The 125,828-nt window shown below is 42.6% G+C and overlaps 3 protein-coding genes and 1 pseudogene across 11 annotated transcripts in view; 1 reads left to right on the top strand and 3 right to left on the bottom strand.

The window, feature by feature from the left end:
• Window positions 1–8,722: 8,722 nt before the first annotated feature.
• fchsd2 (FCH and double SH3 domains 2) lies at window positions 8,723–105,581 on the bottom strand. 6 transcript variants are annotated; one of them, XM_077611280.1, is made up of 23 exons: window positions 104,401–105,200; window positions 100,603–100,700; window positions 86,954–86,999; window positions 74,975–75,065; window positions 66,349–66,428; window positions 65,947–66,091; window positions 61,933–62,066; window positions 58,059–58,113; window positions 57,764–57,892; window positions 37,703–37,825; window positions 36,743–36,838; window positions 36,287–36,361; window positions 33,064–33,180; window positions 30,753–30,857; window positions 26,645–26,734; window positions 26,415–26,477; window positions 19,898–20,032; window positions 19,683–19,766; window positions 19,405–19,582; window positions 16,931–17,151; window positions 16,064–16,256; window positions 15,292–15,383; window positions 8,723–11,895 (listed from the first exon to the last, which is right to left on the bottom strand). In XM_077611280.1, the coding sequence occupies exons 4-23, from the start codon at window positions 75,008–75,010 to the stop codon at window positions 11,803–11,805; spliced, it is 2,244 nt and encodes a 747-aa protein (XP_077467406.1). In that variant the 5' UTR covers window positions 75,011–75,065; window positions 86,954–86,999; window positions 100,603–100,700; window positions 104,401–105,200; the 3' UTR covers window positions 8,723–11,802. The 6 variants fall into 6 exon arrangements, with proteins under 6 accessions (XP_077467406.1, XP_077467403.1, XP_077467405.1 ...); XM_077611277.1 differs by lacking the exons at window positions 74,975–75,065; window positions 104,401–105,200 and adding an exon at window positions 105,245–105,581; XM_077611279.1 differs by lacking the exon at window positions 74,975–75,065.
• On the bottom strand, window positions 44,225–48,029 carry LOC144083435 (membrane-associated guanylate kinase, WW and PDZ domain-containing protein 3 pseudogene; annotated as a pseudogene).
• A 3,586-nt stretch (window positions 105,582–109,167) lies between the features above and the next one.
• p2ry2.1 (purinergic receptor P2Y2, tandem duplicate 1) lies at window positions 109,168–119,949 on the top strand. Of its 2 annotated transcripts, XM_077611696.1 has the most exons (5): window positions 109,168–109,264; window positions 111,491–111,622; window positions 118,937–119,105; window positions 119,183–119,519; window positions 119,599–119,949. In XM_077611696.1, exons 1-5 carry the CDS (start codon window positions 109,240–109,242, stop codon window positions 119,791–119,793), a joined length of 858 nt encoding a protein of 285 aa, XP_077467822.1. In that variant the 5' UTR covers window positions 109,168–109,239; the 3' UTR covers window positions 119,794–119,949. The 2 variants fall into 2 exon arrangements, with proteins under 2 accessions (XP_077467822.1, XP_077467821.1); XM_077611695.1 differs by lacking the exons at window positions 109,168–109,264; window positions 111,491–111,622 and adding an exon at window positions 117,195–117,687.
• A 4,488-nt stretch (window positions 119,950–124,437) lies between these two features.
• relt (RELT TNF receptor) overlaps window positions 124,438–125,828 on the bottom strand; it is a 29,705-nt gene continuing 28,314 nt past the window's right edge. For all 3 annotated transcript variants that reach the window (XM_077611285.1, XM_077611286.1, XM_077611284.1), the window contains exon 11: window positions 124,438–125,828. This exon is cut by the window's right edge and continues 386 nt beyond it. The gene's annotated coding sequence lies outside the window, so the exon portion shown is untranslated.

Below are 125,828 nucleotides of genomic sequence, written 5' to 3'. Positions count from 1 at the left end.
CCGACGTTTATCGCTGTCTTTCCCCCGGGAAAATCACCCCCAGAGCCCGGTAGTCATGTCTGATAAGCTCCGGTATTTGTATTTCATCAATAAGTGCGTATTTTACCCCGTTTTAGTGAAATTTAGGCCCTTTCGCAAATGGTCGTCGCATTTGGTCGCGCCAAGGTTTATAGCTGTCTTTCCCCCGGGAAAATCACCCCCAATTAATGTCTGAAAAGCTCCAGTATTTGTATTTAATCATTAAATGCTGTTTTAAAAACTATTACTCTGCTTTTGGAACACTTTTCTGGGCATTCTTAACCATTTTTCTACCTTAAGAGAGATTCTCCCATTCATTCTCCCAGAGAGAATGAAGGTTCATTGGACGCCTATGACAGTCGATGGCAGCAGCCGATGTGTTAAATGAGTGCTCTTATTGATATTTTGATGTTTGATAAAAATGACCATCTAATCTTAAGTATTTCAACATTGCAAGTTCTCCCAGAGAGAATGAAGGTTCATTGGACGCCTATGACAGTCGATGGCAGCAGCCGATGTGTTAAATGAGTGCTCTTATTGATATTTTGATGTTTGATAAAAATGACCATCTAATCTTAAGTATTTCAACATTGCAAGTTCTCCCAGAGAGAATGAAGGTTCATTGGACGCCTATGACAGTGAATGGCAGCAGCCGATGTGTTAAATGAGTGCTCTTATTGATGTGTTAAATGAGTGCTGTGATTGATAACTTGATATTAGATCTTTAGATCGTTTCAACAGTATTTAGATCGTTTCAACAGTATTTAGAGTCTAAATACTGTTGAAACGATCTAAATACTGTCTAACTAAAAGTATACTAATACTTTTATTTGTTTGATAAAAATGACTATCTAATCTAAAGTATTTCAACATTGCAAGTTCTCCCAGAGAGAATGAAGGTTCATTGGACTGCTTCAATAAAAACACCATCTGTGCATTTGCTTTTTAATAAGTCGACAGTAGATGGCAGCAGCCGATCAGGCGACCAAAAGGCGACAAAAAAGACCGGCGACAAAAACGACCGGCGACCCAAAAGACGACGACCAAACATCCGGGCGACCTAAAGACCGGTGACCAAAAGTCCGGCGACCAATCGACCGCACACAATGGTTGCTTGCAGTGTTCCCTCTAAGTTGCGCGCGTGCGCAATTGCGCACTACTCTCGTCCTCGCTGCGCAGCAGCAATCATATGGCGCGCAGTAAAAAAAAAAAAAAAAAAATCGGATTTTTTTTTTTTTTTTTTTTTTTTTTTTTTACCCCTTTCCCCATGATGGCGCCGTTTAAGCGGCAGCAAGTGGCAGTAGCTCTGTCCACTTATGTTTTTCGTGTTTTACAGCATGTTTTACATGAAAAATGGACAGGTCGCCGAATGGACGTTCCGCCGAACGTTCATTCGGCGACCTGCCCGTCTGTCAAACGTCCGTCGGCGAAACGTCTTTAGGCGAATCATCCGAGTACCGATGATGTCGCTCACACTGGTACTCAGTGCGCTCAGGGAGGTTGACTTTCTGCTCAGACCAACGAAAAATTAGAGGGAACATTGGTTGCTTGCACAGTGCTCTGTGAGATGTTTAAAGCTTAGCAAAAAATGGTCTCCAAATCCGGCTTTAAAGTTCTACTCAATAGCATTTCGGGCCCGCCTGATGTGTTCCTTGGTCTTTATGATGCTCTCTGCACTTTAAACAGAACCCTGAGACAATCACAGAGCAGGGGCATTTATACATAGACATGAATACAGCAATGAATCCCTCGACTATCATGCTTAATGTAAACCAGACATGGCCCCAATGAACAAAAATCCGCACAGTAGGATCACACCCATTGTTACTACCACAATATGTACATGTTTTCGCACCTAAAAAGAAATACAAGTACACAAGTACAATGATCAAAAATTGTATATTGTTTAAAAAATTATAGCTATAAGCACATCAAAAGACTAGGCCTTCAGTAGTGCTGTGTGTGAATCAATCCAACCCTCAATAAGTATTTTATGGCTATAAAACCTTTAATGCAGCTACAGCTGCGACACATAAAAAAGAATCAATAATAACCTAAAAAATTGAAATATTTATGAAAATAGACATTTTACTCACCAAAAATTATTTTTGTTTATACACAGAATGCATCCTTTCTTTTCTCAAGAAGATTTCAATTACTCTGTGGTACAGATTACACGTGCGTTTCAGGTCCATCAAGAAGTTCTTTTCTATCGCCATCAAAGCTAATGCTGACAGTCGAGTCTGTCCTCTTGTATTTCTGGCATAAGTTTTGATTCTGTTTCGGGCTGAAAATGTCCGTTCGCCAGAAGCAGTGGCCACGGGGATGGTCACTGTCAAACCCACTAATGTGTACCCATGCCGCCCCATGCTCTCACTCAGATTTTTCTGCTGAAGGAAGTCAAAGAGATCAGTGGGAGATTTTCATGTAAAATAATCCGTGGCATACATTACAATCAGTTCTGTTCTTAGCTGACCGATGCAGATCGAAATGAGTACCGTGGCTCTGCGTTAAGATAGAGAAGGCTGCTTGTGGGAAAGTTTTCTGGTATTCCCAAAACTTCTGCGGGTCAAGGAGGGAGAGAAACATCAGTCTTTCGTGTTCATTCAGTGGCCTCGTAGATTTCCTCATATTGGCTCCTCTCACGCTCAACTGTGTCACAAAACTCCTTTACTCTTGCAGGACAAAACTGTACATCCAGTTTTGAAAAAAGCATGTCTGAATGCTAAAAAATGCCATTAAATGTGTGAAGCAAAAAACAAAATTCAAAATCATCCAGATGTGCTTTAAATCCATCAGTAGAGTGGTACCTCGACCTACGATCAACTCGTGGTACGACATGCTCGTGGTACGACGAAAAATTCGATTGAATAATTCGCCCGAGATACGATCAAAATTTCGAGATGCGACCAAGCTAGGTGACCATGGCACTGTCTTTTTTGTATCTCTTTCGTGTATAAAATATATCAACAAGCACTGGGCGGACTTTGCATTTCCCCACCCGGTTTTTTCCCCCCACGTTGGTCTACATTTACATACAAGGTAAACAACAATGGATCGGCAGAGTTTTGCAAAGAAAAGGCGACCGTTGACAATCAACATGAAGCGCAAAATAATTGAAAAATATGAGAGTGGGGTACGTGTTACCGAGCTTGCTCAGCAATACGAGAGGAATCCGTCAACCATATCCACCATCCTTAAGCAGAAGGACGCAATTAAGGAGAAGAGGCCTTCCGAAGGACTAACTGTAATTTCCCACGGGCGCAGCGACATTCACGACGAGATGGAGAGCCTTCTTTTATTGTGGATAAAAGAAAAACAGTTAGCAGGAGATAGCTTGACCGAGTCAACCATATGTGAAAAAGCCAGCGGAATTTACATGGATATGATAACAACGAAAGGAGAGCCTTCAACAACTTCAGAACCCTTTAAAGTGAGTCATGGCTGGTTCTAAGTTTTTTTTTAAAGATCTACACTCGATAATCAGACACGGGGAAGCGGCAAGTGCCAAACAATTTTTGATGCGTTCGTTTTGAAGACTCCGGCGGAACGTCCGGGTGGGGTCAACCCATAGAACTAAGGTAAAAAAAAAATAAAACAAAATTAGAATTCAGTTTTGTGTGAAGTTACATTAAACGTTGAGTGTCTGTATATATTTATCCAAGTTAATTTAAATTTGTTTGTTCGTTTACGAGAGCGTTGTTGCCGTGGATAAAGTCCCCCCGAACACCCGCCTCCGTGTATGCCGCTGTCTCTACCCTCCGCGAAATGCGTCTAATTTTAGTTACCGTAATTACTCGAATATAACGCGCACTCGAAAATAACACGCAGGTCATTTTGGGCCAAAAAAATCTGGAAAAACGCAGTACTCGAATATAGTGCGCACGTAAATTTCCCGCTGACGAAAATCAGAAATCTTACCTTTTTTTCTTCGTTTCACGATTGTTTTGTTCAAACAAATTTATTCATTAGAATCCTTCAAATGAAGAGTTCCCCTCTCTCTTTGTCTGTCCTCTTGTTATGATCGCGCCGCGTCGCTGGGTCGTCGCAGCGCGATCGAGGGCATCTGTTACGGTCGCGCCGCGTTGTGCGACGCGACCGTGGATGTAGGTAGACCCAAATACAGGAAGCAGGAGAGGACGAGGCATTCAGCGTGATACGGAGTCCTTTAATGAATCAACCAAGGCGTGGAAACAAACGTGGCCGCATGCGGCGCGCATACGGACAGAGGCAACAGAATAACGACAGCTAGCGACCGCTAGCAACCGCTAACAACAGTCAATGATAGTCAACGATAGTGAACGATCCGGCGACGTGTGATGACGCGTTGCTACTTAAATACAGGAAACGAAAGGAATCAATGGATTGGCTACAGCCGGTATGCGTCAACTTCCTCTTCCTCCCACAACACATCATCCGATTGGCTTTACGAGATGACGTAAAATCCGTGCGTCGGCTGTACGAGATGACGTAAAATCCGTGCGTCAAAGTGAGTTTGACAATGCTTTTTTCGATCGAAAATTTATAATTTATTTTAGTTATTGATTATAACACTGAACTGAGAGAGGGTGAACTGAGACGAGTACGAGGCTAGAGGGGGCAGTGGTGGTCTCGGCTTTCCGATTTTCGATCGGGTTTACGAGATGACGTAAAATCCATGCGTCGGCTTTAGGAGATGACGTAAAATCCGTGCGTCAGCTGTACGAGATGACGTAAAATCCGTGCGTCAAAGTGAGTTTGACAATGCTTTTTTCGATCGAAAATTTGTAATTTATTTTAGTTCTTGATTATAACACGCACCCCCAACTATTGGAATTAATTATATAGCAAAAACCTGCGTGTTATATTCGAGTAATTACGGTATATTAAACACATTTTATTACTATTAAACCACTCGTTATTTATTAATTTGTCAATATATGGCGAATTAGAAGAAATAAAACCTTTTTTCCAATGCAATATCCTCTTTTTGGTGTTTTTTCAGAGGGTTGGAACACTGAACTCCCCTCTCTCTCTGTCCGTCTCTCTCTCTCTCTTCCCCCTTCAAAATGCGTCTAATTTTACTTCAATTAAACATATTTTATTACTATTAAACCACTCGTTATTTATTACTTTGTCAACATATGGTGAATTAGAAGAAATAAAACATTTTTCCAATCCAATATCCTGCTTTGGTGTTTTTTCAGAGGGTTGGAACGAATTAATTTGTTTTCAGTTCATTTCAATAGGAAACGTCCGCTCGAGTTACAAAAAGCTCGACATACGATCTCAGTCTCGGAGCGGATTACGATCGTATGTCAAGGTACCACTGTACTTTTATTTCCCTTCTCATCTCTTCCACCATCACTTCAGCAATAGCAGTGATCAGGTTGTTTTGTATCTTGCCCGACGTGCCACTAAACACTTTATTAATGGACAGGTGGTAATGTAAATCTGTGATTCTCTCAGCAATGAGAGAAAGAAGTTCCTCATAATTTCCTTTGTTTGGGGATGCAGCGCTTTCATCGTGTCCCCGAAATGAAAGTTTACAGAGTCTATCAAACTTTTTAAGATTTCACTATTTTTCTTTACCTTTTCGTTGTGGCGCTCCGTTATCCTGCGCACTTGCTCGCTGAACTGTAACTTCACTCGGGTTTCCCAAAAAGTTTTGGAGAGCACCGTTGCTTGTAAGTGTCCGGCAGTGCGTTGGTGTCTCGTCGCTGCTTTGGTTAAACAAGTCAAATGTGAAAATTCAGTGTTGCTCCAAACACCATGTCGATCGGTGGCAAATAACAAGCACTCCCAGCAATACAATTTGCAGTGTTCCTCGGAGCCTGTGAGCCAGGAGTAGCGCTCGTAGTTAGCGAACTGAAAGTGGCGGACAAACCCTTTTCCCGGCTGTAACAGGCTTGCTAGCTTTGGAGTTGACCGCCCTTTCTTAATGATGTCCATTTTTTTCTGGAAAAGTCCATCTGGAAAATGGCTTTATCAGCAAATCTGCAACCAAATCCATTTGTTTTCCTCTGTCGGTCATTGTGGGTGGAGTCTACTCTATCACTAGCCAATCATAGTTGGTGAAAGTGATGACGTTTCCCTACGACTGCGAGAAGGCAATGACGTATCCCTACGCCTGCGAGAAGGCCTTGGTGTCACCAAATCGAATTCTGATTTGTTAAAGCAATAGTCTTATCGACGCTTGTTTAATGCAGCAGAGCCTGCAGAACTGATTGTGAAGGCCTTGAGGCAGATTTCTGACCCTGGCAACAAATAATGGCTGAAATGTGATTAGTTAAATGCTTAAATATGAAAACACACATCTGGAAGCAGTGCAACCAGGGGGAAAGCAATGAAAGGAAGCTAACAGACAATTTTGAATTATTTAGTAAGTATTGATGGACAAAATATAATATATATCATATTATATTATTATACCAGATTGGTGGAAAGGTTTCCTCTTATTCGTTGGAACGAAAACCCGCACCCACTGCGGCCCTGTCTTGAATAGTTTGCCCACCCGGTATGAGAAGGTATTATTAATAATGGTTAAATTGGAGCTCCCTCTGACTTTAATTTTGTTACTTCCTGTTTAAATCACAATATTAGCTAAATATTTAGTTGAGCCATTTATATTTAAGATGAATATGTAGATTGAACATGTTAGGGTTATTAGTCTTACATTATTATATATTTGCTCGCAATGAAGAACGTTTTGCTTTACTTAGCTTATTAACATTAAAAAAGTTATTATAGTACATCTGCTTGTAACAAAGTAAATGCTTTGCTCCTTAGTTAGACCAAACAACAGGAAGGTCGAATCCTCTTGGACTGCTGGAATGTGGAAAAGAACCTTCGGCTCTACATGATCTTCATTTGTTTTGAGAGCTAAGACGTCTATTGTAACTAAGGTCCTTGATTATTTGACGTCTCACTCCTGTTTCCCACCCCTCCCTTGGGAGCTGAGACGTCCATTGTAACTAGGGTCCTTGAAGCTAATAAACAGGGAAAAGATGCGTGTGACGCCGGAACGAACCTGGGCAGAGACCTGAAAGGTTCGATTCTCTCGCAAGAAAACCCAGAAGATTGTCTTGTCTCTTTATTTGTGCGTGCATTTGGGAATGCCTATTGTTGAACCCAACAAACATTTACATTCAGAATTTGAATTTAGGCTTTAAATTTAAAATTTAAATTTACAAATTAGAACATTTAAAGTTCCCATTTAGATTTAACATTGGCGGCCTGACGGGTGAGTGGTTAGCGTGTCGGCTTCACAGTTTTGGTGTGGGAGGGTTCAATCCCAGGTCAGTTCTCACTGTGTGGAGTTTGCATGTTGTCCCTGGGTTATGTAGGTTTTCTCCAGGTACTCTGGTTTACTCCCACATCCCCAAACATGCAGGCTATGCTGGTTTAGGTATGAGTGTCAGCATGAATGGTTGTCCGTTTAATTGTGCCCTGTGATTGGCTGGCCGATTCAGGGTGTCCCCTGTCTAGTGCCCGTAGTTAGCTGGGATAGGCTCAAGCATCCCCCGTGACCCTCATGAGGATAAGCGGTTTAGAAAATGAATGAATGAAACTATTCATTAACCATTTGGCCTCCGGGCCGCCGAAATAAAAACTCAAGTTGCTAAATATTGTTATAAATTGCTACTGCAACAAAGTGAATTTTCTAAGTATGGGATGAATAACGTTTAATCTAATGTAATCTAATCTAAAAAAAAGGGAGTGAATTTTTTTCATTATATTTGAAACAGCGTAGCACTAAAATATGAGAAAATGTTGCTGTCTTTTTAATAAAGGGCAGCTTTACAAATGGTGCCCCATAAAATTGGACTAGATTAATATGTAAATTTCACAGATTTATTTACCAGTTAAAAAGGTCCAACGGAGCTTTCTCTGGACTCTTTTATCACGTCTTTTCTTGTTCTTTTTTTTCACATTGCCAGTGATCTGGATGACTGGATTCATCTGGGTTGATCACTTTTTCATAGACACGCAAAATTTCTGTTCATTTTATTACTAGTCTAGTGCCATAAATTAATACAATTATTAACATTTTTGAGTATCAATTAATGTGAGTCGAGCACCAATGCACAATACATCAAATACAATATCGCATCTCATCTCATTTCCTGAACCACGTTATCCTCATTAGGGTTGTGGGGGCTGCTGGAGCCAATCCCAGCAGTCTCCAGGCCAGAATCGGGGGACACCCTGATTCGGTGCCCAGCCAATCGCAGAGAACGAAGAGACGGACAATGTGAGTCTGAATGGTTGTCCGTCTTTCCCTGCAATTGGCTGGGTGTCCCCCGCCTCTGGCCCGAAGTCAGCTCCGGCACCCCCCGCGACCCCAGTGAGGCTAAAGCGGTTCAGAAAATGAATTCAAAAAATCATCCAGACTTTATGAGCATACTGAACCTGTGGAGATATAGCAGAGATCAAGTCTCCCACAATTGGATCTGCAGCGGTCCATATTTTCTTTTAACGAAATAAGAACTGACTTGTGTTGAGTTATCTGACTGGGATGTGGTCTCCTTATTCCCTCCATCTGCGCTTTAAGTCAGTAAATTCCGCACTTTATATAGTGTGGGAAAGTCGGATCACAGTCACTGCATGAGGATGTTAATCAAGCACAATTGTGGTGCAAATTTGTAGAACAGGTGCACACACTTAACTGCAAACATACACAAATATTCAAATTAGAATGGTCAACAAATGACTGCACAGATGCTGCTTCTCCAATATTCTTTTATTAACATTTGTACATAATAAATACAAACTTTGCTTTTTGTATAGCCAGTAATCACATGCTGTCGTTATTTGTCACCATGGCAACAGTCCAGCAAGAGAGAAAGAAGAGGCTCTACCCCTTTATTAATTATCAAAAGGAACAGGTGGTTGAAAAATATAACCATCATCCAAAAATCAAATCGTCAAACACTATGGTAAAACAAATTTACTGTTTTTGTGGTGTAAATGGCTAACAAAATGATTTCACAATAGAATCATTGAGACTTTATGAAAGGAACTTCTTGAGGAAGGCTGCTGTAAAACTTGAAAATAAGTTTGAACATCATAAGATCTTCGAGAGATCAAGGAGAGGCTACCACTCTTGTGGCCCTGGCCACAAACAATTCATGATCGTGATCAGGATTACTTCGACCAGCAGTGGTGTGGAGGTTTCAGATTTAATACTGCAAGTGTAACTAATTCCAATGTTTATAACACACCATTGACGATGATGAAGGAAGCTGCATAATACAGGATGATGGGGGGAAAAAGGTATTTGTGATGGTAGCTCAGAAATATTAACTATTTGTATGTATTCCTTCATTATAAAACTCATGTTGTAGCAACTTTGGCGTTTTAATTAAATACTCAGTGTTTGTCATAATTTTGATAACATCTCAGAAATGGCAAAATGTTAAATCGCCTACAGTATTCTGGCTAGCATTTTGAGATGTTTATCCAAAAGACTAAAAAATAAATAAAACAATAAACCATTATAATGTGATCTTTGTCAATGTCAGTATAAGCACTGGATATGTTTTTTCATGTAAATTGATTCCATTGAGATGTTTATATTCATTTACGTTACTCGGTTGAAGTCAAAATTATTCTGCCACTTGTCAACACATGAATGTTAATTTAAACTCCAAATACAGTTGTGTGGAATTCTTATACAAGAAAATATAAATGTGTTTGTGCGTAAAGAAATGGAAAGACATTGGATTGATTTCTGTATCCTTGAATGCAAACAACAATTTTCTGTCTGAAAAAAATCGCTCTGGCTTGAAAAAGGGCACTACCTCAAAAACAACCCCCCTCCCCCCCAAAAATGACACATTCCTCACTAGAAACATCCTTAGACTACACATCCTTTTGTTTTTATAAGTTCAGCAAAACACCAAATTACAATATCAACAATGCCTCAGTCTTTTTAAGAGAAAATCAAATGAAAACATCAGTCACAACTGAAAAAATGGCAGCCACTAAAGATTCAGAATGACCAGCTTTAACTTTTGGGTGAAGGTACTGCTACTTTGCTGGAAGAATATATAAATAAAAGTGCTACGCTGCCATTTGGCAAGGGCTTTAAAGGCTTGAAGGGTACATAATTAAAAGGTTGTAGAGCGAGATACACAAAATAATTCAACTTTGTAACCTCTGAATGCCATTTGCATTTGTCCATTCGGTGCTTCTATTCCTTTTTTTTTAGCCAGTGCTGACCTAAGCGAGAAAAAGTTCTAGACTGAATAATGAATATGCTTCTTGATGTAAATACACAGAGTGTCAGAGCAAAGAACCAATGCAATGCAGAAGGTGTTTCTGGGGCATATGTGGTAGAATAACTCTGATGAATGTGTGGATCCAGATTCAAACACACTTCCCACAAAAAACAAGAGGATGGAGATATTGTCTGTCCTGTAATTACCATGACAATTCAATACCAATTTGAACTTTAGCAGCCTTCAAGCAATCAGTAGTTCTGGGAGAAGATAACATGATATTTGCATCTGTATACATATGTTGAATCATGTTCGCTGTCCACCATCAGTACAGAAAAGTTAGTGGAAGAAAGAATGGATGGAGAAAGAGTTGGAGGAAAGAGAAGGGAGGAGCCAGCCTCTCATGCCTTTCTTTTTCTCTTCTCATCTATTTCCACTCCTTCTTCTAGGCCTTTATTCCTACTAATTTTACAATGCCTAATCACAATAACCTTGTGCATCCATCATTTGACTTTTACATTATAAAATGCAACACATAAAATCCCTACGATGACTAATGTACTGTATTAACACAAATGAAAAACATCCTGGATGATGAGGAGTCTAAACGGCTAACTGGATGTCATTGCTTGTTTTTTTAAGATTGTATTTATGCAGCAGTGACAGGAAAATACTTTGTATTTACCACCAATCAGATAATGAAAGGAAATTTGCTCTTCCTAGGGATAATAATTTTGCAAAATGTCCTTAATCAATACAGAATAACCAAAGCCTTGAACTTTATACCCTGGCTGTCTCCTGTCTTTTCAGATAGGATTGATTTTTTTTTTTTTTGCACACAGCGTAGATGACAAAATCATAAGTAGGAATTGCTTCCAACACAAAAGGAAATTGAATGTTCGATGTTAAACTTCACAAACTTGCAGCGTTCTGGATTTTTCAGTTTCTGGTTCATCATCCAACGAACAAGTAGACTTCATCACTCCATTTTGCAATATTGGTTTACATTACAAATGCAACCAATATACTTTTGTGACAGGGCAAGATTATTGAACTCTGGATATGCACCCTAACAGCTGTTAAGTGTTGGAATTCTCAAATTCATTGGTATATTGGTGGGAAAGGACAAATTATTTGCCTTCAAGTTTCAATGTACCATTATTTTTCCTGTATTAAAACAGCAGTTTGGCAGCAAAAAAAGAACAGTTAAGCTTAACAAGGTCAGAAAACATTGTCTAACACTCCTTTCCCTTGCAAACATTCTTCCTATAAGTGTGCTCTGGGTCCGGCCCCAATGAGGTGAGGTTTTAAGGCAAGAATGGAAGGAGGTTCGAGGGTGGAGGGATTCCTGGGAGAGGCTATTGTTTTACTTCAGTAACTGGATATAATGCCCCCCTTGCTCTTTTTGCGTCCCTTTTGCACAGCTTGAGGATAGCAAACAAAGAGGGGTATCTTTGATGGGACGGAGCGTGCTTGCTTGATGTGATTTAGGTCCATTTTTATCAATATTTAACTTGGCCCGTGTGATATAAGTTGCCATCAGTTACTCATGTTATGGATCAAGTGGCAGCTTGCGTCTCGGTTACACCAGCGTAATTTCCACCTCCTCAGCTTTGTCGCTCTTCCCATGTTGTCGGCGAGATTGCTGTTTGGGTGGCGGAGGGGCAGCACGCACCTGGATGACAGAAAACGATTGAGCTTGTTAGGATTTGTTTGGTATTGCACAGTAAAAGATTTGAAATTGAATGATCCTAAGGTCATTCAATTGATTGTTTAACCTGATTTGTCTAAAGAAACAAAAACTAAATAAATAGACGACTTAAAACATACCGCGAAAGCAACAAGAGATTTGTTGAAGGCAAAGAAGTGGAATGGTAGTTTGACTGCCAATCCGACCACCTGACCTTAATCCAACTGAGTATGTAAAACTGTTAAGAAAATTGTCAAAGACTAAGCAATAACTGAAGACAGTTGCAGGCAAGGACTGGCAGATCATCCCCAGGGATAAAATCTAATATGCAGTTATGTGCACTGCGTTCCAGACATCAGGCTTTAATTTTTTTATTTTTTAGATTAGATAAATTTATTCATCCCGTATTTGGGAAATTTCACTGTTACAGTAAGAGGGTGAGAATACAGGCACAGGAAAAGACATTTTAGATATAAATAAACAGGTAATAAATAATGTAATAAATAAATAAGCGTGTTGCTGAAATATATATATGTATATATATATATAAATAAATACATACATATGCATACATACGGTCGGTCTTAACATTCAGCCATTTCTGTAATTGAGGATTTGCAATCAATTATTAAAAAGTGAGAGATTAATTTTAGATTTGATCATTTAGTCCCATTACTTTTTATCCCGAGTGGCCCGGCGGCTGAGTGGTCACGGTGGGGGACCTGGGTTCAAATCCAGGTCGGTCCACCTGTGTGGAGTTTGCATGTTCACCCCGGGCCTGCGTGGGTTTTCTCCGGCTACTCCGGTTTCCTCCTACGTTCCAAATAAATGCATAGTAGGGTGATTGGACACTAGAATTGCCCCTAGGTATGAGTGTGAGCGTGAATGGTTGTTTGCCTCGTTGTGCCCTGAGATTGGCTGGCCACCAATTCAGGGTCTCCCCCACCTCTGGCCCGAAATCAGCTGGGATGGGCACCCCCTGCGACCCTAGTGATGAAAAAGCTGTTCAGAAAATGAGATGAGATGAGACTTTTGATCTCATAAAAACAAAGCCATTTCTAGAACAAAAACCTGCACCCACAGTGGCCCTCGAGGACCGGTTGTACAGTTGTACCTCTAGTTATGAATGCCTGTAAGCACGAAATTTTCAGGTTACGAAAGCTTTTTATATGAAAATGAGTGCCTCAAGATACAAAAACAGGATCTAGGTTACGAAATCCCCCCAAACGTCAATACATTTCCCACATCCTTTATTTTATTTTGAAATTGCCGCAAATACATGGATTCTTACTTTACAATCTTGTTAAACACTACTGCACTCTCATTGGCTGTCTCACAACAACCACTATCCAAGATTCTCTTATGGGCTTTTGACCGGCCTTCATCGTCACGGAGATCCGATTGTGTTTTTTTGTTGAAGTTTTCCAAATGTGGATAAAGCATGAAAATTACCAGTCAGCGGGGAGGACATTGACGAGTTGCTTGAGGGGCACAAAAACGAACTCTCAACGGAGTAGCTGAAGGAACTAGAGTTAATGCGACACTTGGCAATACAGGAGGACTATAACGAGAAGCCGGACGAGGAGGAAGCAGCGAGCATTCCAACAGCAAAAATCAAAGAAATGCTGGAGAAATTTCACAAACTTTATGTCTTCAAAGAAGAAATCAAGTCGTGCTAACGCCCACTTTGACGACGTTTTTGTGTTGCATTATAGAAACATTGTTAAAACTCGTCAAAGGATCTCGTCCTTGGATTTCTTTTTTTCCAGAACTGCAGGAGGGCAACATAAATCCAAACAGGTAAAAACCAGTAGCGAAAAATAAAATGAGAGAAAAATTAAATTCCAAAGAAATCATAAAATGTTAATGTTTGTTGTTGATAAATGTTGTTAATGTTGTTGTTTGAATTCTTAATTTTGTGTTTATTTGGTGTGTTCATGTCTTCGTGTGCTCTCTCTTTTGCCTACCATTAGCTTCCTCTCATTCACCTGCCTTTCAGATTTTGCATGCTTGTTATTCATTTTAAGAGATTACCGTAATTACTCGAATATAACACGCAGGTTTTTGCAAAATAATTAATTCCAATAGTTGGGGGTGCGTGTTATAATCAAAAACTATTTTTTTTTTTTTTTTTTTTTTTTTTTTTTGTGTGTCTTGTTACATGGCCCTTAGCCTGGTGCTTTTTCTTGCCAAATAAATTGAATTGAAATTGAATTGAATAAAATAAATTACAAATTTTCGATCGAAAAAAGCATTGTCAAACTCACTTTGACGCACGGATTTTACGTCATCTCGTAGAGCCGACGCACGGATTTTACGTCATCTCGTGAAGCCGAGACCACCACTGCCCCCCTCTAGCCTCGTACCCGTCTCAGTTCACCCTCTCTCAGTTCAGTGTTATAATCAATAACTAAAATAAATTACAAATTTTCGATCGAAAAAAGCATTGTCAAACTCACTTTGACGCACGGATTTTACGTCATCTCGTAAAGCCAATCGGATGATGTGTTGTGGGAGGAAGAGGAAGTGGATGAAGGAAGCGTGGACGTTGATAGGATTCTCAACGAAGAGATGTATGAGAGGACAGACAAAGAGAGAGAGGAACTTTTCATTTGAAGGATTCTAATGAATAAATTTGTTTGAACAAAACAATCGTGAAACGAAGAAAAAAAGGTAAGATTTCTGATTTTCGTCAGCGGGAAATTTTAGGTGCGCACTATATTCGAGTACTGCGTTTTTCCAGATTTTTTTGGCCCAAAGTTATACCTGCGTGTTATTTTCGAGTGCGCGTTATATTCGAGTAATTACGGTAATAAATCATTTTCTTATCATTTTCTCTAATTTTTGTGTTTCTCACATCTTTCATACAAAATTGGGACACTGACAAATTTTAAAGGATTTAGTTTGTAGTTGTGTGAAGACTGTGGAACGAATTAGAGAATATACATATAAAGTACTGCTCTACTTACGAAATTTTCAACTTATGAAAAAACAATTAATTTCGTAAGAAGAGGGGCGACTGTATATTGTTTAGGCTTAAAAAAATATATTTGACATTGCCATTCACAATGCTAGGAGTCCAATTTATTTAAAAAGGCAAGGCATGTTTCAGTGTCATTGATCGCGCTAAAGTCCAGCGAACATTTGCTGCATGCCATTAGACGTCTACCGCCATCAATGGCTGCCCATAAGTTACGCACAACCAGAATTCACATTGATAGGGCACCAGATTATAAGGTCCGTAAAATACGGTTAACATTTGATTGTTTTTACGACCAATATTTCCCAACATTTTTTTTTAAAACTTGGATAGCATATGTCCTAATTTTCCTTTATGAATAATGGTTTGTAAAGCATCGCTGAACAGAATGTAGTACTAACAGGTCGTAATTTTCCTGGTCCTCCTTCGGGGGGGAATCGCGGCAACTTTGTTTGAAATCCGGGCGAAACAGGACTCCTGCCAGAATTTGGATCTGCAGATATAAAGAGAAAGTATGCATTAAAACCCTGTAATGAATGTTCTAAACTTCCAGCAAGTTTCCAGTTATCAACAGCCCCCCACCTGACCTGTCCAGCATCTACAAATCCCAGTGCCTTAGAAGGGCAGAGAGCATCATAAAAAACAATACGCATCCCGGCTTCCACCACTTTAACCTGCTGCCCTCTGAAAGGCGCTATAGAGCCATAACAGCCAAGACACACAGACTCAAGAACAGTTTCTTCCAAGGGCTGCCACCATACTCAAGTCAAGTTCTGCACCTAGGACCTAATCAAGACTTATTACTACTACTTATACTACTTATTTATTATGTTGACCACTTATTTATCTATTACTATTTCTTGATTATTTATTTATCATTACTATATATTGATTATCTATGTGTTTGTTTGTTGTTGAGTCCATAGACTGAGCGAGTGCTGCTGTCCCCAACAACTTGGTGCGGAATGTCTCCAAAACCATGGAACTCATCCTGAACAAGATCGCTCCGCTCTTCTGATCTGACTTGGACTGCTTGTTTATTTATTTCTTATTTACTGATTATTTATTTGTCTGTTTGTCCTTGTTTATGTGCACTACGTGGTGAAAGCTTTAAATCTCATTTTACTTGTATAATGACAATAAAAGAATTCAATTCAATTCAGTGTTGCTTACTGGTGGTGGGTAATGGCAGCATGTGTGACGAGGCTGGCAGTGGAAGCTTGTGATCCCCATTGAGTGCACCAGAGGGTGAGCGTGGGAGAGACGGCGGGGTAGAGCTGTCCGGACTGGTGAAAGGGCTTATAGGGGGTTGATCATACAGCGGAAGGGGTGGAAAAGATGACGGCAGTTTTGCTGAGGGAGAAATCTAAGGGAGGGAATCATTTTTCCTCATTTTTAATGAATTACTTCATAATAAATATTCCACATTCAAATAGTTTGCGGTAAAAGCTCCATGGATTTTCCCCCCCAGAAACGTTCTTTACTTTGCTTATATCTATAACCAGATCTTGGAACACATCTATTAATGAGATCAAAAACAATACTTGAGGGATAACTCTTTTCACTAGATTGTACCTTTCCGTAGTGATCTTCCATGCATAGTAATGAGTATTTTTCCACGAACATCAATCAAAGTTGATCATTAATGCTGTTGTAGAAGATAGGTTTTTCGTTTCAGCTGTTGTATTGGATGTTATTAGATTGTAAGGGTAAACACCATGGTTTGGTGCGTATAGTGGAAGGCCTTTCAAATTCCAAGACGTGGAAGTTCTTTAAACTCATGTGTTAGGTCTACTGGCATCTGGGAGGGGAGAGGCTGTATCCTTCCTGTCGCTCTAATGGGGCAGCGCACCGATAAGCATCCCCAACAACTGAGTGCAGTGCCAGTTTTCTTTTCAACAAGGCTGCTCTGAAGCATTCTTAAATGTCTTGTGACAGAAGGAACAAAATCTACTAAAATTGATAATTGGTGCTGCCTGTTCTATACAATATTCAGAATAAACATTAACCAATAGAAATCAAATGTAGCTAGGATAATACCTGTATGTCATTGGTCCCTCCTACACCAGTCTCTCCATTTTCTGTCAGGTCCTCCACCAAAACAGAGGGGAAGACGCCCACCTTTCCATTGAGCTCTCCCTCCCAGAAACCATCATCCGTCTGAGTGTCCCGGTTTAAAAGGCGAATTACTGCTCCCTCTGAGAAGGAGAGTTCCTCCTCTGCCTGGCCTTCGTAATCATAAAGTGCTCGCACATACACCACTGTGGAGAGAAATAATGGACAGCAATCAGACATGCAGAAATAAAAACTATTCTAATTATAGTATATGCTACTTCTTCTAACACTTAATCCTCATGCAAGATGTGTTTCCACTCTGGATTGTGTTAGCGAGTTGTCTCAGATTTAAAATGTGCTCGTCTTGGTAATTTTAGCTATGTGGTTTTTGTTGACAGTTCAAACTCTTTCTTTCCAGTTTTTTTCAGTTTGTGTATTTTTTTTGTAATCTTTGCTGCTCTGATGTCACGTAGTTATTGCCATATGACTTGAGTACAATCCTGGTGGGTATATTATATGAATATACAGTGCAGGCCAAAGGTTTGGCAAATCCGTCTCATTCAATTTATTTTCATAACTATTTACATTGTAGATTCTCATTAATGGCATCAAAACTACGATGTAAATGAACACAGAAAGGCTGTGTTGGTATCAATTACCATATTTTCTCGCATATAAGACGCCTCAGCGTATAAAATTGTCTTAAAATCATTGAATTTTACAATTTCCTGCATATAAGCCGCCCCCTGAATCGCAATTTTCACCTCCATATTTATGGTTTTAATAGGGAGTACAAAGGTGTTACTTTGAAGGGAAAATCTTAAGAAAAATCATCGCATCGGTATTGCTGAGATCTTATCGGATCTCATTTTCTGAAGCGCTTTATCCTCATTAGGGTCGCGGGGGGTGCTGAAGCCAATCCCAGCTGTCTCCGGGCCAGAGACGGGAGACACCCTGAATCGGTTCCCAGCCGATCGCAGGGCACAAGGAAACAGAGAACCATGCACACTTACACTCACACCTGGGGGCAAATTAGAGGTTCCAATCAGCCCATCATGCATGTTTTTGGAATGTGGGAGGTCTCCTTGTGCCCTGCGATCGGCTGGCTGATTCAGGGTGTCCCCTGCCTCTGGCCTGGAATCAGCTGGGATAGGCTCCAGCACCCCCCACAGCCCTAATAAGGATAAAGCGGTTCAGAAAATGAGATGAAATTTAACTTAAATGAATTTAGATTACTATACACACACACTTAAAAATAAGTTTTAATCTTACGTTACACTAAACTTAAGCCTTTTTGTATGATAGCCGAAGCAAAGGTGTCAATGTATTCCACCCACCGTAGCCTTCGAGTCGGAACTTGCTGCCGAGTGTATCCCAGTTCTACCGCTTACTGTTTATCTTTCATCCATATTACAAGAAGGCTCTCAATTTTGTTATGAATGTCAGTGCGCAGCTTGGAAATTATGGTTAGTCCTTTGGAAGGCTTTATAGCATCCTTCTGCTTGAGAATGATACATATTGTTGAGGTACTACTCTCGTATTGGCGAGCCAGCTCAGTCACGCGTACACCACTATCATTTCGTCCTTAATATCGATTGTCATCATACGCCTTTTCTTATCACTACTTTTTATTGCACCGGCTTGCTTTGGGCCCGTTCTTTTCCCCTTAATTCTGCACTCATGAATGGAAAAAAACATGGAAAAAATGCAACCTGTATGGCTGCTGCTCGTAGAAAGACAGAGCAATGCTGTTCTCACAAGCAACCTCTCGCATACTCAACCACCCGGACGGACGCATTGGGAACCATCTCGTATGCTCGTATCTCAGATTTGTCTTGTATCTCAAGGCAAAAATTTGCTCGGAATTTTCCTCGTATCTCCAATTTCTCATAAGTTGGGACACTTGTATGTCAATGTATTACTGTCCTCCTCTCGTATTGGAGAGCCAGCTCAGTCACACGTACACCACTCATGTTTTTCAATTATTTCGGGCTTAATATCGATTGTCAACATACGCTTTTTCTTCTAACTACCCTTTATTGAACCGGCTTGCTTTGGACCCATTGTTTTTCCCTTAATCCTGCACTTCATAACACAAAAATACATGTAAAAATTGCAACCTGCATGCCCAGTTCTCGTAGATATCTTTACGCGAGGGAAATGCGGCGAGAAAGACAGTACGCTGTTATCATAAGCAGCCTCTTGCGTACTCGGCCACCTGGCTGTCTTGTATCTCAAATTTGTCTCATATCTCAAGGCAAATATTTGCTTGGAATTTTCCTCGTATTTCAAATTTCTCATTTGTTGTGGCACTCAAGGTATGTCAAGGTATTACTGTATTGTAAAAACGCCACAATCTTCAAATTTCAGCAAAATTGTCTTGTGTATGATGTTTCCATTCTTGGTGGGAAGGTGTGTACTAATTAACTGAGTTGAAACAAAAAATTACATGTTCTTACTGTTAACATCCCCATTGACACATCCAGAATGCAACTCTGGCTCAGTTGAATTGGAAGAAGTATGTGAATGAGCATCCATTGTTGCCAGTGACTGAAGCATGCTCAGCAGACTGTGGGATGCGGGAAACTGGAGGTATTTCTCAGGAACATAACCCACATGACCTGTCTTATTGCGCGCCTGTGGGGGACAAATGGGAAATCCATACTCGGCAGGGTCTCCATTACCGAAACACATGGAGCGATAGCGTCTTGTTTGTTGTTACTGTAAGCCCACACACCTTGACCCAGTCCTCCATGTCCCCATCCTCAATGACTTCCAACATCTCCTGCTCATCAATAGTTAACTCATCTGGTTGAGAAGCCTGGTACAGAGGGAGAGATAAAATTCAGTACAGCAAGGCAGCTCATGTAAAACCCCAAACAAACAAAATACTCATTTAAAAAATAATTTCATTTTCTGGTATATTGTTTGTATGCATGCATAGTCTCATACCTTGTATGAGAAGAGCACTTTGCACGTCAGTGGGTAATTGCGAAGGGTTCCTGAAGGACTGGAACTGCTGTCGTCAAAAACTTCCATATTCTCCTCACACTCGTCTCCGTCTTCGCGTTCTAAGTCACCTGTACCCTATAACAAACACAAATGTCCAGAATAGGAGTCAAAATCCTTAGATCTGTCAGTCTGTCTGTGAAAAATGGCTCATCTGCTGCTTGCTGTGAGATGGTATAAGAACATTGAGATACAGGTGAAGCGCAGCAGTATGTTTCCTCTTTTGTTAGATAAGCCTTTGGCTTTTTTGAGTGTCAAAGTGGTTGGATGTGTGCATGCGTGCTTTAACCTTTGCGCTTTAATAGAATGTGTGTGTGTGCGTGTGGGTGTTTAGCCAATCCGAGGCTATTGTGTTCAGTCATCAGATTTTTATTGACACAGTAAACATAATACCTGTTTGTGTGAGTTTAAATATGCATAGGTCACTTTAACACTGAAAAACGCAAATGATTAAGACTGCTTTTTTACTTTCATTACTTCACGGCTTCAGCATTCGGAGCTTCAGTACATTGTGTTTATTTTTAATATAACGTAGCTAAATCAGAAATGTTCTGATTGTCTTGTGTGTCTATTTAAAGCCTGTGTGTTTGTCAGTCCTTTGTCGCTTGTGTTCAGGTGTGCTCTCCCCCAGTGCTCCTCTGTACGGTTGTTTCGTTCTTTGGTAGTTTAGTCCTTGTTTTTTTTTAGCTCCTCCCACGTTATTTAAGTTCTGTTAGTACACCACTCCCCATTTCTGCCTGCTTCCCTGCTTTTGGGTGCAACCCCCCCCCCCCCCCCCCCCCCCCCACACACACACACACACCACTGTTGTAGCAATCGCAGAAACTCCTCCTGCTGCCCCTAAGGCGTCCCCTGATGATTACCTCAGTGATCAAATGACCCTTGAATCTGACAAAGAGGACTTGGACAAAAACTCCCAATAACCTGTTGTTTTTTTATTTGTATCAAGCGGAGAGGAACTATTTTAACTGTGAGTACAGTATTTCAAGTATATATATATATATATATATATATATATATATATATATATATATATATATATTTAGATATTAATACATTACAGTCTTTTCATATGCTTATAACTGTAATATCTAATAAATAGACTTCTTGATAATTGTATCCGTATACTTTATATTTTGCATAGGCACGAAAACATGTAGTATGGTATGTAGTAATAATAGGGGTGATCCGACCATTGCATCTCAGGAAACCATTTCAAATATTATTGTTAGACACAATATAAGGCAAGGTTTCAATTATTCTGTAACAATGTCACCAAACAATTAAAATAATCTCTACTTTTTTATTCTTTTTATTAAATTTGCAAATTGATCGATCATTCATAATTTTGTAAAATCACTCAAATAAATCAGATGCAGAATTGAATATCTCTAGTGGCTATACAGTAGGAAGAGAAAAAGTCATTTAAAATAAAATATTTACAGAGTAGGCTGGTTGAACACTCTAAATTACCCCTAGGTATAGGTGTGACCGTGAATGGTTGTCTGTCTCCTTGTGCCCTGCGATTGGCTAGCCAACGATTCAGGGTGTCCCCTGGCTGGTGTCCCTAGTTAGCTGGGATAGACTCCCCCCACAACCCTAGTGAGGATAGGCGATTCAGAAAGTGAATGAATGAATTAATTAATGTTTTAAGAAAAATTTTGAAGAACAATTACACTTATTTAAATTAATAACAATAATCAATATTTTGTCTGTTACAACGTCAGCTTTGCACATTTTGAACTGGCAATATTTATATTTATCTTATTTTAAGCAAATCTGTCAAATGCATTTTCGTGTATATGTCATCTTTGAAAAATTGCATTCTAGTCAGATGCGATAACTTAAAAAAATGTGAAAATATATTTTATTTTAGCAAATTTATAGGGTTGTGGGCAATGTTCCCTCTAATCTTTCGTTGGTCTGAGCAGAAAGACAACCTCCCTGAGCGCACTGAGTACCAGTGTGAGCGACATCATCGGTATTCGGATGATTCGCCTAAAGACGTTTCGCCGACGGACGTTTGACAGACGGGCAGGTCGCCGAATGGACGTTCCGCCGAACGTTCATTCGGCCGAACGGAGGTTTCGTCGAAACGGGATTCGCGCGCTCGCCCTGCCCCCGGATCGTGTGTGTAAAAGTTTTTCAACCGCGGCCCGCGGGCCATCTACGGCCCGTTAGGATTTTTAATCCGGCCCGCCGCCGGTGTTGTCCAAATTATAGTAAAAATCAATGTTAGTCTACCATCAATGGCAGCCCGGGAATAAGCACTCTTGGGCAGGCATTGCAGTCCGAGAATAAGCACTCTTGGGCGGGCAGATGTAGCAGAACCGAGCCGTAAAATGACAGCAATCGGGTCAAATCCATCCTAAAACAGCATTTAATGATTAAATACAAATACTGGAGCTCTTTGGACATTAGAACCGAGCCCAGGGAAGTGAATTCCTTGGTAAAATGTCGCGATGATGTCGCGATGGAGGCAAAAAAACGTCCATATACGTCCATTCGCCAAACGGCTCAAAATGCTCTCAAATTCGGTCAAATCCAGCTGAAAACAGCGTTTAATTATTAAATACAAATACTAGTATTTGTATTTAATCATTAAACTAACAAATACTAGTATTTGTATTTAATCATTAAACGCTGTTTGAACGAACGTTCATTCGGCGACCTGTCCACCTGTCAAACGTCCGTCGGCAAAACGTCTTTAGGCGAATCATCCGGTCACAACATCATCATTGCTCGCTATGGGCACACCAGTATCACACCTGCCACAAGCAGGTGCATGTCAATGTTCCCTCTAAGTCAGGGGTCTCAAACTCGATTTACCTGGGGGCCGCTAGAGGCCAAGTCTGGGTGAGACTGGGCCGCATCAGGATTTCCACAAGAAAAGCGCTGATAAAACATTCCAACGTTATCAAATATCTTTATTTTTTTAAAAAAAATAATGAATTAAATAAATTAACTTAAAGATGAATAAAAAATAAATAAATCAGTAATACAAAAATAAAACAATAATAATGAGCATACAGTAGATATACACTGGCTGGCTAAGTAGAGAAAATGAATTATTTTTATTCCGTTGCAAATGTCTGTATTAACAGCTCTTTAACCTTTAACTTTCTGAACTTGAATGGAACATTGAACATGAAATATTCTGAACACGGCTTCTCTTGCCTACTTCTTGCTGCTAGAGACCTGGCAGCGCTTCTTCTCACATAGCTGAGTCACATTTGGCTTGAGGGAGGAAGCTAGTGGAGACCCTCAGTAGAGCTTGAAAATGCTCATCAGTAAGTCTGGACCTATACTTGAACTTATTGAAGTTCAAGGTGGAGAAGAGCTTCTCACACAAGTATGTGCTCCCAAAAAGGCACATGGTCCGCTAGAACATTCAGGAAAGTTCAGGGAAGCTGGGGATCAACTCTCTCAAAAATTGCCCAAGCTTGTCTGCTTCTCCACTCACCTCCCTGAACTTGGCTTTGAGTGCAGAGTTGCACTGCAGGTCAATGAGCGCCATTTGAAGCTCAGGAGGGGCATCTTGCACATCAAAGGAGAAGGGGTCCGCAAAAATTTGAAATGTGGCTTTGTGTGTCTTGAAGTCTGCAAATCTGTGATCAAATTCCTCCTGTAGCTTCGAAATGGCCTCAACATACTTCTCACCACTGAATGGTGTGCCTGCATCCACGAGAGCCTTGCATGCTAAGACGGGGGCCGCAAATTATCGTCCCGAGGGCCGCAGTTGGCCCGCGGGCCGCAAGTTTGAGACCCCTGCTCTAAGTTTTCATGTAAGACATGCTGTAAAACACGAAAAACATAAGAGTGGACAGAGCTACTGCCACTGGCTGCCGCTTAAACGGCGCCATCATGGGGAAAGGGGTAAAAAAAAAAAAAAAATCTGATTTTTTTTTACTGCGCGCCATATGATTGCTGCTGCGCAGAGAAGACGAGAGTAGTGCGCGATTGCGCACGCGCGCAGCTTAGAGGGAACATTGGTTGTGGGCTTGCTGGTCTAATAATTGGGCTGTGTGGAGATCAATCAATTATCTTACAATTTGCACCATTCAGGAGATAATTGGCGCTTGAAAGTCTGCATTTCTGAAGATTTCAATTAATTCATTTCAACAGCACTTGTTTACATCAGGGTTGCGGAGTGCTGGGGCCTATGTCAGCTGACTTCAGACAAAGGGCATGCCACAATATCCTCTTGTGTTTTCCCCGCTAGGTTCATCTAAATCAGGGGTCTCAAACTCGCGGCCCGCGGGCCAACTGCGGCCGCCGGGACAATAATTTGCGGCCCTGTCTTATTATGAAAGATTAATGTTCGTGCGGCCCGCAAGATTGATATGAATGACACTTGTTGTGTTCGGAGCTGAATGAACCAATCACGGTGAGGTATACAGCTCTGGAGGGCGGGACATCGGCCGGGCTGTCCAGTGCCTCGCTCACTCACTCATTCATTCCTCCAATCACCTGGGCGGAGGAGAAGCCGTGAAGCCAATCACTCCGCTCGGCGCGCACAGTCCTCCGCTGCTCTCAGCATAGAACTGAATGAGGCGCTATGATCCGTGATCCAGCCTGTGTCTGTGTCTGTAGCCATTTCCGCAAGTGAAACTGAAACTTAACAGTAAGTGCGTTAATATGAGAACACTTGAGAAATTCAGAAAACTGCCGTAATACAATACGATCGGAGAGCGAAAGTGCACATGCGCCACAGACCCGCATGACTGAAAGTTAAAGTTCAACCCCAGACTCATTCCAAGTGGAAACACATATTACAGAGCCCCAGAGATGTCTCTTTCAAAGCCTGCCGTGAAGAGAAAGGTCGGTGATGAGCACAGACAGTTTCAAGATAAGTGGGGAGTGCAATATTTCTTTGTTGAGCACAGGGGCACCCCGATGTGTCTCATTTGCACTGAAAAAGTTGCGGTGCACAAGGAATACAACTTGAAACGTCATTATACTACGAGACATGCTGAGGAGTACGGAAAATACCAGGGAGACGAGAGAGCCAACCAGGTTGCCAGTCTTAAAACACGTCTTCTGAGGCAACAGGATTTCTTCAAGAAGGCTACCAAAGACAGTAATGCAGCAGTCGAAGCAAGCTACGCCGTTTGTGAGTTGATTGCTAAAGCAGGAAAGCCATTCACAGAAGGTGAATTTATCAAAAAGTGCATATTTCAGGCTGCACACTTTGTCTGTCCAGAAAAGAAAAGTCAGTTCAACCACATCGGCCTTTCTGCCAACACCGTGGCAGAGCGCATTTCTGACCTGTCAAGTGACATTTATGATCAACTGTGTGAGAAAGCACAATGTTTCAGTGTATATTCAGTGGCTCTTGATGAGACCACAGACATCACAGACACTGCCCAGCTCACAATATATGTCCGTGGTGTTGATGACAATTTTGAAGTGATGGAGGAGTTGCTCACAGTAATTCCAATGCATGGCCAGACCACCGCTAGGGAAATATTTCACCAGCTGTGTGATGCTATTTAGAATGCCGGTTTGCCATGGAAGGGCTTTGTTGGAATAACAACCGATGGAGCCCCATCAATGACAGGGAGGAAGAATGGACTGGTAGCACTTGTTAAAAAAAAACTGGAAGAGGAGGTTGTGGAGGAGACCATAGCTCTGCACTACATTATCCATCAGCAGGCCCTTTGCAGCAGATGCCTGAAGTTTGACAATGTGATGTCTGTCGTTGTGAAATGCATCAACCAAATCAGATCCAGGGGCTTAAAGCACAGACGGTTCCGTGCTTTTTTAGAGAAAATGGAGTCAGAATATGGGGATGTGCTCTACTTCACTGAGGTTTATTTCATTATTTTTGTTAAAAAATAAAGATATTTGATAACGTTGGAATGTTTTATCAGCGCTTTTCTTGTGGAAATCCTGATGCAGCCCAGTCTCACCCAGACTCTGCCTCTAGCGGCCCCCAGGTAAATTGAGTTTGAGACCCCTGATCTAAATGAACAAGTTAAAGTTATTAAAAGAACACTTTACTGCAAACCCCATTCCTTGTGTCCGCGTGCTTCCTGCACTTGCTCACCGTGAACCATGCAACGTACCAATGCAAAGAATAGTAAGATGGTTATAGAATGTGAACATTTTAAAAAAAATCAAACCGGACATACTTACACAGCCACTTATCTTGTCTCAAACTATTGCAATAATAAAACTGTAAATTACTGTATTAGGTAGTAAAACATATATAATTAGTCATTATAATTAAAAGTGAAAGACATAATAATAATAATAACTGCATTTGCGGCCAAAGCTATTTCTTTTCCCCACCACATTCTTATTAATCGCATTTGTATAAAAATGAATCAACCTAACATGCGATTCTCATCATGTCTAACACAGCAATGTTTGTGCATGCACTTTTAAGTGGGGTTTACATAGGTTCTGATTTTTAAAAAAAGCACTCTGCTTTGACTAACTGAGTGAGTTGTCTCACCGACAGTGAGGGATCATGGGAAGTGTAGTTGGCCCAGCGCTCATTCTCAAGCTCCTCCATCACCTACATGCACAGAGGGAGTCAGGGGCTTTATAAAAAACAACAACTAAAAAGCCAGTAAAACAATATAAAACTCATGCAGGCATGCATTGACAAATACGTATTCAACACAGCGATAATTTTGTACAGTAAATCACGCTGCATTAATCACAGATGCACGTGTAACGTACCTGGTTCATGGCACTTTTCAGCCAGGTATCCACAGCGACGCCCACTTGCCGCAGGAGGTCCAACCGAGCTTCTGCTTTTAACTTTATTGTCTTTGAAGACAGAAATGTAAGAATTGTTAAATATGTCCACTTTGCTACTGGCTATACACAATCAATATACTCGAATATACTTTTAAATTGCTCATTTTACAGTATCTATCAAATGTGAGTACACCCTCTCATTCCTGCATTTTTTAAAATTTACATCTTTTCACTGGACAACACTGAAAAAATTACACTATGGTACAATGTAAAGTAGGGCTATCAATCAATCATTGCATGGAGTTTGCGTGACCTCCACGGGCTTGCGTGGGTTTTGTCCGGGTACTTTGGTTTTGTCCCACATCCCAAAAACATGCATGATAGGCTGGTTGAACACTCTAAAAATCTAATTACTTAACTCTGAGACAAGAAATTTAAAAACGGGCTCGGAAGACTGAATGAACCTACCAAATTTCATTCTGAAGAAAAGCACGGGGGGGGGGGGGGGGGTGTTGCGTGTACATACACAACGATTGGTGCTGCAACAGTAGGATCATTAAGACTCACTGCTCCCCGTATTTAGAGCTCTTGGCAGTACGGTACAGGCCCTTCTATCAACTTAGAGAGCTAACGATTTTTATTGTAATGGCTGTTTATATCCCACCGGATGCTAACGTTAGCACGGCACTTAGCCTCCTGCTAGCGACTATAAACAAACAGCAGCTTGACCACCCTGATGGAGTCTTTATTGTCGCTGGTGACATCAACAAAGCATTTTTAAAGACTGTTCTGCCCAAGTTTACCCAGTACGTGAAGTGTCACACCAGAGGAGATAAAACTCTAGACCATGTTTATTCTAACATCAAACATGCTTATAGAGCCACACCCCTCCCTCACCTTGCTGGATCCGACCATCTCTGCCTGTCCCTCACCCCCTCATACACACCACTCCGGAGGCTAACAAGGCCACAAATAAAGATAATAAAAACATGGCCCGAGGACGCCCTTTCTCAGCTGCAGGACTGTTTTTCCCACACCATTTGGGAACCTTTTGAACACCACAACCTCTAGGACTACACGGACACTGTACTTTCCTACATCAAAAACTGCACGGACAGCGTCACTGTTAATAAACGGATACAGGGTTTTCCTAACCAAAAACCCTGGATGACCAGTGAGACACAGGCACTCATCAAATGCCGTAATACCGCCTTCAGGTCGGGGGACAAGGTAAAATACAGCGCTGCCAGAGCAGAGCTGATGAGAGGCATTAAAAAGACCAAGGCAGCATATGCAAGGAAAATCGAGGAGCACGTCACAAGAAATAAACCAAAGAAGATGTGGCAGGGAATATGACACATTACCAATTACAATGACAATAATGTGTCTGTTAACACAGATGCCTCACTAACAGGCCGTAGTTTGAAAAACATGTACACACACGCCAATACGAGCGAATCCGGGGGCGGGGCGAGCAAGCGAATCCGGCGACGAATAACATGTACACACACGCCAATAATACGCAACTTATTGATAATTTTGATATCAGATATTTAGATATTAATGCTCTTACATTGTCAATGCAATTACAAACTCACTCTCTCATGATTATAATTTTGAGAGTCAGAGATTACCTGGTTGATCGCTTTCAACAGGAAACTCTCTGTCTCTCTCTCGCTCTCTCATGATTATAATTTTGAGAGCGAGTGAATCCGGCGACGAAACGTCCGTTCGACGAAATGTCCGGCGGCGAATCCGTTCGACGAAATGTCCGGCGGCAAATCCGTTCGACAAAATGTCCGGCGGCGAATCCGTTCGACGAAACGTCCGTTCGACGAAACGTCCGTTCGACGAAACGTCCGTTCGACGAAACGTCCGTTCGACGAAACGTCCGTTCGACGAAACGTCCGTTCGACGAAACGTCCGTTCGACGAAACGTCCGTTCGACGAAACGTCCGTTCGAGGAAACGTCCGTTCGACGAAACGTCCGTTCGACGAAACGTCCGTTCGACGAAACGTCCGTTCGACGAAACGTCCGTTCGACGAAACGTCCGTTCGACGAAACGTCCGTTCGACGAAACGTCCGTTCGACGAAACATCCGTTCGACGAAACGTCCTTTCGACGAAACGTCCTTTCGACGAAATGTCCGGCGGCGAATCCGTTCGACGAAACGTCCGTTCGACGAAACGTCCGTTCGACGAACTGTCCGTTCGACGAACTGTCCGTTCGACGAACTGTCCGTTCGACGAACTGTCCGTTCGACCGAACTGTCCGTTCGACCGAACTGTCCGTTCGACCGAACGTCCTTTCGACCGAACGTCCGTTCGACCGAACGTCCGTTCGACCGAACGTCCGTTCGACCAAACGTCCGTTCGACCAAACGTCCGTTCGACCAAACGTCCGTTCGACCAAACGTCCGTTCGACCAAACGTCCGTTCGACCAAACGTCCGGGGACCAAGTGTCCGTCGACCAAACGTCCGTCGACCAAACGTCCGTCGACCAAACGTCCGTCGACCAAACGTCCGGTCACAGTATGTGCATGGTTCGATAAACAACTCCCTGAAATGAGTTTTTGATACTTGGGATGTCCGTGTACCTGAAATAAACTAGTTTTCTCACAAATGAAGCATGCAGAGCTATTAATTGCTTAGAGCAGTGTTTCCCAACCTTTTTTGATCTGCAGTACATTTACTGCATTGAAAGAATCACAAGGCACACCACCGGCTGGAAATCTAATAATTTAAAACTATATCGCCTACATTAACAAAATAAAGTCGTTCTTATCAACGTTTTATCAACAGGAATCATATAAACCCCAAAAAATTATTCCAAAATCTTTACTTCGCCAAAAGTTGATGCCCTTGAAACCAAACAACTCCCGTTCTTATCAACGTTTTATCAACAGGAATCATATAAACCCCAAAAAATTATTCCAAAATCTTTACTTCGCCAAAAGTTGATGCCCTTGAAACCAAACAACTCCCGTTCTTATCAACGTTTTATCAACAGGAATCATATAAACCCCAAAAAATTATTCCAAAATCTTTACTTCGCCAAAAGTTGATGCCCTTGAAACCAAACAACTCCCGTTTCACATAACATAACTGAGAAGAAGGAGATGAAAACCATTTCTGGAAAGACCTTCTTTCGCTGATGCTGAGCCCCAGGACAGCTCAGTTGAAGCCACTGTCCGTGGCCACACGCAAATGGAACATTCTGCGACGAAACAGCACAATGGAGAGGCCTCCAAGATGCCTCTAAACGCCCCACGCAGCCCACTCAAAAATTTCAAGTCCAAGCTAGAGAACAATTTGAATCTCGTAACATTACGACTTTTTTTTACTCCCAATATTACTTCTCCTAATATTATGTAAAGACAAGTTCTGTGGGCTAAGACTTAATGTCAACAACAGTTGAAGCCCATGAAACAACTTACGTTTCACTTTACACAAAAATAAGTAACAAAATACACTTAAATTTCAACATTTCACGATTTGAATCTTGTAATAGTACAATCTATGATGTCATGTTCGTTCTATTTCAATTTTAATGCATATTGGAATACATTCATTTCCTTTATAATGTTCAGATAAGAGATCTACAATGTAGCCATTTCATCAAATATGTAGAAGCTTTGTCAAACTCGAGTGCTAGTCTAGAAGTGCAAAGGATAGTATAAGCATTTGTAAAAAGGAGTGAGTACTCATAGCTGATTCCTGCACAACCTGTATTTGCGTTAGGCGTGAATGCATGCTATTAATAGTGTATTCTTGTCATGTGAACCCAATGGTTTTGTGAAAAACTGCCATCAAAAGGTATCAGATGTGGGGGCTAGGCTGAAGGAAAACACTATATTAAGTAGGCAAAATGACAGTGGATTTCTGAGTACTTTCACAACGGGTCTAAGTTGTAATTCATTATTTTTTTGTTTTGTTTTAATTAACGTGTTCTATACACAGAAAATCTATCTTTTACCATTCATTTCTAAATGCCTCCATGCCTCCATCCATGCAACACCAGCTGCATAAATGTTGGAACATCATGCGGTGCTCTTGTTGACCTGAAGGCGAAGAAAAGCCACAAACCTCAGCTTTGCGTATGTTTTCTTTGGATTCTTCTATCTTCATTTCCAGATCGACTCTACCCTGTTCAGTGGGGGGCAGGCCATGACTCTCACTCTCCTCCAGTGACTAATTAAATACATGCAAAATCACAATACTGGAAGTCAGTGCATATTAGTTTGTATTCCATGTATGTTGAACACAAAATTATTACTAGCCAAACTTTGAGTTAAACCGAGTTTTTATTTGTTTAAAGCGTATTTCCTTGCAAGAATCCATGCATCTAGTTATCTAGTTCCTATCCTGCTGAGAAGTTGTCTATCTACTGGTGCGTATCCTGACTGACTTTGGGTGACAGGCAGGGGAAACAGGAGAATGTTGCGTCATAGACCCATATTGACAAATAACTAAATATTTCTATTTATTTTCAAATTTTTTGCAGAATTCATGGAAGCTGGAAAACCCAGAAGAAAGCAGTAGAATGACACGTTTTGGTAAGAGCTGATATTAAAACGTTCAATTTCTGTTGGGTAGAAGTGTTAATGACTTTTCCATCATGCCACCCTGTATTATTAATATCCATGAAAGCATTTTTATACTTGTTTTTTTACCTTTATAATATATTTTAAATTTGAGGAAACATTATTTTGCACAATACAGACGCTCCCCTACTTACGAACATTCAACTTACGAACAACGGTACATACGAACATGTCTGCAAATTGCGTTTAAGTCCAAAAATGTTCGCAAGTCCAATTTTGTATTTCGCCTTTTTCGGAGTAGTACTTCTTTCCGCCGCTAATACCAACGCCTGGCGCTGTGAGAGCTCAGCTCACCCAGCATCTACCTTCTTCGTTGCAATGCGGAAGTGCGTGAATGTATCTCCAGTGTGCAAAGAACCTTTTTCATTTGTATCATTAAATATCTCATGCATCCAATATTGAATATGGTTGGTAAAAAGCTAAAGGCTTCTATTGAGGGAGTTGCAAGGAAGAGGCAAGCCATTTCATTTGAAACGAGTGGCAGTAATAACGAAGCTTGATGCGCGTGAGAGTGGTGAGCGTTGCACATCGTTCGACCGTCAGTACCATTTATAAACAGAAAGATCGAGCAGCAGGACCCAAATATTGAACGTTGCACAAAGTTTGCAAATCAATTGAATGATGCCATACAGCATCATTTATGATGAAAAAAAGAAGAAAACTGTGCAATTGTCATTAGGTCGCTTCTTTTGGCCAGTTTCTAATACATAAATCTCTCTCTCTCTACAGTACTGTACATATTCTCTCCATTTTATAAAAAAAAAATTTCAGTACAAACCAATGCGTGTTACTTATACAAGCCTTAAACAATATACTTATATCGGCCTTAAACATAAATTATAATACAAAATATAGCACTGAATCAACTTACAAACAAATTCAACTTATGAACAATCGCTCGGAACCAATTGCGTTCGTAAGTAGGGGAGCGTCTGTACATAAAAGATCAGTGTTCCTTCTAATATAGCTAGAACTAGTTATACATTTTAGATAAGAATTACAGTCATACCTCTACTAACAAATGCCTCTAGGTACAAAAGCTTTTTATATGCAAATGAGTGTCTCGAGATACGAACAAGATCCAAGTTACGAAATCCCCCAAAAAGTAAATGCATTTCTTTTGATGACGTTGGTCTGTTTTATTGTAGAAACATTATTAAAAGTCGTCAAAGGCAATCGTCTTTGGATATATTTTTTTTCAAAACGTCTGTCAACCAGCACTGCAGAAGGGCCACTTAAATCCAATGCTTGTAGTTGATTAATGTTGTTAATGTTGTTGTTTGAATTCTTAATGTGGTGTTTATGTGATGTGTTCATGTGTTCGTGTTTGTGTGCTCTCTCTTTGTTGCTTACTGTTAGCTTCCTCTTGTTCCCCTGCGTTTCAACACAGATATATATTGTATGCTTGTTATTCATTTTAAGACATTAATAAATCATTTTCTTATAATTTTCTCTCATTTTTGTGTTTCTCACATCTTTCATACAAAATTGCGACACTGACCAATTTTAAAGGGTTTAGTTGGTAGTTGTGTGAGCACCGTGGAACGAATTACAGAAATGACAAGTACTGCTCTACTTAAGAAATTTTCAAGTTACGAAAAAACTTCCGGAACCAATTAATTTCGTAAGTAGAGGTAAGACTGCATTTAGGAATAAGAAGATAGTGTAAGAAAAATTAAAAATAATCAAATAAAAATTTTCCAGCCAAAGGCAGGAGAACAGTAGCTACAGCATATATTAAAATAATTATTTGGTCATTTATTTCGGCACAAAGAACATTACAAGTGCCTCACCCTTTTGTAGAGTATGATATTTTTGTGCTCTCTGGCTACTCGTGTCGCCCATTTTCTGGCCTCCTTGTTCAGACTGTGCTCCTCTGTGGTCCCCATGTCAGACTCCAACTGACGACTCTAATAAAACAAACAGGCAAATATACACAAAGACCAAAGAGTACCACAAGAAAAGAAAAAAGGTTTGAAATATGCAGAAAATGTTCATGTAGCCAGGAAGATATCTCCTCATCTCTCTCATCTCATTTTCTGAACTGTTTTATCCTCATTAGGGTCGCAGGGGGTGCTGGAGCCTATCCCAGCTGACTCCGGGCCAGAGGTGGGGGACACCCTGAATCCGTGGCCAGCCGATCGCAGAGCACAAGGAGACGGACAACCATGCACACTCACAACCATACCTAGGGGCAATTTAGAGTGTCCAATCAGCCTACCAAGCATGTCTTTGGAATGTGGGAGGAAAGCGAAGTACCCGGAGGAAACCAACACAGGCCCGGGGAGAACATGCAAACTCCACACAGGTGGACGTGACCTGGATTTGAACCCAGGACCCCAGAGCTGTGAGGCCGACGCGCTAACCACCCACACCACTGGGCCACCCCTAAAAGAGCAGTAAATAAAGCTATATGTTCACGTAAGAAAAATACAGATTTTATTTGTTTTATGCATTACTTTGAGTGCTCAGTATTGGGAATTCCCAAATAACATTCTGATAATTTACATCCTTTTGAAAAGATGGGTTATGTTGGATTAATGAGTCTTATTTCTTTAAGGTGATTGTATTTTGTGGGCACAAAATGTGATATTTTCATCTGTGCCAAATTAAGAGGATGCACAAAGTTTAGCCTACATGGTTCATCCATTTAGCATAAGATTAAAATGTTTCCAGTGGATATTTTCTTTTGCGATAGGCATGTTCAAGTTGGGAACAAGTCAAGTTCCATAACAATAACTGACATAGTATATTGATTCTTCTTTTATGTAAGAAAGTGTATCTAATCTTCACGTGATTACGATTTTGTCGAAAACTGGTAGTAATTGTTAGAGACTGAAAAGACGGAATGTTATTAATTCATTTTCTGAACCGCTTTATCTTCACAAGTGTTAGAGTGTCAAACCAGCCTACCATTCATACGTTTGGAGTTACACGGTCGATTGGTCGCCGGTCTTTTGGTCGCCGATTTTTTGGTCGCCGGTCTTTTGGTCGCCCGGAAGGTAAGTGATAATTACCATTTAAATCGTTGCTCAAATTCCCTAAATACAAACTGCGAATTACTATTTAGTCATACTTAATGCTCTAGTAATTATTAGGCTAAAGAAAAGCTCCAAATTTCCCGGACTTTTATTGTTTTTTGTTGGAGAACTTGTTAAGACCCTGACTGACGTAGCTTCTTAAAGGGACAACGCATGTTCATACAAACTCTTATACACTCACACGTCGGCTCAGTGAAACTGCTCATGGCCATTGTTGGCTTTTATTGATGCGTAGACCGTGTTGTTTTACCTTGTTTTGTCGCCGGTCTTTTGGTCGTCGGTCTTTTGGTCGCCGTTCTTTTGGTCGCCCGTTATCGCGGTCGGGGCGACCAAAAGACCGGCGACCAATCGACCGCACACGCGTTTGGAATGTGGGAGGAAATCAGAGTACCCAGAAGAAATCCACGCAAGCCCGGGGAGAACATACAAACCCCACAGGTGGACTGACCTGGATTTGAACCGAGGACCCCTGAAATCTGATTTAGCAAGATTTTTTGGGAAGTATAAGAAATAATTTTGACAAGAGATGTTCCATTTATATGATTTTGAGGATTTAACACCTCAGAAATCAATTAAGGAGAAAAATAAAAGCACATCCGATATAGATATAGATGATCTATATCAAGATATGTAGATAGAGAGATCAAATCAATTTTAACTGTGAAAGCTGCCATGGATTGATCATGTTTCACTGCCACTGACACCGATCAACGTCCACTACAATCAAAATGGATTGGAGGTCTATCGTCTACATTTCTTCTCTATTCCCATCAAAATGACATGTTTGGGTCCAGTTTCTGATCAAGAGATTGGATGAAGGACATCACTCTTTTTTCTAACCACATTACAGATCCTAACCATGTTATGAACAATAGGGCCGTATAAAGGTCACACAACCCCAAAAATAAATAAAGTGATCCACCCTAAATTACAATTTATAAGAACCATATCAAAAAGAGACCACGCATGAAATGTTTAGTAAAAAAATAGGACTTGAATTGAATGGACTAGAATACTTTTCAATGTCATTATACAAGTATAATGAGCTGTGCTGCATGCATAACAGAATGTAAAACTGAACTTATTAGGCAGCAAAAAAATGCAATCTAATCGTCATCAATTATTAATATAACCAAAATCAACCAGACCTTAGTGTCATGCCCAGGGCTAGACAGGTGGGTGGATGCGCCTGTCACCCAAACACAGGTCCAGCACCAGACGGGTCGGGCAACACCAGGTGTGCCTCATCACCATCACTGACCTACTTAAGACATGTATAGCTTGACCATGTGGCCGGATTGTCTTCATCAGTTCACTGTTAGTACATTCTCACGTTTTTCCTGTTCTTGTTATCTTATCGACTAATTATTGTTCTTCCTAGGACCACAGTTCTCCCCCCACGGATCTGGTACCTTCATATTGGATTATCCCACTGACTTCATGGCTATCGACCCCCATGCCACATTCACCGACCTGCCTATGCTGCTTCCCTTGTGCCTTTGCTGTGTCAGGGCATGACAAAATAAAGAGAAATTGCCACGATCTAAGCTATTTTTATGCTTGCTTCAGAGCGCCTCCGCCCACGACCGTAACACTTAGTGCTAATTTGCACAAGGTGTTTGGATTTTGCACAACTTTTGCATGCTGGTTTGCCATTAAAGCATTTATGGTAGTATTTGTAAGGCCATATTCAGTAGAATGAAGAATAATACCACCCTAATGTAACAGGGATATTTAGAAAAATAATGTTGCTATACTTGATGAACATACATTCAAAATCCTGATTTAAAAAGTCAAAGTGTCAATAAATGTATATATTTTCCATAAAAAGTCCAGGGACGTTCACTTTATAAAATGATTGTGGTAGATATTTGCTAGAGTAAATACACATCATGTGAAATTTCCCAATGTTATTTGGTGGGAGCACAAACAAAAGGATGAATAGTGATGGAATGCTAACAACAGTTATGGCTACCTGTGCCAGGGTCATTCTCATGGCACTCACGGGTGAAGGCTCAATGTCCACCAACTGCTGCACCGAGCTTAGAGTCTGGCACACGCAGCAAACAGGACCATCACAGGCACACAAACACAAGGAGTAGTTAGTGGGAAAATAATTCAGGGAAAGTGTTAGCAGAGGTTAAGAAGGATCACAAAGACATAGGAAAGGAATACTATTACCGTATTTTGAAAAGGAAGCTCAGCTCTTAGAATAAAGTTTTCTTTGCACAAACATTTCAGTAAACCAACTGAGAATAAAGATAAGAAAATGTGTTGTATGCAAATGTTGAATAAAACAAAATGATTGTATTACTTAGCGAATGTGTCAATTACATGAGAGAAGGCAAAATGACTGTCCTGCTGTGTGTAGATACCTTACTTAAAAAAAAAAAAAAAAGATTAGGACAATGTTGCATTCATTCATTCTCACCTTGTCACACTCACTCGGCTGGAATTGGAAGTCATGTGCTTTGTGGAACACGGGGTTCTCTTGCATGAACAACTGCTGGTTGAACTCTTGTATTATCTGAGGAAAAGAACATAGACTTTGCATTAGGCCATGCCAGGGAGCATTAACTATCCCAAAACATGTAAGAGCTAAAAACAACGGAATTTATAGGGAATATATGTGGCTCACACTAGACATTTCAGCACTGGCAATACATGGAAAAAATGTATTTGAGTGACATGTAATTACGCATTTAGCGGAGAATGCTTTCAATGCATTCAGTCAACAAAGCAACAGCGTCCAAGAGCTCAGTGAAGTTATCTATTTTTCATGACTAAGGAGACTCATTTTGCACCTTTGGATTTTTGTACAATTAGGGTGAAAAGTTCTTTATTTAACGTTTGATCTACGTTCCTTTACTGACCAATGGTCACGGGCTGTCGCCGAAATGAGTTTCCTCCGCAGGGTGTCCGGCCTCTCACTTAGAGACAGGGTGAGAAGCTCGGTCATCCTGAAGGGGCTCGGAGTGTAGAAGGAGCCAGATAAGGTGGCTCGGGAATCTGATTAGGATGCCTCCTAGACGCCTTTCTAGTGAGGTGTTTCGGGCACATCCCAGTGGGAGGAAGCCTTGGGGCTGACCCAGGACACGCAGATGGAGAGATTTTTTTTAAATTAAAATTTGCCAGGCTAGTTGATAACACTTTTCTGGAAGTTTTCAATTATGATAAATTACGTTTTAACACCTGATAGCCGCCGTATTAGTTCATAATGGACCAGTAATGATTACCTATGGAAGGTTCCATCAAAATATCATGTATATTTTATATTAGATTTTATATTTGAAATATAGCTGACCTATTTTTGTCACTGTTTTAATTTCATTTTTTTCTTTTGACAAATTCTGCTGTTAAAAGTTGTGACAGAGAACAGAATTTGACTCACCCTGGTAGATTTGTCCAACAGGAATTGAAAGGTGTTGTGTGTTGCTTGGGAGGCTTCGAGTTCAGTGCGACACAATGCTATTAGGTAGTCTTTCACATGCTCATATATTCTGCCATCCAAAGCCTGAAGGACAGAAGAAATAACCGCAAGGATGGATTCTTTGTACTTTTAAATAATCCAATTGAAAAGTTACACAAAATTCACATTGTATGCGGGTACGTGAAAAGCAACTGCAAAAACAAAGGAACGTGTTTAATTTGCCCAATATTCGTGTTCTAACATATGGAATCCAGTGTCACTATAGGTGCCATGAGGAAAAAATATATAAGGTATTAGAGAAAGAAAGATATCAATTTTAAAAAGTACAGACGCTCCCCTACTTACGAACGAGTTAGGTTCCGAGCGATTGTTCATAAGTTGAATTTGTTCGTAAGTTGCTCAGTGCTATATTTTGTATTATAATTTATGTTTAAGGCCTATATACCGTATTTTCACGCCTATAAGGCGCGCATAAAAGTCAAAAATTTTCTCCAAAATAGACAGGGTGCCGTATAATTCAGTGCGCTTTATATATGGACCAATACTAAAATTGTTATCACGATAAAATAAAATAAATCAGTCAATAGGACAACTACGGAAACCAGCCCCCGACTCTACTATTTTCCCATAGACAAAGTACTGCGCAGTAACTGCTGGGATATAGAGTTCTTAATACACCCAGTTCTTCAATACAGTTAGTATGATGGCAACCACACTAATTTGGTGCTGGCCGTCATTTCGGCTGTATTTATAAAAGAAATCCTGCCGCTAAATGTTGGCGTCAACAGAGCATTCAAAGCTAGACTATGAACTATGTATATATATATACAGACGCTCCCCTACTTACGAACATTCAACTTACGAACAACGGTACATACGAACATGTCTGCAAATTGCGTTTAAGTCCAAAAATGTTCGCAAGTCCAATTTTGTATTTCGCGTCTTTTTCGGAGTAGTACTTCTTTCCGTCGCTAATACCGACGCCTGGCGCTGTGAGAGCTCAGCTCACCCAGCATCTACCTTCTTCGTTGCAATGCGGAAGTGCGTGAATGTATCTCCAGTGTGCAAAGAACCTTTTTCATTTGTATCATTAAATATCTCATGCATCCAATATTGAATATGGTTGGTAAAAAGCTAAAGGCTTCTATTGAGGGAGTTGTAAGGAAGAGGCAAGCCATTTCATTTGAAACGAGTGGCAATAATAACGAAGCTTGATGCGCGTGAGAGTGGTTGAGCGTTGCACATTCAGTACCATTTATAAACAGAAAGATCGAGCAGCAGGACCCAAATATTGAACGTTGCACAAAGTTTGCAAATCAATTGAATGATGCCATACAGTGCTACTGCATCATTTATGATGAAAAAAAAGAAGAAAACTGCAATCGTCATTAGGTCGCTTCTTTTGGCCAGTTTCTAATACATAAATCTATCTCTCTCTCTCTACAGTACTGTACATATTCTCTCCATTTTATTAAATGTTTTTTTTTTCAGTACAAACCAATGCGTGTTACTTATACAAGCCTTAAACATACAAATGCACTTATATAAACCTTCAATATACTTATATAGGCCTTAAACATAAATTATAATACAAAATATAGCACTAAATCAACTTACAAACAAATTCAACTTATGAACAATCGCTCGGAACCAATTGCGTTCGTAAGTTGAGGAGTGTCTGTATATATATATATATATATATATATATATATATATATTTATACAACTAACTACGCCAAGCAGCCCGACTCTACTATTTTCCCGTAGATAAAGTACTGCGCAGTGACTGCTGGGATATAGAGTTCTTGCGCGCAACACCCACATGCTAAAAACAAGCTTTAAAAAGGCAACGGAAGCAAAACTGAGTTCGGTTGTACTTTATTTAGACATTTTACAACTTACTCACATCATCATCACCCACAAATCCATCAAAGTCCTCATTTTCTGTGTCCGAATTAGTGTGGTCGCCAGTATGATGGCGACCACACTAATTTGGTTCTGGCCGTCATTTCAGCTGTATTTACAAAAAAAATCCCGCCGCTAAATGTTGGCGTCAACAGAGCATTCAAAGCTAGACAGTGAACTATGTATATATATTATATATAATAACTCGGAGCTTGCCGTCATTCCCGGAGGCTTAAGAACTACAACCGCGGGACACAGCGTTTTGGAAGACTCATTTGGGCAATTGTTTAATTCGGACACAGAAAATGAGGACTTTGATGGATTTCTGGGTGATGACGTAAGTTGTAAAATGTCTAAATAAAGTACAACCGAACTCAGTTTTGCTTCCGTTGCCTTTTTAAAGCGTGTTTTTAGCGTGTGGGTGTTGCGCACAAGAACTATATTTCCCAGCAGTCACTGCGCACCGGAACCCGGAAATAAGCTGCTTCCGGTAGCCAGCGCTATTGCGTTTCGATGTTCATCCATATATAATATATAATATACAGTGGTACCTCGTCATACAACCGCTCGTCATACAAAATGCTCGTCTTACGGGGGAAATTTCGATCGAATAATACGCCCGTGATGCGGTCAAAATTTCGTGATGCGACCAAGCCAGGTGGCCATAGCATTTTTTTTGCATATCTTTTGTGTATAACAATATCTACGAGCATGGAAATAATTAATTCAGACGAGTTTCTCATACGACCAGGAAACGCACAACGCGCGGGCAAAAAGAAGGCTTTCTGGGTAATGAAGTATACTCGTGCACACAACACCCATAGGCAATGGCAACCTTTCTCAGAATAAAACTTCATTACCCACAATCAATACGTGGGTAAGATCAACTATTGTATTTCCTGTTATTCTTTCTCAGGAAAGATGCTCCCGTGATCGTTCTTTAAAGACTATTTCTCATTGGCAAGTGGTCGTGCGTTATCCTATTGTGATGACATTTGTATGCGACATTATCGAAATATTTTGAAGGGTAGACAAAAACAAACAACTCTTGATGCATTCGTTTTGAAGACTTCGGCAGAGCGGCCAGGTGGTGTCAACCAATGTTCCCTCTAATTTTTCGTTGGTCTGAGCAGAAAGTCAACCTCCCTGAGCGCACTGAGTACCAGTGTGAGCGACATCATCGGTACTCGGATGATTCGCCTAAAGACGTTTCGCCGACGGACGTTTGACAGACGGGCAGGTCGCCGAATGGACGTTCCGCCGAACGTTCATTCGGCCGAACGGAGGTTTCGCCGAAACGGGATTCGCGCGCTCGCCCCGCCCTCGGATCGTGTGTGTACAAGTTTTTCAACCTCGGCCCGCGGGCCATATACGGCCCGTTAGGATTTTTAATCCGGCCCGCCGCCGGTGTTGTCCAAATTATAGTAAAAATCAATGTTAGTCTACCATCAATGGCAGCCCGGGAATAAGCACTCTTGGGCGGGCAGATGTAGCAGAACCGAGCCGTAAAATGACAGCAATCGGGTCAAATCCATCCTAAAACAGCATTTAATGATTAAATACAAATACTGGAGCTCTTTGGACATTAGAACCGAGCCCAGGGAAGTGAATTCCTTGGTAAAATGTCGTGATGATATCGCGATGGAGGCAAAAAAACGTCTATATACGTCCATTCGCCAAACGGCTCAAAATGCTCTCAAATTCGGTCAAATCCAGCCGAAAACAGCGTTTAATGATTAAATACAAATACTGGAGCTCTTTGGACATTAGAACCGAGCCCAGGGAAGTGAATTCCTCGGTAAAATGTCGTGATGATATCGCGATGGAGGCAAAAAAATGTCCATATACGTCCATTCGCCAAACGGCTCAAAATGCTCTCAAATTCGGTCAAATCCAGCTGAAAACAGCGTTTAATGATTAAATACAAATACTAGTATTTGTGTTTAATCATTAAACGCTGTTTGAACGAACGTTCATTCGGAGACCTGTCCGTCTGTCAAACGTCCGTCGGCGAAACGTCTTTAGGCGAATCATCCGGTCACGACATCATCATTGCTCGCTATGGGCACACCAGTATCACACCTGCCACAAGCAGGTGCATGTCAATGTTCCCTCTAATTTTTCATGTAAAACATGCTGTAAAACACGAAAAACATAAGTGGACAGAGCTATTAAACGGCTCCATCATGATCCATCTAATTTTTCATGTAAAACATGCTGTAAAACACGAAAAACATAAGTGGACAGAGCTATTAAACGGCTCCATCATGAAGAAAGGGGTAAAAAAAAAAAAAAAAAAAATCCGTTTTTTTTTTTTACTGCGCGCCATAGGATTTCTGCTGCGCAGAGAAGACGAGAGTAGTGCGCAATTGCGCACGCGCGCAGCTTAGAGGGAACAGTGGTGTCAACCCGTAGAACTATGTAAGGTAAAAAAAGATTACAACAAATTTAGAATTTAGTTTTGTTTGAAGTTACATTAAACGTTGAGTGTCTGTATATAGTTATCCAAGTTAATTTAAATTTGTTTTTTCGTTTACGAGTGCATTGTTGCCGTGGATAAAGCCCCCCCCGAGTAGCCCCCCCCCGCCTCCGTGTATGCCGCTGTCTATACACTCCGCGAAATGTGTCTAATTTTACTCCTATTAAAAACATTATTACTATCAAACCACTCGTTATTTATTACTTTGTCAATATATGGCGAATAATAAGAAATAAAACATTTTTTTCAATCCAATATCCTGTTTTTGGTGTTTTTTTCAGAGAGTTGGAACGAATTAATTTGTTTCCCATTCATTTCAATGGGAAACTTCCGCTCGAGTTACGAGAATCTTGTCATACGAGCTCAGTCCCGGAACGGATTAAGCTCGTATCTCGAGGTACCACTGTATATGCATCTAATGAAATGGTGCATGCTTTGTGTGTCTAAAATACAGAAATAGCACTCGTTACTGACACTGCGGCGTAAAATACGATGCGCCAAATAGGCGTGAAAATACGGTAAGTATATTGAAGGTTTATATAAGTGCATTTGTATGTTTAAGCCTTGTATAAGTAACACGCACTGGTTTGTACTTTAAAAAAAAAAAAAAATGGAGAGAATACATACAGTACTGTATACATACATTAGAGAGAGAGAGAGATTTACTAGAAACTGGCCGAAAGAAGCTATCTAATGACGATTGCAATTTTCTTTTTTTCATCATAAATGATGCGGTAGCACTGTATGGCATCATTCAATTGATTTGCAAACTTTGTGCAACGTTCAATATTTGGGTCCTGCTGCTCGATCTTTCTGTTTATAAATGGTACTGACGGTCGAACGATTCAAGTTGTATTTCCGTGTAACGCTCACCACTTTGTCACGAGCATCAAGCTTCGTTATTATTGCCACTCATTTCAAATGAAATGGCTTGCCTCTTCCTTGCACCTCCCTCAATAGAAGCCTTTCGCTTTTCACCAACCATATTCAATAATGGATGCCCGAGATATTTAATGATAAAAATGAAAAAGGTTCTTTGCGCACTGGAGATACGTTCATGCACTTCCGCACTGCAACAAATTGGGCAGAAGAAGGTAGATGCTGGGTGAGCTGAGCTCTCACAGCGCCAGGCGTCGGTATTAGCGGCGGAAAGAAGCACTACTCGGAAAAAGGCGTGCAATACAAAATACAGGAAACAAGGCCTAAGGGTGCCACTGTCAGAACTAATGTAATAAAAGTCTAGACATGGGAATAAGCTACGTGTATAAGTGCAACAAACTATATGTATACCCTGGGGTGTCTAAACTTATCTCAAGTCACCCTGTGCAAACCAAAATAATTAACTTTATCAACATAAATACTCTATATAACAATGAATAGCGTACTTCCGCAGAGTGTGGTCGAGAAGCCGACGGTCGCCCAGTTCAAGAGGGCTCTGGATGACTTTTTGGCCGTGAACCAGTGACTACACCGCGTTTTGTTGCACATTTCTTGTATCTTGTTACATGGCCCTTAGCCTGGTGCTTTTTCTTGCCAATAAATTGAATTGAATTGAATTGAACTTACAAATCAGGTGAAGCTGGGGCAAACAAAACTTACTTATCTCTAGACAATGGGTGCCTTCTAAAGAAAGCAAGGACTCCACTGCCTCAGCACCTGCGTGCCAGACAGTCGAGCCCAGAACTGAAAAATAGGAGAGTTTAAATAAGGGCAGGATGTGGATCTTGATTGGAGGAGGGATGAGTGGGAAATAGTCACAGCTGTGTTGGCTTTACCACAGGGGTGGAGCCACAGCTCCAGGCACCTGCAGAAAAAGCCGCAGCGGACTCTGTGGTGAATTTACCAGCCCTATCAAACAACTCAGGTGGAAACACGGTGTCTGATAAATCTACTTCTTCTTGTCGTTTTCGAGCCTGTGCTCGAGTGACGGCACAAGGGGGGAATACATCAGGAAAAATTTTGGAAAGCGCATCGGGACATGAAATAACAGGCTGCTTGAGCACCTCCACCACAGGCACTACTCGGTCTCTCCCCCTGATAATGTCGTTCCCCAAAAGAATATCCACCCCTCCCACTGGCAAACTCGAGGTTACCCCTACTTTGTATGTACCTGTGATTAACTCACACTTCAAGTGGACTGGATGTAACGGGGCGGATATATAACCGCAACCTACTCCCGTTACCAACACATTGGATTCAGACGCCGCAGAAAAAGGTAGGATACCAGACAACATCAGAAACTGGTTCGCGCCGGTGTCCCGTAATATACGGACCGAGCGAGCTTGTTGCAAATCTGAAGGGAGAGAGACACACCCACTATACAAATAGGGCGTGTACCCATTATTGACTACGTCCATCGAGTCACCTGACGATTTAACATCAGAGACTGTAGACTGAAGACGCAGTGTCTGAACCAGTCCTGTCTCTTACACATTCAAATCCTTAACCTGTTCCTTTTTCTGACTGTTTTTCCAGGAAAAGCAATCCACTTTAAGATGAACTATATGGCAAAAATTACACCTACATGTCTCGCGCTCCGTGACAGAGTTTCGACGCCAAGAAGGCGCTACTCTATTACCGGGAATTGCAGCCTTACTAACCGGATTTGAGTGAGGAGAGCCCCGGTTATCAGATCGAGTAGACCCAAACGAGCTTTTGTGAGTCAGCAAATCGTTATCGGCGAGAATGCTGGCTTCTGACATCGTTTTAAACTCGCGCTCGTTTAAGTGGGCTACTATGTGTTCTGGTAGACAATGTTTCAATTCCTCGATAAGAAGTAACTCAGTAAGTGTTTCAAAAGTGCTTACCTCGGACCAACGTTTGGAGTACACTTCTTTTTCGTTTTTTGTGATATCTGAACTTTTGGCGATGTGCCACAGGCACCAGTTCATACACGCGCAGCACTGCTGCTTTTACCTTATCATATACAAGGCCGTCTTGTACCGACATTGTACTCAATGCTTCGAGACCTTTACCAGAGAGTTTACTTTGCAAGACCATAGCTCCATATAGTAGGTACCATACTGGGGGTCCTCGATCTTCTCCCAGCCATAAGGCAACTCTCCTTCGCATTTCTCTGGAGCCTTGGCCTTTCTAGCGAGGCTGCGCTGTCCTTCTTGTCCATTTTGCTGACTGAGGTTGTGCGCTTTCGTTGGACTTCATTGTCAAATTCTTCATCAAACAATATCTGGTCAACCAAGTCTGGCTGTACAGGGCTTGGCTCGGCAGGCGGTTTAGGTGTGCAATAGTAGTTACCATCATAGGCTCCAGCAGCAGTCCACATTCTTCCAGGTTACGAAACTCATCCACATTAATGAAGTTGTAGTCCACTCCAGGAACTTCTCCCTCTCTGGGCTGCCGAGTGGTACAGGAAATAGTGCGCAGGTACAAGTTGTCCCTGATCGCCTGCTGAAGCTTGTGATCCAGAGACCCCTTCTGGAACTGTAGACTGAGGTAGTGATGCAAATCCGCATTAAGGACCTTCTCTGGTTTGACTGTTTTCAGGCGGATGGGCTCTCGAAAGTGGCGGATGACAGCCAAAGTGTCCCGGTGGGTGAGTCTGCTCAACGGAGTGCCGTTGACCTCCAGCAGAACGTCCCCGATGCCTGGTAGTCTTCCGGCATGACAGACAACCCCCTCGGCTACTATATGACCGAGGTAGGGGAACTCCTTGTGCTCAGCGCCGCCTCGCAGCCCTGCCACTGCAATCAGTTCACTAGATCCCCCCCATGACACTGCACATTCTTGGACTTTAGCGGACCAGTGCTTCTTCTTCTTAAGGGTCTTGGACATGGTTGGACGCTCTTAAGGCAGTCCGAACACGATCGTCTTTGAAGCGAAAGCGGCTGCTGGTGCTAAGACACAGTGACGCACTGGGAAATCATTGCCAATTGTCCAAGTCAAGTGTCATATTCCACTTCGAAGAGAAGTGGTCTTTTCCACATGGAAGGAGGTCAGTCTTCTCCCCTGGATCACTCGCGCATCAGGGCTCAGCCCAATGGGGATGAGAGCCAAAACGGATGCGTCAGTTCGTGTCACATGCAGGAAAAAACATGTCAGTTCTGGTACTGGGGCGACCCCACGCCCCTCTTTGCAACAGCGCGCGCTAGACTTGACTGGGCATCCCTCTTCCCTGCCCTCCAATCTAAAAACACACGTCCACCGGGACTTCCTCGTTTCCTAGTCGATGCTTGTATCCCGAAAAACACTCCCGAATTTGGCAGCCAAGTCGATTAAATTCCAGTCAAAACATTCTCTGCGTACTGCGCCGAGTATCAGCTGTTTGTTTCCGAGCTGAATCCAAACAGACTGGATGGGCAACTTTCCGCCGCACACCTGTCTTTATGTGGTGCTCTCCTCCGCGGTGACATCAGCAACACGGTCCTTGGAAACGGAAAAACATACCTGTCCCTCCCCTCGGGTAAAGGAAGAATTCCGGGCTTTTCTCTCCCTTGCGTTCCTCTTTGGGCTCTTATTATTATCGCGCGACTTCAGTCACACGCACAATGTTGGGCACCGAACAAAACAATTGTGGTAACCCGCACGATCCATGATCCGATTAGACCTTATTCCACAACTTTTCGCCCCTGGGGAGTCATAAAACAGCTGCTGGAAGAAGTGCAGGGGTTCGTATGCCATTTTACAACAATTCAACACAAGCACAAATCTTAAATATTTTAACAGTGTCATTCAACAATGTTTATGCGCATGATCACAGACAATGGAGTATAGAGGAAATGTAAAGGAAATTATGTCATTAAGGTGTGCCCCGACTTCATTCTAGACATCTCCTTATCTTGATGCTTATCCCTCCCTCCTCCCTCTTTCTTCTCATGCTTTTTAAAATTCCATTCCCATCCACAGAGGCCCGGAAATGAAATGAGTCAGTTTCCAGGAAAAGACCTGTACCATAGCCAACCTCTTTGTACATTTGTTTGTGCGCGTAATTGAGCTTAATGAATATATGTAGCCCAAAGAATCTGAAGCAGAAAGGCCTGTGAGTTCATGTCTGTGTGTGCGAGTGTATTTGTGCGAACAGATGAATGTGATGAAACATCAGTAGATGATCAGTACAAAATGTGTTTATGGAGTGAACTTACAAGTACAGGGCAGAAAGAACTAGCAGATTGGTTTCCTCTGGCACTGTCCCACATTTGTTCCTATGGGTACACATTCTCATATTTGTCTATGCGCACAATCCCCTGCAGCGTTCTGTGACTCGAAGCTGCTGATTTATTATTTAGGAGTGTCTCATAGTGTAGAAGCTCATGGAAGCCTCAAGCTTATGTATAAGTGATGAGGGGTTTTGACACAGCAAAAATGTTAGTGAACTGAAGAGAGGGGTAGCATGAAAACTCTCCTGATATTTTTATTTTTATTTTATTTTTTAAATAAGATCCTGTAATTGTGTCGATGGAGTGGTTTAATTTCTAACTTTCTGTTGCTTTCCACAGGTTTTGATCGGTATGGTGTTTGGATGTTGGGGTTGGTATTCTTCCAAGAAAATCAAAGCAGATATTTTTATTACAGACCTTCCACGTTTTTTCACCTCACATTATCAGCTCGCCACAGATCTGCTTCCCTTGGAGTAGCTCAGTCAGTTTTCGACTTTGCAATAGTACCATAGAAAACCACAGGATACCGCACTGAATAGACAATCTGACGAAACACTAACAAATAACAATACAGTGGTACCTCGAGATACGAGCTTAATCCGTTCCGGAACTGAGCTCGTATGACGAGATTCTCATAACTCGAGCGGACGTTTTCCATTGAAATGAATGGAAAACAAATTAATTTGTTCCAGCCCTCTGAAAAAACACCAAAAACAGGATATTGGATTGGAATTTTTTTTTCTTCTAATTCGCCATCTATTAACAAAGTAACACATAACTAGTGGTTTAATAGTAATAAAATGTGTTTAATCTAACTAAAATTGTTAAAATTGATTTCGCCGACGGGAGACAGAGACGTTTGGGGGCGTGGGCGGGGGGTTCCTTTTTTTTTCCACGACAACGCACTCGTAAACGGAACAAACAAATTTAAATTAACTTGGATTAATATATACAGACACTCAAACATACGTTTAATGTAACTTACACAAAACTGAATTCTAATTTTGTTGTAATCTTTTGTTACCTTCGTTTTTCGGGTTGGCGGTTTGCCACGCCTCCGCCCTCACGTTCGTTATCGATGGACTGTTTGCTGTTGTATTGCCTTCAAAATATTCCCAAAATGATGCACACAAATGTCCTCACAATAGGATAACGCACGACCACTTGCCAACGAGAAATAGTCTTTAAGGAACGATCGCGGGACCTTTCCTAAGAAAGAATAACAGGAAATGACATAGATGAGCTTCCTACGTAGTGATTGTGGGTAATGAAGTTTTATTCTGAGAAAGGTTGCCATTGCCTATGGGTAATGTGTGCAGGAGTATACTTCATTACCCAGAAAGCCCTCTTTTTGCATGCGCGTTGTGCGTTTCCTGGTCGTATGAGAAACTCATCTGAATTAATTAGTTCCGTGTTCGTAAATATTGTTATACACGAAAGATATGCAAAAAAGACCTGGCTTGGTCGCATCACGAAATTTTGACCGCATAACAGGCGAATTATTCGATCGAAATTTCCCCCGTAAGACGAGCATTTTGTATGACGAGCGGTCGTATGACGAGGTACCACTGTAATGGACAATTTATGATCAACTTCATTTAATTTTATGCATAAGAAGACAATTTTTATGCAAGTGGGATAAAAATAATTTAAAACAAAACAAACAAAAAGAAACAAGTTTGCTGCAATATAAAGTCATAGCTCTAATTACGAATGCCTCTAGGTACGAAAGTTTCAGGTTACGAATTTTTGTATATTTTAATGAGTGACTCTAGATACGAAAAAGATCCAAGTTACGAAATCCCCCCAAAAGTCAATGTATTGGTAGTTGTGTGAGGACCGTGGAACGAATGAGAGAATTTACATATAAAGTACACCTCTACTTACAGACTTTTCAAGTCACGAAATAAGTCTTGGAACCAATTAATTTTGTTGTGCAGTTTTGTATGCTGCTGATATACCTCATGCAGCAGGACCCAAAATAGTGTAGGCAGGTAGTAATCATGCTTGGACTCACGCTGGCACTGTTTCCCAGCTCAGGTCCAATATATATTTCTATTTTTTTTTACTGGATCAAATCTTACTGTCATACAATTTACCAATAGTACCTTAGCGATCGATTGGTAGCTCGCGATCAACATATTGAGCAAAACAAAAGACTGGTGGTTTAGCCAGCCTTAATAATACTTACTTCCCTTGTGAAAAAAAATGAAAATGTTAAAGTTATAGAGGCTACCTAGGCAATCGATTCTGAATCAATTGCCACACTGAAGTCGCACAAGACGAATCATTCGTCCGAATTTGTAACCCGGATAATGCACAATGCACCCGTGTTACCAAATTCATCCGGTTTACAGTGCAGTTGAATCAAGATGGTGGAAGCCGTAGTGATGGTCTGAATTTTGAGGCATTTAAATTGGAAATTTGATACTTTTCCGTAAAAAAAATGAAGTGACAATTTTTGGGATTTCTGGAATTTGGGAGGTTTGTCAGGAGTCCCAGAGTTTGCGTTGCTCGTCCGGAGTAAACTCTAGAAATTACGGAGAAGTTGGCAGCTCTGACAAAGGTATCTTCTCCCTACAGTCCGAGATCTAGACCAATAGGGCATTCTCCATCTTAAGGATGAATTCATTCCTAGTGGTTACCTCTCGCTTGATGTCCTTGGCAAAGGATATCGTTGCCATCTTCCAAATGTTCGCTTCTTCTTTCTTTATGTAATGTACAGTAGATTCATTTATACCGTAATGGCATTCTACCTGGGCATAGTTATTTCCCACCTTCAGCATATCTAGCAACTTCACATTTTTGGTCACTCATCATGTTTCGTTTTTTCTTGGGCTCATTTCATGCCATACATGACGCAAGACGCTTAGGAGGCATTTTCAACGGCAATTCAAAATCCAAACAAAGCTGGAATAGGCTCTGTGCAGTCTTTCTCCATTTACTAACATATAAGCCACATTTGTCAGACAAAAAATGATGACTGAATCGAGGGTACAGCTTATACGCGCATAAAAGGACGACATGCACGACGCAGCAAGGTGACAAAGACGAAACGCCATAACGCAAGACAATGCGGCCCATTCGGTCATTTATTTGAAAATAGAGAAAAGATCAACAGATAAAACGCAACATTAAATTTATTTTGAATGAAATTCAAGAAGAAGAAAAAAACGTATCTTGCAGAAAATGTGAAAAAACTCACTTGTGCCTGCCACTGCTCGCTCAGGGCGTCACCATCTTACCTAGGGCGCCACCAACTTACCTAGGGTGCCGCCGTCTTACCTAGTTAAAGGTTGCTCATTAGAAGCAATTTGGCCGCAACAACATCTTAAACTTTCTGCCATTAAAAAGCATCAGGAATCAAGATAGACATTTCTTTTTTCAAATTGAATAATTTGATACTTTGCATTTACAAAGACAGGGATATTATCTTCCTTATGATATTGACCCTAATAATGTGCTTTTGATTCATACAGTATCTCAAAAATACCACGTGCGAGGATTTTTCTCAAGATTTTCCCTTCAAAGTAACACATTTGTACTGTATGAAGGTAAAAATTGAGAATCAGGGGGCAGCTTATACGCAAGAAATTGTAAAATTCAACAATTTTAAAGGCAATTTTAAGGGTGCGGCTTATACGCGAGGCGGCATATATGCGAGAAAATACGGTAATCTGAAGAAAACAGTAAAAAGCAAGACGATGTCTTTCTCTCTTATTTGGCCCGTTATTCTACTTCAAAGGTGAAATTTCACTTCTTCCTCGGTGCTGAGTTGGGTGGCACGCAGCGCCAAAGATTTTTATGAACATTTTTTTTAGTTGGGTACTTAATACAGTGGTACCTCGACATACGATCGTAATCTGTTCCGAGACTGAGATCGTATGACGAGCTTTTCGTAACTCGAGCGGACGTTTCCCATTGAAATGAATTGAAAACAAATTAATTTGTTCCAACCCTCTGAAAAAACACCAAAAACAGGATATTGGATTGGATTGGAAAAAAATGTTTTATTTCTTCTAATTCGCCATATATTGATAAAGTAATAAATAACGAGTGGTTGAATAGTAATAAAATGTGTTTAATAGAAGTAAAATTAGACGCATTTTGCCGGGGATATAGACAGCGACATGCACACGTAGGCGGGGGGAGGTGTTCGGGGGGACATTATCCACGGCTACAACGCACTCGTAAACGAACAAACAAATTTAAATTAACTTGGATAAATATATACAGACACTCAACGTTTAATGTAACTTCACACAAAACTGAATTTTAATTTTGTTTTAATTATTTTTTACCTTTGTAACGGGTTGACCCCACCCGGACGTTCCCCCGGAGTCTTCAAAACGAACGCATCAAGAGTTGTTTGGAACTTGCCGCTTCCATGTGTCTGATTACCGAGTGTATTCGAGATCTTTTCTTTGCAAAACTCTGCTGATCCATTGTTGTTTACCTTGTATGTAAATGTAGACCAACGTGGGGGAAAAAACGGGTGTGGAAATGCAAAGTCCGCCCAGTGCTCGTAGATATATTTTATACACGAAAGAGATACAAAAAAGACAGTGCCATGGCCACCTGGCTTGGTCGTATCACGAAATTTTAATCGTATCTCGGGCGAATTATTCGATCGAAATTTCCGTCGTAACACGAGCATGTTGTATGACGAGCGGTCGTATCACGAGGTAAGACTGTATATAAAAAAAACGCTTTGTACTGCCGCGAATGCTGAAGATGCAAAGTGGTGAAGAATGACAGAAAATGTAATTACTTGAGAGCCATACACAGAATTTAAAAGTAAAAATGTTATGATCGCGCCGCGTCGTGTGACGCGATCGTGGAAGTAGGTCGACCCAAATGCAGGAGGCAGGAGAGGCCGAGGCATTAGCGTGATAACGAGTCCTTTAATGCATCAACCAAAACGTGCAAACAAGCGTGGCCGCATGCGGCGCGCATACGGACAGAGGCGAACAGAAAGGCAGCAGCATAACGACCGCCAGCTACCGCTAGCAACTGCTACTACAGTCAATGGTAGAGTGATGATCCGGCGACGTGTGATGACGCGTCGCTTACTTAAATACAGGAACCGAAAGTAATCATTGGATTGGCTACAGCCGGTACGTGTCGACGGCAACCCAGGAGGGCCAAAAGGGCACTCCTGACAGTACCTCCCCCCTAGGGGACGGATTCCAGACGCCCCAAAGCCAAATGTCCATGAAAAAAAAACGGAAAAGCAGCCAGGGAGGGCGGGCGGGAACCGTACACTAGGTCCGGGGGGCGTCCGCGCCAGCCCGTGAAGCAATGGGAGAGTGACCGGTTCGGCGGGCGTCCGCACCGGCCAGAGACGAGGCGAAGACGTGGTCGGTCCGGCGGGCGTCCGCGCCGGCCGATGACGAGGCGTGGGCATGGTCGGTCCGGCGGGCGTCCGCGCCGGCCGATGACGAGGCGTGGGCGTGGTCGGTCCGGCGGGCGTCCGCGCCGGCCAATGACGAGGCGTGGGCATGGTCGGTCCGGCGGGCGTCCGCGCCGGCCGATGACGAGGCGTGGGCATGGTCGGTCCGGCGGGCGTCCGCGCCGGCCGATGACGGGGCGTGGGCATGGTCGGTCCGGCGGGCGTCCGCGCCGGCCGATGACGAGGCGTGGGCATGGTCGGTCCGGTGGGCGTCCGTGCCGGCCGGTGACGAGACGTAGGAGAGGCCTCTCCAGCAGACCTTGGCGCTTGGAGAGGAGTGGGAGTAGCCGGTCCTGCGGGCCTCCCTGCTGGTGCCTTGGGTGCTGGCCAAGCCCCCTCCCTTTAACAGACAACGGAACTTTAGCATGGTCGTCGGGTACCTTACCCTGGCTGTTCGGGGGGGTCGCCTGCCCCCTCGGTCGGGAGGGCAGGAGGGTCACTCTCGCCGTCGCCGGGCCCCTCGCGCAGAGGCGCCGGAGGGTCACTCTCGCCGTCGCCGGGCCCCTCGCGCAGAGGCGCCGGAGAGTCACTCTCGCCGTCGCCGGGCCCCTCGGGCAGGGGCGCCGGAGAGTCACTCTCGCCGTCGCCGGGCCCCTCGGGCAGGGGCGCCGGAGAGTCCCTCTCGCCGTCGCCGGGCCCCTCGGGCAGGGGCGCCGGAGAGTCCCTCTCGCCGTCGCCGGGCCCCTCGGGCAGGGGCGCCGGAGAGTCCCTCTCGCCGTCGCCGGCCCCCTCGTCCAGGGGCGCCGGAGAGTCCCTCTCTCCCTCGCCGGCCCCCTCGTCCAGGGGCGCCGGAGAGTCCCTCTCTCCCTCGCCGGCCCCCTCGTCCAGGGGCGCCGGAGAGTCCCTCTCTCCCTCGCCGGCCCCCTCGTCCAGGGGCGCCGGAGAGTCCCTCTCTCCCTCGCCGGCCCCCTCGTCCAGGGGCGCCGGAGAGTCCCTCTCTCCCTCGTCGGCCCCCTCGTCCAGGGGCGCCGGAGAGTCCCTCTCTCCCTCGCCGGCCCCCTCGTCCAGGGGCGCCGGAGAGTCCCTCTCTCCCTCGCCGGCCCCCTCGTCCAGGGGCGCCGGAGAGTCCCTCTCTCCCTCGCCGGCCCCCTCGTCCAGGGGCGCCGGAGAGTCCCTCTCTCCCTCGCCGGCCCCCTCGTCCAGGGGCGCCGGAGAGTCGCTCTTGCCTTCGCCGAACCCCTCGTCCAGGGGCCCCGGCGCGTCGCCGCCACTTCCGGGCGGGCAAGAGCTGGGCGGGAGAGAGCGGGGCGGGAGAGAGCGGGGCGGGAGAGAGCGGGGCGGGAGAGAGCGGGGCGGGAGAGAGCGGGGCGGGAGAGAGCGGGGCGGGAGAGAGCGGGGCGGGAGAGAGCGGGGCGGGAGAGAGCGGGGCGGGAGAGAGCGGGGCGGGAGAGAGCTGGGCGGGAGAGAGCTGGGCGGGAGAGAGCTGGGCGGGAGAGAGCTGGGCGGGAGAGAGCTGGGCGGGAGAGAGCTGGGCGGGAGAGAGCTGGGCGGGAGAGAGCTGGGCTCGAGGAAATCAGCCGGGGTGAGGCGGAAACCGGGCCGGCCGAAACCGGCAAGGATGTAATCTACCAGTCTGGGACTTGGCCAAACGGAGCTCGGCAAAACGGAGCTCGGCAGAACGGAGCTCGGCAGAACGGAGCTCGGCAGACCCGCCGGTACCGGAAGCCTGGTTCGTGGCTTCGGCACGGGTGCGACAGGCGGCCCCGGTGGCAATGGGAGTATTGTGCGTGGCTTGGGCACGGGAATCTGTGGAGCTGGGAGCGGCGTGGTCGGCCGCGGAGCTGGGAGCGGCGTGGTCGGCCGCGGAGCTGGGAGCGGCGTGGTCGGCCGCGGAGCTGGGAGCGGCGTGGTCGGCCGCGGAGCTGGGAGCGGCGTGGTCGGCCGCGGAGCTGGGAGCGGCGTGGTCGGCCGCGGAGCTGGGAGCGGCGTGGTCGGCCGCGGAGCTGGGAGCGGCGTGGTCGGCCGCGGAGCTGGGAGCGGCGTGGTCGGCCGCGGAGCTGGGAGCGGCGTGGTCGGCCGCGGAGCTGGGAGCGGCGTGGTCGGCCGCGGAGCTGGGAGCGGCGTGGTCGGCCGCGGAGCTGGGAGCGGCGTGGTCGTCCGCGGAGCTGGGAGCGGCGTGGTCGTCCGCGGAGCTGGGAGCGGCGTGGTCGTCCGCGGAGCTGGGAGCGGCGTGGTCGTCCGCGGAGCTGGGAGCGGCGTGGTCGTCCGCGGAGCTGGGAGCGGCGTGGTCGTCCGCGGAGCTGGGAGCGGCGTGGTCGTCCGCGGAGCTGGGAGCGGCGTGGTCGTCCGCGGAGCTGGGAGCGGCGTGGTCGTCCGCGGAGCTGGGAGCGGCGTGGTCGTCCGCGGAGCTGGGAGCGGCGTGGTCGTCCGCGGAGCTGGGAGCGGCGTGGTCGTCCGCGGAGCTGGGAGCGGCGTGGTCGTCCGCGGAGCTGGGAGCGGCGTGGTCGTCCGCGGAGCTGGGAGCGGCGTGGTCGTCCGCGGAGCTGGGAGCGGCGTGGTCGTCCGCGGAGCTGGGAGCGGCGTGGTCGTCCGCGGAGCTGGGAGCGGCGTGGTCGGCCGCGGAGCTGGGGGCGGCGTGGTCGGCCGCGGAGCTGGGGGCAGCGTGGTCGGCCCAGGAGCTGGGAGCGGCGTGGTCGGCAGAGGAGCTGGGAGCGGCGAGGTCGGCCGAGAAGCCTGATCCGGGGCTCGAGCGTCCAGGCCCTGCCTTTGCTTCTCCCTGCGACGTGGCGCTCGCCGCCGCCTCCGGGAGGGCGTCACAGCATGCCGACCACCACGTGGTGGCCCATCGTAGCTGGCCAGCCAACCAGGTGAAATACTTCGCTGCTGCGCCTCCCCAAAAAAACAAGACGGGCGGTGTTCGAAACTCCTACCGGAGCCCCCCCGCCGGCCGCCACGCGGTGGTCCTGTGTAAATGGCCCGCGGACCTGGCAGATGCTGGGCGGGGTAATCCGGGTCTGAGTAGTCGGAGGGGAAAAAGCGATCCTTCTCCAGTGGGGCATAACGTTCAGCGTCTTTAGTTGGAGCGTATCGGATTCCGTATCGGCTAAGAAAATAGCCGTCCCAGACCGAATCTCCAGCATCCAGCTCACCTAGCCGCTGGCCGTCCTCCTCTTCAGAAAGATCGGAGCCCCAATATCCAGCCTCTAAGTCTATTAGCCCCCCGTCGTCCTCACGTTCAGAAAAGTCCGTGTCCCAGCGGACAAAAACTTGGCGTTCCAAAGGGGCCGAGGGAGGCTGGCGTCGACGAGCGCGTCGGCTCGAGCGTGGGTAGCCTCCCGCTGGGTCCATTATGGCCGGATCATTCTGTTATGATCGCGCCGCGTCGTGTGACGCGATCGTGGAAGTAGGTCGACCCAAATGCAGGAGGCAGGAGAGGCCGAGGCATTAGCGTGATAACGAGTCCTTTAATGCATCAACCAAAACGTGCAAACAAGCGTGGCCGCATGCGGCGCGCATACGGACAGAGGCGAACAGAAAGGCAGCAGCATAACGACCGCCAGCTACCGCTAGCAACTGCTACGACAGTCAATGGTAGAGTGATGATCCGGCGACGTGTGATGACGCGTCGCTTACTTAAATACAGGAACCGAAAGTAATCATTGGATTGGCTACAGCCGGTACGTGTCGACGGCAACCCAGGAGGGCCAAAAGGGCACTCCTGACAAAAAATAAATGAGTGCATTTTATTTTGTCACTTCAACAGTACAATAAGTATCTAAATTGTTTTGATAACATTGTTACAGTGTTGCTAATCAATGAGTATATCATACCTGTAAACCTCGGGCCAAATGCTCCCCTTATTACGCGATAAAAATCGTACAAATGCAATGCGGCACATATTTACTCACATAGGTGTGGCTGTATGGGTACATTGCTTGCTGACGGTGAAAAGGCGGATGTGTGAAAGGGGAATGCGCGTGCGCATATCGTGCTTAAAGCATGACTATTAGCAGTTGACGATGACGTTTTCGTCTGTTACCAGTGACCGACACGGTCCGGATTAACGCCGAACTGGGTAAAACAAGGTTGGTTTTACAAAAAACGTACTTGAAAAAATCATGTACAAAAGTTGTTATACGGCGTACACAATTTGAAATGATCAAAAAACGTATGATTTACGGGAAAAACATAAGTTGACAGGTATGGTATATGTGGCACGTGCAAGAGAGTGTAATTAGAAGAAAAAATATGACTAAAGAAGTGCCAGAGTTAATGTCGGCACCATTTAAATTGTAATGTGCCAACGTGAAACTTTCATTGGTCAAAGGAGCACATTTGAGGTAATGTCGCGAACATAAAGATGTACCAACACGAGGCTCCCTTTGGTCAATGCAGCGGAACTGGAGCTAGTGTCGGCGCTACCGATTTCCCAACGTGAGGCTGCCATTGGTCGATGTAGCAGCTCTAAAGTTAATGTCGGGGCCACTTTGAAGGGCCAACGTGAGGCTCTTATTAGTGCGTTCGGGAGTCAGGTCTCTCACCATCGGGTTACACATTTTAGCGTACAGGTTAGTGGAGAACCATATCCAGCCAAAACCACCAGGGGACATGTCTGTCTCACGAGCCATAGGTTTCCAACCCCTGCCTCACAGCGTAGAGGTCATGTCTGCTGGTATCTAATACAGCGAACTTCTCTGCTGGTCAAAAACTGTATCGCTTCCACATGACCTGGTTTCATCTGATCTGCGCGCCTTGACACCGTCCGTCTAGTTTATGCTTATCCCAACTCACGTGAATTCAATACAACAAATTGTGAAGTCATTATTATATTTTGTTAGATGTCTCTTCTTCACAGACACAGAGACAAAATCTGACTTAAAAAACATTTTTTTAGATTACGTTTATTTATAATAAAAAACTATCTGAGCTCATCTTTCCTGGATATTCTCTTAGGACAGGAGTGAGACATGACTCACTAAATCTTCTAAACCAAATGTAATGAAAGAACATGTCACTGGAGTAATACTTAAGATGCCTTGAAGATATTCTGAAGTACAAATTAAATGAAACAGCAAGTGCATGGAGAAAAGAAAATTTGTGTCTCATGAGAGATGAAGGATTTAGCAAAATACCTGGATGCAGTGAAGCAGGTCTGTGTGGTAGTAGCGGTCATGGTGAGCATTGGCAGCAGCAAGTGTTAACAAATAGTCATTTCTGGCTTGGGTTGCCTTTGAGTTGCAATCACTTCTCTTTGCTTTTAACTGAAAAAAATTAGAAAAGGGGCAAAGTAAGGATTTCTTCATTTGACATGAACATTCTCTGAGGTTATCCTAGTAGATGCAAACAGCTTTAAATGTGGCAAAGTACTTTTCAAAATTACCACATTACATGACACATAGTATATGGTTGACTAAAGAACCCCATTACCTTTACACTTGCTTTTTGCAAGCTAATTCTTGACTGGAAAAGAGCCAGTTTAGACCTGCAAAAGGAGGAATACATGTATCATTTTGACCTAAACTAGCACTTTTAGCTGCCTATTTGCTTTTCAATTATATTCGCATTACAACATGTTGTATGTTAATAGTCTAATATCTAAAACTGAATCCAACTGACTATGTAATAATGATGAAAGTGCAACAGCCATTGTGCAATGTCTGTTTTAAGGTTCACTAACGATTGAGACTGAAACATGAAGGCAACTATGAGCACCCATTGAGCAGTCCATTATGATTGACTGCTGAGACTGCCAATAGGACGGTTTATATTGCGAGCTGATTGGCTGGGCACCATCGCAAACTCCTATTATGATCGATGGATGGGATCACCAATAAGAGCTGATTGGCTGTGCATCATTAAAGCCAACCCTATCGTGTTTGACAAGCCATAGAAGTCAGGAGAGTGGCTCTATCTCGTGCGCTGATTGACTAGGAACATCGCAGCGTCACATCCTCTTACCTCACTTTACAGTTTCAAGGGGAATTTCAACGCGGTAGCTCCGTCCACTCTTGCTCGTTTTGTGTTTTTGCTGCTTTTCTGTCTTAATGATCTGATTTGGTGATTCTTAATGATCCCATTTACTTTGATTTGCTTTGTACTTTGTGCTTTTGCTTTGTTGTTCTGTCTAATCACCCTCTGCTACTGTCACAATGAAATTTCCCGAATACGGGATGAATAAAGTTATCCAATCCAACACCAAGAACTCCAATGTCATTTCACAATTTTTAACCAGTTTGAGAGCATTAAAAAACCCAAAAATCTCTACCTCTGGGGGAATTTTAACCTTTCTTTATTACACAATATATTCGGGCAAATCCATTTCACGGTTTTCACTTTTTGCTGGGAGTTTCTTGGCCCAATAATGAGGGATCACTGTACACTCTGAATAGAACATTTTAGTCTAACAATGGATATATTTGTTTTCAAGTTTGGAAAGCATCATCAGTTAAGAATACATAAAACAAATTACAAAACATTTACGTATATTACTGCATTTTCAGTAATATGTGTCAGGCAAGAGGTGGGTGGTTGCTCCCCTCATCCAATCACATGTCCAGCACCTGATGGACTAAGCAATGACAGGTGCGGCTCATCAGACACCAGGGAGCTAGTCCCCCTACGCTATCTAGGAACCACCAGGAGATTGCATGTTTTTATGTTTTGGACTGGCCGGAGACCCCATAGTCCTTGACCTTCCTTGGCTAAGGGAACATAACCCGGTCATTGAATGGTCAAGTCCCCCCTGGAGTCCAGCCTGCCACACCAGGTGTCTAGAGTCAGCCCGTGTACCCACAAGGTCCCATCCAAAGCCACCCCCAGGACTGCTACCATGATCTGCCACAGGTCTTCATTAAGGACCATGCTAAGGCACTCCCTCCGCAGCGCCCCTATGACTGTGCCATTGATCTCTTGCCTGGTGCCACTCTTCCCAGGGGACGTCTCTAAAATATCTCCAAAACTGAGCGTGGGAGGCAATGGAGGATTACATCTCCGACACACTCAGCTTTTGCTCCGGTTCACAGGTCCCGCATTTTTAACAAGTTGGGCCTCCGCATGCCTACCATCTAGTCCGGGAGGGGGGTGAGTGGAAGACGGCCTTCACTACCCCCCTGGGCCATTTCGAGTATCTGGTGATGCCTTTTGGTCTCTGCAATACACCAGCAGTTTTCCAGGCGCTCATCATTGATGCCCTTCGAAACATGCTAAATCAGTTTGTGTTTGTGTACCTGGATGACATTTTAGTTCATTCACACACCCCAACAAAACATAAGCAGCACGTGCGACTGGTGCTGCAACGCCTTTTGGAGAACCGCCTTTACGTGAAGGCAGAGAAATGCAAATGTTATGTTCGACAGACCACCTTCCTTGGAATCGTTGTGGCCGACGGGGAGCTATGGATGGACTCTACGAAGGTGGCGGCTGTTGCTCAGTGATTCAGGCCGAAGGAAGGGTTTTTGGGGCTTTGCAAAAGTGCACCCCTTCGGTTTCCTTTCCCGTGGGCTGACTCCAATCAAATGCAATTACGGCATTGGGGACTGCGAATTGCTGGTTGTGAAGCTTGCCCTAGAGGAGTGGCTACATCACCTGGAAGGGGCCAATCACTCATTTGTGGTTTGGACCGACCATAAAAATTTAGAATATACCAAGTCAGCCGAGACTGAACACTGGTCAGCCAGGTGGGCCTTGTTTTTCAGTAGGTTTAATTTTAGATTGTCCTAGGTCCTAGGGTCCAGGAAGGGGAAAGCCTGATGCACTATCACACATTTTCCAACACTCAGATTCTGTGGAAGAGCCCACAACCATCTTACTACCCTCTTGTTTAGTAACAGCTCTGAGGACTGACCTTGAGGCCGAGGTCCTGGGGACCCAAGATAGGGAAACTGACCCCAGAGAAGGTACAGAAAAGAACCTTTATGTTCCGACCTCGGCACGTTCCAGGGTGCTTGAATGGGACCACAACTCTCGCCTGACCTGCCACCCAAGAGTCACCCGCACACTTGCGGTGTTGCGCCAATGCTTTTGTTGGCCAACAATGAGGGAGGATTCACGCTCCTTTGTTTCTGCCTGCCACTTGTGCCCGCAGCAAGTCCTCCACCAAACCAAGTTCTGGTCTACTCCGTCCACTGCCGATTCCTAGTCCCCCATATTGCTCTCGATTTCGTCACAGGCCTCGCAACTTCTCGGGGCAACACCATTATTCTAACCAGAGCTGATCGTTTTTCCAAGGCCGCACACTTTGTCGCCCTATGCAGACTACCCTCAGCCCAGGATACGCCCAATCTACTTGTGCACCACGTATTCAGTCTGCATGGAATTCCTGCCGACATCGTGTCTGACCGGGGGGTCCCCAATTCGGCTATCATGTCTGGTCCGACTTCTGTTCATCTCTGGACATTACAGTGAGCCTCTCCTTTGGCTATCATCCACAGACTAATGGTCAGTGTGAGTAGGGTGGGCATGGGTGGTGCAGCGAAATGCTGCTTCCAGCTGCTGGTTGGTGCGTACCAGACACCAGGGAGCTATTTAAGACACCCAGAGCTTGATCATGTCGCTGGATCGTCTTCATCAGTTCACTCTAAAGTACCCTCTCGCGCTACCTCCTTCTCTCACCTGATCTTGACCTCTTGATTTGTTCACAGGACTTTGACCACGCTCTCGGCCACGACCACGATCACGATCTCAACCACGACCACGCATCTTGTACCTTCGCTTTGGACCCCTCTGCAGACCTCTCGGCTATCGACCTCCACGCTACGCAAGACAACCCCACTACGCTTCTCCCCTTGTACCTTTGCCTGGCCCAACAAAACAGACACTCAAAATAAACAGAAAGCTCCACATCCGACTTGTGTGTGTTTGCCTGCTTTGGCGCCCTCCACCCATGACCGTAACAGTATGAGAAATAAAGCTGGAGAAGTTTACCGTTTGTGTGTTTGTCTTTGTGCTAGGCCATAATTAATGTTGTCCCTCTCATTCTCAATTGAAATAAAAGGGCTTGAATGGTCAATCAATGCAATTTACACAATGGCTGTGACTAACCCAGTAAACCTCCCTACACTTAGTATGTTAGAAAGAATAACTTTACAACAACAACTTTAAAATCTATTGTTAAAAGAAGCTTGAATCTGCTGCTTCTAGGTGCCCTCCTTTCAAGAAATTGTCATATTTTGGGCAATGTTCTTACCGAGTGAAAAGTATGAGGGTCTGTAGTTTTCTTGTGCAAACTATGTGGACCTTTGTTTTTGCAAACAACAGACCCTCATTTTTTCAATGCTTTTTCAAGTCTTTCTATCACACTTACTTGGCTTCTATATCCGCCTTTTCTCGTACCGCGTGAGCAACCTGCTCACAGTCGTAGTACTTTTTCTTGGCTTTTGCCAATTCCTTCACTGACTCCTGAAGCTCAGCTTGAATGCCGCTTAACTGGTCAATGATCTTCATCCAGGGAGAAGAAAAGACAAAGTAAGCAAAATAACTTAACATCCTTTAAACCACACATAAACATTTGTCATTATGCATTATAGGCTGTAAACCAGGGGTCTCAAACTCAATTTACCTGGGGGCCGCTAGAGGCCGAGTCTGGGTGAGACTGGGCCGCATCAGGATTGCCACAAGAAAAGCGCTGATAAAACATTCCAACGTTATCAAATATCTTTATTTTTTAACAAAAAATAATGAATTAAATAAATTAACTTAAAGATGAATAAAAAAATAAATAAATCAGTAATAAAAAAATAATAATAATATTGAGCATACAGTAGATATACACTGGCTGGCTAAGTAGAGAAAACTAATAATTTTTATTCTGTTTCAAATGTCTGTATTAACAGCTCTTTAACCTTTAACTTTCTGAACTTGAATGGAACATTGAACATGAAATATTCTGAACACGGCTTCTCTTGCCTACTTCTTGCTGCTAGAGACCTGGCAGCGCTTCTTCTCACATAGCTGAGTCACATTTGGCTTGAGGGAGGAAGCAGTGGAGACCCTCAGTAGAGCTTGAATATGCTCATCAGTAAGTCTGGACCTGTACTTGGACTTATTGAAGTTCAAGGTGGAGAAGAGCTTCTCACACAAGTATGTGCTCCCAAAAAGGCACATGGTCCGCTTGAACATTCGGGAAAGTTCAGGGAAGCTGGGGGTCAACTCTCTCAAAAATTGCCCAAGCTTGTCTGCTTCTCCACTCACCTCACTGAACTTGGCTTTGAGTGCAGAGTTGCACTGCAGGTCAATGAGCTCAATTTGAAGCTCAGGAGGGGCATCTTGCACATCAAAGGAGAAGGGGTCAGCAAAAATTTGAAATGTGGCTTTGTGTCTTGAAATCTGCAAATCTGTGATCAAATTCCTCCTGTAGCTTCGAAATGACCTCAACATAGTTCTCACCACTGAATGCTGTGCCTGCATCCACGAGAGCCCTGCATGCTGGAAATGGCAAAGGTTTGTCTGAGAGAGCTGGGCTTTCCATAACACAAGTTTAGTGCAGAATGCTCTCACGTTGTCATAGGCAGCACTGACAAGTTGCCCCTGGCCTTGTAGCTTCTTGTTCAGTACATTAAGCTCATGTGTGATATCAACAAGAAAAGCCAAGTCCATGAGCCATTTGGGATCACTTAGCACAGGAACAGCAACCCCGTCTATCTCCATGAAGTCTTTTACTTCTGCTCTCAACTCAAAAAATCTCTTCAACACGTTTCCTCTGCTGAGCCAACTTTTTTTGAACAAGTGCTACCAGTCCATTCTCCCTCCCTGTCATTGATGGGGCTCAATCGGTTGTTATTCCAACAAAGCTCTTCCATGGCAAACCGGCATTCTCAATGGCATCACACAGCTGGTGAAATATTTCCTTAGCGGTGGTCTGGCCATGCATGGAATTGCTGTGAGCAACTCCTCCATTACTTCAAAATTGTCATCAACACCACAGACATATATTGCGAGCTGGGCAGTGTCTGTGATGTTTGTGGTCTCATCAAGAGCCACTGAATATACACTGAAACATTGTGCTTTCTCACACAGTTGATCATAAATGTCACTTGACAGGTCAGAAATGCGCTCTGCCACGGTGTTGGCAGAAAGGCTGATGTGGTTGAACTGACTTTTCTTTTCTGGACAGACAATATGTGCAGCCTGTAATATGCACTTTTTGATAAATTCACCTTCTGTGAATGGCTTTCCTGCTTTAGCAATCAACTCACAAACGGCGTAGCTAGCTTCAACTGCTGCATTACTGTCTTTGGTAGCCTTCTTGAAGAAATCCTGTTGCCTCAGAAGACGGGTTTTAAGACTGGCAATCTGGTTGGCTCTCTCATCTCCCTGGTATTTTTCGTACTCCTCAGCATGTCTCGTAGTATAATGACGTTTCAAATTGTATTCCTTGTGCACCGCAACTTTTTCAGTGCAAATGAGGCACGTCGGGGTGCCCCTGTGTTCAACAAAGAAATATTGCACTCCCCACTTTTCTTGAAACTGTCTGAGCTCATCACCGACCTTTCTCTTCACGGCAGGCTTTGAAAGAGACATCTCTGGGGCTCTGTAATATGTGTTTCCACTTGGAATGAGTCTCGGGTTGAACTTAACTCATTCATTTCTATGCTGAGAGCAGCGGAGGAGTGTGCGCGCCGAGCGGAGTGATCGGCTTCACATCTTCTCCTCCGCCCAGCTGATTGGAGGAATGATTGAGTGAGTGAGCGAGGCACTGGACAGCCCGGCCGATGTCCCGCCCTCCAGAGCCGTATACCTCACCGTGATTGGTTCATTCAGCTCCGAACACAACAAGTGTCATTCATATCAATCTTGCGGGCCGCACGAACATTAATCTTTCATATTAAGACGGGGGCCGCAAATTATCGTCCCGAGGGCCGCAGTTGGCCCGCGGGCCGCGAGTTTGAGACCCCTGCTGTAAACATTAAATCGGAGAAACTTTTGGGGAAGTGCATGAGAAATGCTCAGTGATTTTTTTTCCATCCTCCTACGCTATGTGTCCGACTGCAGCTGCTCTGACACGGCACGGCCAGCCAGCTATGTAAATGCTTTAGAGAAGATGCATGAAGTCGGTAGGAGGGCAGCTCAGAAGCCTAATTAACAACAAAGTGCGCCAAAATGATGATCAACTTAAAAGGGAAGCCTTAACAAGCAGGTATGACAGGTCGTAACCGAGGCTGTTGGGACCACACTAAGATCCTGATGGTCAGGACTGTTAAATGAGTCAGATATGCATGTTTAAACTAAGAGTGACTGTTGCGCTGGGAACATTGCAATGTCGTTGTAGAAACGAGACATATTTCAGCCGGAAGGAAACTGTCAAATCCTACTCTCAGGCGATTTACCAGCACTACTTTGGCGATCGACCGGTCAATAGCGATCGATGTAATGAGCACTCCTGATTTATATGAACAGTTATTATTACACAATAACTTAATAAATGGCCACATTGGGCCAAAATAAACTAGAATTTGCCTCCACGCCACGTGGCACTAGCATGCAGCCGCCATGCCTTGGAATCTGCCGATATAACGGCACAAAGGAGTGTAAGGAGTGAAAGCTGGGTATGTTGACCAATCCACGAGGGCACGTTTCCCAGCAGCCGTCCCATTTCAAATTTTACTACATACATGTATTCAAAGCGGCCCCGAGGCTGAGTGGTCGGCCTCACACTTCTGGGGTCCTGGGTTCACATCCAGGTCGGTCCACCTGTGTGGAGTTTGCATTTTCTTCCCGGGCCTGCGTGGGTTTCCTCCGGGTACTCCGGTTTCCTCCCACATTCCAAAGACATGCATGGTAGCCTGGTTGGACACTCTAAATTGCCCCGAGGTATGAGTGTGAATGGTTGTTTGTCACCTCGTGGCCTGCGATCGGCTGGCCACCGATTCAGGGGTGTCCCCCGCCTCGTGCCCGAAAGTCAGCTGGGATAGGCTCCAGCACACCCTGTGACCCTTGCGAGGACAAAGCGGTTCAAAAAATGAATGAATGAACATTTAATAAATACGTGGACAATAATGCTCCAACAAAGGTGTTCTTCACGTAAATATGGTATTTTGGCCAAGATATAATTACGATGAATAATCAACTGTAGGAATGATGGTGCTTAGTGGACGAGGCAGGATTCTGCTGTTATCACCAAGCACCTTTCTAGCCCTGCCGAAAAAAACCAATTAAACCGAAGAGGTGAAAAAGGTTTAAATATCTCAGTATGTCATCACTGAATTATTCTCAGCATTTGTATGTTTTCACCACCTATTTCCTCATATTTTGAAAGAAATCATAAAAAAATGACTTTTCGGGATCTTTAAGCATAAATAGTCTCTCAATGTATATTCACCTTTTTTAATTGCTGCTCTTTGTAGACTCTGACAGTCTTTGCAGGATCTGAAATGTGACTCTTGTAGTCATCACATACATTAAGTCTGGACTGGCTCACCTGCACCGTACCCTCTAAGTAGGATCGCCACACTCCATACACATTTCTGGTTGGACAGGATGAACAAAATGAAACTATGCATTGTGAGATAATTTGAAATATATATGTTAAGCTTCATTTATATTATAAGTATCTCTATTGGGTAGAGAAACAAAAACATAGAGAAGGCTGTTTTTCATTATCTTTTGCAGTATTTTTAGCTAAAAATCTTCCCCAGTATAAACAAACCAATATCATTGTGTTTTTTTATACATGGTAGACTGACATAGCCTGGATTTTGTAATTTAATGGAAACATACTGACCTGTAGTCTGTTCTCTGGTCATCAAGATTTATTCCAGGCCAGTCTCTCTTTAGGTATTGGCTGGCTAACCTTTGCAGAGCCTAAGAAGGCAAGTTTAAATATAACGTCATTTCATAAATTTAAAAAAAAAAACATCATATGCAAAATGATATTCATTGATTAATTTTCCGTACTGCTTATCCACACAAGGGTCACAGGGGGTGCTGGAGCCTATCCTAGCTACTAACTGTGGACACCAGGCGGGTGACACCATGAATTGATGGCCAGCCAATCGCAGCCACAAGAAGACGGACAACCATTCATGCTCACGCTCATACCTAGCCTACCAAGCATGTTTTTGGGATGTGGGAGGAAACTGGAGTACCTGAAGAAAACCGAAGTAAGCCCGGGGAGAACATACAAACTCTAGACCAGAGGTGGGCAAACTATTCCCGAAAGGGCCGCAGTGGGTACAGGTTTTCGTTCCAACCTATAAGAGGAAACCTTTCCACCAATCTGGTATATCAGAAGTGCAATCAGTGGATTGCAGTCAGGTGTTTCATGTTTCAATCCGAACCTAATTGGTTAAACCGACCGATTTGCCCACCTCTGTTCTAATTCAATTCAATTTATTGGCGAAAAGAATGCACAAAGGCTAAGGGCCATGTAAAGAAAATAAAAGAAGTGTGTAGAAAACACGGTGTTGTCACTGGTTCACGGCCAACACGTCATTCAGAGCTTTCTTGAACTGAGCGACCGTCGGCTTCTCGACCACACTCTGCGGAAGCCGGTTCCAAGGTCCGGCGATGCGCACCGAAAAAGTAGCCTTCCGCTGATTTAACCGGAACCTGCGAGGATACACCTTCCATGGATGACCCCTCAGACCTCGATCAGGTGCGGGCGTGAAGAAGAGATCATGGGGCATGTTGTAGTTACCGTGGAGGATGTTGTAGGCCAGTATCAGGTCCCCTCGCAAACGCCTAGCCTCAAGGGTCGGAAGATTGAGTCACTGGCATCTTTCCTCGTAGGACATTGTGCTGAGGCCGCGGACCATCCTCGTTGCAAGTCTCTGGACCCGCTCCAGATGCTGGATGTCCCTGTCGAGGTACGGTGATGCAGCTTGGACACCATACTCGAGAATGGGCCTCACCAGGGAAACATACAGCGGAAGGAAGATGTCTGCAGTGATGATGGCAAAGGACCGGAACATCAGGAACAGCACTCCGCGAGCTTTGTTGGCTGATTGGATGCATTGGGCAGTTGGTTTGAAAGTGGAATCGACAATGATGCCCAGATCTTTGCACCGTTGAGATCGTTCCAGTTCCAGACGTCCCGGTTCAAAATCGAGAGGTGCATCAGGAGGAGCCCCAATAGCCAAATGACTGCATTTAGTGATGTTGAGTTGCAAGTCCCACAGGTTCGACCATCTCCACACGTGATGAAGGCACCTACGCAGGTCCTCGAAGTCACTCCAGGGAGCAACGAGCTTCACATCATCAGCAAAGAGGAGAACCCGCTGGGAGATGTTCTCTGGCAGGTCGTTGACAAACACCAAAAACAACAGTGGTCCAAGAACGGAGCCTTGGGGAACACCGCTGGGGGCGTTGTGAGTCTCCGAGAGTGTGTCGTTGACTTGAACTTGAAAGGTGCGGCCAGCCAAAAACGCACCAATCCACCTCACGACCGCTGGGTGAATCGCATAAGCTTCCAGCTTGCGGAGCAGCAAGCGATGGTTGACCGAATCGAACGCCTTGGCGAAGTCCAGGAAGACCAGGTCGGCAATTTGTCGATCGTCCATTATTTGAGTGACCCATTCCTCCATCATCAGCAAGTTGGTGAGGCAGGATCTCTTGGACACGAAGCCATGTTGACTGTCGGAGATCACCGCTGCGTTCTGGAGATGGGCCATCATGGACGTTTTGATGATAGATTCGAACATCTTGCAGATCACTGAAGTGAGGGAGACCGGTCGGTAATTCAACGGGTCTTCTCAGTCTCCTTTCTTGTAGATAAGGCAGATGACGGCTCGTCTCCAGTCTTCGGGGATGTCACCTGATTGCAAGGACAGTGTGAAGAGATGAGCGAGGGGAAGTGCTATGGTTGGAGCGAGTGCCTGGAGGACCCTCGGGTGAATACCATCAGGACCATGGCTTTTAGTGGCGTCCAGACACATCAAGGCTCGGTGACACTCGGTGGCTAGGTTCTAGACAGTGAAGGGATCGAACCCTCGACCCTAGAACTGTGAGGTCACTGCGCTAACCACTCTCCAACAGGTCACCTGCAAAGTGTTGTTGTAAATCAAAATTCATATACAGTGGTACCTTGAGATAGGAGCTTAATGCGTTCTGCGACTGAGCTCATATGTTGATGTACTCGTATCTCAAATCAACGTTTCCCATAGAAATTAACTAAATACAAATTAATTAGTTCCCTATGAAAAAAACACAGAAAAACAGGATATTACAATGGAAAAAATAATTTTATTGGTTGTAATTTACCATCTGCTAACAGAGTAACAAATAGTAGGGGGCAATTTAATAATAAAATGAGGCATTATTTTATATAACGGGGAGTTCGTGGATGGGGGAGAGAGAGAGAGTCACTCGACGGATGCGCTCGAAACGTAATATAAAATTAAATCTAACTTAAAGTAACTTAGATTCCTATACACACACACCTAAAAAAAGTTATAATCTTACGTTACACTAAATTTAAACCTTCATGTGCAATAACCGAGGCAAGGAGGTTAATGTATTCCACTGCGGCTTTCAGAGAACTTCCTGCTTCTACATACGTATTGGGGAGCCAGCTCAGTCACGCGGAAACTACTCATGTTTCTCGATTATTTCGTGCTTAATATCGATTGTCATCATACGCCTTGTCTTCGCACTACCCTTCATTGCACCGGCTTGCTTTGGATCCATTGTTTCCCTTAATTCTGCACTGACTAATGCAAAGAAAACACAGAAAAAATGTATATATATATATATATATATATATATATTTATGGCTCGCGATATTTGAGGGATTATATATATATATACAGACGCTCCCCTACTTACGAACGAGTTAGGTTCCGAGCGATTGTTCATAAGTTGAATTTGTTTGTAAGTTGATTCAGTGCTATATTTTGTATTATAATTTATGTTTAAGGCCTCTATAAGTATATTGAAGGTTTATATAAGTGCATTTGTATGTTTAAGGCTTGTATAAGTAGCACGCATTGGTTTGTACTGAAAAAAACATTTAATAAAATGGAGAGAATATGTACAGTACTGTATATATAGAGAGAGAGATTTATGTATTAGAATCTGGCCGAAAGAAGCGATCTAACGACGATTGCACAGTTTTCTTTTTTTCATCATAAATGATGCGGTAGCACTGTATGGCATCATTCAATTGATTTGCAAACTTTGTGCAACGTTCAATATTTGGGTCCTGCTGCTCGATCTTTCTGTTTATAAATGGTACTGACAAGTTGTATGCCCGTGAAACGCTCACCACTCTCACGCGCATCAAGCTTCGTTATTATTGCCACTCGTTTCAAATGAAATGGCTTGCCTCTTCCTTGCAACTCCTTCAATAGAAGACTTTCGCTTTTTACCATCCATATTCAATAAAGGATGCACGAGATATTTAATGATACAAATGAAAAAGGTTCTTTGCCCACTGGAGATACTTTCACGCACTTCCGCATTGCAACGAAGAAGGTAGATGCTGGGTGAGCTGAGCCCTCACAGCGCCAGGCGTCGGTATTAGCGGCGGAAAGAAGCACTACTCGGAAAAAAATACAAAATTGGACTTACGAACATTTTTCGACTTAAACGCAATTTGCAGACATGTTCGTATGTACCGTTGTTCGTAAGTTGAATGTTCGTAAGTAGGGGAGCGTCTGTATATATATATATATATATACATATATATATATATATATATATATATATATATATACATATATATATATATATATATATATATATATATATACATATATATATATATATATATATATATATATATATATATATATATATATATACATATATATACATATATATATATATATATATATATCAGTATTCATTATTTTAATGAGAACTTTACAAAGTTGGATTGAAGCATAATTCTACTTTGCTCAGTACTATTCCATGAAACAGCCGTCATGTTTTTTTTTACCTTGATAGGGTTGTTTCCATCAATGAATGGCCCCGCTACACGCAAAACTGAAAGCAGTTATCTTGTACATTATGTGAACCAGTCAGAAACTAGAGGACCACAGGAGTATGCAGCATACATCCACTGCAGTGGGTCACTGTGTCAGTAATGACAACTCAGCCCCCCTCTTCAACCTCACACACACACGTGCACGCACACACACACTCCACTATCCGTAGAGATAAATGTATGCCACACTAGGAGAACAAAATTACACTCGAGTGCTGTGATGTTCAATTATTCATCATAAGGAGTAAAATACTGTTATACTATCGTTATTTCCCGTATCATCTGTTGGTGTAGTCCATGCTTACATCCCCATAATAATGCTGTCATTACCTGACAAACTAAAGTAGAGTTCAATTTGCCATGCAGTAGTTACAATAAGGTGAAAGTACTGATTTTAACAGCCACCCACCCTCAGGCACGACACCCAACAATCCTACACACACACACACACACTCACACTGAATGGTGTGCACAAGAAGTTTGAGTTTAGCCTACATTCTGTTGCACTTCTCAGTTCCAACATAGATTGAGCTTGTCACTTAAACAGCACCTCCCCATTAGCTCAGAGTAATGGGGAAAGAATTGGCTGGCTGTATACATATGGGTTGTTCCATTTATTTGGGGGGCAGGTTCATTTAACTGACTACTCATCTTGTTTTGCAAATTTGATGTTCTTGCAATTAATGTATATGATTTGCATATTGATATTATAATTTGGGATATATTAATAAATATCATATTGACATGGAGGAAAAATAATTGAATGGTTATATCCAATACAGGCAGTCGTCGACTTCCGACCACATTTGGGACTGACAGATCGGTCGGACAGCAATCAAGTCATGTTGTGGATACTGTACTGTACACGTTCCCACATTGCAATTGAGGTTATCATTTGTGAGACTGTGATTTCTGAGGTGACCCGAAATGAACCTCTTGTTGTTAAAAAAGAAGTCTCGTCAGAAATAGGGGTTTGTGCTTTGTGCTAACTTATTGTATTCTATTTTTGTAGTTCAGGGTTTTCATATTTTAAACAGGTGGTTATGAGTTAAAAAATGTGTAAAATTAAGTTTTTTTGCTAATATGATATTAAATGAAAGTAGACCTGTGTTTGTATTTATTTGATGAACATAAATAACATAATAGGGCGGACCGGTGTTGAGTGGTTAGCTCCTTGTTGGGTTTGAATCCAGGTCGCTCCTCCTGTGTGGAGTTTACATGTTCTCACTGGAATTTAAGGTTCTAAACTAAAGGGTGCACAATTAACAAGAACAGCCTCTAGTCAGCGGCCCGGCGGCGCGAGTGGTTAGCGCGTCAGCTTACAGCTCTGGGGTCCTGGGTACAAATCCAGATCAGTCCACCTGTGTGGTACTCCGGTTTCTCACATTCCAAAAACATGCATGGTAGGCTGATTGGACACTCTAAATTGCCCCTAGGTATGGGTGTGAGAAAACATGGTTGTCCCTCTCCTGGTACCCTGCGATCAGCTGGCCACCCACCTCTTGTCAAAAGAATTCAGAGACTTTTTGTACTGTAAAAGTGGTGAAATGACTCAAGAATGCACACATTTTATGTGTTTTCTTTGAAATTTTAAGTATGGCTCTCAATGAGTAACTTGAAATTATAGTAATGTAAATTATAGAGTAATTTGAAAATTTGACTTGTTTAAGACTCTCTCTGGCAAAAAGGTTCCGACCCCTGTCTTAAACAGATAAGTAGGTCATGTTTTTGAAGTAAATATGCTACCTGTATTTAAAATTATTATTTCCAATATTTTGGTGTCCATTTTACCACCTAAAATTTAAGACCTCTTTGTAGAAATTTACATATCAAGTGCTTGCATTTTGTTTTGAATGTATAATTCATAATTTTATTCAATGTTTAACATAAATGGATTGGATAACTTTATTCATCCCGTATTCGGGAAATTTCATTGTGACAGTAGCAAGAGGGTGATTAGACAGAACAACAAAGCAAAAGCACAAAGTACAAAGCAAATCAAAGTAAATGGGTGGGATCATTAAGAATCACCAAGTCAAATCATTAAGACAGAAAAGCAGCAAAAACACAAAACGAGCAAGATTGGACGAAGCTACCGCCGCCGGCCGCCACTTGAACGGCGCCATCTTGGTTGCGGTAGCTAAAACGGATACAGACTCAAAAAGACGCTGTGCAGTTGGACAAAAACTGGAACCACACACAGGAAGTCTTCCACAAGATGGGGAACTTCTGCAGACTGTGATCGAGGTAGAGAATATGCAGAGTCACTCTTCCAAGTTTATCCGCACAGTTCCTCAGTAGTCTGGAGCTGAAGACAACAGTAGCAGAGTAGAGCCCCTCGACTCCGTTGCTGGTAAGCGCCGACAGCTCTTCCATCTTATCCCATGATGGAATAGTTGGTCAGAAGTGTTGCCTCTTCTCCCGGCACTTTTGTACAGCTCCGAATCCCTGGCGGCACCGAGGTGTTGCTCCTTCTGCTGCGTATTGTAACAGCTAGTCCCATGTGTGTAACAGCTAGTCCCAAGTGTGTGACAGCGTAGGCATGGCTGAATGGTTCCAAAAAAGAAGTAGCAGAAAGAAGCCAGGCTAACAGAACAAATAAAGTTGTAAAAACATTAAAGTAAAAAGTATAAAGTACAAAGTAAAGTAAAAAGGAATGTATTAAGAAATATTAAAATGTAATTAAAAAAAGAAGAAGGGCTGTAAAACACGAAAAACAAATAAGAGTGGACAGAGCTACTGCCACTGGCTTCCGCGTGACGGCGCCATCTTGGAAAAAATGCCTACCGTCCGTGTTGGCACGAATATAATTTTAAAAATTGCAAAAAACATATTTGCATTGAGATAAGACTGAAAAAGCGTCAGTCGTCTTAAAATCGGGTCTGGACATTGTACCGATTCACAACGCTAGATGGCGCCAGATATCTTAAAAGCGAATGCTGAACACTTTGATGGTTATTGCAATTTTATTGTTTTATCGCAGTAGATTAATTAAGGTAGGTTAATTTACATTTTAAAAAACTGAATCCAGTCATTTACAAATGCGATTCCTCTGTAGTTTAAAATGTTCAGATATTAAGATGTGAGAGTTTTTGCATGATTTGAATGAGGCAAAATGAGATGCTTTTTTTCTCGAATATTTGAGTTTGGTTTATTTTATATATATATATATATATATATATATATATATATATATATATATATATATATATATATATGTGTATATATATATATATATATATATATGTGTGTATATATATATATATATATATTTTTTTTTTATTTTATTTATTTATTTATTTTTGTTGGAGAACTTGTTAAGACCCTGACGGACGTAGCTTCTTAAAGGGACAACGCATGTACATACAAACTCTTAAACACTCACACGTCGGCTCAGTGAAACTGCTCATGGCCATTGTTGGTTTTTATTGATGCGTAGACCGTGTTGTTTTACCTTGTTTTGTCGCCGGTCTTTTGGTCGTCGGTCTTTTGGTCGCCGGTCTTTTGGTCGCCCGTTGTCGCGGTCGGGGCGACCAAAAGACCGCGACCAAAAGACCGGCGACCAAAAGACGGCGACCAAAAGACCGGCGACCAATCGACCGCACACGCCTTGGCGAATAGGGCGCTAGCATGACACTAGGCTAGAATACGTTATACTAGCCGCTAGCCTGTTTTTTTAAGCAGCATGACCAAATATATGCATATTTGAGGGCGGCCCGGCGGCTTGAGTGGTTAGTGTGTTGGCCTCACAGCTCTGGGGTCCTGGGTTCAAATCCAGGCCGGTCCACCTGTGTGTACTTTGCATGTTCTCCCCGGACCTGCGTGGGTTTTCTCCAGGTACTCTGGTTTCCTCACACATTCCAAAGATATGCATGGTAGGCTGATTGGACACTCTAAATTGCCCCTAGGTATGAGTGTGAGCGTGAATGGTCGTTTGTCTCCTTGTGCCCTGCGATTGGCTGGCCACCAATTCAGGGTGTCCTCCACCAAAAGTCAGCTGGGATAGGCTCCAGCACCCCCATGACCCTAGTTCAGAAAATGAGATGAGATGAGCCAATGAAGGCATTGGCAGTACTTGCGCATGTAACAGTGCGACGGAGTTAAGTGACGCTAATGCTAACACTCAAAAGGGAATGTGATAAGTCAACTCCCCAAACCATTGCAAAACATACAGCGAAGCTAAAGTTGTAAGTGAGTTTTCAGATGGAAAAATATGGACTAAATAGACCCTAGACTACCTCAAGCGACAAATTCAGCAGAAAAGTCATTTGAATGCAAAGTGATAAGGAAAGACAGGGAAAAAGGGTCAAATTTACGTCAGATTTGTGCATAATCCAGTGACATTTATTAAGATGTTTTATGTATGGATATTAATGATTAAATTTTACTATGAAAAGATCATTTATGGGTCGTAGAAACGCACCTGCTGATGGCAGGTGTGATACTGGTGTGTGGTCATAGCGAGTACTTCTGATGTTGCTCACAGTGGTCCTCAGTGTGCTCAGGGAAGTTGTCTGTGAGGCCAGACATATGAAAAATTAGAGGGAACATTGCCCCAGATTAATATTTACCTTGCATGTCAATACTGTTGACGCACTGATTCTCCAGCTTACCTGGTAAGCAAATTGCCACCTTGGGTTTTAGCACCCCAGGGATCCAACACAATTGCCTATATACTTAGGGTCCTAGCCTCTGGCAAGAGGGTCTTATACAAAACCACCATATTCTGCAATAACAGGTAGCAATACATTGGTACCTCTACTTACAAATTCTTCTACATGTGAAACTTTCAAGTTACAAAACCCTTTGATATGCAAATTACTGTTCCAGTATACGAAAACAAGATCCAAGTTACGAAATCCTTAAAGCGTAACACTAAGCCTTATTTTATTGTAAAACTGTCACAGTAGCGTTGCGTTCTTGACACTCCGCTGGCCTCGCATTGGCCGTCTAACAACAACTGTTTTTTGACCGCAGTTCGTCGTCATGCAGTTATAACATGTTTTTGTAGTTTAATTAGTTTTTCGAGTCAGGTTAAAGCAACTTTGTTCTTTATTTAAAATTACTGGACTGAATGAAATGAAGAAGGGGACCCTGTTATCCATCCATTACTGATATTGCAAAGCAATATGGCCATCATTAACCTACCATTGCAACGGTATTGAAGCAGAAGAGCAGAAGGAAGCATTAAAAGCGACAATTCCTTGGCAGGGCCTCTCTGTACTGAATGACAAGTTGGAGAGACTTTGACTTTTTTGGAGTTCTATTTAATGGGAAGTTGTTTTAAATTCAAAATTTAAAATTGTTTAGATGTGTATTTATGTGCATGTGTTTGCTTTATCTGTTGCCATTTTTTTCATTTTCTCACATTTTTGTGTCCCCCCGATGAGTCATTATCGTGGTGGTGGGATATGTGTGTCCCAATGATCCTTGGAGTCATATTGTCTGCGGCCTTGTGCCCCTGATAGAGCCACCCATGGCAAACTGGTCCGAGCTGACGGATCAGACAAAGCATGACTGGGAAGACCTCTGATGAAAAAGAAGACCTTCCAACTTTGTTTTGCCTCGCCCGGACGCAGGTCACCGGGGCCCCACTCTGGAGCCAAGCCTGGAGGTGGAGCACGGTAGCAAGTGCCTGGTGGCCGGGCCTACACTCATGGGGCCAGGCCGTGCACAGCCCAAAGAGGCTGTGTGGGTTCCCCTTCCGATGTCCTCACCACCTGTGTGAGGGGCCAAAGAGGTCGGGTGCGACGGCTGTTGGGCGGCAGCCAAGGGGGGAATCCTTGGCCATCTGACCCTCAGCTGCAGAACCTGGCTCTTGGGACGTGGAATGTCACCTCTTTGATTGGGAAGGAGCCTGAGCTAGTGCGTGAGGTTGAGAAATTCTGGCTCGATGTAGTTGGGCTCACCTCTTCGCACAGCTTGGGTTCTGGTACCACTCCTACCACAGGGGGTTGGACAATAACACTCTGGAGTTGCTCACAGTGAGAGGCGCTGAGCAGGTGTGGGCATACTTATTGCCCCCCGGCTCGGTGCCTGTACATTGGGTTTCACCCCAGTAGATGAGAGGGTATCATCCCTCCGTCATCGGGTGGGGGGATGGGACCTGTTTGTTTTTTATGCATATGCACCAAATGGCAGCTCGGCGTACCCACCCTTTTTTGTCCCTGGAAGGAGTGCTGGAGAGTGCTCCTTCGGGGGACTCCCTTGTTCTCCTGGGGGACTTCAATGCTCACGTGGGAAATGACAGTGAGACATGGAGGGCTGTGATTGGAAAACGATCAGAACACCAGTGGTGTTCTATTGCTGGATTTCTCTGTTTGCTGTGGATTGATAATAATGAACACCATGTTCAAGCATAAGGGTGTGCATATGTGCACTTGGCACCAGGACACTGAAGGCCGCAGTTCGATGATTGACTTTGTGGTTGTGTCATCGGATTTATGCATGTCTTGGAAACTCGGGTAAAGCGAGAGGCGGAGCTGTCAATTGATCACCACTTGGTGGTGACCTGTCTCCGATCGTGGGGGAGGATGTGAGTTTCGGGAGGGTCTGTTGGGAACGCTTGGTAGAATCCCCGATCGGTGTTTCAATTCCCACCTCCAACAGAGCTTCACTCATGTCCGGGAAGAGGCAGGGGACATTGAGTCTGAGTGGACCATGTTCCGTGCCTCTATTGCTAAGGCGGTAAACCGGAGCTGCGGCTGCAAGGTGGTCGATACCTGTCATGGCGGCAACCCCAGAACCCGCTGGTGGACACCACCGGTAAGGAATGCCGTCATGAAGGAGTCGTATCGGGCCTTTTTGGCCCACGGGACTCTGGAGGTAGCTGAGCAAAAACCTGGGCATGGGAGGAATTCGGTATAGCCATGGAGAACGACCTCTGGTAGGCTTCAATTAAATTGTTGTCCACTATCCGATGTCTCAGGAGGAGAAAGCAGTGCTCCATCAACACAGTGTATAGTGGGGATGGGGCGCTGCTCGGGCTGTTGTGAATCTGTGGGCCGAATGCTTTGAAGTGGCTGGAGAGAGGGAAGTCTGGGCTTCCCTGCTGAAGCTGCTGCCCCCGCGACCCAACCTCAGATACCGGACAAAGAAGAGATGAAATCAGACATTTTTGTGTGTTTCTCACATCTTCCATACAAAAATGGGACACTGATATTTTTAAAGGGTTTAGTTCAGGGGTCACCAAACTACGGCCCGCGGGCCGGATGCGGCCCGCCGGCACATTTGGACCGGCCCTCTGAACAATACCAGCGACGCTATCGGATGTTTTTATTTATTTATTTATTTTTATTTTTTTGATGCAGCCCGCCGGCACATTTGGACCGGCCCTCTGAACAATACCAGAGACACTATCTGATTTTTTTTTCCTATTTGGCCTTGAAGACTGGGACGTTTTAATCTTGTGTTTGGTTCATTGCACCCCTGCTGAGCCCACAAATCATCCCAGTGAAGCGGGGCTTCGCATTGCTTCTTTGGTGACACGCGCGGGGAGAGTGTTTCCCTTTGATGCAGGCGGGCACGTCCACCGTTGCATGCACGAGCAGTGTTACCGAGACATCTGGACGATCGCAGGTGAGGGCGGAGCCCTGGGACCATCGCGGACTATTCAAGCATATAAAAACTGCAACCTGTTTGAGAACGGAATAATGGCGAAAAAGTTAGGTGAGAGAAAAATTGATTCAGAATGCAGGGTATTTAACCTGGAGTGGACAAACGATTTTTTTTTTGTTCAATGCAAAGAAAAGGCTGTTTGTCTCATTTGTCAAGAGACGGTGGCGGTATTCAAAGAATACAATCTTTGCCGACACTATGAATCCCGTCACAAAGACAAGTACGATAGCTTGCAAGGCCAAATACGAGCAGACAAACTCTCAAAGCGAAAAAGTGGACTACTATCTCAGCAGAACCAGGCATCCGTTCGGGCCAGCTTTTGGGTTGCTAAATTGATAGCAAGCAGCGGTAAGCCTTTCACTGACGGAGAGTTTGTTAAGAAATGTATGGATACTGTCGCGGAGGAGGTGTGTCCCGAGAAGAAAGATGCATTTAATGCCGTAAGTCTGTCGGTGAGTACAATGACCAGACGCGTTGAAGAAATCGGGAGTAATGTATATGCCCAGCTGCAGCAGAAGACGAAATAATTTGACTTTTTTTCATTAGCACTGGATGAAAGCACGGACGTGCAAGACACAGCGCAACTGCTCATTTTTATTCGTGGAGTTAGCGCAAACTTTGAGATTTGCGAGGATCTGGCAGCCCTCCAAAGTCTCAAAGGGACTACAACGGGAGAGGATATTTTTGACAAAGTGTGCCAAACCATGGAGAAGTTGGACCTGGACTGGTCAAAGCTAGCTAGCATCACGACTGACGGGGTTCCTAGCATGGTGGCCGAAACTCGCGGTCTAATAATGGGACGCATGAACCGGGAGTTGGAAAAAAGGGGTCTCACCGCCCCGCTACGAGTCCACTGCCAAATTCACCAGCAAGCACTGTGCTGCAAAATGTTGACGTGGGATTCTGTAATGACGGTTGTGGTGTCGTGCATAAACTTCAGAGCAAAGGGAGAAGATTGTGCATGGCACAACAGAAAGTTAATGTTCCATGGCTTTTTTTCTATGAAGAACCGAAAGAGAGTTATTTAGTTATTATTTATTTCATAAATAGTGTTATTTATTTCCTGTTTTTTCTGTGAAGAACTCAGAGAGGGTTATTTAGTTATTATTTATTTCATTAATAGTGTTATTATATGTTTCCTGACTTTTTTTCTGTAAAGAACCTGGAAAGGGTTATTTAGTTATGTGTGGCTTTCTGGAAAACAATAAAAAAAAATTAAGCTCCCCTACGATCGTCACACTTTTTCTGTTACAAACTGACACCGGCCCCCCATCAGAGAAGGGAAAAGTTATGTGGCCCTCACAGGAAAAAGTTTGGGGACCCCTGGTTTAGTTGGTAGTGTTTTTGAGGACTGAGGAACAAATTAGAGAATTGACGTATATAGTACTGCTGTACTAAAATCCATGTTACGAAACAAGTTATGGACCCAATTAATTTCATGCATAGAGGTACCACTGTGTCCTGTAATGTTCTGGAAGACCAGCAGACACCACCTCAAGCAGGAAGTAATTTGTGATGGAGCAATGACCCTGGCAGCAGGCTGTGTTCACTAAGTGGTTGCCTGCTACAACCATTATCAAGATCCTCTTGAATCAATATACTCTATTTCCCTGTCTTTTCTCCACCAGTCAGAATTTCTGTATCCCAAAACCATTTGCCTTTTAGGGAAAACTGTGAATACACAGAAATAAGTAAGTGATTCCACTTCAGCAGTAGCCACACCGCTTGTTGGCCTTTTTGGGAAGTACATGGAAGAATGACTCCAGCATAAAAATATGCCAGCAATGTTGATTGTGGGAGGGACAAACATCTATCTTTCTCACTCACTCTCTCTCTCTCTCTCTCTCTCTCTCTCTCTCTCTCTCTCTCTTTCTCTGTGTCTGTCTGTCTGTCTGTCTGTCTCTCTCTCTCTCTCTCTCTCTGTCTCTCTCTGTATCTCTCTGTATCTCTCTGTATCTCTCTGTATCTCTCTGTATCTCTCTCTCTCCTCTCTCAGTATCTGGAGACAGACATTATTAAATTGCTATAGAATTAATCAGGTCCAAGTGCTACCTTAAAAATATATATTTACTATTAATTTAACTGCTTAAAAATACAGGGTCAGTGTGTTATCACACAATAAGGGACACACACAAATTGAAGGAGGCAACCCATTGAAACTGACAGGGGCTGGTTGCCAGGAAACCACTATTCCTGAGGTTACAAAGAGCGAGAAAGTTGCGAGAAAAATTAAGTGAACAAGTTAGAACAGTAGAAACACTGACCGTGTTCTTGAAAAAGGGTGCCAACCACATTCAATATTGATTTTACATAACAATGATTAAATTCTGGGAAGTCTTTGAACTCATGTAGAGGACATGACAATGCATAAATTTGACTTTGCTGTGCGATGAAAAACACAAGATTCATGATATGCACCATCAACTTTGCTCTTTTGGTTTTATCTACTATTTCTAGCAGCTTCTCGGCTGAGGCAATCTTTAATGTTTAATCTCTGCTGTTCGTTGTATGTTTATCTACAACCCCAATTCCAATGAAGTTGGGAACTTATGTTATGTAAATAAATGAAACCAAGTGATATATGCAATTCCTGTTCAGCCTAAATTTAATTGAATGCACTACAAAGAGAAGGTATTTAATGTTAAAACTGATAAACCTTAATCTTTTTTTAGAATTAAGTTTGAATTTTATGGCAGTATCACATTCTAAACCAGCCCTGCTTGGGGTGACATTTACTCTGTTACATCACGTCTTCGTTTAACAACATTTAAAAAATGACTAATTGGTGAAGCTTTATGGGTGGAATTCTTCCCTTTTTTGCTTGATGTACAGCATCTTTTTAACAATCTTGGGTCTCCATTGTCTTATTTTATGCTTCTAAATGCGCCAAATGAAATTTCCCGAAGACGGGATGAATTAAATTATCCAATCCAATCCAAAAAATATTTTCAATCGGAGACAGTTTTGGATGACAGGCAGGCCTAATGTCTTCATTTTTTTACTACGAACCACACTGTTGTAACACATTGCAGAATGTGTTTTGGAATTGACTTGCTGAAATAAGCAGGAGTGTCCTTAAAAAAGACATTGCTTGGTTGGCAGAAGAGCTGGGCAATATGACAAAAATTATGACGATAAAAAACATTATCAGTCGATATCGATAATTATCACGATAACTATCACATCTTTTTTTGTTTCAAATTTGAAACTCCAAAATTCTGTGAATAGCTAAATAATTTACTTTCCTCCTTATCCAAATATGAAAGAAACTATGTTACATTACTTTATAAGAAAAGAGAATATGAAATAGTTTTTTTAATATAATTTTCTGAAACACCTCATCCTCACTAGGGTTGCTAGGGGTTCTGGAGCCTATCCCAACTGCCTTTGGGCACGAGGCGGGGAGACCCTGAATTGGTGGCCAGCTAATCGCAGGGCACAAGGAGACAAACAACCATTCACACTCACATTCATACCTAGGGGCAATTTAGAGTGTCCAATCAGACTACCATGCATGTCCTTGGATTGTGGGAGGAAACCAGAGTACCCGGAGAAAACTCACGCAGTCCCGGAGAACATGCAATCTCCACACAGGTGGACCGACCTGCATTTGAACCCAGGACCCACTGTGAGGCCGATACGCTAACCACTCAGCCTCCGGGCTGCCCCAATATGAAATATTATAAGTATTTTTGTTGTTCTGTTGTGCAATAAAGATAAGTCCTTAAACTATGAAAAGTAAAGAATAAAATCTGCTGAAATTTTGACAGGCGTCTTTATTTTTATAGATTTGCCTTCAAACCAAAAGTTGCTGCGTAATGTGAAATAGATAAAATAAGCAACATCACCATTGGGATGCAGACTATTTTCAGCCTCACAAAAAGAAACTGTAAATTTACCTAACATATGGCCATTTACAATAAAATAAAATAAAAAAGGTGGATGAACTTAACCCATTTGAACCCAAGATGAAAAGTTTTATATTTTTGCAATGTTTTCAGAACATTTACATAAAATGGGAAAAAAAATTGATATCTCATCTCATCTTCCATACCGCCCATCCTCGAAAGGGTTGCGGCGGTTGCTGGAGCCTAACCCAGCTGTCTTCGGGCAAAAGGCAGACTACACCCTAGACTGGTCACCAGTCAGTCGTAGGGCACACAGAGAGACAAACAACCATCCGCACCCCAATCATACCGCCACCAGCGCCCGCGCCTGCCCGCACCAGAGTCAGGCAAGTAAACCACTACACCACGAGGCGGATCATCTTGATATCACCAAGAAAAATATAGGACAGTGGGTTAAGGATATTTTCAATAAGGCCGCTCTTTGCACACAGATATTTATGAGGCATTAAGAAAAAAAAAGAAAAAAACGCCAGGAAGAATTCACTTGGATCTTTTAGTCGGTCGGCTCAGTATTGTCCTGCATCTCATAATCGCTTATTTTGGCCGTGTTAATGTCCTTTTGCGTTCATGATCTGTGTTAGCCTCTATTGCTAACATGCTAAAAACACGTTTCTTCGTCATCCTCTTCTCCTGAGTGTTGGTCTGGAACTAGCGTTCATCTCGCAACAATGCCCCCGTTCTCTGTGCAGGTCCGGGTGATGTAAATACAGTTTAAAATTACCTAATTTTATCAAAAGTTTTTAATATCTATTATTGACAAAAATTATTTCATGATAATTATCGTTATTGTTTTATCACCCAGCTCTAGTTCTCCAAAACCTGTATGTGTGTACCTTTCAGCATTAAAGTGCCCCATGTTTTGTGTCCATAAAAGTCTACAGATGGTTCTTTTCCTCTTTGGCCCGGAGCACACGGCACACACAATTTCCCAAAACAATTTGAAAAGTGGACTCATCAGACCAGTTTCTGGAGCTTTTGCTTAGAATTGAACAGTAATCCCTCGGATATCACAGTTAATGTAGACCAGACATGGCCGTGATAATCAAAAAAATCGTGAAGTAGGTTTAGCCCTATTATAACTACCTTTTTTTTCTTCAGTGCTGAGTCCTAGTAGCATTAGTGGCTTCCGCTTACAAGTTTCAGTGTGGATTCTCACATTTTTATGAACTTTAAAAAAAAAAAAACTACAGGCTGAGTCCTAGTAGCAAGCAGAAGACAGGGGAGTGGCTTTTGCTTGCGAGTTTCAATGTAGTAATAATAATAATAATAATTAATAGGGTGCTTCGTAAAGCTGTGTTGATGTCGATGTCCAGGCCACAATCCATTGGGTGTATTGACAAAAGAACGATATATCCCAGCAGTCACTGCGCAGTACTTTTTCTACGGGGAAAATAGTAGAGTCGGGGGCTGCTTGCTGTAGAGGATGGTGTACCCTATCGACTGATCTATTTAATTTTATCATGATAACAATTTTAGTATTTGCCCATATATAAAGCACACTGGATTATAAGGCGCCCTGTCTATTTTGGAGAAAATTTAAGACTTTTATGTCCGCCTTATAGTCGTGAAAATACGGTAACTGTATTAACTGATATTAGTTTTTCTAGTGGTGTTTCTGATGGACATGACCTTTACACATTGATGTTGTTTTTTAATGCAGTAGATCCTGTTGGATCGAAGGTCACAGGCATTCAATTCTGGTTTGGTGCTTTGTCACGTACAGTGGTACCTCGACATACGAGTCGTTTTTTTCCACGACAACGCACTCGTAAACGGAACAAACAAATTTAAATTAACTTGGATTAATATATACAGACACTCAAACATACGTTTAATGTAACTTTACACAAAACTGAATTCTAATTTTGTTGTAATCTTTTGTTACCTTCGTTTTCCGGGTTGGCGGTTTGCCACGCCTCCACCCTCACATTCGCTATCGATGGACTGTTTGCTGTTGTATTGCCTTCAAAATATTCCCAAAATGATGCACACAAATGTCCTCACAATAGGATAACGCATGACCACTTGCCAACGAGAAATAGTCTTTAAAGAACGACCGCGGGAGCTTCTTTCCTTCTTTCCTTAGAAAGAATAACAGGAAATACAATAGTTGAGCTTACCCACGTATTGATTGTGGGTAATGAAGTTTTATTCTGAGAAAGGTTGCCATTGCCTATGGGTGTTGTGTGCACGAGTATACTCCATTACCCAGAAAGCCCTCTTTTTGCCCGCGCATGCGCGTTGTGCGTTTCCTGGTCGTAGAGAAACTCGTCTGAATTAATCGTTCCGTGCTCGTAGATATTGTTATACACGAAAGATATGCAAAAAAGCTTGGTCGCATCACGAAATTTTGATCGCATGACGGGCGAATTATTCGATCGAAATTTCCGCCGTAAGACTTGAATTTTGTATGACGAGCGGTCGTATGACGAGGTACCACTGTACATGCAGTTATTTTTTCAAATTCATTGAACCTTCTGCTGATATTATGAACCGTCATTGTTAAAATTCCTCCAACTCCTTGCAATTGTACACTGTCCCCAAACTGTTTGCTATTTTCCCATGTACTGGCTGATAGAGAGGTGAGCCTTATCATATCTTTGCTTATAAATGATTGAGTACTTCAGGAAAACTCCTTATATACCCAATCATGCCACCTACCTGTTCCCAATTAGCCCGTTCACCTATGTGATGTTCTAAACATGTTTGATTAGCATTCTTCAACGTTCTGTCTTTTTTGTGAACCTACAGTTTTTTGTATTTCATACAAAATGTGTATACTTTTATAACTTTTAAAGGGTTTAGTTTGAAAAGAAGACTTTTTGAACACCAAATTAAAAAACTACTAGTTAAAAAATAACATTTAAATGTGTAAACTCGTGTGCAATCACATTCAGAATGAATGGCTTCTGTTTTTTTAAATGTAAATTATCCAATCTACTGTGATAAAACAACAAAATTGCAATAATTGCATCAACTCGAGTTCTGCACCTAGGAGGATCTAATCTAGACTACCGTATTTCCGCGCATATAAGATGCACCCGTAAAATTGCCTTAAATTGTTGAATTCTACCATTTTTTGCGTGATTCACAATTTTCACCTCCATATTCATTGTTTTAATAGGGAGTACAAATGCGTTACTTTATAGGGAAAACCTTAAGAAAAATCATCGCACATGGTACATTTTCTTCAAAAGCACATCATTAGGGTCATTATCACAAGGAAGTTAGTAATTCATCGAATAATCGTTATTTTCTTACTGCAAAACAGAAAATAACCAAAAAATAGTAAATGTTATTTTTTCCGACATCTACAGCAACGCTGTAAGTCTTGTGCGCATATAAGCCGCACCCTTGATTCAGTCTTCTTTTATTTTGTTACAAATACTGCTCCTATGAGAGAAAATACGGTCATTTCTTGTACTTGCAATAAAACTCCATAGGCTGCTAACCACTTTAGTCACTTTTTGTACCTGACTAATTAATTATGTGACCAGTTATTCTTGTTGACTACTTATCTAATTTGACTACTTATTATGTTGATTGATTATTTGTGTGCACTTCATGGTGAAGCTTTAAATCTAATTATACTTGTATCATGACAATAAAGGCATTGAATTCAATTCAATTAACCATCAGTGTTCAGCGTTGAAAGATATCTGGTGCCATCTCATACCTGTCAACCTCTGCCGATAACTGCCCTTATAAATGATTATGATTCCCCTTACAAACCCCAAAAAACCCTTACAAACACCGTACGAGTCGTACGGTGTTTGTAAGGTTTTTTGGGGGTTTGTAAGGGGAATCATAATCATTTATAAGGGCAGTTATCGGCAGAGGTTGACAGGTATGCCATCTAGTGTTGAGAATGGTGTGGGATGGGCTGGCTAACTGGCTTTGCAATTGTTTGTTTACATCACGGAATGTAAGATAGGTTGGCTAACTCGGTTTGCAATTGTTTGTTCGCATCGCGCAATGTAAGATAGGTTGGCTAAATTGCTTTATAATTGTTTGTTCGCATTGCGCGATGTGGCCAACTCGCTTTGTAACTGTTTGTTCGCATCGCACAATGTAAGAAAGGCTGCAGCAGTTTGTGAGCTATGAAAATATCGTGTTTGCACAAACTTAGCCCTGCAAATGTCTAACCATATTAGCCCAAAGTTTTGTTTGCATAAATTGTCCTACATCGCTGTCATAGAAACTTTACCCTGTTTTCCTATATAAAGAGTCACCCACTGTTCATTGGGAGAGAGTTGCAAGGAGGAACAGACCGTGCGTTCACAGTGTTTGAGCTCTCTCCCCATCCTGCAGTGTGGTAATAAACCTATTTCCTTTAAATTGGTCTCACTCTTCTGTGCCTGTTCCTGAAGTTGTATTACAAACCCAACAAATGGGTACATGGTCTAGAAGGACTACCAACTTTTTTCACATTTATTTCATGCAAAAAACATTCTCTTATATTCGGGCCAAGACAGTATATGCCAGCACTGACATATAATACTTGATATTTTTCCACATATTTTAAATACCACTTATTCTTGTCAAAAGAGTAAGGTGCTGAAACCTACCATCTGACTTCAGGCCAAAAGTTTACTATAACCTAAACTGGTCACCAGTTGGTTGTAGGGTACACAGAGCGACAGACAACCATTCACATTCACACCGCATCTGAGGGGGACTTGACATCACGTTGCCTGCGCCAAAAAGGTGAATGTACCACTACACTATCAGCAGCACCTACTTATAATGTATCCCCCAAAAATCCAATAAATGGAAGGGACAACTTTTGTGTGTGGGTCCCCATCCATCAACATCCTCGAGATTTCTAGTAGCAAAATTACTCTTGATTCCATTCATTAAGTACAAAAAAGACATACCTGTGAATAATCCCTCTCAAGCTGTCCCTTCTTCAAACTGTAGCTCCTATAAATAGAAAAAATAAAATCAAACTACATTTAAACATAGCCATTTAAAAAATTAACCTTAATACAAATTGTATGCAGTCAAATCCTTTGTATTCCATTTGTTTAGCAATCGTATTTACAACTGTTCATACAGAAACATGGATGAAATATTTAAATTTATCTGTGGACTTTGAGTGAAAGGCAGATAACCCGTTGCCACACTGGTGGACATTTAAAGGTGTCCAATTCAATGAAGATAATTGTTTTTGGACTGAGGGAAGCAGTAAGGAAACTTATTGCATTCACCTTAAAAATAAAAAAAAGCTCTGGCAGTTTTTCAACTTCATTTATTTTCTGGGGTTGTTTTTTCAACTTAATTTATTTCCTGGGGTTGTTTTTTATGAATAATTGTTTTTCTTCGCTTTTCAAATACATTCATTTTTGGGGTTGTTTTTTTAATTAATTATTTTTAAAGACTGTTTTTCAAATTAATTATTTTTGAAAACTGAGTTTTTCAAATTAATTATTTTGAAAACTGAGTTTTTCAAATTAATTATTTTTGAAAACTGAGTTTTTCAAATTAATTATTTTTGAAAACTTAGTTTTTCAAATTAATTATTTTTGAAAACTGAGTTTTTCAAATTAATGAATTTTCTGAGGATGTTTTTTGAATTATTTTTTCTTTGTTTTTCAAATTAATTTTCTGGGGTTTGTTTTTTGAAAAAAAAAAATTCTTTGTTTTTCTTTTTTTTTTCCTGAGCCTGGCCGTCAGCATAAAAAAAAATTGAAAAACAAACAAGCAAGTTTTCAAGATACCTGGAAGTCTCGGACTGCGTTCCCCAAATTCTAAACACTTCCTTTTAGGACAGTCAAGTTTTATTTAGTAATGAAGTTCATACAGTGCGAGATACCCCAGTCCTTAAGTCATATTAATGACAAGTACACGTACAAGCATCGTCTAGAATTTGCAGAACGCAGTTCGCGTGAGACTAAACAAGTATCTCTCTAACTGCCGCTTGCTCGTTTTTTAAATATTTTTTTTCTGCTGGAGGCCAGGCTCAGGGAAAAGAAATAATTCAAAAAACAAGGAAACAGCAGTTATCAAGATACTTGGAAATCCTACGTGAAATGCGTTCCGCAAATTCTAGACTGAGGACACTTGTCCGCGTACTCGAGTCCAGCTTCTCAGTTGTATGCCGTTTGGGCTCAATATATTCATCGGTCCGCCGGTCGACTGTTGAGTCACAACATAACCAGCATGGATGTATTTAAACTGCTCATTTTGTATGCATGGACAGAGCTAAATCTGTTCAACTATTCTTGAGCAAACATTGCAACACCTAGCAGATATGAAAGGGCTTTACTCCGGAAGATATGCATATGCGTGAGTTGTCTGCCTAAGTTCGACAAACTATAATAACAATCCCATTAATGTGATTTAATGATCTCCCACTGTCTTAGCCCCATATCTAAATAAAACTTGATTATGCTGAATAGACTGAATGGAAGCAAGTGTGTCCTCGAGCAGGGGTCCTCCTGTCTAGAATCGTGCTAAATAACTGCGGCTTGCTCGTTTCTTTAATTATTATTTTTTCCTTGAGCCTGGATGCCAGTGGGGAAAAAAATCAAAAAGGGAGCAAGCAGCAGTTATCAAGATACTTGGAAGTCTCGCGCGATCTGCGTTCCACAAATTCTAAACTGGAGGACACCTGTACACATAGTAATCATTAATATGACATAATGACTGGGCTATCCCCAACTCTCTTAGCCCATATCTAAATAAAACTTGATTGCACTGAATGGAAGTGTGTACGCGAGCACGGGTCCTCCTGTCTATAATTTGGGGAACACAGTCTGCGTGAAACTTCCAAGTATCTCGATAACTGCTGCTAGCTAGATTTTTGAAAACAGATATGAAGAAAAAAAATAATTAAAAGACAAATGAAAAAAAAAACAATGAAAAAAAGTATTTAAAAAAAGTTAATTCGAAAAACGGGGTTTTCTAAAATAATTAATTCAAAAAGCAACCCCCAAAATAAAAGAATTCGAAAAATATCATTTTCTGAACCGCTTTATCCTCATTAGGGTTGCGAGGGGTGCTATCCCAGCTGTCTCCGGGGCAGAGGCGGGGGACACCCTGAATCAGTGGCCAGCCAATCGCAGGGCACAAGGAGACAGACAAACATTCACACACACATACCTAGGGGCAATTTAGAGTGTCCAATCAGCCTACCATGCATGTTTTTGGAATGTGGGAGGAAACCGGAGTACCCGGAGGAAACCCACGCAGGCCCGTGGAGAACATGCAAACTCCATACAGATGGACATGACCTGGATTTGAACACAGGGCCCCAGAACTGTGAGGTCGACGCGCTAACCACTTGCACCACCGAGCCGCCGAATTGGAAAAATGAAGAATGAAAATTAATTTAAAAAACAACCTTAGAAAATAAATTTGAAAAACAAAGAAGAAAAAAATAATTCAAAAAAACAACCCCAGAAAATAAATTAATTTGAAAAAAAACTGAGTTTTCAAAAAATAATTATTTCAAAAACAACCCCCAAAATAAGTTAACCCAAAACAAATTCATTTTTAAGGTGAATGCACTAAGCTTCCATAAAGAAGCTACAGTGCCTAGAGAAAACATAATATACACACAGTGTGCAAACACAGCAAGGCAATATATTTGAATATAGTTGACACAAATTTGAACTTCTAACTTTGAAATTATATTGGACTGTATTCACTGAATGATAAATTGATTAAAATATGAAAAGCCACACGATAAGGGATATTAAATTTTTAATTGCTTTGCTACAAATAAGTGGGTTTCTGGGGTGAATGCCACTACCCAACCATCAGAAGATAATTTTGCCTGAACAAGATCCAGTAATTCGTGAGTTTGCCCCCACACTGTTTCAGAATTTATTTGGGCTGATCCATCACCTTAATATCTGGCACTGTAGTAATGGATTTGCAGACAGCTGATGTCGCGTAGCAGGACAAGCAGCTGTCAATCAGTCACCGCAATATAGTAACTTCACATTCTGATAGTGGAAGTCTTTTCCTCTGCTTAGAAAAGGCAAAATAAGGACTGTTCCAGGATGGCGGAGAGAGGACAATATAACCTCAATACATGATTTTGATGAATTTGGCAACGAACCCGCTCTAAACAGGATGCAATAGTGGGACTTGCTCCTTATGTCTGGGTGAGGTGGAAGACGACAGAGTGTTCCGGTCCACAAGCAATGTGTGGAGGGAGGGATGGAGGGAGGGAGAGAGCGAGAGAGAGAGAGAGAGAGAGAAAGCAAGAGAGAGAGAGAGAGAGAGAGCACGTGCAAGAAAGAGCACACTGCTCGCAAAGTTGCACTATTGGTCAATAGTCAGCAGCAAATAGTAGGAACACGTAGGACGTGCACGTCAAACAGAAATTCCAGATCAGCTGTTGGTGAATATGTCAAACTACACAGGGTGTCGGGACCCCACCATCTCAAGACATCCGCCATAAGAGTACACGGTTCTCCATGACGTGTCTGTTGGGCCAAAAGCCGGCTAATATATTGTAGTGTGAGTCAGGCATAAGTGGTGTTGGTGTAAGAAATGAACATGTATGTATGTGTAAAGAAATCATCCTGGACTTTCGCAAACACGGCACAGATCTGGCCCCACTCCTCATAAATGGAGTATGTGTAGACAGGGTCCAGTCCTTTAAATTCCTGGGGGTCCACGTCACGGACAAGCTCTCATGGTCTACAAACACCACGGCAGTGGTGAAGAAGGCTCAGACACGACTCCATTTCCTCAGGGTACTTAGGAAGAACAACTTGGGCACCAATCTTCTGAGAACCTTCTATAGAACCACTGTAGAGAGCATCCTGGCGTACGGCATCACAGTGTGGTACGCTGGAAGCACGGCGGCAGACAAAAAGGCCATGCAGAAAGTGATTAACACTGCCCAGAGGATTGTCGGCTGCTCTCTGCCCTCACTTGAAGACATTGCCAGCCCTCGTTACCTCAGCAGAGCAAAGAACATCATAGGGGACCCTTACCACCCTGGTCACAATCTGTTCCAGCTGCTGCCCTCTGGCAGACGCTATAGGTCCCACAAAGCACGGACAAATAGGCTTAAGGACAGTTTTTTCCCCACATCCATCAGAAATCTAAACTCGCGCTAACATAACACACATTCCCCTCTGCGGTATATGAACAGATGTTTGGTTGGTGATCTGCCTCCTACTAGCTGACTGAGGAAAGGTAAGTGGAAGACAGTGAGAGGTAAGCGAGAGGTAAGCGACCTGTATCCTCAACAGCGGAATGACAAATTACAAGTCCGTAACTTACACTTATTAGGTCTTTTGCCGATTAAACGTAGCTTATGGAGAAGCACCATCAATTTCGTCACACGCAGTTTCTGCGTGTGATGACAAGTAGGCTTTTGTGTTGTGATAATGACGACAGGGCCTATGTCCGATTATTATTATTATTATTATTATTATGTAGCCTGATTAATTGTAAATTATTGTCTTCAATATATACCAAGGATATTATCTGAAATCCTTGCAACCCTTGTGAGAATAAGCGGTATGGAAAATGAATGAATGATCTGAAATTGAGGCTTGTGTGTCTTCCATTTGCATTTGCGTGTTGAAGTGGTTGTCTGTCTCCTTGTGTCCTGCGATCGCCTGGCCACCGATTCAGGGTGTCCCCTGCCTCCGGCCCGAAGTCAGGTGGTATAGGCTCGAGAATCCCCCGTGACCCTTGTGAGGATAAGCAGTTCAGAAATTGAATGAATGAATGAATTTAAATTCTAATTTGAATTTCAATGTGTGTGTATGCATGCGTGCGTCCACGTGTGTGTATTCCAAGGCAGATATAAGAGTATAGGGGATTTAATAGTTGGATTGAGGACATCAAGTTGACTGAATGTGTCCACAAAATTGTCATCAAGCGCTCTCTCTTTGATCCCACTCTTAGCACACCTCCACCTAAAATGCTCCCACAGGATTACATAGGCTTTCATTGTAGCCATCTTGCTATTGATCTGTCTCCCTCTCACTCTGTTTTTCATTGACTTTACCTTCATGACTCAGTGTGTTTGAGCGTGTGTGAGTCTACACTGATTAAATCCAGCCAGTGGATTAATAAGGGTAAATAACCTAGAGCAGCTTTTTGGATTTAAGAGTTAAAATCCAGCGTAGGCTTTGCAGCATGCATGTATTTGATTATGTTTCACGATCCGGGGGCGGGGCGAGCGTTTCGGTGAAACGTCCGTTCAGCGAACTGTTCGTCGGCCAAACGTCCGTCGGCCAAACGTCTTTCGGCGAATCGTCCGAGTACCCCCTATCACACGGTGCGTTTTATAGGTGTGAAAATACGGTAGTACCTAAAATGTCATAATAACAGTTCATATTGAATTTAATTGAATGATGATTAATTATTCATATTCATTGCATTAAGAATTATATCAAGTAAGATACAGAGGGCATTTTAAACATATTTACATGTGATAAAAATATAAAATACAGTTATCCCTCGAATATCGCAGTTAATGTAGACCAGACATGGCCACGATAAATGAAAAATCTCAGTGGGATCACCCCCATTATTACTACCACCAAATGTTTTTGCGCCGATACAGAAATGCATGTACACAATTACAATTATCCAACAGTGTCCCGTATTAACTCACATATAAGCCGCATTTGTCGGACAATAAAATGATGACTGAATCGAGGGTGTGGCTTATATGCACATAAAAAGAAGACATGCACGAAACTGCAAAGTGACAAAAACAAAACACCATAACACCATGACACAAGACAATGCGGCTGATACGGTCATTTATTTCAAAATAGACAAACATAAAATGCTAAACAAAATTTATCTTGACGTCTATGAATGAAATTCAAGAGAAAATACACCTCATCTTGCATAAAAGGTGAAAAAATTCACTTGTGCTTGCCACCGCTCGCTCATGGCGTCGCCAGACCACTGCAGTTATAAACGTGCTCTGACTGGAGAGACGCGGGTAGCCTTGACAGATGTGTTCTTAGCGTTTACCATGTCAACTTCTTAAGCACATCCCAATAGTAATTAAGGCTGATCGAAGGTCTTGCGGTCGATCGTTAAAATATCAGCCTTGATACCTGCGTAATGTGTATCTCATGCTATTATTGCACCCAGAGACTTGGTGAACACTATACTGGTACGGACACACTGTTTGGTTGTGCTTACGTTAGTTCCTTTTTTAAAGGAAATTGTACATTTGTCATTATGAAATAATTATTTCTCGTTCGAAAGTGACAACTATTGCAGTAATATCTCATCTCATTTTCTGAATCGCTTCATCCTCATTAGGATCGCGGGGGCTGCTGGAGTCTATCCCAGCTGAATCCGGACCAGAGCCGGGGCCAGCCGATCGCAGGGCACAAGGAGACAGACAACCATGAACACTCACACCCATACGTAGGTTCAAATTAGAGTGTCCAATCAGCCTACCAGAAACCAGAGTACCCAGAGGAAACCCACACAGGCCCAAGGAGAACATGCAAACTCCACACAGGTTGACATGACCTAGATTTGAACCCAGGACCCCAGAGCTGTGAGGCCGACGCGCTAACCACTCGAACCATCAAAAAAAAAATCGAGATATTTCGACATTAGAAGCAAATTGGCCGCCACAACATCTTTAACTTCCGGTTGGAAATTTTTTATTTCTGTCATTAAAAAGCTTCAGGTTCTCATCGAGATAGACTTGTTTCTTTTTTCAAATTTAAAAATTTGATATTTGCGGCGTTGGGTACCCCTGTCATAAGCTTTTTTTTTCACCAAGTCGGCAACCTTACTGCTAGTCAACCAGAAAGTCAGGGTTCTATTATTAACTTTTTAAGCCACAGGTAATCCATCTATTTTATCCGAGGGGGCAATCCACCCTAACCCATTATAGCCAGGGATCGGAAACATTTTGGACTCAAAATTTAAAAGTAATAACACATGAAAATAAGTGCCATTTTTAGTAATTTCACCACTTTTAAAGTACAAAAAGTCTAAATTATTTTGACAACATTGTTACGCTGTTGCTAATCAATGAGTATCAATGTGACTATTCATGCAAAGGAGTCTAATGAAAAAACAAATTATGAATAAAGCGGCTAGAGGTAGTGTCGGCGCCACAGTGACGCTGCTATTGTTGTTGTTGTTAGGTCACCCAGGCGCCTGAGGATTACCCTCAGCAGCGCTAGAGCTGTCACTGGAACGCGGATTAGTTCATCCAGGGGGTAGCCGGAGGTGTGGGGCAGTGCGAATATCTCCGGCTGGATGAAAAACGTAGGGCGCCACGTTCCTGGGTGGCAGCTCTGGGTGGTTTTATTGGATTCGCAGGCCGCGACGGGCGGCCTCTCGGGAGACACCTCGTGAAGGTTCCAACTGTTGTCTCCCGTGACGCTGCTATAGGTGCTTTCGGGACTCAGCTCTCCTAACAGCAGTTTCACTACTCACAGGTTAGCAGAGAGCTATATGTTCCCTACCCCTGCATTATACAAATAATAAAACAGCACGCACCTGCCTCCTACATTGACTTATATTAACTGCATGAAGATCACAGGCGCAACCCAAATAAGAATATTAGGGAAAACAGTATTATGTATATTTACCGTATTTACCCGCATATAAGTCGTATTTGTCGCTAAAAAAATGATGACTGAATCAAGGGTACGACTTATATGCGAATAAAAAGACATGCACGAAACTGCAAGGTGACAAAGACGAAACACCATAACGCAAGACAATGGGGCCGGTACGGTCATTTATTTCAATATTGAGAAAAGATAAACAGATAAAACGCTAAACAAAATGTATTTTGACATGTCTGAATGAAATTCGAGAAAAAAAAACGTATCTTGCAGAAAACGTGAAAAAACTCACTCGCTCAGGGCGTCGCCATCTTACCATAGTTAAACGTGCTCTGACTGGCCAGACGCGAGTAGCCTAGATACAGTGTGTTCGTATTGATTCCCATGTCAGCACTTCCCAATACAGTGGTACCTCGTCATACGACCGCTCGTCATACAAAATTCTCGTCTTACGAGGGAAATTTCGATCGAATAATTAGCCCGTCATGCGATCAAAATTTCGTGATGCGACCAAGCCAGGTCTTTTTTGCATATCTTTCGTGTATAACAATATCTACGAGCACAGAACGATTAATTCAGACGAGTTTCTCATACGACCAGGAAACGCACAACGCGCGGGCAAAAAGAGGGCTTTCTGGGTAATGAAGTATACTCGTGCACACAACACCCATAGGCAATGGCAACCTTTCTCAGAATAAAACTTCATTACCCACAATCAATACGTGGGTAAGCTCAACTATTGTATTTCCTGTTATTCTTTCGAAGGAAAGACGCTCCCGCGATCGTTCTTTAAAGACTATTTCTCGTTTGCAAGTGGTCGTGCGTTATCCTATTGTGATGACATTTGTAAGCGACATTATCGAAATATTTTGAAGGGTAGACAAAAACAAACAACTCTTGATGCGTTCGTTTTGAAGACTTCGGCGGTGCGGCCAGGTGGTGTCAACCCGTAGAACTACGTAAGGTAAAAAAGATTACAACAAATTTAGAATTTAGTTTTGTTTGAAGTTACATTAAACTTTGAGTGTCTGTATATAGTTATCCAAGTTAATTTAAATTTGTTTGTTCGTTTACGAGTGCATTGTTGCCGTGGATAAAGCCCCCCCGAACAGCCCCCGCCTCCGTATATGCCGCTGTCTCTACCCTCCGCGAAATGTGTCTAATTTTACTCCTATTAAACACATTATTACTATCAAACCACTCGTTATTTATTACTTTGTCAATATATGGCGAATTATAAGAAATAAAACATTTTTTCCAATCCAATATCCTGTTTTTGGTATTTTTTTCAGAGAGTTGGAACGAATTAATTTGTTTCCCATTCATTTCAATGGGAAACTTCCGCTCGAGTTACGAGAATCTTGTCATACGAGGTCAGTCCCGGAACGGATTAAGCTCGTATCTCGAGGTACCACTGTAGTTGTTAAGGCTGATCGAATGTCTTGCGGTCGATCATTAAAATATCAGGCTTGATACCTGCATAATGTGTATCCCATGCTGTTATTGAACCCAGAGACTTGGTGAACGCTATACTGCTACGGACACACTTCCTGGTTGTGCTTATGTTACTTCCTTTTTGAATTTTTCTAGGTGCAGGCAACACACTTTCAGTTTCGGAACACATAAAGCAAATGATTGTACATTTGTGATTATGAGATAAAACAAAATTCTGATTTGATTTTTTTTCTTTTTATTTCTTGTTCGAAAGTGTCAATTATCGCAGTAATATGAACCATAGGTAAAAAATGAGATAATTCGACATTAAAAGCAATTTGCCTCCCACAACATCTTAAACTTCTGGTAAGATAATTTTAATTACTGTCATTAAAAAGCATTAGGTTCTCTTCAAGATAGACACTTTTTTCAAATTGAATAATTTGATATTTTGCATTTACAAAGACCGGCATATTAACTTCCTTATGATATTGACCCTAATCATTTGCTTTTGATTCATGCAGTATCTCAGAAATACCACGTGCGATGATTTTTCTTAAGATTTTCCCTTCAAAGTAACATTTCTAGTGAAAATTGTGAATCAGGGCCCGGCTTATACGGAATTGTAAAATTCAACAATTTTAAGGTTGCGGCGTAATGCAAGTAAATACGGTAATTTACTATTATAATGTAATACCAAACACAGATAGGGTGAAATATTTTATGAGGACCGGTACAAAGACAAAATCCCAAATGGAGCTTAATTGATGCGCACCGGCTTGCGTTGCAAAATGGCGGTGCCTTTAAAAAAACAGACAAATATTTCTGTCAGGAGCAGCTCGTTTGTCCCTCCTGGTTTGCCGTTGGATTCGAGCAGCTGTGAGTGATTCATGATTACTTCCTGATGTGTGTATTTAAGCACCATGGAAGTGGTAGTCATTGTCGGATCGTCCTGCGTGACACTGCATACATCGCTGGCTGCAGAGGTACTGTTTCGCCATGCTCCGGTTTTGTTTCGTTTTGGGATGTACAAGTCCTTGTTATTTTGTAAAGCTTTTTGAGTCATTAAAGTTAATGTCATGAGCACAGTTCGTCTCGTCCACTCCTGCTTCCCCGCTACTGGGTCCAAATCCCTCTGATCATGCCACGACGTCTCGGCGCGACCATAACAATTTCACACGAGCAACGGAAAAAAGGTTCAGATGCGCAGGCATCTGCGCAGAAGACGAAAATGTGTCGCAAAATGGCCGCGCCCGTGACAGGAAACAAAACAGACGAAGCGATTGTGATTTTCCTCATTTTATTTTACATAATCAAAACGATACCTGCCCTTTCGCGCAGCTAATTACGTTTTGACAGCTGCCCCGGCATTAGGGCAGTCTTTAACGTTGAGTCCTGAAGATCAAGAGTAAACCTGAGCAAGCTCCAGCTTACTTTGTGGAGAAGCAGACTGGGCCCTGGATCAGTCATGAGGCAATCACACTTTACAAATTTGTTCAGACATTAAAAAATCAAAGGGCATACTCTATGCTTTTGATAGGAGGTCAGTTTATAGAGTGCTGTTTTAATAATGGTGCTGCAATTGTTCACTTTAGCTTAACACAGGAGTCGGCAACCCAAAATGTTGAAAGAGCCATATTGGACAAAAAGAAATGTCTGGAGCCTTACAATAAAGTCAACACATGCTGTATGTGTCAATTGTTCACTTTAGCTTAACACAGGAGTCGGCAACCCAAAATGTTGAAAGAGCCACATTGGACAAAGAGAAATGTCTGGAGCCTTACAATAAAGTCAACACATGCTGTATGTATCTATATTAGCCTAATATCAAAATGAGTACATTGGCTACAAATTAATCATGAGCATTCATGATTAAATATTTATTTTCCCTGCAGTGCAATTCATAGAGAACGATAAGGCTCCTCTTTGTGCAAAGGTATTTACGAGGCATTAAAAAAAAGAAAGAAAATACCAGGGAGAATTTACTTGGATCTTTTAGTGGATCGGCTCTGTGTTGTCCTGCATTTCATAATTGCTCATTTTGGCCGTGTTCTTGTCCTTTTCTGTTCGTGCTCCATGTTAGCCTTTATTGCTAACCAAGCTAAAAACAAATTTCCTTATCATCCTCTTCTCCTGAGCATTGGTCTAGGGTTCATGTTGGTTCATGTGAGGGTCAGGTGGTGTAATTGCAGTTTAACATTATCAATTTTTTTTCGAAACTTTTTTATTATTATTGTTGACAAAAATTATTTCACGATAATTATCGTTAGCGTTTTGTCGCCCAGCTCTAACTACGAGGCTTTTATTTCAACCCTTATATGCTGAAAAATACATTCACAACTTGTAAGAATCTGAAGAATGAGTGAAACAATGTGAAAAACTGAGCAAAAGAAAAGGAACACAAGCAAGACAGGTTTTTTTTAGATTGGGCTGGCATTAATTATTATTCCAGACAAAGTGAGAGCATAGGGGGGTCCGACGGCTGAGTGGTTAGCGCGTCGGCCTCACAGTGGAAGACCTGGGTTCAAATCCAGGTCCGTCCACCTGTGTGGAGTTTGCATGTTCTCCGCGGGCATGCGTGGGTTTTCTCCGGGTACTCCAGTTTCCTCCAACATTCCAAACACATGCATGGTAGGCTGATTGGACACTCTAAAATTGGTACACGGTCGATAATTACCATTTAAATCGTTGCTCAAATTCCCTCAATACAAACTGCGAATTACAGACACTCCTCAACTTACGAACGCAATTGGTTCCGAGCGATTGTTCATAAGTTGAATTTGTTTGTAAGTTGATTTAGTGCTATATTTTGTATTATAATTTATGTTTAAGGCCTATATAAGTATATTGAAGGTTTATATAAGTGCATTTGTATGTTTAAGGCTTGTATAAGTAACACGCATTGGTTTGTACTGAAAAAAAAAACATTTAATAAAATGGAGAGAATATGTACAGTACTGTAGAGAGAGAGATAGATTTATGTATTAGAAACTGGCCAAAAGAAGCGACCTAATGACGATTGCACAGTTTTCTTCTTTTTTTCATCATAAATGATGCAGTAGCACTGTATGGCATCATTCAATTGATTTGCAAACTTTGTGCAACGTTCAATATTTGGGTCCTGCTGCTCGATCTTTCTGTTTATAAATGGTACTGAATGTGCAACGCTCAACCACTCTCACGCGCATCAAGCTTCGTTATTATTACCACTCGTTTCAAATGAAATGGCTTGCCTCTTCCTAGCAACTCCCTCAATAGAAGCCTTTAGCTTTTTACCAACCATATTCAATATTGGATGCATGAGATATTTAATGATACAAATGAAAAAGGTTCTTTGCACACTGGAGATACATTCACGCACTTCCGCATTGCAACGAAGAAGAAGGTAGATGCTGGGTGAGCTGAGCTCTCACAGCGCCAGGCGTCGGTATTAGCGGCGGAAAGAAGTACTACTCCGAAAAAGACGCGAAATACAAAATTGGACTTGCGAACATTTTTGGACTTAACGCAACTTGCAGACATGTTCGTATGTACCGTTGTTCGTAAGTTGAATGTTCGTAAGTAGGGGAGCGTCTGTACTATTTAGTCATACTTAATGCCCTAGTAATTATTAGGCTAAAGAAAAGCTCCAAATTTTATTGTTTTTTGTTGGAGAACTTGTAAAGACCCTGACTGACGTAGCTTCTTAAAGGGACAACGCATGTACATACAAACTCTTATACACTCACACGTCAGCTCAGTGAAACTGCTCATGGCCATTGTTGGCTCTTATGGATGCGTAGACCGTGTTGTTTTACCTTGTTTTGTCGCCGGTCTTTTGGTCGTCGGTCTTTTGGTCGCCCGTTGTCGCGGTCCGGGCGACCAAAAGACCGGCGACCAATCGACCGCAGACGCTAAAATTGCCCCTAGGTATGAGTGTGAATGGTTGTCTGTATCCTTGTGCCCTGCGATTGGTTGGACACCAATTCAGGGTGTCCCCGCCTCTGGCCCGAAGTCAGCTGGGATAGGCTCCAGGATAAAGCCGTTCAAAAAATGAGGTGAGATGAGAATGAGAGAACAGAAGCTTCACCCTTGAAGGTAAACCTTTAAATCTCATTATAATTGTATAATGAAATTCAATTCAAATAATAATATTTTCAATTACTGGCGACCAGTCTAGGGTGTAGTCTGCCTTTTGCCCGAAGACAGTTGGGTTAGGGTCCAGCAAACCCTGCAACCCTTTCAAGGATGGGCGGTATGAAAGATGAATGATATTTTTCAATTTAAATAAAACAGAAGAGATGAAAGAGACAAGAAAAAGATTGTCAGAGAAAATGTGACATGGTGAAGCAAAAGAAAGGGGGGGGACACGAGAGACTTAGCATTAGTGAAGGAAAAAAGTCTTTCAGGGAACAGGAATAAGGCATCAGGAAATTCCTTCATCATTTCCTGACCCTTTGTCCCTTTGAGAACAAAAAAGATCTCTCAGGCTGATTCTGGTGCACATTTCTATGAGCCAAAAATCATCTGCCATTCTTTTTTCTATTTTGGGGAATGGATGAGATGACTGGCCATACCTCATGTCCTCCAGCAGGTCGCATTCAGTCTGATTTTTAAAGTGGAGTCTTGTCAACTGGTCTGTGTGTGTGTTCTTCAGCTCCTGTGTCACTTTAACCTGGAGGGGACAAAAGACACAAACTAGCCATTTCATTTCATCTGCCATCAGCTGTTGACACTTCTGTGGTTGACAGTGCAGTCAATTCAGAAAATATATACCCACATGGGTGTGGAGATTAGGGTGTAAAACTTAAGTTTTCATGTATGTAAAACTTTTCTCTCACAGTTGACTATTTGACTACCCTATTTGATTAGCCATTCTAAAAACATGAAAACAGATTTATAAATGTTCTATACACCTGATTGCATGTTTCCAATGATTACTTTAGAGATTCATATTTCTTAGAGGTGTTTTACCATACTACATGGGTGCGGTTTATATTCTCACACTTGACATATTGTTCTTGTGTAGACCACCACATTCAATCTGTAAGATTAATCCAATTTTATCCCCCGAGTTCTCTTCAACACTAAATTTTTATTCATTCATTCATTTTCCATGCCAGATATCCTCACAAGGGTCGCAGGGGAGTTGGAGCCTATCCCAGAAAACTATGGCAGGGGACACACTGAATTGTTTGTGAGCCAATCGCAGGGCACAAGGAGATTTAAAAAAAAACTCAAAACTAACTCTTGAGTGAATAAAGAACTATGCTAATTTTCTCATCTTATCTCCTTTTCTAAACCGCTTTATCCTCGTTAGGGTAGAGGTGCTGAAGCCTACCCCAGCTGACTCCGGGCCATAGGCGGGAGATTCCTATCTGATCCGCGGGATTGTTCTGTGTGACGGGCACTTTCTAGCTCAGGGGAGGGCAAACCGGTCCTCGAGAACCGCTGTGGATGCAGGTTTTTGTTCCAACCGATCCAGCACAGACACTTTGACCAATGAGATTTCTGCAGAAAACAAGAAGCACCTGACTGCAATCCACTGATTGCACTTATAGGACACCAGATTGGTAAAAAGGTGTCCTCTTTATGGGTTGCAATGAAAACCTGCACCCACTGTGGCCCTTTGTGGAATAGTTTGCCCACCCCTTTTCTAGCTAATTTATAATGTACATAATTAAATGCTTTAAATTTTTTTGACAAGGGCACCGCAAAACCACATGTGGAAATTGCCTGGAAATGGCTACAAATCAGAAGGATCTGACAAACAAACAAGAAGCACACTGGAAAGTCTCTCAAAATCAATAGGAAATTATCCAAAATTTACCATAAGTGACCTGTAAGTACCCTAAAATGGAAGTGAAAAAAAGAAGTGACGCAAAACTATCTAATTGCCTACTCAGAGCTGCAAACCTTTGTCGACCCCATTAAAGGAGTACCCTGGTCCCATTTCAAGAGTTTTCCGGGGTGAATACAATTCATGCAAAATCGATATAAAAAGCAAAAAAAATAACGTATGACAATTCAAATCTAACTGTTATTATCATGTATTTACATGTTTTTGCAAACTATTGAAAAAGTACAGCATAATGAAAATAAGTTCATCTTTATGTTTGGGTCCTTCTACGTGTGTTTTACTGTCAGTAATTCCACCATGTGTCACGCTGAAGTCGCACATGCATGTTGTGCAATGTGCAAATGTCGGTCCTTTTGGAGACGGCGTCAACATGGGATATTTCGTCGAATAAGAAGCAATAAAGTTCTGCGAGTGTCTGGATTTCTTAAAAGTTTTTTTCTAAAATGTGATCCATTTTGCACTTATTCCGAGGAGTCATATTGATAAGACTTACTAGTGCCGTGTACGCCTACTTCCTTTAAAACAGTGGTTCTTAACCTGGGTTCAATCAAACCCTGGGGGTTCGGTGAGTCGGTCTCAGGGGTTCGGTGGACTCTGCCACAGAGGTCAAGACACATCGACACATCAGGTCTATTCACGATAGCATGCCCCACTTGACCATCACTGGCTGCAGATGATAACGTGACATTGCTTGGCCAATCAGTGCTGTGAGGAATTTATATATCTTGAAATTAAAAAAAATCATATTTTATTTTACACTAAAGGAGGGTTCATTGAATGCGCATATGAAATTGGGAGGGTTCAGTAAATGCGCATATGAAACTGGTGGGGTTCAGCAGCTCCGACAAGGTTAAGAACCACTGCTTTAGAACAAGCCCGGCAATGATAGAATTTGTTTTAAAACAAAAGACTGGTGGTTTAGTCAGCCTTAATAATACTTCCCTTCCTTGTGAAAAAAAAACGAAAATGTTAAGGGCAATAAACGAAAATGTTAAGGGCAATAGACGAAAATGTTAAGGGCAATAGACGCTACCTATGCAATCGATTCCGAATTGATTGCCACGCTGAAGTCGCACAAGACGAATCATTTGCCAGACATTGTAACTCAGATGATTCACAATGCACTCGTGTTACCGAATTCTTCCGGTTTATAGTGCTGTTGAATCAGGATGGCGAAAGGCGAAGCGATGGTGTGAATTTTGAGTCATTTAAATTGGAAATGTGGTACTTTTCCGCAATGGTTGCTTCAAAAAAATTTAAGTGACAATTTTTGGGGGATTTCCGGGGTTTAGGGAGGTTGTCCGGGGTCCCAGAGTTTGCGTTGTATTTCCGAGTAAACCCCGGAAATTCCGGGGTAGTTGGCAGCTTTGCCTACTATTGACAATGATAAATTTCCAATTCCGTTATAAACTGGCTGTAGATGCTCATCTTTCAGTGCCATTGAATTTACTCGCAACAAAAGAGGAAATGGCAAGACGTAAGGCATCTACCCACTTGATATGATTTCTGGCCGCCCTGCCAGACCTCAGTCGCCAAAATGGATTAGACGTCAATTCCATTTTGACTGGGAGAGCCTCGCAATGCTGTCAGGCCCCAGTCAAAATGGATTGGGCATCTAAGCGCCATCAGTGGCACTGAAACGTGAGCATTCACAGCCACTCCTCCCAGTATAAATAAACTGAATATCCATCATTGGTAAAAGCAGGAAATGAGTTAATCACAAAGGTTATTTCTTCTTCTCTTTAGGGTTGTTGGAGACCTGGAGCCACCTGCAGGGTACTAGCAGTCATTTTTTAATCAAAATATCTGAATGAGGTGTTTTCATAAGTGGTGAGACATCAACAAGAAGATACTTCAGTGGCTGCATGGTTCCTACTGTGAGGCAAAGGACTGAAAAAGACTGATGCAGTGTTGAAACGAATTTGTCAGCCACATCACCATAACTACCATTCTTCCAACCACTCATTTCCACAGAAAAAAAGTAAGATTAGTACCAAATTTAAAAAGCACCAGCCAATCAATATTGTAATTGCTAAACTAGATTTTCTCACTTAGTCTCTACAGCATGGTGGCCCAGTGGGGTGAGTGGTTAGCGGGTCGGACTCACAGCACTGGGGTCCTGGGTTCAAGTCCAGGTCGGTCCACCTGTGTGGAGTTTTCATGTTCGGGCCTGCGTGGGTTTCCTCTGGGTACTCCTGTTTCCTCCCACATTCCAAAAGCCTGCACGGTAGGCTGATTGGACACTCTAAATTGCCTCTAGGTTTGGGTGTGAGAGTGAATGGTTGTCTGTCTCCTTGTGCCCTGCGATTGGCCAGCCACCGATTCAGGGTTTCCCCGCCTCTGGCCTGGAGTCACTGGGATAGGCTCCAGCACCCCCCGCCCCCACCTTCCATGACCTTAATGAGGATGAAGGGGTTCAGAAAATTAGATGAGATGAGTCTCTGCAGCCTCCATGGTGATGTGTTTTACAGACATGGCATGACACGTTGAGGGAGAGTAGGAACTAGAAACTCACAGCACATGTGGGAATATGTTGTAATTAAGAGGAAACTGCACTGGTTCACACCAAGGTAATTGGCTCTGATGCAGCTATTTCAGGACAACACATAACACACAGAGAGGACCAATCCAAAAATTGACTTGGCAGTGTTCTCAGTAACCCTTGCTAAATCAATACAGCAGTCTAGTGTGTGCGTGTGCGTGTGCGTGTACGTGTACGTGTACGTGTACGTGTACGTGTACGTGTACGTGTACGTGTACGTGTACGTGTACGTGTACGTGTACGTGTACGTGTACGTGTGCGCGTGTGCGTGTGCGTGTGTGTATCAGTTGCATTACTATGTGTGACCCTGGGCAGACTGAAGGTGCCCCCCACCCCCAAGACAACAAGCATCAGCACCCAAGTATGTTGAGCCACTGCTGCAGTCGCTTACATAGTACGATAGCGCCAGTGGCTGACAACATAACACAATGATGGACACAAAGCTAGCTAGCATCAAGTTATGTGCTTGCTAACGTCAATAACAAATTCAAACAAGCAATTCTACACATGTTCATAGTAGCGTGGGGTTGTATTAGGAACAATTATGAACCATCCAAATTTTGAGGACAGGACAGATGTACCATCATCATCTATTCTCCATCATGTCATAAAGGTTAAAATTACCTAACGATAACAATCCACTAATATAAGCAAGCAAAGTGGCTCTTTCGGTATAATGTTTGCCCTTTCGAACATTGTGCTTTGTGTGTGGTTACCTGGACAATTAATTGTGTTACTACTGTACATTGTTTTCCATTCGTCATTGTCTTACTCGGGCTTAAAATATCATCAATAACGGGCTATGGACATCACTCACCTTCCTCGGCGGCGGCTGCATTTTGGAGTATTGACATGAATGGTATTTTCCCTGTAAAATGTATTGTAATCCAAAAGAGAGCTGCTATTTCGTCCTCCTACGACCATAAAAAGCTGACAGTAATCCTCCCGTCCACGCGACAGGGAGGAAAGACGGAGGAGTTAGATTTGTACTCCGGTGGCCATGATTGATGGCAAACGGGCTGGTAATTTATACCAAGCGGAAAGTGAGGCTGCGAGGAGAGTATGTGGACTTTTGTGTTGCTTGCTGCCACTGCTGGGTGGCTGGGGAGTACAGTATACTGACTGAACTGATCTGAGAAAGGGAGGGGAGCGGAAAAGGCAGAGGGGGGTAAAGGTGAAAAACAACGGGGAACCCCATCGGCGGTTAAGAGCAATGGCTCCTCTAAGCGGCGACATAAGGTAAAGCATCCGGTTTGGGACTGGCGAAAAGACCATGGAATTTTTTTTTTTTTTATTCCGAATTGCTCATTCTCGGCCTTTCACACTCTGACTTCACAACACCCAGATGAGACTAAACTGTATTCCACGTAGTCAATGCGCTCTTACTCCTCTCAGCCCACTAAAGAGGACACTAGTGCAGCCAGTGGCTCCGACCAGTACAGCTTGACTCCGTGCCGCAGAAGCAGAGAGCTGCATGGCAACAAGGGATCGCAGTCGAGCTCAGATAAATCGATTAATCTATGGGCCGCCCATTGTAAAGCGGCTCGAGCGTCAAATATTTTGTCTCATTGAGCTAACAACAATTTTAAAAACCTGATATGATTATCTCCACATTTACAACAATACTTAATATTTCAGAAATATTAAGTATTGTTGTAAATGTGGAGATAATCATATCAGGTTTTTAAAATTAGCTCTCATTGAGCTAACAACAATTTTAAAAACCTGATATGATTATCTCCACATTTACAACAATACTTAATATTTCAGAAATATTAAGTATTGTTGTAAATGTGGAGATAATCATATCAGGTTTTTAAAATTAGCTCTCATTGAGCTAACAACAATTTTAAAAACCTGATATGATTATCTCCACATTTACAACAATACTTAATATTTCAGAAATATTAAGTATTGTTGTAAATGTGGAGATAATCACATCAGGTTTTTAAAATTGTTGTTAGCTCAATGAGACAAAATATTTGACGCTCGAGCCGCTTTACAAAGGGCGACCCATAGATTAATCGATTTATTTCGATTTCCAGATTGCCGACTCACTAACCACTCGCTCACCGGGCCAGTCCGTTATTTTGATTAAATAATTAGAAATATATTTGTTTAGATATTTTTAAGTACTTGATTTATTTGTAATATCTAATATTTAGAAATAATTTATTTCTAAAATAAATCAAGTACTTAAAAATATCTAAACAAATATATTTCTAATTATTTAATCAAAATAACGGACTGGCCCGGTGAGCGAGTGGTTAGTGAGTCGGCAATCTGGAAACTTGAAATACTACTCCGTATGCCCGGAGGGGATAAGCCGGAAGTCCACAAACCTCTTATAGTATCCTGTATTTTATTTTGAAATTGCGTGATAGAGTTGCTGTCCCTTGGCGGTTGAGACAGAGCGTGACAATCTGATCTTTCATTCATTCATCTTCCACCCTGCGCATTCTCGTATGGGTTGCGGGGGTTGCTTGAGCCTATCCCAGCTAACTTCGAAAGGCAGACTATACACCCTAGAATTGGTCGCCAGTCAGGAGTAGAAACAAACACACAGAGGTAATCGAGGCCTCGCCTGCCCGCACCGAAGTCAGGCGAGTGAACATTACACCACTACGCCACCAGGTGGCACAATCTGACCAAAAAGCCCCCTTCCCGGGCACTTTTCTCAGGACCATCCAGCCAGCAGTGACTTCGTCTCATCTGTTTTCTGAAACGCTTTCTCCTCACTAGGGTCGCGGGAGGTGCTGGAGCCTATCCTAGCTGACTTCAGGCCAGAGGCGGGGGACACCCTGAATTGGTGGCCAGCCAATCACAGGGCAGAAGGAGACAAACAACCATTCACGCCCACACTCATACCTAGGGGCAATTTAGAGTGTCCAATCAGCCTACAATGCATGTCTTTGGAATGTGGGAGGAAACCGGAGTACCCAGAGGAAACCCACGCAGGTGGAGTGACCTGGATTTCAACCCAGGACCCCAGAGCATTGAGGCCGACGTACTAATCACTCAAGCCGCCGGGCCGTCTGAATATATTCATTCATTTTCTAAATTGTTTATCCTTACAAGGATTGCGGGGGGTGCTGGAGCCTATCCGAGCTAACTATGGGCGCCAGGCAGAGGACACCCTGAATCGGTGGCCAGCCAATTTACAGAACACAAGGAGACAGACAACCCTTCATGCTCACACTCATAACTAGAGGCAATTTAGAGTGCTCAACCAGCCTATCCTGCATGTTTTTGTGATGTGGGAGAAAACCAGAGTACCCGGAGAAAACCTCTGCAAACCCTGGAAGAACATGCAGACACAACACAGTGAGGACCCGCCTGGAATCGAACCCTGTCAATTTCAGAACTGTGAGGCTGACGCGCTAACCACTCGCACACTGGGCCGCCTAACTTGAATAGATAATCATTGAATTAAAATATCAAATTTTCTTCAATATGATATCTGGTACCAGGCATACAGTGATTCTCTAGGGCTAGGCAGTTGTAGTTTTTCAAAAACTGCAATAATTATATTATTTAGTATAATGAATATCTGTTGTTCATTGTATTAAATAATACCATTACTGCATTCGTATTTTAGACTTTATCAGTGATTTAAAAGCACAATACTAAAACATAGTATCTCCGTTCATTCATTCATTCATTTTCCATTCCACATACAGTGGTACCTCGACATACGATCGTAATCCGTTCCGAGACTGAGATCGTATGACGAGATTCTCGTAACTCGAGCGGACGTTTCCCATTGAAATTAATGGAAAACAAATTAATTTGTTCCAACCCACTGAAAAAACACCAATAACAGGATATTGGATTGGAAAAAATGTTTTATTTCTTCTAAATCGCCATCTATTAACAAAGTAACACATAACTAGTGGTTTAATAGTAATAAAATGTGTTTAATCTAACTAAAATTGGGCAGATTTCGCCGACGGGAGACAGAGACGTTTGGTGGGGTTCGTTTTTTTTCCACGACAACGCACTCGTAAACGGAACAAACAAATTTAAATTAACTTGGATTAATATACGTATACAGACACTCAAACATACGTTTAATGTAACTTTACACAAAACTGAATTCTAATTTTGTTGTAATCTTTTGTTACCTTCGTTTTCCGGGTTGGCGGTTTGCCACGCCTCCACCCACACGTTCGCTATCGACCAAAAACAGGATATTGGATTGGAAAAAATGTTTTATTTCTTATAATTCACCATATATTGACTAAGTAATAAATAACGAGTGGTTTAATAGTAATAAAATGTGTTTAATAGAAGTAAAATTAGACGCATTTCACGGACGGGAGAGACAGCGGCATAAATGGAGGCGGGGGGCGGGGGGGTGTTCGGGGGACTTTATCCACAGCACTCGTAAACGAACAAACAAATTTAAATTAACTTGGATTAATATATACAGACACTCAAACATACGTTTAATGTAACTTTACACAAAACTGAATTCTAATTTTGTTATAATCTTTTGTTACCTTCGTTTTCCGGGTTGGCGGTTTGCCACGCCTCCACCCTCACGTTCGCTATCGATGAGCTGTTTGCTGTTGTACTAAGTATTCCCTTCAAAATATTCCGAAAATGATTCACACAAATGTCCTCTAAATAGGATAACCCACGACCACTTGCCAACGAGAAATAGTCTTGTAGTACATTTTAGCGATCGCTCCGCTGCTCATAAAGACCGGCTCGCAACTCCCTCGTTGAAATGGCTCTGGTCGCAGCCGCTTTGAGAGAGAGTTGCGACCAGAAATATTACAAAGAGGGAATTGCGACCCAGTGCCGCTGATGTTCTTAGGAGCAGCAAGTAATAGTAAGTAGCCAGTAAGTAATATAATACGTATTCGATAATAATAATAACAGGAAATGTAACAGCTGAGCTTACCCAGATTGATTGTGGGTAAAGTTTTATTCTGAGAAAGAGTGCCATTGCCTGTCGGCGTTGTGTGTACGAGTATACTTCATTACCCAGAAAGGCCTCTTTTTCCCGCGCATGCGCTTTGTGCGTTTCCTGTTCTGAATAACTCATCCGGTGCTCGTAGATACACGAAAGATATGCAAAAAAGACAGTGCCATGGCCACCTGGCTTGGTCGCATCACGAAATTTTAACCGCATGACGGGCGAATTATTCGATCGAAATTTCCGTCGTAAGACGAGAATATTGTATGACAAGCGGTCGTATGACGAGGTACCACTGTATTCTTATATGCAGGGGCACTGGAGCCCAACTACAAGTATGGACACCTTGAATTGGTTGCCAGCCAATCGCAGGGCAGACAAGCAGTCAAACAACGATCCACGCTCACAGTCATCAAGGGACAATTTAGTCTTACACCAGCCTACCATGAATCTTTTTGGGATGTGGGAGGGAATCGGAGGACCTGAAGAAAACCCATGCAAGCCCAGGCAGAACAGGCAAACACCAGACAGTGAGGACCACTGTTCCCTCTAAGCTGCGCGCGTGCGCAATTGCGCACTACTCTCGTCTTCTCTGCGCAGCAGCAATCCTATGGGGCGCAGTAAAAAAAAAACGGATTTTTTTTTTTTTTTACCTTTCTTCATGATGGCGCCGTTTAAGCGGCAGCCAGTGGCAGTAGCTCTGTCCACTTATGTTTTTCGTGTTTTACAGCATGTTTTACATGAAAAATTAGAGGGAACATTGACGTGCACCTGCTTGTGGCAGGTGTGATACTGGTGTGCCCATAGCGAGCAATGATGATGTCGTGACCGGATGATTCGCCTAAAGACGTTTCGCCGACGGATGTTTGACAGACGGACAGGTCTCCGAATGAACGTTCGTTCAAACAGCGTTTAATGATTAAATACAAATACTAGTATTTGTATTTAATCATTAAACGCTGTTTTCAGCTGGATTTGACCGAATTTGAGAGCATTTTGAGCCGTTTGGCGAATGGACGTATGTGGAATTTTTTTTGCCTCCATCGCGACATCATCGCGACATTTTACCGAGGAATTCACTTCCCTGGGCTTGGTTATAATGTCCAAAGAGCTCTAGTATTTGTATTTAATCATTAAACGCTGTTTTTGGCTGGATTTGACCGAATTTGAGAGCATTTTGAGCCGTTTGGCGAATGGACGTATATAGACGTTTTTTTGCCTCCATCGCGATATCATCACGACATTTTACCGAGGAATTCACTTCCCTGGGCTCGGTTCTAATGTCCAAAGAGCTCCAGTATTTGTATTTAATCATTAAATGCTGTTTTAGGATGGATTTGACCCGATTGCTGTCATTTTACGGCTCGGTTCTGCTACATGTGCCCGCCCAAGAGTCCTTATTCCCGGGCTGCCATTGATGGTAGACTAACATTGATTTTTACTATAATTTGGACAACACCGGCGGCGGGCCGGATTAAAAATGCTAACGGGCCGTATATGGCCCGCGGGCCGAGGTTGAAAAACTTGTACACACACGATCCGGGGGCGGGGCGAGCGCGCAAATCCCGTTTCGGCGAAACCTCCGTTCGGCCGAATGAACGTTCAGCGGAACGTCCATTCGGCGACCTGCCCGTCTGTCAAACGGCCGTCGGCGAAACGTCTTTAGGCGAATCATCCGAGTACCGATGATGTCGCTCACACTGGTACTCAGTGCGCTCAGGGAGGTTGACTTTCTGCTCAGACCAACGAAAAATTAGAGGGAACATTGGTGAGGACTCACCTGGGATCAAACCCTCAACCCCAGAACTGTGAGGCCGACATGCTAATCACTCATCCACAAGGTAAATGGGCTTTAAATCACACAAATACTTTGGGCACTGATTAAATTATCTTTCTCACCTTTCTTCGTTCATTATAACGCAATTTTATGTGAAGAAAATGTTCTTTGAGTTGCTATTTGAATTCTACATTTATGTTATTGTCCTTTAATTTGTATGAATTTGCTTGCATTTGTACAGCCGTGGTCGGGTAAGCAAAGAACATTAAAGAAACATGACTACTAATTGTACTGTACAAGTATATTTTTTTCTGGGAGTTTATACCATTTAGCAAATTACCATTAACTGTTGTGTGTTTTAGCTATCCTTAATGTGAGTAACAGCTTCAGGGTCTTTGCAAAGGCAGGTCCCAGCTCGACCGGCTTCAATTCAAATGTGCTCCACAAAGACCGAAAAACTAGGTCCACAGAATTTGGAACTGCAGATCTCTCAGGTATGTTGACTCTTAAACTGAATATATATAGAAAAGATTAAGGATCAAAAAATAAGGTCATAGAAGTGAGCTTGTGAATACAAATGCAAGGATTTTCATGAAAAAGTTTAGTTTTTTTACATGAGTATACGTATAGTGTAAATGAGCCTGAAACAGATGGTTCTACAGAAGTTGTAATAGAGTACTGTATGTATATCTGCATTAGCTTCTAGAATCTAGAGGTCCAAAATAGGTTTTAGGTTGTGGTGAGGATCATCCTGTTTGGCATTGTGTTTGTTTTTCATCAGGAAACGTTACTTAAACTTAAGTGGAAGTGTTTAGATGTTTAATTTCTGTTGTAACAGTATGCCAAAACCAAGGCTCAGTATGTACAAACTTTCATTTTAGCAACATACAAAGTTTCAAATCTTGAACATTCATTCATTAATTTTCTGGACCGCTTTTCCTATGTAAAAAAATAAATAAAACAAACCTACTCTTAATATACAGTCAAAGGGGCAGAATTAAAGTACTAAATGAATAATCAACTGATTGAATATTTTCTGATTGGGGAAGTGTAAAAATAATATTAACATTTGTGAAAATCTTTTCTAATCATGAGAACACAAACAATGGTGAAAGCTTCAGCAGCATGAATCTTTAACTAAAGCTATCATGTTGCATGCCTTTACATGTCACATAAAATGACGTGGAGGTTTTGGGGAATTGGCCCTCCGGCCTTTGTAAACATAACGATTGCTGCTGCATGATCCTCAAATTTGTCCGCCTTCATTTCAGAATATTATTAAATAAAAGAGAAAGTTATTCACTTGAATAAATCTTAAATATATTATAATGTTGAGAGCTGTTACTTTAACCTTTCATGAAGTTAAATAAGGCAGCCAAAGTATTAGAGAGAGGCAGCCTGGCAGCCGAGTGGTGAGCACTCTCACTCTCACAGTTTTGTGGTCGAGGGTTCAATTCCAGGTCGGTCCTCCCTGTGTGGGGCTTCCGTGTGTTTTCTTTGAGCTCGTATGTCAAATTACTTGTATCTGAAATCAACTTTTCCCATAGAAATGAACAATAAATACAAATCATTTTTTTCCCATCCTCTGAATAAACACCAAAAAAACCAGTATATTACAATGGAAAAACATTTTATTGGTTCTAATTCTCCATCTACTAACAGAGTAACAAATAACTATCTAGCGGTTATGATGTTCAATACTAAAATGAGACATTATTCAGTACAACACGGAGTGCGCGGAGGGGAGAGAGAGAATGAGAGACAAAGAGAGAGAGAAAGAGAGACTTGTTGGACGGCGACACGCTCATAACAAAACACAAACATAAATTTAATTTAAATGAAGGGTTCTGGTAGTGTTGGAGGTTCCCCTTTTTCAGATGGTTGCTTTGCTTTGAAATTCATGTCAATTCCGCCAGGTTTTTCGCATATTATCGACTCGGTCACGCTATCTCCCGCTAACTGTTTATCTTTTATCCATATTAAAAGAAGGCTCTCCATCTCGTTAGGAATTTCACTGCGCAGCTTGGAAAAATTATGGTTACTAGTCCTTTGGAAGACTAGATATCGTTAATAGCGTCCTTCTGCTTCAGGATGGTACATATTGGTGAAGTACTTCTCTCGTATTGGCGAGCCAGCTCAGTCACGCGTACACCACTCCCATGTTTTTCGATTATTTCGTGCTTAATATCGATTGTCATCATACACCTTTTTCTTCGCACTGGCACCGGCTTGCTTTGGACCCATTGTGTTTCCCTTAATTCTGCACTGAGTGACGCAAAAGAAAACATGGAAAAAATGCAACCCTCTAACCAGTGCTCGTAGATATCTTTACACGAGGGAGATGCGTCGAGAAAGAGTGCGCTGTTATCATAAGCAGCCTCTCACATCTCGGCCACCTGGCTGTCTCGTAAGCTTGTTTCTCAAAATTGTCTCGTATCTTAAAGCAAATATTTGCTCGGATCTCAAATTTCTCGTATGTTGGGGCACTCGTATGTCAAGGTATTACTGTAATAATTGATAGGTAGTAATGGGAGCGGGCCAATCAATGATTGAACCCAACAAAGAGGACAAAGGAATGAACAAAAGCCGTCTCTGAAACAACTGAGCATTTTACCAAGGAAAGTTGTGAAAACTTCAATCCGAAGCTGCAGGGCTTTGCATGTTAGTTTATGCCTATTAATGGGACATATCCCCTTTCTTTCTTTCCACAACGCATATTGATTAATATTTAATGCATATTCATAATTTTAAAAAGATAAAATACTGTACCGTTCTGCTCCAGACTCAGAGAAACACTCAGAAACACTTCTCATCAGAAGTATATTCTGGATTGGATGTTTCAAAATTGCACAATTGTGTTGTTATTCATTCATATTTGTTAGGGTTGTAAACAACAGTCTTTACTTTCGCCCAATCCAACAAGTTATTCATTTTAATTTGACTTTACAGGACCTTTAAATTTTAAGAACCATCTTTTCACGACTATTCGGCGCATCGTATTTTAAGCCGCAGTGTCAGTAACAAGTGCTATTTCTGTATTTTAGACACACAAAGCGCGCACTGTTTCATTAGACGCATATATATTATATATTATATATGGATGAACATCGAAACGCAATAGCGTTGGCTACCGGAAGCAGCCTATTTCCGGGTTCCGGTGCGCAGTGACTGCTGGGAAATATAGTTCTTGCACGCTACACCCACACGTTAAAAACATGTTTTAAAAAGGCAACGGAAGCAAAACTGAGTTCGGTTGTACTTTATTTAGACATTTTACAACTCACTCACGTCATCATCACCCACAAATCCCTCAAAGTCCTCATTTTCTGTGTCCGAATTAAACAATTGCCCAAACGAGCCTTCCAAAAAGCCGGGTCCCCTCTCTTCGTTCTCAGAGTCACTGTCATTTCCATCAATCCATTCACAAATCGTAGCGTAAGAAGCCCGGCGCTGCCTGCCACTTTTCATGAAGCCAGGCATGGCATATATATATTATATATATAATATATATATATATATATATATGTATATATATATATGTATATATATATATATATATATGTATATATATGTATATATATGTATATATATGTATATATATGTATATATATGTCTATATATGTCTGTATATGTATGTATATGTATATATATGTATATATATGTATATATATGTATATATATATATATATATATATATATATATATATATATATATGTATATATATGTATATATGTATATATATGTATATATATATATATGTATATATGTATGTATATATGTATGTATATGTATATGTATATGTATATGTATATGTATATGTATATGTATATGTATATGTATATGTATATGTATATGTATATGTATATGTATATGTATATGTATATGTATATGTATATGTATATGTATATGTATATGTATATGTATATGTATATGTATATGTATATGTATATGTATATGTATATGTATATGTATATGTATATGTATATGTATATGTATATGTATATGTATATGTATATGTATATGTATATGTATATGTATATGTATATGTATATGTATAATTATGGATGATTATCGAACCGTAATAGCGCTGTCTACGAAAGCAGCCACAGACGCTATTTCCGGTGCACAGTGACTGCTGGGATAAATAGTCCTTTTGTCAATACACCCAGGTTGACGGCTGTGATAACTTTGCACTAATAATATCAATATACTACAACGGCGAACACACTAATTTGGTGCTACATGCACCAAATGCATGCTACACCCGCACGCTAAAAACACGTTTTTAAAAAGGCAACGGAAGCAAGACTGAGTTCGGTTGTACTTTATTTAGCCATTTTACAATGTACTCACGTCATCATCACCCACAAAACCATCAAAGTCCTCATTATCTGTGTCCGAATTGAACATTTGTTCATTGAAAACGCTGAGTTTAATACGTTCGTCCAGGCGGCCACAATTCATTCCCAAATGGTAGCTAGCTAGTAGCTAGCGTAACTATCCCAAGGCTGTCTTCCATGGTTCGCAACTGTGTTGATGCCAATCGCCAGGCCTCAATCCGTTCACAAATGGTAGCTAGCTAGTAGCTAGCGTAACTAGTATTCCAAGGCTGTCTTCCATGCTTCGCAACTGTGTTAATGCCGATCGCCAGGCCACACAGTCCATTCGCAAATAGTAGCTAGCTAGTGTTGATGCCGATCGGCAAGCCAAAATCCATTGGGTGTATTGACAAAAAAAAACTACATATCCCAGCAGTCACTGCGCAGTACTTTATCTACGGGAAAATAGTGGAGTCGGGGCCTGCTTGCCATAGTTGTCCTATCGACGGATTTATTTTATTTTATCATGATAACAATTTTAGTATTGGTCCATCTATAAAGCGCACTGGATTATAAGACACCCTGAGCACATCTCCCAGCGGGTTCTCCTCTTCGCCGATGATGTGAAGCTCGTTGCTCCCCGGAGCGACTACGAGGACCTGCGTAGGTGCCTTCATCATGTGTGGAGTTGGTCGAACCTGTGGGACCTGCGGCTCAATATCACGAAATGCAGTCATCTGGCTATTGGGGCTCCTCCTGATTCACCTCTTGACTTTGAACCGGGACGCCTGGAACTGGAACGAACTCAACAGAGCAAAGATCTGGGCATCATTGTCGACGACACGTTCAAACCAACGGCCCAATGCATCCAAGCAGCCAACAAAGCTCGCGGAGTGCTGTTCCTAATGTTCCGGTCCTTTGCCGTCATCACAGCAGACATCTTCCTTCCGTTGTATGTTTCCCTGGTGAGGCCCATTCTCGAGTATGGGATCCAAGCCGCATCACCGTACCTCGCCAAGGACATCCAGCATCTGGAGCGGGTCCAGAGGCTTGCAACGAGGATGGTCCGCGGCCTCAGCTTAATGTCTTACGAGGGAAGATGCCAGCGACTCAACTTGCCGACCCTTGAGGCTAGGCGTCTGCGAGGGGACCCGATACTGGCCTACAACATCCTCCACGGTATCTACAGCGTGCCCCGTGACCTCTTCTTCACGCCCGCACCTGATCGTGGTCTGAGGGGTCATCCGTGGAAGCTGTACCCTCGCGGGTTCCGGTTGAATCGGCGGAAGGCTGCTTTTTCAGTGCGCATCGCCGGTCCTTGGAACCGGCTTCCGCAGGGTGTGGTCGAGAAGCCGACGGTCGCCCAGTTCAAGCGGGCTCTGGATGACTTTTTGGCCGTGAACCAGTGACTACACCGCGTTTTGTGCACATTTTTTGTATCTTGTTACATGGCCCTTAGCCTGGTGCTTTTTCTTGCCAAATAAATTGAATTGAATTGAATTGTCTATTTTGGAGAAAATTTCAGACTTTTATGTGCGCCTTATAGTCGTGAAAATACGGTAGGTTTAAATAGAATTTTTTCAAACAAATTAGGGCGGTATGAAAAAGTGGTGACCCCCGCCTCCTGCCCATAGTTTGCTGTGATAGGCTCCGGCATTGCCTGTGACCCTTGTGAGGATAAGCGATATGGAAAAGGAATGAATGAAAACAAATTATTCGTGTAATGTTTTCATCACATCTCATAGTTCTGTGTCTAACATTTGTGTCCAGTGAGTGTGCAGCTGAAGTAAATTGTTTCCTGCATGCTATATATACATAACACCCCTATGTTTGACTTGTAAAAGTACTTGAGTTCAATGTTTTTTTTGAAAGCCTTTTAGTATTTGAGTTGTAATTTTTCTTACAGGTGAACCAGTCAACATGAACATAATGGCCTCAGGCAATGTCAGCAACTTCTGCTATTTTCAAGAAGATTTTAAATACATCCTGCTACCTGTCAGCTACTCACTTGTACTCCTGTTCGGCCTGGCACTTAATTCCACAGCGCTATATGTTATTGTGTTTTGTACAAAACGCTGGAACCCCTCTACAATCTACATATTCAACCTCACAGCGTGTGACACGTTGTATATCCTCACACTGCCCTTCCTTATTTACTACTACGCCGATAAAAACGACTGGCCTTTCGGAGAACCACTCTGCAAGCTTATACGCTTCCTCTTTTATACCAATCTATATGGTATGATTCTGAAATAACACTACTAGTGCATGCATGGATGTCTTTGTAAACGGACGTGCAGTCATACTCTAGAAGCAACGAGTTGTCCAGCTACAACTTTTACAGTTTTTAACTCAGTACCAAAAAAAACACAGCAGGATCTCAAATAGGCTAATTGAATTTTGACTAACATATTTTCCGACACATTTCTTATTGATGTTATGGTAAATGGTGAATTTTAGGACATGGATTGAAGTGGACAATGGACCCAGTTACTATGTCACTGTTTGCTTAAATACTGGTATTTTTAAAACATGTATTGTACACAATACAAATAACTAGGCAGTTTCATACTTACTGCAACATGTAAACTAGAGGGAGAGAGAGAGGGAGAGAGAGGGAGAGAGAAAGGGAGAGAGAGGGGGAGAGAGAGGGAGAGAGAGAGGGAGAGAGAGAGGGAGAGAGAGAGGGAGAGAGAGAGGGAGAGAGAGGGAGAGAGAGGGAGAGAGCGAGAGAGCGAGAGAGCGAGAGAGCGAGACAGGGAGAGAGGGAGAGAGACAGAGGGAGAGAGAGAGGGAGAGAGCGAGCGAGAGAGCGAGCGAGAGAGCGAGCGAGAGAGAGAGAGAGAGAGGGAGAGAGAGAGGGAGAGAGAGGGAGGGAGAGAGAGAGAGGGAGAGAGAGAGAGGGAGAGAGAGAGAGGGAGAGAGAGAGAGGGAGAGAGAGAGGGAGAGAGAGAGAGGGAGAGAGAGAGAGGGAGAGAGAGAGGGAGAGAGAGAGAAGGAGAGAGAGAGGGAGAGAGAGAGAGGGGGAGAGAGAGAGGGGGAGAGAGAGAGGGGGAGCGAGAGAGGGGGAGAGAGAGAGTGAGAGTTTGCATGTTCTCCCCGGGATTGTGCGGGTTTGCTCAGGGCTTGTACGGGTTTCATCCCACATTCCAAAAAGATGCATGGTAGGCTGATTGGACACTCTAAATTGCCCCTAGGTATGGGTGTGAGTGTGCATGGTTGTCCGTCTCCTTGTGCCCTGCGATTGGCTGGCCACCGATTCAGGTTGTCCCCCACCTCTGGCCCGAAGTCAGCTGGGATTGGCTCCAGCACTCCCCGCGACCCTAATGAGGATAAAGCGGTTTAGAAACTGAGATGAGATAAGATTATGAATCCTGCAATAAAAAATTCGAATGTAGACTACTGACACACTGTACCCTTAATAGTAGAGCATCATAACAAAATGGGAGGTACGCCTGCTTGTCTATGATTATACATTTCCTTTCTAGGTTCTATTCTGTTCCTGTGCTGTATCAGCCTCCATCGCTTTGTAGGCATCTGCTATCCAGTCCGGTCCTTGAAGTGGATCAGCACTCGTCAAGCCAAACTGGTGTCAGTAGCTGTTTGGGCCTGTGTTTTACTCTGCCAGGCACCTATTCTTTACTTTTCTAGAATAAGGTGACTCCACTCTTTTTCTCTCTTGGTTTTTCATTTAAATCACAAATAATCTTGTCATTTCATTTGTCTTTGGTCAGGGATGTGGCCACAGAGAGGATTTGTTACGACACAACCAGCCCAGAGTTCTTCGACGACTTCTTGGTGTATAGCTCAGCCGTGTCAGTGTTCATGTTCGCGTTACCCTTCATGGTGCTATTAGTGTGCTATGGCCTGATGGTGCGGAAGCTTCTGCAGCCAAGTTGGGATGGTGATAGATCGACACAGGGTGTGGGAGGGGCCCTACGCGCCAAACAAAAATCTGTGAAGATGATCATCATTGTGCTGACTGTGTTCTTGGTTTGTTTCCTGCCATTCCACCTGACCAGGAGTCTTTATTATTGCTTCCGATACCTGAGAAAGGTCAATCCTGCACAAGTGAGGATAAAATACACTTCTGGAAAATCCTATTTGATGTTTAAAAAAAAGTTTAACAGTGACATTTCTTTTTTTCCAGGTCAGCTGTACTTTAGTAGAAGCCTCCAGTATTGCTTATAAGGTGACCCGACCATTTGCTAGTGCCAACAGCTGTATTGATCCAATCCTTTACTTCTTTGCTGGACAGGATGCACAAAGTAATCTCATCAGGAAGAGAAGGTTAATCAGAGGAAGTGATGAGAGTGAACGATGTCATGTAGAACCCTCACAGTGAGTGAAAATTACAGTTAGAGTCAGTCTTTTTCAAAGGGACAAATGTGGAAAAAAGCTGATCTAAATTTGTTAATGTACATTCCTGCGATAACATTGGGGGAAAATGACAGCTTTTCCTAAAAATGCCCAAAACACTCGTCCTCACCTTTTACTTTAATTTGACACTTTGACAAGAAGGCGATAACTGCTTGGGAGTTTTTGTTTTTCATTGTTATTAATAATGTATCAAATTAAAATGAAGATTTGCAAATTTTTGTTGTGCATTAGTTTTTTTAATGACAAAATGTTACAATCACATTTAATTTCGCTGTTACTTATTAAAATGTAAATTTTTAATGTGATTGTGCTATTTTAAATAAATCACTAAAGCAATGAGGAAATGATATATTGTAAATGTCCCTTTTTAGGATATAAAAAAATGTAAAATATTGTATGGTTATTTTTGTATTAGTGTGACAAGTTTAATTGACAAAATTGTTTTCGCAACTTTTAAAATTGCCACATATAACCGCTCGAATTAAAGTGAAGTTTATATTCTATAGGGTTATCCTAATGAAGTACAAAACAAGCAAAATATTTGTTATTGAAGCAAGCAGCCTCGCCCAAACCCTCGGTCAACGGTACACTTTTGCCGCTAGATGGCAACAGTGCCAAACCATAAAAACAGCTGGTTTCAGATTCCCAGACTACAGTGTAAGTAGTAATGAACGCATTGCATGTCTTTCTAAAGAGACTCAAGATTCATTTTTGACGATTTGCTCCTCAATACGTACATGAAACGTGTCGAAGACAACATTGGCACAAGCTGAGAACAATTGAGTGCCGAATCTCTACATAATAGGCTAAGCCTTTCCCCCCCTTGATTTTTGCTTGGATTCATGAGTGGTTAGTGCAGTGGCGGGCCGTCAGGGCCTTCAAGGCCTTCTCTGCTGGCCTAAGAAATATCTGAATATTATATTATATTTTGTCCATCAATACTTATTAAATAATTCCAAATTATCTGTTAGCTTCCTTTCATTGCTTTTCCCCCTGGTTGCACTGCTTCCAGATGTGTGTTTTCATATTGAAGCATTTAACCAATCACATTTCAGCCATTATTTGTTGCCAGGGTCAGAAATCTGCCTCAAAGCCTTCACAATCAGTTCTGCGGGCTCTGCTGTATTAAACAAGCGTCGATAAGACTGTTGCTTTAACCAATCAGAATTCGATTTGGTGACACCAAGGCCATTTCGCTGGCATACGGATACGTCATCGCTTTCACCAACTATGATTGGCTAGTAGGCGGACCAAAGCCAAAGTGAGCCAGCCAGAGATCTCAAACTCCACCCACAGTGGCTGACAGAGGAAAACAAATGGATCTGGTCCAGTATTTGTATTTAATCATGAAATGCTGCTAGGAAGTGGATTTTACCCCATTTTTGTGCATTGATTTATTGATTATTTTTTATGTGTCGCAGCTGTAGCTGCAGTAGAGGTTTTATAGCCATAAAATAGTTTTTGAGTGTTGGATTGATACGTTGAAGGCGCTACAGGAAAATGCACGGACCGCCACTGGGTTAGTGGATCGGCCTCACAGTTCTGTGGTCCCGGGTTAGATCCCAGGTCGGTCCTCCTGTGTGGAGTTTACATGTTCTCGACTTGGGATTTCTCCGGGTACTCCGGTTTCCTCCCACATTCCAATACATGCATAGTAGGGTGGTTGAACACTCTAAATTGCCCCTAGGTATGAGTGTGAACGTGAATGGTTGTACTCTAAACTGCTGTGTGGTGCATACCGTGACCGGACGTTTCGTCGAAAGATGTTTGGTCCCCGGACGTTTGGTCCCCGGACGTTTGGTCCCCAGACGTTTGGTCGACCGGACGTTTGATAAAACGGACGGGCCGTCGACCAGACCTTTGGTCACCGGGTTCGCTCGCTGTCAAATTATGAGAGAGAGACAGTTTACTGTTGAAAGCGAGCAACCAGGTAATCTCTTGCTCTCAAAATTATAATCATGAGAGTCCGTTCTACCAAACGTCTGGTCGACGCCCCGTCCGTTCTACCAAACGTCCGGTCGACGCCCCGTCCGTTCAACCAAACGTCCGGTCGACCAAACGTCCGGGGACCAAACATCCGGGGACCAAACGTCCGGGGACCAAACGTCCGAGTGCCGGTGCATACGCACAAACGACAGTCAGGTCCCGTCCCATCACCCGAAGACAGAGGGATTCTACCCTCTCGTCCACCAGGCTAAACCCCAACATATAGGCACCGAGCCGGGGGGAAATACGTATGCCCACACCCGCTTGGCACCTCTCACCGTGGGGAATTCCAGAGTGCAAGAGTGTCCAACCCCCCTCGAGAGGAGTGGTTGTGCGTAGAGGTGTCGAGCTGGAATTTCTCAACCTCACGCACTAGCTCTGGCTTTTTCCCATCCAGAGAGGTGACATTCCACGTCCCAAGAGCCAGTTTCTGCAGGCGGGAATCGGACCACCAAGGATCCCTCCCTTGGCAGCCGGCCAACTGTCAACGCACCCGACCTCTTTGGCCCCTCTCACAGGTAGTGAAAGATGTGAAAGGGAACCCATGTCGTCTCTTCATGCTGTGCCCGGCCGGGCCCCATGGGCCCCAGGCGCTCGCCATCGTGCCCCTCCTCCAAGCCTGGCTCCAGAGTGAAAGTTTATTTTACCTGCAGTGCATTCTGTAGAGAACGGCACACACGTAACTGCTCTGTTGTAGGAAGCTGCCTCAAGTTTAACTTCATTACAATATCAATGACTTGACTCAAAATGTTAAGAATGTTTGTGTCATGTTTCTCCTTCTACAGAAACCATGTTTAAACAAAACATATACTACTTCGATCCTTCACCGCTTTGCGGCTTCAGTACATTGCGATTTTTATATCAACTATAAAAAAAGTTCATAAAAGTGCCAAATTCACGCTGAAACTTGCAAACAGAAGACAGGGGATAAAAAAATAGCGGAAGTCAGAGCTACACTTTTTCAGCTCTGAATTGGGTGGCACTCAGAGCTGAAGAAGAAGCACTATTTTACTGTAGAAGAATGACAAGCCGAATAATATAAAAAGCCGAGAAGGACATATTGCCTTCTCCTCTTTTGTTGTGAGTGAATTTCCCATCGCGCACATCACCTGTGGATTTTGAGTCACCGTTGAAAATACCTCTGAAGCGTCTTGGGCTATCTAAGGCATCCAATGAGCCCCAAAAAATACGAGACATTATGATAGGTTCATTATTAATACACTTTCAAAACAGGGAGACATCATTAACATACTCTGGCTACAACTTGCAAGGAAAATCACTCCCAACTCGTCCTCGTCCAGGATGATTCTGATGAGCGGCATCCTCCTCTGTCCATTTAGTCGCGCATTATTCAAAACATCTAAGGTAATCTGATTCAAACAATTGCATAAGCTAACCGAATAATACCATCGAGGTCAAAAACAACTGCAACAATAATCGCATATCAGGTATTCATTAATAACAATTAAGGTCGGAACTCAAAAACAACTCCATTGGAAATTAAACAAACGAGCCTCCATTTGGCAAAACAATTCCATATCAAGCGAACCGAGCGTCATAATTTGAGAAACATATGTGATTATCGCCAACTGCTCCGGAATCCAAGTCCAAGCAATTTAAGAGTCCTTCGCAGATCTTCATTGCGAACTTGCATCTGGGTAAAGGGTCGAAGTGTATCTCCCAGTAAACAGTCCTTGGAGCCGAGGATACGGTGAGGTGTTACGTCAACAGCTGGAGCCAGCTGCCCTGGAGAGTGACCTTGAGCCCGCTCGGTGATTACTTAAAATATAGCCCAAATTAAATTATAACTTCATTACCTATAAAATGCTTAATGAACATAGTAACATCCCAGAATAAACCCAACACATTATTACAGTGACCAAAAAAGTGACGCCGCTACATATGCTAAAGGTGTAGCACGCCATTTCACCATAAATGAATCTACAATGAGTTCTACCAAGAAAGATGTGAACATTCGGAAAACGCCAACAATATCATTTTCCAAGGCCACCAAGCGAGTGGAAACCACTGGGTATGAAAAAAATGAACCAGCATTATGAGGACATCAACATACTGCTCGAGAGCCACTCAGAATCTGATGTGGACCTCGTTCATATGATCCCATTGGGTAGTGAAGAAGAGGCAGCGGACAACGACAAGGATGACCATGAAGAATGTGGTCTTCCTTTCAGATATCTGCAGACCTTCAATATGGCACCCAGTTTCCAACAACGGGTCCAGGAGACAACATGGCCGTTGAATTTGGCACTCGTCTTGACAGTGTCGTGTCCTTGTACAATAGCATATTAGTACAAGAAAAGAAACGGTGGTCGCCATGTTTCTTGTGCGCCAAAAACCTCTCGCAGCTATCGATTAATAATTTTTTTTATCCTAACAATTTTTATCATATCACCCAGGCCTAGCATTATTACATCTACTCATTCCTTTTATTCATTAAAATTTACCAGGGTTTTTATCAACAGTCTTTACTTTCGACCAATCCTTTAATTTGCTCATTTTACTTTGAATTTATTAATGTCTCTTTTAATTTCACTGCTGCATTCTTTGTGAAACGCAGTAAGATCTATATATTATAAACACTTCCTTTAAAAAAAAACAAGCATTAAAAAAATCCCTTCTTTTATTTAAACAAAAATAATATACATTAACCAAAAAGGAGACATCGAGATTCATTTTTAACGTCCCGCAACAATTTCTGATTAAACACATGCAAGACAGAAAAGTTATAAGTATGATCTTCATATTCCAATCTTTTAATGTGTTGTGATATTTTTTTGCAACAATGAATAAAAACATTGAAAGTGCTATTTAGTTATCAGCTAAAACCAATAAAACCTCATCTAACATATTTCGTAAATATATAGTATGTGGTGTTCCTTTAAATATGTAAAAATAAGTTAGGAGTCGAAATAAGTTAACAACTTTGCAAATTCAGTGGTATGAAAATGATTGGCCACCATTTATATTTTTGTAAGATTTACCTTGAAAATTAAATTGTTTGCTGTAAAGTTCAGCAATTTAGATGTTAAAAAATCAGGAGCCCAAACTTTTTCATTTACCACTTGTACACATTAAATATACACATTGCTCTTTTTTTTTTAAATATAAGTCATACATTTCTTAGTTTTAGGAATGATTAACTGATTGTTACAACTGATTATTTAACGTTTTAATTTGTTAAGAGTGATGTACGTGCAGTTACGTAAAATATATGATATCATAAAAATAAGTTTAATGTTGTCACACAGTATTTTTTCATTTGGTAGTACAAAAAGGCAGCTTTTTTTCTCGTGATTCACTCGTGCAATGCCTCAAAAATTGAATTTGCAAACAAATGTTGGTCATTCAAGTATTGGAGGACATTTGTCATTCGTTACAAGGCAGCCCAGTGGAGGGGTGGTTTGCGCGCTGGATGCACAGTTCTGGGGTCGTGGGTTCCATCCCAGGTTGGTCCTAACTGCATATTCTCCTGGGCTTGTGTGGGTTCTCTACAGGTCCTCCGGTTCCACATCGCAAAAACATGCATGGTAGGCTGGGTGACCACTATAAATTGCCCCAGGGTATGAGTGTGAGAGCCAAAGGTTGTCCATCTGCTTTTGCCCTGCAATTGGTTGGCCACCAATTCAGGGTGTCCTCACACCTTGTGCCTATAATTAGTTGGGATAGGCTCCAGGACCTTCTGCGACCCTTGTGAGGATAAGCGGTTCGGAAAATGAATGAATGAATTATTTAAAATTTGATATGGATGTAAAATACCACCAAATCTGGAATGACCCAAGTATTGTGGTACATAAACACTTTCTATTAAACTGATTCATTTAGCATGGAGTTAACAATCAGATAACACAGAAGCAACAAAGGAAATATTAATTAACTTTTTTTTCTCCTTTAAATCTTCCCCTACTGTTGCTGTGGTATAGTTTAAACCTGCCAGATAGTCATCTGCACACTATCGATATGAATGTTTACCTTTTTACACATACAATCTTCTCA

Source organism: Stigmatopora argus, chromosome 10, assembly GCF_051989625.1.
Source record: "Stigmatopora argus isolate UIUO_Sarg chromosome 10, RoL_Sarg_1.0, whole genome shotgun sequence".
In the NCBI taxonomy this organism is placed as follows: Eukaryota; Metazoa; Chordata; class Actinopteri; order Syngnathiformes; family Syngnathidae; genus Stigmatopora; species Stigmatopora argus.
This window is presented reverse-complemented; position numbering and strand designations above follow the sequence as displayed.

What these genes read in the sequence shown, in the direction of transcription:
- fchsd2 (XM_077611277.1), bottom strand. Translation starts at nt 105,265, where the DNA reads ATGCAGCCGCCGCCGAGGAAG. An exon ending in GACCTGCTGGAGGACATGAG is followed by an intron (nt 87,000 to 100,602) that starts GTATGGCCAGTC and finishes TTCTATTTATAG; the next exon opens with GAGCTACAGTTTGAAGAAGG. An exon ending in TGAGAATGACCCTGGCACAG is followed by an intron (nt 33,181 to 36,286) that starts GTAGCCATAACT and finishes TTGTTTTATTAG; the next exon opens with AGTCGTCAGTTGGAGTCTGA.
- p2ry2.1 (XM_077611695.1), top strand. Translation starts at nt 117,369, where the DNA reads ATGAACATAATGGCCTCAGGCAATGTCAGCAACTTCTGCTATTTTCAA. An exon ending in CTTTACTTTTCTAGAATAAG is followed by an intron (nt 119,106 to 119,182) that starts GTGACTCCACTC and finishes GTCTTTGGTCAG; the next exon opens with GGATGTGGCCACAGAGAGGA. An exon ending in GAAAGGTCAATCCTGCACAA is followed by an intron (nt 119,520 to 119,598) that starts GTGAGGATAAAA and finishes CTTTTTTTCCAG; the next exon opens with GTCAGCTGTACTTTAGTAGA.